General features: G+C 42.2%; 1 protein-coding gene across 2 annotated transcripts; it reads left to right on the forward strand.

Annotated features, from left to right (window-relative positions):
* The first annotated feature begins 11,480 nt into the window (after positions 1–11,480).
* Positions 11,481–90,263, forward strand: MBTPS1 (membrane bound transcription factor peptidase, site 1). 2 transcript variants are annotated; one of them, XM_089692858.1, is made up of 23 exons: positions 11,481–11,619; positions 23,712–24,151; positions 25,811–26,068; positions 31,766–31,969; positions 34,206–34,316; positions 37,506–37,615; positions 39,584–39,700; positions 40,404–40,471; positions 41,591–41,693; positions 42,808–42,959; positions 44,424–44,585; positions 46,011–46,155; positions 46,558–46,746; positions 47,133–47,305; positions 51,204–51,319; positions 53,795–53,951; positions 57,319–57,443; positions 57,534–57,611; positions 57,863–58,003; positions 60,442–60,573; positions 68,202–68,328; positions 83,931–84,061; positions 89,634–90,263. In XM_089692858.1, the coding sequence occupies exons 2-23, from the start codon at positions 23,989–23,991 to the stop codon at positions 89,828–89,830; spliced, it is 3,159 nt and encodes a 1,052-aa protein (XP_089548984.1). In that variant the 5' UTR covers positions 11,481–11,619; positions 23,712–23,988; the 3' UTR covers positions 89,831–90,263. The 2 variants fall into 2 exon arrangements, with proteins under 2 accessions (XP_089548984.1, XP_089548986.1); XM_089692860.1 differs by having other exon boundaries at positions 11,497–11,546.
* The last annotated feature ends 53,916 nt before the right edge of the window (positions 90,264–144,179 follow it).

A 144,179-nucleotide genomic window follows, 5' to 3' on the forward strand; every position in this document is an offset into this window, starting at 1 on the left:
TTTCATATAAGTACATGGTACAGCATGCACATATCAGGAATATGAAATGCTGGGTTGACATAGTATTTAAAAAAATAAAGGTCTACTAAAAGTAGACTTTTAAAGTTCAATTCAATGCAGAGTAAACCTAAATGAAAACTTAGTAATAAGGAAATAATGTCAATTGAGTGTATTCATTCAGCGTAGGGCAACACATGGGCTTTTTACTAATGCCCAATTACATTTTCAATCCAAGTGCTACAAATACTTTGAGGATGCAGCAAGTTAGTAACTGCTCAATATCTTGCCTCTAGTTTACTTAACCCCCCCCAGCCCCAGAGTAAAGTCTTTGCCATGTAATATGCTGCAGAAAAGGACATCTGTGCACTGAGAGAGGGCAGTGCTCTCTTTTTCCTAATGAGTTCATTCAAAATGGGAAGGTGTGAAGTTTGCAGATGGTGGACTGAATGATATTCACACAATAGAAGTTGTTTATTGATAATGAAATCACAAATTACTGGGACAAAATCCTGAAGAACATGTTCAGTTCAGAAATCACCAAAAAGTATGGCTTCCTATATGAAGACATGAGAGTCCCACCACTACAATTTTCAGGCCAAAACATATCACCAAGTCTATTAACATTTTGATGAATAAACTCAGTTGTCATATAGAAAAAAAACGTCTAGCCGGGAAATTCTTTCACGTTTTTTGGTACAAGAAAAAAAAATTATATATGTGTTGCTTTTAGCGACTAAAGCTCATATTTAAAGCTATGTAGCCTCAAGGTTGAAGATTTACATTTTGATTCGAGATTAGGTCTTCCCATTAGGAAGAAATCTTTCACTCAAGGAAGCATTTTTGTCCCTTGGGATCAGGTGAGAACAAGTCAAAATGTGCTTGACAATAATAACAGCATAGAAAAAACAAATATTTTTTTTACATACAAAACAGAAATTTCTATAGTAACTGTTAAGGAATGGTTTATTTATTTAAAGTACTTATATAGTGCCATCAATTTTATGCAGCGCTTTTGCATATATGTTGTACATTCACATCAGTCCCTACCCCACAAGGGGTGTACAATCTAAGGTCCCTAACTTACATTCATACATATACTAGGGCTGATTAGACAGGATCCAATTAACATACCAGCATGTCTTTGCAGTGTGGGAGGAAACCGGAGTACCTGGAGTAAACCCACGCAGGCACAAGGATAACATGTAAACTTCAGGCAGGAGGTGCCAAGGTTGGGATTTGAACCAACAACCCTAGTACTGCCAGGTGGAAGTGCTAACCATTTAGCCACTGTGCTACCCTATATTTATGTAGGTTGGGGTGGCACATGTTATTTTTGTTTCAACACATTTTTAAGCATATTAAACAACGCATAGACAACAGACAAGTATCTCATTTAAAGAAGCACTCTGGTCAAAATTTTTAATTTCCATAGCAGTGGGGCTGTGCCCGCACTGCATGGATTAACTGCTCATTTTTTCCTAGGGGATTGCAGAGTGGATATATATTTACCTAATCCACCAAAACTGGTCCCTGTCATTTCTGCATGCCCCCCCCCTTTCCCGCTTGCTTCAGTCTTGTCAATGGACAGTTCCTGATGTCATTACAACCACAGACCGGTTCTGGGCATGTGGATGGCAGGAATAGTCTACCGCTGGATGTGGGGGAGCGCAGTTTTCTGAAGGATTGGATAAGTATAGTCTTTTGATGTGAGCGGTTAACCCATACAATGCGGGCACAACAACAACAAAAAAAATGTTATGGCATTCTTTAACAGTGATACATATAGAGCTGTAGATTACAATGTATACACAGGTTATTCCCAAAATGAATAAAAAGATCACATAGTCTTACAACAATGTGGAAATCCTACATTCAACAATGTAGGAAAAAGTAATAAATTGTCCAATTCCACTGAGGTGGATAAAAAAAAAGGAGGTAGTTAATGACTAGCAGAATACATTGTACAAAGGGGAAGGTCCCTAAAATGTGTGCATAACCTGATACATTGTATATACCTCCTTAAGATCTTTCTCCTTATAGAGGAAAGATTGATAAGAACTCCATTTATTGAAATGTCAGCTGTGAAATCTTAGAGCCAGTGCAAAGGCGCATATTTTTTCATTCATTGCAGTAAAGTAAAATTGAACATTTTGACATCTGAAACCAACATGTTACTTTCCCTAAAAGAAAGCCATTCCTTCCCTTACTTAAAATTGCTTCACATGAGTTTTTAAGCGGCAATACTCACATGACAGTTTTAAGTGTTCTTAAAGCGGAACTTCACCCAAAAGGGGAAGTTCTGCTTCTTTGCAACCTCCCCCCTTTATTGGCACTTTTTGGGGGATTGGGGGCAGGGCAGGGGCTAGACTACTTTGCGCCCTAGACAAGACCAGCTAATTGCACCCACCCCCCAAAAAAAAAAAATTAAAGTAGAAAATATTAAACAACAAAACATGAAACTGCTAAATTTCTTTTAAATTGCAAAGAAAAAAGTGCCATAAGATGCCACCAGCACCAATATTACAGACAAAATAAGTGTCATGGATGGACTATATCTGTGGCTGGCAGTGGCAGGGTGACAGTTGCAGTGAGCGGAGGATGATGGCTCCACACTCTGACAGATCCCAGGCTGGAATTCCCCAGGCAATGGGGGAGAGATAAAACACTGTAACAGCAGAGAGAACACCTGAACTAAACGATTCCAAACAGTGACAGATCCGACACACCACACCATCACCAACATTGACACAGATCAGCAGGCACTAGAAGAGCAGGGTGTGGGACCATGATGATGTCATCACTCACTGACACATTGCACATCAGAGTCAGACATCACCTTCCACCACAGGCGCAGCTCCACCTCCGCTGATGAATAGGAAGAGAAGGCTTGGAACTCCACAGTGATCAGCAGCTATCAGCCGGCTTGCAGTGAGGGACTGAATCTGAGAGGAACACTGGAAGGAGCTGCAGCTCAGCTGCTACACTGGCCCCAGATGCCTGGCATCCTCCTCTGTCCTTTATTCCTCCCCTCTGCCACTCCTCCCCTCAGCTGGAGGATCATTCATGATGTGGCGGCCTCCTGCACAAAGACAGTGCCAGCCTGTGCTGCACCCAGGCGCCCCTAGGTGGCAGTGCACCCTAGGTGGCTGCCTAGTTTGCTTAGTGGAAGCACGGGCCCTGGGTGGGGGGAGCAGGTACCTGGTTTTGACACCCACTTCCAAGTTTGGCCCCTCTCCTTCCCCCGCAACCTTCTGGGATACATCACAGACCCCGGAATACTGCAGAACCACTCACAAAGTGCAGCGTGGCTTACGCATGCGCAGTGGGAAAGTGCTGTGAATCCATAAGGCTTTACTCCTGAGTTTTCTTACTTAAGATGCAGACGCCTGGACCCGAAGCCGATTGAAGAATCAGCTCGGGTGAGGACAACGCTGCCTCTTAGGACAGGTAAGTGTCCTTATATTAAAAGTCAGCAGCTACAGTATTTAAATGCTGATTTTTAGTTTTTCTGGGGGAGACTGCAGTTCCTGTTTAAGCCATGCTAATTTGGCCTTTCAATATTATTGTATATAATTTTAGCATGCTTTATTGAGTTTTACTTCGTCATTTCATAGTATTTTGCAGCCTGATAAACATATACAGTAAGTCAGGAAGAAAAATCCCTCTCTTTTGAAATCCTGTTTTGCAGGATTCTAAATGGTGCCGCACAAGCAAAGTTTTCAAAACTTTTCCTTAAAGTGAAACCTCACTTACTAAAGGAAGTTCCACTGATTGTCCTCCCCACCCCATGACTGTATTGGATGTTTTTTTTTCTTTTTAGGGAGCAGGTACCTAGTTTTGAGAGGTACCTGCTTACACTTCCACTTAAATCACCTAGGTGGTTGGGGTGGAAGTTTGCCCCCACCACCCGCAACCTCCTGGGACACATCACAAGTCCCAAGAAGCTGCGGGACCATTTAAAGAGAGCAGCACGGCTTGTGCATGCATAGTGAGGAGTTGGTGAAACTGCAGAGAGTCAAGGCTGGCTTCCAACAGTCAACATGGCGGTGCCGGGGAGCTGATCCACATGGAAGAAAAATATATTTGAAATATATTTCTAAAATATTCTTCCCAAATATATTGACATATATTTGAAATGCTATTTCAATAAATATATATATATATAAATCTGGAGAATATATTTAAAAAATATATATTTTTAAAAATATATATTTTTTAAATATATTCTTCAGATCTTTTTTAACATATAAAAAAAGTCATTTTAACATATTTGTAAATGCATTCCAAAAATGCAGATTTGTATTTTTAAAGACATACAGTATAATTGAAATGAATTTGTAATAATATTTTGCACATACAGTATTTTGTAATAAAAACGCATTTCAACATTGTGTGTGTGTGTGGGGGAATATATATATAATTACACACACATATATTTTTTCATATACCGTATTTTCCGGCGTATAAGATGACTGGGCGTATAAGACGACCCCCTACTTTTCCTGTTAAAATATGGGGTTTGAGCTATACTCGCCGTATAAGACTACCCCTCTTCCAACGCACACCAAATAAAAAAACATCAGATTTGATTTCAATATGGTATGCTATTTCAGTATGGTATTCCAATGATGGGGTGCTATTCCTCCCACTGACACCAATGATGAGGCACTACTCCTCCCACTGATACCAATGATGGGACACTATTCCTCCCACTGACACCAATGATGGTGCCCCATCATTAGTGTCAGTGTGTTAGGAATAGTGCCCCATCATTAGTCAGTGGGAGGAATAGTGCCCCATCATTAGTCAGTGGGAGGAATAGTGCCACATCATTGGTGTCAGTGGGAAGAATCGTGCCCCATCATTGGTGTCAGTGGGAGGAATAGTGTCCCATCATTAGTGTCAGTGGGAGGAATAGTGTCCCATCATTGGTGTCAGTGGGAGGAATAGTGCTCCATCATTGGTGTCAGTGGGAGGAATAGTGGCCCATCATTGGTATCAGTGGGAGGAATAGCACCCCATCATTGGTGTCAGTGGGAGGAATAGCGCCCCATCATTGGTGTCAGTGGGAGGAATAGCGCCCCATCATTGGTGTCAGTGGAAGGAATAGCGCCCCATCATTGGTATCAGTGGCAGGAATTGCGCCCCATCATTGGTGTCAGTGGGAGGAATTGCGCCCCATCATTGGTGTCAGTGGGAGGAATTGCGCCCCATCATTGGTGTCAGTGGGAGGAATTGCGCCCCATCATTGGTATCAGTGGGGAGAATAGTGCCCCATCATTGGTGTCAGTGGGGAGAATAGTGCCCCATCATTGGTGTCAGTGGGGAGGAGGAATAGTGCCCCATCGTTGGTGTCAGTGGGGAGGAGGAATAGTGCCGCATCGTTGGTGTCAGTGGGGGAGGAATAGTGCCCCATCATTGGTATCAGTGGGAGGAATAGTGCTCCATCATTGGTGTCAGTGGGAGAATAGTGCCCCATCGTTGGTATCAGTGGGAGGAATAGTGCTCCATCATTGGTGTCAGTGGGAGAATAGTGCCCCATCGTTGGTATCAGTGGGAGGAATAGTGCCCCATCATTGGTATCAGTGGGAGGAATATTGCCCCATCGTTGGTGTCAGTGGGGGAGGAATAGTGCCCCATCATTGGTATCAGTGGGGAGAATAGTGCCCCATCATTGGTGTCAGTGGGGAGGAGGTATAGTGCTCCATCATTGGTATCAGTGGGGAGAACAGTGCCTCATCGTTGGTGTCAGTGGGGGAGGAACAGTGCTTCATCGTTGGTGTCAGTGTGGAGGAGGAATAGTGCCCCATCGTGAGTGTCAGTGGGGGAGAGGAGCGGCTGCTCCTTCTTCCAGTTCGGCCGCTCGATTTTCGCGGGGCCGCTTGGCTCCGCCTCCTCGCCGGTGATTGGTCGCCTGTGTGCCTTTCCAGTGCTGGCGCCCAATCACCGGTGAGGAGGCGGAGCCGAGCGGCCGCGTGACCATCGAGCGGCCGAACTGAAAGAAGGAGCAGCCGCGCTTCCTGGACCGGATCGTCGTGGGACCGGAGCCAGGTAAGGTACAGCAGCCCCTCTGCCCACCCCTGTACTTAGTGTCCGTTGGAGGAGGAGAGGGGGGCGGCGCTGCGCCGCCCCTCGAAAAAGTGCCGCCCTGACACCGGCTCGCACCGGCGTATAAGACGACCCCCGACTTTTCAGAAGATTTTCAGGGGTTGAAAAGTCGTCTTATACGCCGGAAAATACGGTATTTGTAAATACATTCCAAAAATGTAAAAATATTTTTCATATATTTTGTAATAATGCATTTCAACATACTATATATATATATATATATATATATTGCATTTCAAATATATGTCAATATATAGTGAGGAACAGAAGTATTTGAACAGCCTGCGATTTTGCAAGTTCTCCCACTTAGAAATCATGGAGGGGTCTGAAATTCACAGTGTAGGTGCTTCCCACTCTGAGAGAATTAAAAAAAAAAATTCAGGAAATCACATTGTATGATTTTTAAAGAATTTATTTGTCATGCACTGCAACACCTGGTAAAATCAGTGTTAATATTTGGTACAAAAGCCTTTGTTTGCAATTACAGAGGTCAAACATTTCCTGTAGTTCTTGACCAGGTTTGCACACACTGCAACAGGGATTTTGGCCCACTCCTCCACACAGATCTCCTCTAGATCTGTCAGGTTTCGGGGCTGTCGCTGAGCAACACGGTGTTTCAGCTCCCTCCAAAGATGTTCTATTGGATTTAGGTCTGGAGACTGGCTAGGCCACTCCAGAACCTTGATATGCTTCTTACGGAGCCACTTCTTGGTTATCCTGGCTGTGTGCTTCGGGTCGTTGTCATGTTGGAAGACCCAGCCACGACCCATCTTCAATGCTCTGACTGAGGGAAGGATGTTGATGCTCAAAATCTCACAATAAATGGCCCCATTCATCCTCTCCTTAATACAGTGCAGTCGTCCTGTCCCCTACGCAGAAATCACCCCCCAAAGCATGATGTTACCACCCCCATGCTTCACAGTAGGGATGTTGTTCTTGGGATGCAACTCATTCTTCTTTTTCCTCGAAACACGACGAGTGAAGTTTAGACCAAAAAGTTCTACTTTGGTCTCATCTGACCACATGACTTTCTCCCATGCCTCCTCTAGATCATCCAGATGGTCATTGGCAAACTTCAGACAGGCCTGGACATGTGATGACTTGAGCAGGGGAACCTTCCGTGCAATGCATGATTTGAAACCAGTGTTCTACTGACAGTGACCTTTGAAACTGTGGTCCCAGCTCTCTTCATGTCATTGACCAGCTCCTCCCTTGTAGTTCTGCGCTGATTCCTCACCTTTCTTATCATCAGTGATACCCCATGAGGTGAGATCTTGCATGGAGCATGCAAGTCTCCGAGAGAGACTGACAGTCGACTTTAGCCTCTTCCATTTTCTAACAATTGCTCCAACAGTTGATCTATTTTCACCAAGCTGCTTGGCAATTGCCCCGTAGCCCTTTCCAGCCTTGTGGAGGTCCACAATTTTGTCTCTGGTGTCTTTTGACAGCTCTTTTGTCTTGCCCATGGTGGCGTCTGACTGATTGTGGGGTGGACAGGTGTCTTTAAAGAGCTCAGACAGATGGGACTAAGTTAGATTAATGAGTGCAGTAGAGGTGGACTTTTTAAAGGCACAGTAACAGGTCTTTGAGAGCCAGACATCTTGCTGTTTCTTAGGTGTTCAAATACTTATGTTCAGCAGTGCAAGACAAATAAATTCTTTAAAAATCATAATTTGTGATTTCCTGAATTTTTTTTTAAAATTCTGTCTCTCAGAGTGGGAATCCAATAGAGTGGATAGAGTCAGGGAGCACTGCACTGTTGGAACTGTAGTCCAGAGGAGAGAGACTCTAATCAGAGCTTTTGAACTGCATTTCCCAGAGGGAGATTGCCAGGAGGAAGGTAAGAGCTGCAGTTTCTCAGGCTCTTGTGATTAGGGAGACCTGAGAGTGCACATCGTTGTCCAGTGTGCACCATCAGGCTGGGTTCACACTGATACGGTGCGGAATTTGCAGCGTTTTCTGTGCGAATTCTGCACCGCATCAGACTTGCACCCTGTTCATGCGAACCGATGCAGGTCTGTATGTTAAGTTAACAACACCCCAAAATCGGACCTCAAAACACGGTGCAATGTGCAGAATTGGATTGCATAGGTGTGAATACCCATGCGATCTGATTCTAGTGCAGCCAAAAAAGGGTCCTGAACCTTTTTGGTGCGGGTGCAGTGCGATTTGAGCCATACATAATGTACAGCTCCAATTGTACCGCACACAAATCGCATGTGACTTGCACAGGAATGCGGTGTGGTTCCTGTGCGAATCACATGCGATGTACCGCACCGCATTAGTTAAACCTAGCCTCATTCCTGCATATCGGCGGCCTGAGCGGGATCCAAAGAGCTGAGTTCAGGAGTGCCGACAGCCAGAGTCAACTGGGTGCAGAGCAGAGATGATGGCTGTGTGTGACTGGAGGGTGAGCTGCAATATCAATGGGATAGGTGAGATGTTGCTGTGGGGATTCACTAATCGCTGCTAGAGAGTCTGAGCCTTTTAGGAACTGACCATACAGCCATCTAGTAGCCTTATTGCTGCCTGCAGGCTTGACTGGGACTATTCTCATGTGCAACAATGGCATAATTCGGCCCCAACACTCTCCCTTATTGCAAACCAGAAGCATTGACCTGCCATTAGACCTGTACAGTTCGTTTCATTCTGAATCGAAATTCAGACAAATTATTTGTTATTTGGAGATTCGGATGTATCCGAATTACAATAGAAATGAAATTTGGCGGAAATTCGAATCAATTCAATTAAATTCAAATTCGAAAACCTGTTTGGATTCAAAAACAAATTTGAAAACCCATTCAAATTCGAAAACAAGAATAGAATAAAATAGGACAGAAAAGAAAGAAATAGAAAACAATAGAATAGAAAATAAAAAAAGGAATAGAACAGAATAGAGGAAAAAAGAACAGAATCAAAAATAAAAGAATAGAACAGAATACAGTAGTAAATAATAGCGTACAACAGAACAAAATAGAATAGAAATAAAGGAATAGAAAAGAATAGAAGCCATTAGAATACAATATAAAAGATTAGAATAGAAAATCAAAGAATAGAATAGAAAGGTATACAACGATTAGAATAGAAAATCAATTAGAATAGAACAGAAAAGATTACAATAGAAAATCAAAGATTAGAATAGAAAGGTATACAAACTATTAGAATAGAAAATCAATTAGAATAGAACAGAAAAGATTACAATAGAAAATCAAAGAATAGAATAGAGAGGAATACAAACGATTAGAATAGTAAATCAAAGAAAAGAATAGAATCAATTAGAATAGAACAGAAAAGATTAGAATAGAAAAACAAGTAATATAAAATAAGAGGGTAAAACAGAGCAAAATAGAACAGAAAATAAAGTTACAGAATAGAGTAGAAAAGAATAGAATAGAAAATTAAAGAAAATAATAGACAAAGAATAGAATAGTATAGTATAGAAAAACAGTAGAATAGAATAAAATTGAAAGAATATAACTGCTTTCCAAAATTTGAATTTTGAATAGAATGAATTTGAACAGAATACATTAGAATGGAATAGAAAATAATAGAATCAATTAGAATAGAACAGAAAAGATTAGAATAGAAAAACAAGTAATCTAAAATAAGAGAGTAAAACAGAGCAAAATAGAACAGAAAACAAAGGAAAAGAATAGAGTAGAAAAGAATAGAATAGACAAAGAATATAATAGTATAGTATAGAAAATCAATAGAATACATTAGAAAAGACTAAAATACTTTACAAAAAATTGTGAGCTGTGCTATGATGACGTGAGTAGTAATCAATAAAGGCACTGTGAAAATTTAGCTGAAATAAAAATTTACAGTATGGTCACGCAACTCTTTATATAGTCCGTATGCCATCAAAAACACATATGGATTGTGGATTATGGATTGTAACGTTAGAATTATTGCCGAATCCGTTATAATTGTTTTTAATCTGTTGGAATTATTTTCGAATCTGTTAAAATGATTTTCGAAGCCGTCCGAAATTTAGAATTCGGTCGAATTCAAATAAATGTAATTAATTCCGAAAAACGAATTTAACCCCTTTGCACCGGTGCCTCCCTGCCTTTAAAAGTTTCAGAAGCCGGGAGGCAGTCAGGGTTTTAGGGTCATGTGACCGCCGTGATTCGTCACAGCGGTCACATGATCGGAAAAGGTCCCGATCTCTAGGGGAGACCGGAACCTTTCCATGAGTCACGGACATATGTGCTAATGGCATGCAAATATGCGGCCACTCGGTGTCAAGGGCAAAACGCAGAGAGGTGTCATATTTGTGTGCGCTCGGCGTCTAGGGATTAACTAATCAAACAAAAGAAAATTAGTCAAATAACGAATCGAATTGAAATGGAAAAAAACCCACATTTTTTTCATTTTGCGCATGTCTACCTGACATCACTTCCAGTTTACTTGGAAACGTTCGCTGCCATTTGTAAAAATGTGAATGCCTTAACAATGCTTTGAAGTGTAGGGAAGGGATTTGGGGTCTCATAGATCCAAGATCCCTCGTACAAATACCTGTCATGTGTCTATTGCTGTCACAGGGGATGCTTACATTCCTTCTGACAGCAATAGCAGTCAAATTAAAGTGACAGTGTAACATGAAAAAAAAAAGAATAATTAAAAAAAAAAAATTAAAGTGACCCCACCCCCCCATGCTCGCGTGCAATGGCGAACGCACAAGTCATTCTTGCATGCACGCAAATAGCGATCGTCCTGCACATGTGAGGTATTGCCGCGATCGTAAGCAGTAATTCTAGCACTAGTCCTGCTCTGTAAATCTAAAGTTGATAAATAAAAGCTTTTAATGCATTGTCTATAAACAGTAAAATTTACACCGTTTGTCGCTGTTGTGTGGGCGTGCTCAATTTTATACCATGGCATGTTTGGTATCTATTTACTCGGCGTAACATCATTTTTTTATATCTTACAAAAAAAAGAGTTATGTATTGTGTTTTGTTCCAACAAAATTTTAAATAGTGTATTTTTTTTCCAAAAATTGCGTTTGAAATATCGCTGTGCAAATGCCATGTGACATAAAAAAAAATGCCAAAACCACCAATTTATTCCCTAGAGCCTCTGCTTTAAAAAATATATAGTGTTTGGGAGTTCTAAGACATTTTCTAGAAAGAAACTGATTTTAAATTTTAAATAGAGTGCCAAAAATGGCATTTAAAAAAAAAAAACAGTTACAGGATTTTTGTTTTAAAAAAACAAGTGTGGGCCGGCCAAGCACAGAATGAGGACAGGGATATATGATTGTAAACCGTGGCCTCCTCTAACAGGCACTACAGTGTGCTGCTTCTTTTCGCTCATGCAATAAAGTTTTCATTGTTGTGCAGAGAAAAAAAAAAGGTTCCTTCCAGACCGGCCTCTTCCGGTGAGGTCACTCCGAGACCGAGAGAGAACGGAAATTAGAAAACATGGAGGTGTAGGTGAGCGGTGGCTGGAGGAAGTGTGCGGGCCAGTCCCGGTGTTAGTGAGTGGTCCGGAGCTGTGTGGAGGGAGGTGAGTGCTGAGCCCGGTGCTCGGTCGGTGCCAGGCCTGACTATCAGCCTCCTCTGTCTCTGCCATGTCCTGAGAGCCGCATTGTTTACATTGGACGTCTGCAGTCCTGCGCCATGTGTGTCCTGTAGGGGCCCAGCCAATGCTTCATCCGCGGGGCAGTGTTATATTCCAGGGTCCCCCACACTGATTTGGCTCCCTGGAAATCATCCTCAGACCCCCCCACACCGGAAACCATTGTCTTTGCATCTTACTGTCCAGCTGCAGGCTGAGTGATGAGGGGATGGAGCCCCTGTCAGGTATTTATTGATGCCTCTGTCCCCTTTGGGGGGCATTTAATTTCTCTAAGGGAAGACTTAGCCAGGCATCTAGATCTACCACTCCTCCTGAAGTGTGATCCATGTTTGGATTGCTCTTCAGAAGCAATTGACAGACTGAGAAGCGGCCTCCTCGCCGCTTGTTTTAGAGCCCATTCACACTTGGGGGTCCAAAGTCACATGACAAGTTGCACCCCATGTTTCTTAATGAGTACCATTCATATTTGTGTCAATTCAAAGTAGTTCCTGCACTATGGTCCAACTTGTATGCAACTTGAGGGCCATAGACTTCAGTGTAAACCCTCCAAAGTCGCATGAAAGTTGCACCTGAATGATATACATGCGACTTTGAAGAGCACAAACAATCATCCTTGGTCAAAGCCAAAGTCGCACTCATCCCGAGTTACATCAACGTCTCATCAAGTCGCACTGTAAAGTTGCAATGAAAATTATACGATTTTGAACTGCGGGAAGTTACTGTTTTTTTTTCCTTCTGGGTTCCTTCATTGTTTTCTATGGTCTCGTTATTCAATTGTATTTGGTTAGGCCTTGCATGTCCTGTAATGTCTCACCTCCCCCCCCTCCCCCCTGCTCCTCCTCCTCCTGGGTTGTTTTAACATTTAGTTAGTTCTATGTTAGACCTGTTGGGCCTACGGCCCTGCCTCTGCGAGGGCAACCTTTGTTTATATTTCTTGTTGTTTGGTACATAGTCTGGCTGAAAAAAGACAAAAGTCCATCCAGTTCAACCATTAAAAAAAAAAAAAAAAGTTATAATCCTATACCCACAGTTGATCCAGAAGAAGGCAAAAAACCCAGCAAAGCATGATCCAATTTGCTCCTGCAGGGAAAAAAAATTCCTTCCTGATCCCCCGAGAGGCAATCGGATATTCCCTGGATCAACTTTACCTATACATGTTAGTATCCAGTTATATTCTGTGTATCCAAGAAATAATCCAGGACTTTTTTTTAAAGCAATCCACTGATCTGGCCAGAACAACTCTTGAGGGAGTCTATTCCACATTCTCACAGCTCTCACTGTGAAGAAACCTTTCCGTGTTTGGAGATTACATTTCTTTTCCTCCAGACGCAAAGAGTGCCCCCTTGTCCTCTGTGATGACCTCAGGGTGAATAGCTGTACACCGAGTTCACTATATGAACCACTGATGTATTTATACATGTTGATCATATCCCCCCTTATGTATTATACATGGTGATCATATCCCCCCTTATGTATTATACATGGTGATCATATCTCCCCTTATGTATTATACATGGTGATCGTATCCCCCCTTATGTATTATACATGGTGATCGTATCCCCCCTTATGTATTATACATGGTGATCGTATCCCCCCTTATGTATTATACATGGTGATCGTATCCCCCCTTATGTATTATACATGGAGATCGTATCCCCCCTTATGTATTATACATGGAGATCATATCCCCCCCTTATGTATTATACATGGAGATCATATCCCCCCCTTATGTATTATACATGGAGATCATATCCCCCCCTTATGTATTATACATGGTGATCATATCCCCCCCTTATGTATTATACATGGTGATCATATCCCCCCCTTATGTATTATACATGGTGATCATATCCCCCCCTTATGTATTATACATGGTGATCATATCCCCCCTTATGTATTATACATGGTGATCATATCCCCCTTATGTATTATACATGGAGATCATATCCCCCCTTATGTATTATACATGGAGATCATATCCCCCCTTATGTATTATACATGGAGATCATATCCCCCTTATGTATTATACATGGTGATCATATCCCCCTTATGTATTTATACATGGAGATCATATCCCCCCTTATGTATTTATACATGGAGATCATATCCCCCCTTATGTATTATACATGGAGATCATATCCCCCCTTATGTATTATACATGGAGATCATATCCCCCCTTATGTATTATACATGGAGATCATATCCCCCTTATGTATTATACATGGAGATCATATCCCCCCCTTATGTATTATACATGGAGATCATATCCCCCCCTTATGTATTATACATGGAGATCATATCCCCCCCTTATGTATTGTACATGGAGATCATATCCCCCTTATGTATTATTCATGGTGATCATATCCCCCCCTTATGTATTATTCATGGTGATCATATCCCCCCCTTATGTATTATACATGGAGATCATATCCCCCCTTATGTATTATACATGGAGATCATATCCCCCCTTATATATTATACATGTTGATCATATCCCCCCTTAATCTTCTCTTCTCAAGAGAGAATAAATTCAGTTCCTCTAATCTTTCCTCATAGCTGAGCTCCTCCATGCCTCTTATCAGTTTAGTTGCCCTTCTCTGTACTTTCTCCAGTTCCCCAGTGTTCTTTTTGTGAATTGGTGCCCAAATCTGAACTGAATTGTGTTCTCAACAGAATCAATAAAACAGATAAAAAAAAAAATACAGTCACACGATTTTGAAGTTGCACAAGTGTGAATGAAGCCTTAAAGTCCGTATTCTTTATAGCCACAGGTAGGCTTACAAATCAGGCTTACCTGTAGGTGTAATGAATATTGTAATCTGTGCACATTAGGTCCTCATGCACACTGGACGTTCTTACAGCGGCTGTTTTTTGCTTTTGACGGTTTTTGACGGGTTTTCTTTTTTACAGTTCATGAACCCCCCAGCATGTTATCCTATGTGTCCATGCACACACAGACTAATCAACTTTTTTTTGGCTGGAAAAGAAACCCAAGACTAGTGGGTCTCTAGAAGAGTTTTTTAACTGGCAAAATGCAGCAAAACACGGTACATCGTGGTAAAACGCTACAAATCAGCGTTTTTGGACTTTTTTGACCAAGAAAAATGCGGGAAAACGCTGCTAATGCAAAAACACTAAAAAAATCTGGAAAACTCTGACGTTTTTAACGTGACTTTGCACAGCTATAACATTACCAGCATTCCCAAAACACCCAGTGTTCATGGAGCCTTAGGCTCAGTTAATGCAGCTGCGACTTGGGATCCAACTTATGAGACCCCCAAGTCACATGACATGTGAAATCCCATGTAAGGCTAGGTTCACACCTGTGCAGGTTGCGTTTGAGGTGTTTCTGCATTGCTGTTGCGTTTTTGCCGCATTTTTGATGCATTTTGCAAATTTTTTTTGTTTTTTGTTTTTTTGTTTCTTGTTGCTAGGCAGATTTAAAGCACATCAAAAACTTAGTAAAAACACATAAAAAATGCAATACATGCTTTTCGACAGCGTTTCCATCGAAGAAGTCTATAGAACCAAAAACGCAACTTATTGCGTTCAAAAAAGTCCCTGACGCTTTCCAAAAAATGCATTGGGTGAAAACGCACAGGTGTGAACATGACCCATAGATAATCATGTTAAATGGACTGTACTGAGTTTCTGCAAAACGCTGCAGAAAATGTTTAGGTGTGAATCTGGGGTTAGTCAATGAGAGCCGTTGCATAAAAATTGCACCTGAATGATATACGTGCGACTTGTGTGTGACTTTGTACAGCACAATCCTTCTTGGTCAAAGCCAGAGTAGTGTGAACCAAGAATTAGACTCCATTCACATTTGTGCAACTTTTTTTATTGCGACTTTACAGTGCAACTTTTGCTTTGACCAAGGATGATTGTGCTGTACAAAGGCGCACACAAGTCGCATGTATATCATTCAGGTGCGATTTTTATTTTTTGCGACTTTGGAGGGTTTACATTGAAGTCTGTCGCAATCAAATCGTATGAAAGTCTGATCAAAGTAGTGCAGGAATTACTTTCAAGTTGCAGCAACTTGAAAGTAATTCCTGCACTACTTTGATCAGACTTTCATACGATTTGATTGCGACAGACTTCAATGTAAACCCTCCAAAGTCGCAAAAAATAAAAATCGCACCTGAATGATATACATGCGACTTGTGTGCGCCTTTGTACAGCACAATCATCCTTGGTCAAAGCAAAAGTTGCACTGTAAAGTCGCAATAAAAAAAGTTGTACAAATGTGAATGGAGTCTAAGTCTTGGTTCACACTACTTTGGCTTTGACCAAGAATGATTGTGCTGTACAAAGTCACACACAAGTCGCACGTATATCATTCAGGTGCAGTTTTTATGCAACGGCTCTCATTGACTAACCCCAGATTCACACCTAAACATTTTCTGCAGCGTTTTGCAGAAACTCAGTACAGTCCATTTAACATGATTTCCTATGGGTCATGTTCACACCTGTGCGTTTTCACCCTATGCATTTTTTGGAAAGGATCAGGGACTTTTTTTTAACACAAGTTGCGTTTTTGGTTCTATAGACTTCTTCGATGGAAACGCACATGTGAATGGTACTCATTGGGAAACATGGGGTGCGACTTGTCATGCGACCTTGGACCCCAAAGTCACATGGCAAGTTGCATAATTGTGAATGAGCTCGTAGAGGATATCCACATTGGCAATAGCCGCTTTGTGTTCAGGGAAAACAGTATGCCGTTGAATGGAGAATATTGTGTCGGGGCTTTCAGGCCGGAGCCTTCCAACCCAAGATCTAGAAGCCAGCCACTTGAAGATGTCAGCAGCCAGGTGGGTAGCAGAGGGACTCTGCATCGCTGGAACTGGGGCGAGCATTGTTCTGCTTTAAAAGCAGTAAAAATGCATCCCAACAGTGCATTTTTACTGCCCCACCCCCCTCCCCATCACTGTATCTAAATAAGACCTTATGGTTCATGCACACGGAGATTTTATAGACATTCTATATTCCTGGTGGAATTTGTCAGTGTTCTCCCCGGACCCTGAGGACAGAATGCAGACGCACATTCAAACAAATTGCTGTACATGGCCTTATCCTTGTAAATGGCAGTGATTCTTTGCACCAGCATATACACATGCATGTCTGTAGAAGGTATTTCTCGAATGTAAAACTTCCACATGTCAGATGTGAACTCCCATCTTTTGTTTCACTTTATAAATATAGTTCCTGAATGAACTGCCACTAACGTGAGGCTGCTGGATGTGCTGTATAAACTGTATGTAGTTGAGGCTCCATATCGTATACAGCACTGTGTTCCAGAAGAGCCGAGACCTTCCTCTCTCAGAGGAGACGAGAGGCAACTGAAGATCCGCTTCATTTATCATATTGATCTGTTTTGTTACAATTGCGTTTTCCATCCAGACAGATTGTGATAAAGTCCATCGGTTTTGCTCAGAATTGATTGGCGATGCAGTATGTGTCTTGTCAATGCTTCATATTCAGTCCCTTCTGTCAAGAATCATTCGATCAGATTGTTACATGTTTGGCCACCATAAGAGGGGATTGTTGGAAAGATATCCTACTTCTTATTGAGTCTATAGGACAGGAAATAAAAGGAAATCTCTCTGAGACACAGATGGTATATAAAGACAGCAGTGTAACCCTCTTATTCTGTCCAAATTGAAAAGGTTTAGCTTTAGATATAATTTATTTGGTGCTGAGTGCGCTTCTTTAAAGAGACCCTGTCACAGTGCCCATGCATGTTAGTCTTTCACTGTTACATTGAAATAGTCAGAGCTCCCTGTATATATTTTTTTTTTTTCTTTTTAGTTTTGGGCTGCTGCTGTTTACAATCACCTCTGACACTTCCAGGAGCACTGAAGGTTTGGAGCCTGAGGCCACTGCTCTCCTTCCCTGGCTCTGATGACATTCAAACTCCAGGCAGCTGCCAGGGAAACCTTGCAGGTTCTGAAAGGATTGTCTTACATTCACATGAGGCTTTGTCAGTCACTTCTAAGAGTATTGGTGTCTTCAGGGCCCAGGATGGGGGGCAGCGGCATCAGGCTGGAACATAGCGCACTAGCCAGACATATCTCTTCTTTTAGGTTTAGATGGAGCTGTGGATTAGTATCTCTGCCAGGTTTTTGATGCCTTTGTCCTCACTGGAGTGAATCCACATCACTTTTTGTCCTATGGAAACTGTTTTTATTAAAAGACAAGTGGGTCTTCTATATGTATATTAAGGAACATGTAAGATAAATGCTGTGTGTCCTGAATATGTAGCACAGGTATATTTGAGGTGCTTTTTCTACAGACAGTGTTGTCACCAGGTAAAAAAATGAGAGGGACTGTCTATAACAGTGACACAGCAGCCATAATATCACATTCTTTAGTAGAGGGGAGAGACACCATCACTTTGCCCATTCAAAGTAAAGTAACAGTGTGTTTGCAAAGGGCACTTTAACCCACTGACACTCGCCTTACCAGCGCTCCTTCCTCTGTCTCAGCAGGCGACCATTCTGCCTATTTCATAGTGCACTTTGAATGTACACTTATCCTTTAAAGTGATATTAAAGCTTTTTTTATTTTGTTTTTTAATTAAAATAATAAGTAAGTCTTACTTACCGGCTCTCTGCAGTGTTTTTGCACAGAGCAGCCCCAATCCTCTTCTCAGGCGCTCCTGGCCTCTCCCTCCTGCCAAGTGCACCCACAGCAAGCCGCTTGCAGTGCGGGCACTCAAGCAGGCTTGCTCCCGAGCCACTGCTCTGCATGTCCATTCTTGCACAGAGCATGACTTGGCCCCGCCCCCACTCTCTCCTTATTGGCTCACTAGTAGTGATTGATAGTAGCAGGAGCTGCTTCCTATGGGGCACTCATGCTGGCTTTCTCCCAAGCCTTGCTGCCTACATCTATAGACACAGACAGTGGGGCACTGCCCCCTCATCGCCAATGGCTCCCTCTGCTGTAAATCTGCCCTGTGAGGAGGGACAGAGCCACTGCTCTCATGCACATAGCTGGGTTAGGCAAGTATAAGGGGGGGGGAGGTTCCCAGGTACTGAAAGTAAATAATCTTAAGGCTTTGCAACCACTTTAAATGTGTATTACACTAATCCCCAATCTGTGGATCAGATTAGGGCCCATCATTAGGTGCATCAAAATAGCCCACTTATTTTGAATAGACTGGCATACATCCTGATGCGTGAATAAATGCACCTGCAGCCATGTAATGCACCACACCACATGCTGTGTTTTTTGTATTCTGTATTGCAGAGATGTTGGCAGCTGACATTGCACTCCAGTCCACATAGTACCTTGTGTTTTGGTAATGCCCTGTAAAACCAGCTTTACTGCATTATATAGCTAAAAAGCCAGGCTAAGAGTCCTTTTATATGGACCTCCGATCAGATCAACCTGGCGGATTTTCAGGCGATTCTGAAGGAAAGCTACATGTTAGTCTATGGGCAGGCTGATGTACTATCCAGGTTGGAACCGAAAAGATTTGCATCCTTTTTAAATTTTTTTGGGATCTAATCATGATGGATTGGTGGTAAATGAATGTACAGATGTATATCCGTTTACATTTGCCTGCCCATAGATCTAACATGGGTTAGTTAAGGTTCAGCACAAAAAAATGAATGGACATACATCTCAGAAGTGCCATCTGTACCATTTGGCTCAGATTTGGGAGGGACCTGTTCGCAGATCTTCTGCTGATCAGAATGGATGCCATTTTTGTGAAAGAGTCCTGAAGGCTAATGTACATGGGTCTTTGAGCAGTTTGTGCCTCTGCTCCACATATACTACATTGCCAACAGTATTGGGACACCCCCCAAATCATTGGATTCAGGTGTTCCAATCACCTCCAAGGCCACAGGTGTATAAAATCAAGCACCTAGGCATGCAGACTGCTTCTACAAACATTTGTGAAAGAATGAGTCGCTCTCAGGAGCTCAGTGAATTGAAGTGTGGTCCCGTGATAGGTTGCCACCTGTGCAGTAAGTCCATCCATGAAATTTCTTTGCTACTAAATATTCCACGGTCAGATGTTAGTGGTATTATAACAAAGTGGAAGCAACTGGGAACAGCATCTCAGCCATGAAGTGGAAGGCCACGTAAAATGACAGAGTGAGGTCAGCGCATGCTGAAGCACACAGTGCGCAGAAGTTGCCAACTGCCTGCAGAGTCCATAGCTAAAGACCTCCAAACTTCATGTGTTCTTCAGATTAGCACAACAGTGTGTAGAGAGCTTCATGGAATGGGTTTCCATGGCCGAGCAGCTGCATCTAAGGCTTACATCACCAAGTGCAATGCAAAGCGTCGGATGCAGTGGTGTAAAGCACGCCGCCACTGGACTCTAGAGCAGTGAAGATGTGTTCTCTGCAGTGACGAATCACGCTTCTCTTTCCGGCAATCCGATGGACATGTCTCGGTTTGGCAGTTGCCAGGAGAATGTTACTTGCCTGACTGCATTGTGCCAAGTATAACGTTTGGTGGAGGGGGGATTATCGTGTGGAGTTGATTTTCAGGGTTTGGGCTTGGTCCCTTCGTTCCAGTGAAGGGAACTCTTAAGGCGTCAGCATACCAAGACATTTTGGACAATTTCATGCTCCCAACTTTGTGGGAACAGTTTGGGGATGGCCTCTTCCTATTCCAACATGACTGCACACCAGTGCACAAAGTAAGGTCCATAAAGACATGGATGAGCGAGTTTGGGGTGGAGGAACTTGACTGGCCCCCACAGAGTCCTGACCTCAACCTGATAGAACACCTTTTGGATGAATTAGAGTGGAGACTGTGAGCCAGGCCTTCTCGTCCGACATCAGTGCCTGACCTCATAAATGCACTTCTGGAAGAATGGTCAAACATTCCCATAGACACTCCTAAACCTTGTGGACAACCTCCTTAGAAGAGTTGAAGCTGTTATAGCTGCAAGGGGTGGGCCAACTCAGTATTGAACCCTACGGACTAAGACTGGGATGCCATTAAAGTTCATGTGCGTGTAAAGGCAGGCGTCCCAATGCTTTTGGTAATATAGTGTTTTTAAATATAAATGTATGACAGCTGCATCCTAAACACTCATGTGCAGCACTGGTGGATGGAATGGTGGCCATACATGGGCTGATTATTGTAGACTGGACGACCTGCATGGTTTTTGCTTTTTTGGTTAATTTTGTAGATAATCAAAAAGGCTGGAAAATTGGTTTGTTGATATTCATATTGGGATTTTTTTTTCTACTGTCTGAAAAATGCAGGGGCTGGTAATGTGTGCTGAATCACTAAATTGTACATAAAGACTTTAAAATATAACTAGAGGAAATAAGTTTTTTAGTTTTGGGTACAGTGGAGATGGATTAGAACCCCGTCAGGTTTTTATTGCTCTGAGTTCTCCCCCCCCCCCCCCCCAGCAATGGATTCACTTAATAATTTGCAAGGATTTCCTATTGCTGCCTGTTTTGGCTAAGGGACAGGAATAGTTTTTCCTGTAGCTTCATATAAGCTGTACTGCCGGTTTTCTGAATGGAAAGCAATCTAAGAATGGAGAGGGCGGATGATTGACTGCTCAGCCCCCTCCATTCACAGATCAAGTTCCATTCATAAAAGCTGTAGTACAGTATCTGTGAATGGCAGAGCTGGGTGGAAAGGGTGGGCATAGTTGGGCTTTCTTGATGAGAGCTTGTGACAGCTCATTAGTTGTATTAACACCCTCCACCCCGGAAGATTGCAGGTGTGTGGGAAAGATAGAAGATTTCACCTTACAGAGGAGGAATTGGCACAAAGGGCACATTTCACTCACTAAGGTCTGTCCCTTGTGCTGATTTTTCTGTTTCTGATTTTGGCTGCTCTTAGGCTTCAGATGCTTGCCGCGTTGTCCATGTTCCAGGGATTTTCAGTGTCTGGTCTTCCCCATCACCCCACAGCCTTTCTTAGAAAAAAAAAAAAAACAAAACCTTGGTGCCATTGTGCACTGCTGCCTCATTCATTCTAGTGGGTGAGCTGTATTCCCGCCATCCTGCACAAGTGCACATCAGTTTGGTACATTGATTGAAGATCCAGTTCAATCGCCCATTCATGTAAAAAATAAATTCCTTGTGTTTGTTTTCATTGAATATGTGATGCGACTGCATGTCTGTTCCTCTCAATAAAAAGTTTGCTTGAAAAAAAATAAATTCCTGTTTATTTTATGATTGATTAATGCAAATGATTGGTTACTCAAAGTTCTCACATGCAGCAGAAGCTGAATGTTGCAGTTTTACTGTGGGCAGTTTGTGCTAGTACACTGGTTGTACATTAATTTGGCTGCTTGTAGCCCAACTAGGGAGCAGGAAACAGTGACAACGCTGCAGCTGAATTGAGCCTGCGTTGTCACCCTAGGAAAGGAAGTGCCCTTGGATATACCGTAATGGTAGGACCAGCTGAAATGATTTTAAGGACAATTTTGGGCTGGCCTTCGGGGGCTGGGACATAAATTAACTGCAACAAAGGTTTATATGCACTTTAAGAAATCATTGTGTGTCCTTGTGACTCATTCAGTGATTAGCCCATCAATTAGTCAGTAGTTTTATGGCCGGCTAATTGCCAATTATGAACTTTGTATTTTTGACCAAGGATCAGAACACGTGGATCGATATGTCTTGTGGGGTTTTTTTGTGAGAAGCAATACAACATTCTATGGACTGAATACAGGTCAGAGAACTGCTTTTGCTTAACTGACACAGCACTGCACTGTGTGATCGTTTGGTGAACGTTCCGTGGGATTGCATTTAACAGGTTCTTTGGAAGCTGAGCCTAACTGCAGATATACAAACCTTGCGTGTAGCAAACCTGGCTTTGGAACTTCCATTTTGTATTTGTTTTTTTTATATATGGCATGTTGGTTGAATATTTGCATACTCTTGTATTTTTTGCACAGTGGTTAAGTGTCTTTAACCTCCCTGGCGGTATGATTCTTTCCGATTTTTTTTTTTTTTTTTTTTTTTTTTTTTTGTGCTGAAAGTGGTACCATTTTTTTTGCATGGAAATATGTAGTTTTTTATTGTAGGCTGTAATTTTTAGGAATAACTCACTGAAATTTGTCCGAACAAGAGTCTAGTAAACATCCCGGGTATGATAAAACTTGAAACACGAAATCATAAATTATAATTTAATAAATAATCATAAAAAATAATATAATAAATTTGATTCAATAATCTAATCAAACCAAACACACTGAAATTTGAAATACAGAGGCAAATTCGCACATCGCTGAGCAAAGTTGCAAAATCGTTTTCAGTGTCTGACGAATTTCCCCACAAATCATTATCACTCAATTCTGTAAGTGGTTCTGATTTACTGTCGCTGTTCTAAAACCGCTTTTGACGTAAAGGGACGCTTTTTGGACGCCATGGACTTTTCTAAGTTTCCAGGCAGAAAGAACATTCAAAATGCAGGCAGGGCACAGGACAAAGCAGTAGGGACAAAATATGTGTGAAATGCATTGAAACAGCAATGACGGCAAAAATGAAATTTCTTAAAAATTTCAAATTTCCCACCGGTTCCGGCGCCCGTACGTCCCGACGTCACAGGGACCGGAACACGGAAGCAGGATGCCGGCATCGGCCGGAGGAGATGGCCGGAGACGCTGCAGGGGACACATTGCGGGAGCGAAGGACAAGGCAAGTGCTGCAGGGACCCCCTGAGCAACGCCGCATGGTAAGCCCGAGTGTAGCTCAGGGTTACCGCTCTTTGTATTGAAATTTTACCCCGAGCTACACTCGGGAACACCGCTAAGGAGGTTAAATACAAAGTTTAGCTGAAATAAAGCTAAAAGGAAATGGCAATCATGTCCAATCTGGTGGAATAGCTGCATTAACAATAATTGTTTGAACATTCGGTCCACTTTTTACTCTTTTCAGCTCTATTTACTTTCATTTTTACTACCTTTTGGCAGAATCTTTTCACAAAATCACTGAAAAAAGATTTGCATATGTCCATTTGTTTGTCATCTCTTAGTCAGTTCTATATGCCTCATACTAATGTAACTATTTCTTTTATTTTAGACTCTTCTATCAACACATTCAGAACACTTCTTTTGTTTATATCTCCGTTATGGATCGTGGATTTTGTTTGCCCCACTCTGACTGAACGAGGAATCTTTGCCGCCATGGAGAAGAAACGCAGAAAGAAATGAAAGCCGCACACCCAGGCTAAAGGCCTCTATCATGCGAACTTTATTGAGCCTCTAGGTCTAATTTTGGTTGCCCGGCTGGACATTGTTGAGCAAAGACACATCTCTAGGTGCTGTGACTTCGTCATATTAATTTCAAACCATATTTTATGAACATGAGGTTTGCAGGTTTTTGGCTGCAGCTGGTAGTGATCTTACTGTGTCTGAAGAAGCACCAAGGCTCCCAGCCGGGAAACTCCTCCCATGAATCCTGTCATGACTGCTCCCATCTTACCCTTAGTGTGGAGTTCTCCTCGACGGTTGTTAAACATGGTGAGTTTTATGAGCCTGTATTTAAAGATTATAGGGAAACCTCAGAACTGCTCATTTTGAAAGAGGTCGTATTTGTTACAAAACTTGATAGATTTTTTTTTTTTTTTTTTACGCTCCTTGCAGTACATTTCTAGTGATACTACTTGAACGGCATAAAGTACAGGTTCTAAATACTATGAAATAATCCTGGTAGCAGAGCTGAAAAAAAAGTGATATTTTTTAAAATAATAAACATACCATACTTACCTGCTCTGTGTAAACATTTTTCACAGAGCAGCCCCAATCCTTCTCTTCTCAGGTCCCCAGTCGGCACTCCTGGCCCCTCCCTCCTGCCGAGTGCCCCCATAACAAGCGGCTTGTTATGGAGGCACACAAGCAGGCTTACTCCTGAGCCACTGCTCTGCATGTCCATTCACAGACAGAATGCAATTCAGGCCTGCCCCATGCTCCTGATTGGCTCACTAGCTGTGATTGACAGTAGCGGGAGCCACTGGGCAATAAGGAGGGACGGACCCGGGAGAGCCGCTGCTATTGTGCACATTGCTGGATTGAGATTGAGCTCAGGTAAGTATTTGGGGGGGGGGGGGGGGGCTGCTGCACACCTTGAGCCTTTACAACCATTTGATGTCAAAAGGTACAGTTGCTCTATATTTTGATATGTCAAAAATGTATTCATACAGACCTGTAAAATTTTTGATGGGTCCACTTAAACGAAACCTGTGCTGGGACAAATATGGATCCTGCCACTGCTGAACTTATGAAAATGCTAGTTGCTTTGCTGTCCTTTGAATCCATTCATTTGTATCAATGACAGAACAGGTATGAAGATCAAGCCTTCTGATGTCACTACCTGCATTGATTGTTCGAGGTGACATTGACTCCAGTGACGGACAGCATTTTTAGGATATCAAGCCTAAATCATTTCTGCAAGTTTCCTTTAACAGTGATTTTGTGATTTGGTTTCCAGGCTGGAAATGGACTAGCTTCAGTTTGATTCCACAGTTTAGAAATAAATCTCTTCAGAACACCTATAATGGCACATTTAAAAATAGAAGTATGGCAGCTTTGTGCAGAAATGTATATGAAGATGCAGGCTTTCTTGTCTTCATTTTGCGTCATACTCTGTTAACCATTGACCCCGAAAAGGTATTTATATACAGTATAAGGTGTAATAACAACTGGCTGGCTATATTGCTTGTTCTGATTCAATGACTCACTAAGTAGTTAGGTCATTATGAGATCGGTATAATCACATATTTGCATATTTCTGTACCGGCAGGTTCACAACAAATTTTATTTATTTTTTCATTTGGATAACTCCTTGCCTGCAGAAATGTCCCTAATGTACCACACATCATGTCAGGTAATTTTTACAAAGTTCGTCCTACCTGAGGGTGGCACTGCGTACACTTCTTTTGGTTCTTTTTTTTTTTTTAAATCTGGTAACAGTGGATGATTGCTGCATCCCTTAGGATGGGCTGTAGGTGGGGACGATGGTTGCTCCTTGCAGAAATTCCAAGCACAGGAGTTTAGCAGGCCAAGATCAGGGGCTGAAAAAGTAAACGTTGTGGTGTGTTGGGTCTAGGTTTGTAATTGTTTATCTGTAGCAAAAAATTTGCTACAGTATGTCTTTGACAACCTTCTTTTTATTTTTTCTAGAATATATCGTAGCTTTCAATGGTTATTTCACAGCAAATGCGCGAAGCACGTTTATCACGAGTGCATTGAGAAGCAGAGGTATAGAGGACTGGAGAATTGTACCACGAAACAACCCAGCCAGCGATTATCCAAGTGACTTTGAATTGATTGAGATCCGTACAGGTCACAAGGATGGAGTGCTGACATTAGAAGACCATCCCAACATCAAGCGCGTCACGCCTCAGAAACGCGTCTTCCGCTCGCTCAAGGTTGCTGAAAGTAAGCTTTGTAATATTTTAAGCCGTATTTTGGCTTCACAATGCATGCATTATATCTGACAAGTACAATATGAGAAACCCACATTGTTTAAAACGGAATTTGTTGTAACATTTCTGAGGCATCTATATTTATTAGGGCTTTCCAAACCCAGCTACAGTTTTGAGTACATGCCTTTTTGTGTCCTGATCTTGATTTCAGGGGTTACAGACCTCCACTTTTTACAACTTTGTGATTGCCTTTCTCAACTCCTCATTGACTGTTAGTGTTACTAAACCCAGGACCCTGCATTCACTATATCTGATCTCCCACAGTACACAGAACATGGAAAACAACTATTTTAGTAAATATAACCTGCTAAATACCTTTAATCATCAGCAGTTAGAGCAGTCTTGTGACTTCTTTCAGTGTTCAGCAGAGCACTGGTTAAAACGTGAAGTTTTCTTTCTGCTCTACGAGGATGCAGAACCCCTGACCTCTGTCTGCACAGTGCTGATTGGCCCTGTGCTGATCACATTTACTCTCCCAAGAAAAAAAAAACCCTCTAGCAATAAACACCAAACTGAGCATGTGAAGAGTGTCTCCACACAATATGTCTTATCAGGAGATAAGAGGGGGGCACTGAAGGAAGGGAAGGATCAGAGAAGTCAGGATCAAACATCCTTTTTACACAATGCAGAGGGTTAACCCATTAGGTTCCACAATGAGTATATCAAGCATGCTTTACTGCATATACAGACTGATTTTACTGTTGTGGGTATAGTAACACTTTAAGCCCAGAACACACTATAAAAAAAATCGGACGAATGATCTTCCAGTTTTCCTCAATGTTTCACAGAAGGTCGAAACTGAGGATGGTTTAATGATACGAAAGTTCTCTTATGGCAAAGACTTTTTTTTTGTTGTTTCAGATCATGCGCAGTCTTTCATATCTATTTTTCTCATACAAAAACGGTGTAGATTATACGATAAACGTTAGTTCTGTTCACATCAAGAAAAATTTTGGAGTTTATTCCTTTTTGGAAATTTTTGTTTGGAAAGTCTGAATTTTTGTTTGGAAAGTCAAAAGTTGTGTACACACTATCCGAAAATCAAACAATCGTACCTTGTACTGAGTTTGTCTTCCAATTTTTTTAATTTTTTTCTTCTTTGTATGCTCCCAACAAATATCATAATCCAAAAAGCAGGAGCAAATATCTGTCAGTAGCACCCTAGGGATCTTTATCAAGGGACAGTGCGTCTCCTTCAAAAGACCATAGTAACAATTTCTGTTTATCCATTCATTAGCCCCAGTGTGAGTACAGACACACATTAAGGGCTGGTGTATAGAGAAGATGCATTGAAAGCGGAACTACACTGTATCTGAGCACCACAAACCAGAAGAGCTGTTGAACTTATTTTTTACATTCAAAGCAAACTCCCCAATCCATCCATGTCTCTGTGCTTAATTTTGCTGAGAAATCATTTAGAAAAACACCCCCCTAGCATTTCTGATCCTGACCATCTTGAGTAAGGGCTGATGATTAATGTAGCATTTACTTCCTGGTATCCATCTGCCCTTAGCTCAGACATTCAGGCAGGAGGGTGTGCTTTGCTGAGTAAACCCCTGCTCCTCTCTGAAGACTCCTGGAATGTATGACATCATTTGGCTAGGCATGGAAACTAGGAAGCACCTAAATTAAATGTTAAAGTATATAATATTTTCTTGTTAAAAATGATTTATCTATTTACTAATGCTAGCAGCATAAGGATTCAAAATAGTGTTTATTGAAAGAGTGAAGTTCCACCTTTAACCACTTGCCTACCAGGCACTTTTACCCCCTTCCTGCCCAGGCCAATTTTCAGTTTTCAGCGCTGTCACACTTTGACAATTGCACGGTCATGCAACACTGTACCCATATGAAATTTTTATAATTTTCTTTTTTCCACACAAATAGAGATTTCTTTTGATGGTATTTAATCTTCACTGGGTGTTTTTATTTTTTGTGCTATAAACAAAAAGCAAAAAAAAAAAAAAAAAAGTTCTTCTTTGTTTCTATTCTAATATTTTGCAAACAGGTAATTTTTTCTTCTTCACTGATGTGTGTTGATGAGGCTGTGACAGCGTGTGGAAAGTGCAGCCGATAACCGGCAACTGCATTTACCGGTCATCTGCTGTGTCATTAGACACAGCTGATCACATGGTAAAAGGCCGCTGTGATTGACCTTTTTATCACAAAACATGATCAGCTTTGTCCGCAGGACACAGCGATCATGGAGATCGCCCGGGTGCGCTCCCCCAGGGCCGATAACCGGCAACTGCATTTACCGGTCATCTGCTGTGTCATTGGACACAGCTGATCACATGGTAAAAGGCCGCTGTGATTGACCTTTTTATCACAAAACATGATCAGCTTTGTCCGTAGGACACAGCGATCATGGAGATCGCCCGAGTGCGCTCCCCCAGGAACCTGCGGGAGGGCGCGTTCTGGGAGGATGTCATATGACGCCCTCCCAGAACTGGACAACCACGCTGTAGCCATCATTTGGCTATAGCACGGTCGGCAAGTGGTTAGGATGCGCTTGTTATCTAGTTGCTTTGTGTCTACCATGCATTTGCAGTGATTTTGGAGGACATATTGATTTAAAACTGATCATAATTTGAAACGTATGTTCAAAAGTGAAGATTTTCTATCTTTTAGGGAAAATTTAGAAATGTTAGCTAGGTCTAAACCGTACATTTTTTTTTTCTGGAACACCTTCTAAAAATAGCAGTGCTTTTCTTCTTATGTGAGGGTAACTAGGATATCTAGTCCCTACATTCTCATTGCTGTATATCTGCAGTGTGAATCTAAGGCTTCTGCTTCTGACTACTAGACTCAGGAGATTTAGGGTGTGATTTGGTGATGTTATAACCATGATGCTCACTCTTTTTGGAGGCTCTGACCTGAGGAAGCAAACTCTACTTCTACCAAGAGGCTCAGAAACACATTGCAGGGCAAGGCAAGTTAGTAACGAGTCAGTATATTGGTAATTAGCGCTCTGCTTACATTATTGGGGCACAACTTCCAGAGATACACTAATCCTCAAAGCGTGTGTTTACATGCTATTAGTGATTTCAAACTGGCTTTACCTGTAAACCTAGAAACAAGCCTTTATTGCCTTATGTGGCAGATAACTAAAACTCTTATTAAAATCCATCCATGCAAATAAAAACTTCTGTTGTTTCTAAGGGTTCATTACTGGTGTTTTATTAGTTTGAGTGTCCAATATTATAGCATATATTATTGTATACTACTATTGTTATGTATGTTTGTGGCATGAAAATATTCATAAATGCAAAAAAATCAAAACTTGCTTGTAAGAGCTTGTAATGTGCTGTGAAATGAAGAAATTGGAAGCTGGGTGAAAAAGCTTGTTTCATTTGTATCATTTTGCTGCATTACTTTCTTTTTATTCCTGAATTCCACCTTTCTCGCATTGTAGAATGCTAGTTTTCTTTGTGGTGTTGTTTTTTTTTTTTGTTTGTTTTTTGTTTGTTGTTTTTCCTGAGGTGTATGGGAACCTTGGTTTATCTAAAATGTATAAGTCAATAAATGTTGTGTTTTTTTTTTTTTTTTTTTTTTATCACTACTCATAAAATATTGTTACAGCTGGTGAGAATCTGTGCATGTAGTGCAAAATCTCATTCTTCTTCCTGCCCAGCTGGCAGCAGCAAACATTCCACATTAGGAATACTCTACTACTGAACGCCATCCCTGCCTTCTCATTTCTTCAGTGTTCCTGAGTTACATCAGCATTCTGCAAGTCCAAAGTGTTTTTTTACATTTTGTGAATTCATCTTTTCCGGCAGTCACAGAAGCAGCCGTTTGACAACATAGGGGGTTGATTTACTAAAACTGGAGAGTGCAAAATCTGGTGCAACTCTGCAGAGAAACCAATCTGCTTCCAAGTTTTATTGTCAAAGCTTAATTGAACAGGCAGAAGGTATTATCTGAGTGGCTACAATGCACAGCTGCACCAGATTCAGAGCGCACCAGTTTTAGTAAATCTTCCCTATAGTGTTGAGAGTTGACAGGTGGCATGTAATGTTTACCTTTTTGAATTTGGCGGGTTTTTACCCATTCAGCATTCATTCTTGGGTTCTGATGTAGGTGCAAATGCCTTCCAGTTGATACATTTCTGCTGAGCAGGTAAGAAGCATAGCTGCTCCTTGCTACCTACTTTACCAGCGACACAGATACAGGACATTGATCAGCGCCTGGGTTGAAGCTTCCCTTTTCCCAGACATGCGATTGCCCTCTCCTTTCACATCCATTTTGTGTGTACCCGACAGGGATACTCTCAATTGGTAGTGAGACAAGGAATTAAGAGTGATAAAGGGACTAAGGCTTCATGTACAACGGACACTTCTGAATGATGGAAACTGACTGCTGGAAAACGTAGGTCAAAAAACGAATGTTTAGCTGCGTTTGCATACCGCGTTTATGACCGTTTGCGTTTAGAAGCATTTTTTAAAGATAACCTCAGGAGATCTTCCAAAATGCGCAGAATGCACTGAAAAACCGTAAAAAATTAACTATTTCAGACATTTTGAGAGAAATAGAGCAGAAGCAGATAGAGCAGTATTTGTTGAGATTAGCTGTCTTTTTTTTCTTTTTGTGGTGTTTGGATGTGTTCCAGCTCATTTCTGTGCAGAAATTATTACAGCAGTATTTTCTTTCATGCAAAAGCTCAAAGTTTGGTGTACCAGGTCCATTCCATTTGACTACCGGGAAAACGCTTTGCATGCATTTTTCATTATGAAAAAAGGCTCTGGACAGTATCTGGAAATGGAAGAGTTAAAAAAAAAATTTTTTTAAATGCGGTTAGCTGCGTTTACACGTGTTTGCAAGCATTTGGCGTTTGAAACGCTGATAAAATCTATTCCTGAACGCAAGTTTGGTGCGTTAAAACAAAAAAAAAGACTGTAAACTCAACTGCCTGTAAACGACTGAGAACAACATAGTGTACACGGACACATAGGAAAACATTAGGGAGAGTTCAGGGGTTGCTGAGAAAAATGCAGAAAAGCTCCTAAACATGAGTTTATCAGCTGCAGTGTACATGGAGCCTAATAGCACACATGCTGCATTTGGCCCAGAGGAAAACAGCATGGCTTTATATTGTGACAGCTACCTTCCTCTAGTTCTAGCTTCCTCTCAGGCACACACCAGTCAACCTTTTCTGATTATGGCAGATTTTCCTGCAACTATGTCTGATTTATTTGGGAAAATCTACCTTTTGTGGTGCGTCTTTTCTCCAGGGCCCACAAGTGCTCTGTCTTTCCACCACCTGATAAGGTACTGCTGTGTCCGTGTCTTATATTTCAGCTTGCTTCTTCCTGATCTCTTAAGGCAGCGAACTGTTTTAACTCTTTATATGCCAATTGTTTATATACAGTTTGTAATGTGAGTATATTGGGCTGCCTTTTTTTTTTATTAATAATAGATTTAATTGGGGACCACTAGATCAGGTCTCATTGAAGTTAAGTGAAAAAAAGTCAAATGACTTTGTGGGGATTAGGTTGTATAATACTCTCTGTAAAGAAATGCTTTTGTTACTGGCTTCGTTTGGGTGGTTTTGTGAATTTTTAGAAGCGGGGAACTAATTTTGCTGCAGGTTGCAATAGCTACTGGCATGATTTTGCTTTAAACACCATATTATTTTCCAACTTGTTAGGTGAACCTTCCGGCCCATGCAATGGGACGAAATGGAGTCAAAAATGGCAGTCTTCGCGTCCACTCAAAAGGGCCAGCCTGTCTCTCAGCTCAGGATTTTGGCATGCAACAGGCAGACACTCAAGCAGAAGACTCCTGAGAGCTATCCCACGCCAAGTGGCCCAAACACTGCAGGCTGATGTGCTGTGGCAATTGGGATATACAGGTATGTGATTTCAGCAGCACTAGCAAATTTTGAAGTGGGAATCAAGTCTCCTGCACTATTCACCTTTTTGTTGTATTATTTAAAGTCTGCCTCCTACAGAATTTGTATTTTCGTCTGTTTTAGGGTGGGTTGGGTTAGAGCATTTTTTTTATGGAACACTGATGTATATTCTACCTCTTAAGTTGTTTACCTTTCTCATTATTCATTTACCTTTCTCATTATTCATGGCGATAAATTGTCACTGTTACTCAAGGTGTCAGCACATGAAGTGTGTGAAAATCTTCCCAGGCATAATACTTAAAAACTGACAGTGGCTCTAACTCTTCTCCACTCTCCTGAACTAGATGGTTTAATATTTTTTTTGTCTGTGTTGCAGAGATGTCTGCTCACTTTTTTGTTCTATTGTCAAGACAGCAAATTGGTAGATATCTCCCTAAAAGGAAATGTACACCAATAAAAATTTGCCACCGGTTCCAACCACTCTTCGTTTTATCCAATGCTTGATTAATTCAAAGTTTTGGTTTGAGCTGTGCACTTTGGTTTGAGTTCAGCACTTGTAATCACAGGAGCTGAATAGGCTTTCAAATCAAATGTCCTATACAAGCCATTGTAATGGGCATAGTAAGTGCTTCTGATATTTGATTTAATATGGTAATATAGATTATAAAACTTCATACACACCAATCATCCTTTTGTACCACCTTATAAAATAAATTGATAATCTCGCCTGAAAAAGGAAATGTTTGTGCCCACCATCTCACACGTACACAAGCTTGATTGTTGAAGAGACAAGATTATTGGGCACAGTCGGACATCAACATCATGTCACAGACCAAAAGGGAGACCATAGTCTGCCTTTTGTAATAAAATAGTTTGAGAGGTGGTTGTGGCGGTTTTTGTGTGGTTAAAGATTAAAGTGTAGTAAAGGCTGATATATAAAGCGTAACTATACTGCATCTGAGCACCCTAAACCAAAAACACTATTTTTTTTAAATTTTCAAAGCAAACTCCCCCTTCCATCCATGTCTCCATGCTTTATTTTGCTGAGACTGAGAAATCACTTTGAAAAACACCCCTAGCATTTCTGGTCATGGCCATCTTGAGTAAGGGCAGATGATTTATGTAGCATTTACTTCCTGCAGCCCATCTGTCCTTAGCTCAGGCATGCAAGCAGAAGGATGTGTTTAGCTGAGAAAACGACTCCTGGAAGGTATGATGTTATTTGCTTAGACATGGAGACCAGGAAGTAAATAAAGAAATGTAAAAAAAAAAAATTAAAACCAGTAAATATTCTTTCGTATTTATTAATGATAGCGGCATAAGGATTAAAATTAGTCAATGTTGTTTGAGAAAAAAAGGTGTTCATCTTCTTTTTTTTTTTTTTTTAATCTGCACTGGTGAGGTGACATGACTGATGAGCTGCATCTCTCCTTTGTCAGGGAGCACTTGATAATGGAGCAGAATTCATGGAGCCCTGGTGTTGCCAGCGGCTTCCATTGCCCCTGGTGTTGCCAGCGGCTTCCATTGCCCCTGGTGTTGCTAGCGGCTTCCATTGCCCCTGGTGTTGCCGGCGGCTTCCATTGCCCCTGGTGTTGCCGGCGGCTTCCATTGCCCCTGGTGTTGCCGGCGGCTTCCATTGCCCCTGGTGTTGCCGGCGGCTTCCATTGCCCCTGGTGTTGCCGGCGGCTTCCATTGCCCCTGGTGTTGCCGGCGGCTTCCATTGCCCCTGGTGTTGCCGGCGGCTTCCATTGCCCCTGGTGTTGCCGGCGGCTTCCATTGCCCCTGGTGTTGCCGGCGGCTTCCATTGCCCCTGGTGTTGCCGGCGGCTTCCATTGCCCCTGGTGTTGCCGGCGGCTTCCATTGCCCCTGGTGTTGCCGGCGGCTTCCATTGCCCCTGGTGTCAGCATTTCCTCCCATCTCCTGCTTGCAGCTATTTGCTGACATAGGGGAGTTGCAGCTTCTGCATCACAGGATCCGATTGATGCTGATTTAATAAATTGGTATTTATGCTACAATCTACAAAAGATATGCAGCGTAGGTATGCGGGAAGAGGCAACATTTTTATACAGACTTGTATTCCCATTTACTTCCACTTTAAGCATTCAACATGTACATCACCTAAAGAAAAATATGGTTGAATTGAATGGAATGTTGTACAATGTTTACCTAACTACCACAAATGTTTTGCCGTTTCTTTGGTGGTCTTCATATCTGTACATGTATTCTTTTTAAATAGGAAGTAACGTTAAAGTTGCTGTTTTTGACACTGGATTAAGTGAAAAACACCCACACTTCAAAAATGTAAAAGAGCGAACTAACTGGACCAATGAGAAGACTTTGGATGATGGTGGGTATAAAGCCAGTTCTTCAAACACAATAAGTCTGGACTTTCCACATCTGTTGTTATAAGATCATGACTGCAGCACAATTTTGATTGTATCCTAGGTTCTTATGATGGACCATTTTGCCAAGCCTTTATATGTTTGGCCTCATGCCCCAATGTTTATATAGGGCGCTCCTTCAGTGGGTCATTGAGCTTTAAAACAAGACCTCACTTACTGATTCTTTTTTTTTCTGTAGCTGCAGGCTACTAGGTGGCTTGGTAGTTGCCTTGTGCTTGTGTTTTCCCCCATGCTCCAAAGGCATCCTGGTAGGGTAATTTGGTTCCTGTCTAATTTGTTCCTAGTGTATGTTAGCATGTTTGATAAGGTTCTTAATATGTAAACTCTGAGGCCACAGACTGATGTAATTATACAATTTGTAAAGCACTGTGTAAAATTTGTTGGTGTGATTAAATGTAGCTGTAATAAAAACAAAAAAAAAAGTGGCCACTTTGTTGATGTGGAAGGCTTCCAAGTCGCTGGTGGGAGAGATGAGTGAGCTAAAGCTGCAATGAGTTTAACTACAAACTACTAGAGCAGTGTTTCTCAACTTTTTTTCAGTCAAGGTACCCTTTAAAATCATGGACATTCTTGAGGCACCCTAAAATGTGAAATAATAATTCTAACCGTTTTATATAATGCATCAACATCCACACATGTTGGATATCCAACATTAGAGGTGATTTGTTCTTCCAAAGCAAATACACCTTTGCACACTGATACTGAGTAGTATTCTGATGTTTCTCTTCTCCCTTAGTATTTCTCCATCACTGAGCTAACGTGACCCCAGCACTGATGGAGAGGGGCAGGGGAGGGTCAAACTTGGATGCTGTGCAGGCAGCTGACATCCTCCTCAACTGATGATGTCATTGGTTGTCAAGATGCCGGCGGCTAGAAGGTCATAATGGTGCACAATGAAAACCTGAGGCTTTGTGTAACTAGAAGGCAGGCTTGTTCCACCCACTGGCTTGTATACAAGTTTTGGGCAATTTTTAGAAATTTTGCCAAGGCACCCCTGAAGAAACCTTAAGGCACCCCAGGGTGCCTGGGTACCCTGGTTGAGAGGCTGAACTAGAGTTCTTTTGATATGATCTTTGAAACCATGCAATTCAGTCAATGAAGCCTTGTCTGAAAGCTCATTTACTGCTTATTAATTACTTGGTACCATGCGACATACACGTACGTCGCGGGTCTTTCAGTGGTTATACCAGGATGATGCCTGCAGCTGTTTTTTCAGCCAGCGATGCTCTGTTTTGTAGATGCAATCCAAGCAGACTTTTCAGGCTTTCCCATCCCACCGAGGAGCTCGGGTCTGCAGCCGGGAATGGCCCAGATCATCTCTTTGGTCTAAGAAGCTGTAAGTGACGAGTGTTTTGTCACTTCCGGTATCGCCGGTTGTAAATAAACCATTGCTGGTTTGAAAAAAAGCAGCAGCTTGGTTTGATCCGACGCTTTTAAGGACAGAGGACCTGTAAAAATAGTACCGGTCACTGCCTTTAAAAAAATTAAAGGTACAATGTAAAAAAAATAAATAATAAAAATAAAATTAAATTAAAATTTTTTTTAAAGTGCCCCCTTTCCCCTCTGCTCATGCGCAAAGGCAAACATATGTGTCGGTTCCACGTCAGTGCGTAAACAGTGAATGCACCACACGTGGGGTATCACTGCACATGTCAGGTCTGGAGAAATAATTCTAGCACCAGACCTATGTAAGTCTAAAGTGGTGACCTGTACAGGCTTTTAAAGCATCACCTATGGATAATATAATGTATGTAGGTTGTTGCTGTTCAACTGATGTGCGCAATTTTGAAGTATGATGGGTTTAATATTTATTTACTCTGTGCAACATCATCTTTTATATTGTACCAAACAATTATGTATTATACTGTTTTTTGTTTTGTTTTTTTGGGGTTTTTTTTGTGTATTAAAATTAAAGTGTATTCCCCCCCCCCAAAAAAAAAGTGCATTTGAAAAACCGCTGAGCAAATACAGTATGAAATAATAAAAGAAAAAATTGCAACACCCACCGTTTTATTCTTGGTTCTCTTGGTTTTTTAAAAAACATATAATGTTTGGGGGTTCGAAGTAATTTTCTTGCAAAAAACACCGATTCTGAAATGTAAACAAAAATGTTTTAGAAAAGGCCTGCTCTTCAAGTGGTTAAAGTAGTCCTTGCACCCCCCGTGAAAATGTGTGATTTTAAAGTTGTTTTTTTATTTTTAGTTTTCTGCAAATGAGAAAAGTGAAAAATATACTTCCCCTAAACCCCAGTTTTCCTGCTGCTGGCAGTGTAAGGATTATAACCTGAACGTGGGTTCACATTATAGTGTCAGCAGTCATTCAGTGACGTCTTTATATATCTTGGGCACTCCAGTGGACTGATCTTTGCAAGGTTATGCTTTGATTGTTAAATTCTTTTTGGGATTGAAAGCTGGCTGAAACTGCCAAACAATTCTAGATAAAATGTTAAAGGTTTTGGTTGCGGGCGTTTTAAGTATTAAAGTAGAACTATAGGCAAAACTTGTTTTCCATTTAGGATCGAGCAACAAACGTGTAAAATACCAGATTTTTTATTTTATTTTTTTTGCCATCTATGTATTCCATTGTGGAGATTTCACTTCCTGTCCTGTAGCCAAACAGGAAGTGAGAGGAAATCCCTGCAATTTAAGAAAATTCTTTGGGGACCCCCAGATCACCAGAACTAGTGTCCCCATTGAAAGATTTCCCCTCTATTACTTTTTTGGGGACAGCCCAAAATTTGGGTTTTTCTTTTGCTTTCACTTTAAATAATAATGGTAAACAGGACAAATCGAGAGGGTGACTCTTAACAGGGGCACAGACAGAACTAAACAAGCTGACAGGTGGTCAACTCCACTCTATCCAACACTTAAAAAAAAAAAAAAAAAAAGTTTTGCCTTTAGTTCTACTTTAAAGGATAAGTTCACCTTTGGGAACATGTTACATGTTCCACCTGTTTTCAGGGTGGAACATGTACCATGTTCCCATAGCCGCCGCCAGCCACCCCTCCCCCTGTTCCTTTTGTTTACCTTGTGTTGCTGTGGTGGTGTTGCTACTTGCTACAATCATGTAACATTAGTTACAGGAGAACTACTAGAATGTTAATCTGTCCTAAACTTTTGACTTTACTTTTAAAGGGCTTGGACATGGGACGTTTGTGGCGGGGGTCATTGCCAGCATGAGAGAATGCCAAGGATTTGCCCCAGACTCAGAGCTCCATATATATCGGGTCTTTACCAATAACCAGGTACTCATGTAATTTAACACACAGAATATATTCCCAGGCACTCTTGTTGAGTTAGTTTGAGGTTGCACCAGTTTAATTTCTTTTTTTTTTTCTCAAATGTTATGCGGTGCTTGTTTTATATTGCCACAACAGCATTTTAGGTACTTATTTTGATCATCTGGCACTAGAAACTGTTTTTACCCTAGTGTGATTATCAATTGTGTGGTCATGCAAAACTGTAACCAAAGGAAATTTTTATAATTTTTTTCCCCAAAAAAATAGAGCTTTCCTTTGGTGGTATGTAATTACCACTGGGTTTTTTCCTTTTTAGCTATATCAATGAAAAAAATCCCAAAAGTTTGGGAAAAAAACACGTTTTCTTAGTTTCCGGTTTAAAATTTTGCAAACAAATAATATTCATAAATTTAGGCCATAATGTATTTTACTAGATTTCTTTGGCAAAAATAACCCAAATCAGTGTACATTATTTAGTCTGTGTGAAAGTTGGTCTACAAACTATGTAATCTATATCTGAAAATCAATTCTGATGTACTGGCGGTCTGTCTAACTTCTTGAGACCCTAAAATGCCAGGACAATACTTATACCACCCAAATGACCTGAAGAACTCCAAGTGCGTTCCAAGTGTTTTGCACTGAGGCAAGGCTTCCTTTCAGACTCTGCCATAATACCTAGATCGATGGAGGGCTACAGTGATATTGTCTTGGAACTTTGTTGCATCTCCATACAGGATCTCTGGAGCTTATTCAGAGCAACCATCAAATTCTTGGTCAACTCTTACTAAGGCCTTTCTCCCCCAATTGCTCGGTTTGGCCAGGCAACCAGCTCTTGGAAGAATCCTGGTTGTATCAAACTTTGTCCATTGGAGACCACTGTGCTTTTGGGAACCTTCAGAGATTTTTTGTAGCCTTCCACAGATCTGTGCCTTGCAATATTCCTGTCTTTGAGCTCTGCAGGCAGTTCCTTTTTGACCTCATGGCTTTTGCTCTGATACAGTATGCATTGTCAGCTGTAAGGCCCTGTATAGTTAGGTGTGTGCCTATCCAAATCATGTCCAATCAATTTAATTTACCACAAATGGACAATCAATGTGTAGAAACATCTCTGCAAAGTGTTGTTGCAAAGGGTCTGAATACTTATGCCAAATTGATATTTCAGGTTTTCCTTTTTCATACATTCGCAACCATTTCTAAAATGTTGTTTTCACTTTGTGATTATGGGGTACAATTTAGGTAGTTCCAATGTCAAAAGCTTGTTTTACTTTAGTGCATTAACCACATTATGGGGAAAAACCTTCAGCTTGCGCCCCCCACCCCCCTTCCTAAATAATTACTCTCTCTTGAGCTACGCTGTGCCAGTCTGCAGCAGAGCTTGTCATTCTCCCTGCTCTCAGAAGACATACTGATCGCATCGCAAGCCATTGGCTTCTACTGCTGTCAATCAAATCCAGGGAGGTGGGAGTGGGGCAAAGCTGCACTGTGTGCGTCACACACACACAGCTGGGCCCAGGAACGCTCCTGCATATGTTCCACCATAGCAAACGTGTTGCTATGGTGGCACACTCCGAAGAGGAGGAGCAAACCGTGACAGTGGGGGAAGAGGGGATAAGGGACCACTCTGTGCAATGTCTTGTGCAGAGTAGGGAAGTATAAACCTCATTTTATTATGGTCTAAACTTATACTTGGTGTGTTTTTTGTTAATACTTTTGATAAATGAACAAATGTACCGATAAAATGTGACAGATGTTTCTCTACTTTGTACAAACAGGTTGGATGAGTCCATGTAATGGGCATGGTATGTGAAACTTAGGATGTTGGTCTACCTGCCTCTTGGGTTTTGTCCACCCTTGCACTTAGAAGTAACAGTTTGGGGGCTTTGATATTAATCTTCCTTTCTTGCACATAATTTCCTGTTTACATTCTGCTTTTCTTGGATCATTCTAGTGTTTGAATTATTTGTCTCTTTTCAGGTTTCCTATACTTCATGGTTCTTGGATGCCTTTAATTATGCCATCCTTAAGAAAATTGATGTCCTAAACCTCAGTATTGGGGGACCAGACTTTATGGATCATCCTTTTGTCGATAAGGTTTGTTTGTGTGTCCTGGGAAGGTTCAGCATTGTCTGAGGTTCTTGGGTCAGTCTATACCCTATGCCTTCTGTTAACACTTTACCATGTTTGGCTCATTACAGGTTATTTTTACTAAGCGGTGCTTTTTAAAAAAAAAAAATAAATAAATAAAATCATTTTTTTGTCCTCCTTTTCTGTTAATATTTTATACTGTGGGTCACTACTAGAGGGTACTTTTGGGAAACAGGAACATGCTCTGCTTTGGGCTGATTGGTCAACTTGACTCCTTGAAGCTGTTTGTTATCAGAGCTAGATCTAAGCACAGTTGTGGTCTGTGGACAACTGAAATGGGACTTACAAGTGAGCACTGCTAATTGTGTTTTCCTTCTAATCCTAATATATCCTGGTAACGGGGGAATGGATACTGGGCTATAGAGTAGAATGCAGAAACTTACTAGCAGTGCTCTGAAAGTCTTCCCACAGCTCTCCTCCAATGTGGTGATGACATATGTTGAAGAAAGTGGTAAAGGAGCTTCATTAGTTTCCATAACAGCCCTGCTAGTGTTAATGCTGTGCTTGAATATTCTGTAGTGGTCCTGCAGAACTCCATCCTTTTATGGTTCTCCAGCCAGAGCAAACGAGCATAGAGGCAATCATCCTTTTGCAAGGCTGCTTTTCTTTCTTGTGATCTAGAGATACTCATAACTTTTGTGTCTTGCAGGTTTGGGAGCTCACAGCCAACAATGTGATCATGGTTTCTGCCATAGGAAATGATGGACCACTTTATGGGCATGTATTTAATATCCTGAAGTGCTTGTGTGTGTGTTTCATAACGGAATAGTTTAACTTATTATTAATATTGTAACTGAGCTTAACAGAGAAGTTTGGGGACTAAAAAAAAAAAAATAATCTTACATACTCGCCTAGGTGGATGCAACATCAGTCCCCTGCTGCCTCTAAGAGGACCAAGTGGTCAAAGACCACTGAATGCTTGGCTCTTGAGTCTTCTGTGAGCAGAGAGCCAGTGACTATCAGTCACCGCCTCTCTGCTCTGATTCTCCAGCGCTTACTGAAGCTGTGGGAGTGACTGGCTGAGGCTCTTAGCAGCATGCTAAGTGGCTGAGCTAGCTGCCGTTCAGGATTCTCTATGGATCCAGTATTTCAAATCGGGATCTCTCCAGAGCCTGGCCTGGCTCAGTGACATCAGCCTACAGCAGTCTTTCAAGCATGTCACAGGAGTGCAGAGCTAAGTGCACTCCTGTGTCCTGCAGGAGGAATAGGGCCAAAAGAGCTTTGGCCCTACTTCCCCTTTAAAGTTAGTCTATTCAGATCCTTACTATACTTAAACCTGCTCCCACCCCCATTGTAAGCCTATTCAAACTACCCTGTAACGGAAAGATGTCTATACTTGCCTATAATGAGGGTCACCTGGTCGACACCCAGCAAGGGCTTCAGTGTTGTGAGACAGCTGACAATACTCCATAGAAAGCCTATGGGTGAAGTAACTATAGGATATGTGGCCGTTTACGCTCTCCTCTTTACTGAAGCAAACTGCTGGGGAGAAATCTCTTAAATATGATAAGGCAGAAAAAGCAACAAAACACAAATAAGTGCTTTTGCGGCCATGAATGCAGACTGTTTGCTTTCAAGGCCTCAAACCAGCTTTTATGGCCTTTCACATGTGGCTGTATCTGTGCAGCTGCTGCATCTGCATTCATTTTCATTTGCTGCCTGCATGCAGCTCAGGGCAAATACAGAATCTAAAGAAAATGCCTCGTTCAGGCAATATGGGTGCCAGCGCTTGTGTGCATGAAGCCTAACTGTGATTTAGAGAAAGGTATTTGTAAACATTGCTCTACACAAAACCGTGAACTAATTGTAATGTTATTCTAATTCTGTGTTAACCAGAACACTTAACAACCCAGCGGACCAGATGGATGTCATTGGTGTTGGTGGCATTGATTTTGAGGATAACATAGCTCGATTTTCTTCAAGAGGGATGACCACATGGGTAAACTTGTCTACTAATAATATATCCACACTTCGCAGTGATGAACTATGCAAACATCCTGTACACAATATGCATTTGTTCTCCACATCTGTAGAGATTGAAAATCTTGCTCTACTCTGCTGATATTGGTCCTTCCTCAGAAGCATCCTGTGGTGGTCTCTTTGGGCTCAAACTTGGCAGAACAAAACCATTGCTGAACAGTTTGAATTCTGTGATGTAGTTTATGGGCACCTGCTATCTTACACATCAGGTGTTTTGTTTACTTGCTTGGAGGTCTTATATCTGTCATATCTATATAAATGTCCTTTTCTGACTAGGGGAACTGCCATATCAAGTTTAAAGAATAATTCTAGGCATTGTATATTTAACATAGTTACATTTATCCAGCTTGGACCAATGTAACTATGCATAAGCAATACCTGGGTGAAGCCCCTGAAAGCTGGAAATCACCGAAATAGACACATCTGATTCAGTGATCTCCTCTTGCTTCTGGGTTCTGTGTGAGTGGCTGGCCTGATGCATTGTGAACACAGAAGGTTGGCTGCTCAGAACGGGGGCCATTCAGAGAATGCTTAACATTTTCTGAATTAGTGCTAACTGGTTTCTAATTAAATTAGGTGGAGGGTGAGACGTCACTACTCTGTCTCTCCAGTTTGTTCAACCAGAGAACACTTTACATCCATTCAGAAAATTAAAAGCATTCTCTGATAAGTGCCCATGCTGAGCAGCTGACCTCCTGTATTCAGAATGCAACAGACTGGCCTGTCAGTATGGTACCTGGAAGCAAGTGGAGATCACTGAAGAATTTATGTCTACTTCAATGAATGTTATCATCCAGGGGCATTGGTCAGGTATGGTATATACATAGTTACATTAGTCCAAACTTTACCAATCTAATCTGTACAAATATACAATGCCTGAAACTCCTCTTTAAGCCGTAGTGAAGCCAAGGTGAAATATGCATCATAGCTTACCCTTTGTATAACTGAGAAACCACAGCAACGGGGGTCCCTTCATATTGGCATTGCAACAGCAGATTTTCCTAAAGTCTTTATAGTTTGACGAGTTCACTGCATTTTAGCAAGCTGTGATCATAACTCTTTATCTTATGCAGGAGCTTCCTGGTGGATATGGAAGAATGAAACCTGACATTGTCACCTATGGTTCAGGTGTGCGTGGTTCTGGTATGAAAGGTGGCTGTCGTTCGTTATCTGGTACAAGTGTTGCTTCCCCTGTCGTGGCAGGAGCAGTCACACTGCTTGTTAGGTAAGCTGCTCACCTACTTTTACCAGATGTATAATAATAAACTCTTTAATGCTTTAGTACACACAAACCCTCAAAGTTCCTTATGTGCGAGACAATACAGTTTTATTTAATGTGTAAATAATTGCCTTTGGTGCTTAGTTATGTTTCTGCTTGAAATGTGTGAAGTGGATAATCTACTTTATAAAATTATTTATTTACCCTAAGTAATTGTTCGCATGTGCATCCACTTTCAGCAAGGTTAAGTGATAACTTAGGTGTAAAATTTCTGCAGCAAATCACCTCCCAACATCGCTGTTTGTAAGAGTGAGGTGTATGTGCTCAGTAAAAAATACACAAATGTTAATTTTTATGGAGAATTTAAGAGATTAGCTTACGATGAGTAAATGGCCACCCCCCCATCCCAAAATGTCAGGGCTTAAATTTTTGCCCGCCTCTGGAACAGGAGTAACCAAATTTTTCATAGGTGAGTCTTACTCTGGCATGCATTACCAACATATTCGTACATGGGACGGAGGCTCACAATTCTTTGCGTGTGTTTTTAAGTGCTTGGGTGTACCCATTTTTTTTTTTTTTTAAATACTTTATCACATAGGGGATCAATAGCCCTCTAAGTGATGGCATTTTTATGACAGGTTCTCTTTATTGAAATGTTGTTTTTATTGAGATGTCTCCCCTGCATTCCATTGAAGCGAACAGGTCATGCCTTTTCAGGTCACAGTGACCATGGAAAACTAAAGTAGAAACCAGAAGTGACAACATCCTTGTGGCTTGTAATTTCTTACGAGCTAGGAGAAACTCAATGAATCAGTCTCCCTCCCTTCTACCCAGTGACGCCTGCCATGTTGGTCCTGGGCCCACAGGCGGATTAGTGCACACTGGCATACATGGCGGGGTTGGGTTGGAGGTGGGGAGAATTCCCGAGAGTCCATGGAACAATCGTAGAATCACTTCCTTCTGAAAGCTGACAGCTTGTTAGATTTACACCTTCTGCTGCTGCTGATGTATGACATACTTCAGTGGCAGTAGAAGGGGTGAAACCTTTGTCAAGCTTTATTGCCATTGTGTCCCATTGGGGAGCTTTCCCTTCACTTTCGTAGACACAAAAGAAAGTGAAAAGAACCATTCCAATTTGGGTGAAATTCACTTTTAAAAAATGGTCACCAGAAAACTTTTTCTTCCTATTTCCTGTTCCTGTGTCAGTGACCACAAAATTTTGGGCTGCCCATCACTTTTAGTCCCAGAGGCAAAGATCAGACCAAAAAGAGGTTCTGAACCCTAACATGGTGTTGCTGACTCTTCCCTGGGCTGTCCAAAGCTTAAAAAAAAAGTTCATAGGTTATACTTTGCTTTTTTTATTTATTTTTTTTTTATTTTCAGTTTTTAATTTCCTTCAGTGTACCTTGAATTAGGTGACACATTCTGTACTGCAAATGGCTATCTACTTATAATATTGTGTTCCTCCAGTACTGTTCAGAAGCGGGAGATGGTAAACCCAGCCAGTATGAAGCAGGCCCTCATAGCTTCTGCTCGTAGGCTTCCTGGAGTAAATATGTTTGAGCAGGGACACGGCAAGCTGGATCTTCTCCGAGCCTACCAAATCCTCAACAGTTACAAACCACAGGCCAGGTAATCCAAATATTTCCTAATCTAGCCATTTCATACATCTTGCACTGGATTTGCTTCTGTAAATTTCTGTAAAAGAATGTGTTCTTTTCAGACCTATGCGCTTTTTAGTGCTTTTTGCAGAAACTCACTACAGTCCATTTAACACAGTTTCCTATGGAACATGTTCACATCTATGCTTTCTTGAGCCGCTGCTTTTTTGGAAAGGGTCAGGGACTTTTTTAAAAGCAAAAAGTAGCATTTTTGATACAATAGATTTCAATGGAGAATCTGCTGAAATGCATGGTTGTGTGTTTTTGCCGTATTTTGCATTTTTTTTTCCGCCTAGTGAAAAAAAAATGCCACTTTTAGATACAAAAAAAGCTGAACAAAATGCGACAAACGTGTGTAGAAAAACGCTAAATTAACTGCGAAAAGCACTGCAAAACGGACAAAAAGCAAACTGCATAGGTGTGAATGGAGCCTTAGTAAGGGGAGCTAGTTCTTAGAATTCCTACTACTATACTAGTGTTTTCAGCCCTTTGGACTCAGCAGTAAATGGAGTGGCCACTTGGGACACACTGGAGGCCTTTAGCTACAGTTGTTCTGTGCCTGGCCTCTGGTGTCTCCCTGTATCTTGAAGGAGGCATGGACTACCTCTAGCCATATCCTCCATAAATGTATTCATTAAAATATATATGCTGCTGGGTGGAAACCGTTCTAGATTAGAGTTAGAGACCGCACTCCCCAGAGGGGCCTTGACAAGGTAGTGTAACTTTCAAATCTATTTGTAATTGTGTGCTGGGAAACTATCTTAATCGCACAATACAGGACATAGCCGGAATATTAATAGACTGTAGAGGTTGGTACCTTCAGGTGATTGGATACTGGCAAGCTTTTCAGAACCTGCCTCCTGGGCCACATCCCCTTTAACCCTACCCCACTGTGAGTCCTCATTTCTTTGCTATTGTCCCAACATGATGGGCTTTTTCTCCCCTATGGGGAAATAATTATTAACTTATCTACTGTATTTTCCTTTTGAATTCTTCAATCAACATTTTGCTGTTTTGTAATACAACTATAGAAACCGTGCATCTGGATTGGCACAACCTTGGTAAAGCCTTGGGAACTGTACCTAGACCCTTTGCTGTGGAGATGGCCTGTAATGGTCTTTTGGGCCCTGCATCCTGATTGGGTGCTCATCTCAGCACTCAGGGTGCTTTACAGATTCAGAGCTGAACTCTTGTATGTTTTGTGAATAGCCCTTTCCATGTGCACCTTGCATTTAAAAGTTATTTTTAAATTGACTAGAGTGGATGATATTTTTGTTTTTGTTTTACATAATTTTTGTGCGTTTTAAATTTCAAAAGTGTTGAAGGCCTTTGATTTTCTGTTGTCTGTAAAGACTTAATGTACAAAGGTATATACATTTTTTTTTTCCTTTTACAGTTTGAGCCCTAGTTATGTTGACCTGACAGAGTGTCCGTACATGTGGCCATACTGTTCTCAACCTATTTATTATGGTGGCATGCCAACCATCGTCAACATCACTATTCTAAATGGTATGGGAGTCACTGGAAAGATTGTGGACAAGGTAATGGTGATCATATAAGATGTTTACAAAGCATATGAAAGCAAACTGAGAATTATTTGTTTTAACTCAGGCTGTTCTAAAGTAAATGACGAGTAGAGTTTAGAACAATTACAAAGTCAGTGGGTGTCTTTGCCTGAATTAATCTATAACCAATAAAATACATTGACTACAATTTAAGTTTTTTGTACAGCGCCAATTCCAAAAAAGTTGGGTCATACCATTTTTGGAAAAGTAGGGTAATTTTGAAATTAAGATCTGCTTACTGGTATTCTTATTAGTGAACCCTCCTTTGATTGATTGTTCTGGGTAGCTTTACATGGTTGTGGTAATTGGTTCACAAATATCTATTTATGTAAGCAAGTAATGTAAATTTACAAACTCTTCACATTTTCATCTTTGCAGCCAGAATGGCAGCCATATCTTCCACACAATGGGGACAACATTGAACTGGCATTTTCCTATTCCTCAGTACTGTGGCCATGGTCTGGCTATTTGGCTATTTCTGTCTCCGTAGCGAAGAAGGCATCATCATGGGAAGGCATTGCTCAGGGTCATGTGGTGATAACGGTAGCCTCTCCAGAGGAAAATGGGGTGTGTATAAGATTGACAATGCAACCTTGGTATACTAAACATGTTTTTTTTTTACACTAATATGGCATGGTATGTACAAGTAGTATATATTATGAACTGCCTGAAGTTGAAGTGATGGACACATCTGCAGTAGCTTCTTCTTTTCCTGTAGCTTTTTTGTTCACGCATTCTTGAAAAAAAAGGTGGTTGTTTTCATACCTTACATGCCAGTGGATTGGCTCAGGAATCTGGTTTAATTTTTTGGGGGTATGAGCTCTTTGAGCTAAGCCCTTCCCATTTAGATTTTTTTAATATTGTGGCACTTTAGATTGATTGTGGTCTGTAGAAATGTCAAATCATTTGAGTCTATTCTCTATTAAATCTTTCCCCTTTTTATGTTTCTGCAGTTAAGTAATGGAGCAGAGCAATTTTCCACCGTCAAGCTACCAATTAAAGTGAAAATCATTCCCACTCCACCACGTAGCAAGAGGATTCTATGGGATCAGTACCACAACCTCCGATATCCACCTGGCTATTTTCCTCGAGATAACCTCAGAATGAAAAATGACCCCTTGGACTGGTAAGCAAAAACTGCCCATTTTAAAGTGTACGTAAACCACATAATTCGAATTACCGTGTAAAGGAAAGATGTATGTACTTACCTATTCTGAGGGCGCTCCACTCTGGTCACATCATATCTCCAGCAGCCGGCTTCAATGAAGAAGAAAGATCACCGACAGCTGCTGCCAAGCTTTGGCGGTGATGTCACCCATAGTCCACACTGGGAGCTGATCATGTGACTGGACAGGAGCACCCTCAGAATAGGTAAGTATATATATCTTTTACAGGGTAGTTTAGAATAGGGTGAAAGCAGTTTTAAATAAAGCTAGGATTTGACTGGAATTGTACTCTACCCACTTAACGGCCGCCTGCAAGCAATGTGCTGCGAACTGTTGGCTGCTGTAGGTAAAGCAACATATTCGTACGTTGCTGCCTATGTTCAGGTTTTGGCCACACGCTTATGCCCCCTCAGTCAATATTTGCTGTGATTGTACACAGCGGGAGCCTGGCAGCAAGTCCCGGCCAATGATTCATCGCCGGGACCTGCTAATCAGCTGTGTGCAATCACGGCCCAGAGCTCTGTGTTGACAATCAACACAAAGCTCTGTACAGAAGGAATTATCTCTGTATTTGGGAAACTTGGAGATCTATTAGTAAAAGCTGCATACTTTACACACATTACACATAGTTAGGCACACCTTCAACCTCTTGATTGCCCTAGATGTTCACTCCTTCCCAGACAGTATCATATGTACAGTGACAGTATATAATATCACTGATCACTTTATTATTGTCACTGGTGATGTCAGTGGAAGTTAGTTCCCCCAGCATCAGTTAGTGTCAGCTTGCCCACTGCACTATTGCAGTCCCATTATAAGTTGCTGATCACTTCCATTAGTATAAAAAGAAAAAAAAATCCAGTGTGTATATATACCTTAGTTTGTAGGTGCTATAACTTTCACGCAAACCAATCAATATACACTTGTTGGGATTTTTTTTTTTTTGTCAGACGTAGCTGAATACATTTTGGCTAAAATTTAAGAAATTTTTAATTTTTTTTTAATATGTTTTATAGCAGAAAGTATTAAATATTGGGGGTTTTTTCAAACTATTTGGTCATTTTTTTGTTTATATTGCCAAAAATGGCCTGGTCATGAAGGGAGTAAAATCTCCTGGAGCTCCAGTGGTTAAGGCAAGGGTCTCCAAACTTTCTAAATAAAGGACCAGTTTACTATCCTTCAGACTTTAGAGGGGCCAGAGTGTGGCCAGTCAGAGTAGGAAATTTACTATCATTGGTAACAATGCCCCATCATTGGTGTCCCTGAGAGGAATAGTGCCCCATCCTTGGTGTCAGTGGGAGAACTACTGTCCCATTGTTGGCATCAATGGCAGGAATTATGCCCCATTGTTGGTGTCATTAGGAGGCATTATCCCCCATTGTTAACCGCTGAAGTACCTAAGGACCGCCTGCCCGCAATGTACTGCATACAGGCAAAACATACTGACAAGTCGCTGCCTTTTTCTGTGTTTTGGGTGCTGACACCCGCTGTGATTGCACACAGCAGGAGTTTGTCAGCTAGTCCTGGACTCATTGCCTTGACCTGCAGAATGTGTCCAATCACAGCCCAGAGCCCTGTGTTTACAATCTGTACAGAGGGAACAATCTGACTGATCACCACCATTAGTAGTATATATATAAAAAAAGAAAAATTACAGTATATATACCATAGTTTGTAGGCACTATAACTTTCACGCAAACCAATTAGTATACACCTATTGGGATTTTGTTTACTAAACATGTAGCAGAATACATTTTGGCCAAAATTTAAAAAACTATTTTTATTGTATGTTTTATAGCAGAAAGTTAAAAAGAATTTTTTTTCGAAATTTTTTTTTTTTTCATTTAGATCACAAAAATTAAAAAAACCAGTGGTGATCAAATAACACCAAAAGAAAGCTCTATTTGTGTGAAAAAAAAGAATATAAATTTTGTTTTGTACGATGTTACATGACTGCGCAATTACCAGTTAAAGTAGCGCAGTGCTAAATAGCAAACACTGGCCTGGTCAGGAACGTGCTAAAACTTTCCGGAGATGAAGTGGTTAATGTCAGTGGAAAGAATACTGCCCCAAGGGCCGGATACAGGCAATCAAAGGGCCACATCCGGCCCATGGGCTGCAGTTTGGAGACCACTGGCTTCTCCTCGCTACCCCTGGTGTTCATTTACTGCACCCCCAACTCGATAAATGTCAGCAATTATATTGAATTGGTTAGTTTATATATAAAACACAAAGATGTGTTACAGCAATCAAAACATAGTTTTAGCTAAAGTTTCACTTTATAGTGATTGTAAAGGCTGAATTTTTAAAAAAAACTTACTTGCTTTGTGCAAGGATATTGTACAGAGCAGCCCCTTACCACCTCTTCTAAGGTTCCCCACTAGTGCTCTCAATTCCACCTCTGAGTGCCCCCTCAGTAATCTGTATGCTGAAAGGTCACTTGTGCAGGCACGCTCCCAAGCCAGACTGTGTGTCCATACACACACATCGTGGCTCAGCTCCATCCCCCCATTCCCTCCTCACTGGATTTGACTGACCTCCACAGAAGCCTATGGCTTGCGCTGCTCTCAGAGCCCTCCAGTGAACAGAGTAATAGAGCCACAGTAGGCAGGCACAGTGCTTGATTGAGAACGGACTTGGATAAAGGGGGGGCTGCTTTTGAAAGGTTTTTACCTTAATGCAGAGAAGATCAAAGTGGTTGTAAGTGAAAATTAAAAAAAAAAACATGTCTATCCTTTCCTGCTCTGTGCAGTAGAATTCCACAGATCGGCCCTGATCCCCCTCCTCTTCTCGGGTCCCCGGGCTGTTGCTCCTGGCTCCTCCTCTCTTGCTGGTGTCCCCAATAGGAAGCCGATTTTCATAGGGGCTCTTGTGCAGGCTCGCTCCCAAGACCCACTGCTGCATCCATTGATGCAGATAGTGGGACTTGGCCCCGCTTCCTCATCACTGGAGTTGATTGACAGTAGCGAGAGCCAATGGCTCCCGCTGCTATCAGTCTGCCCAGGGAGGAGGGAGCAGGGTCAAGTCCCACTTACTAACAGCCCTCCTCCCTGTCGGCTTGGGCACGCTGCTCTGGATGGCTGTGCACAACACAGCCATCCAGAGCAGTGTGCTTACAGTGAAGCACCAACACACCGCCCCCCCAGTAAAACGCTCCCAACACACAGTTAACCCTTTGATCGCGCATGTTAACCCCTTCCTGCCCAGTACCATTAATACAGTGTCAGTGCTTTTTTTTCTCAGTGATTGGTGTCACTGGGGATGTCAGTGTCACCAAGCCGGTTCTCCCCAGTGTCAGAATGCCCACCGCAGTCCCGCTATAAGTCGCTGATTGCAGCCATTAATAGTAAAAAAAAAATATTTAAAATTCCAATATCTATACCGCCATTTGTAAACGCTATAACCAAGTAAACCAATTTACACGTATTGGGATTTTTTTTAGCAAAAAAACATTTTACTAGACATGTTTAATAGCAAAAAGTAAAAAACATTTTTTTTCCTCCTTTTTTTTTTTTTCTTTTTTTTATAGCGCAAAAAATAAAAAAATGCACAGGCAATCAAATACCACCAAAAGAAATCTCAATTTGTGGGGGGAAAAGGGGACATAAATTTCATTTGGTTGCAGCTTTGCATGACCGCACAATTGTCAGTTAAAGTAATGCAAAAAATGGCCTGGTCAGGAAGGGGGGCAAATCCTCTGAAGGGCAAGTGGTTAAAGTTTAAAAAAAAAAAAAAAACCCTTTTGACTTTGTTACCACTTTAATTTTGTGATTTTCTGAGTTTATACTGCTATGCATAATATATGGACTGTATTTAAAAGAAATGTAATAGCAAAGCCGATGTTTTATTATTTTCCAGGAATGGGGACCACATCCATACCAATTTCCGTGACATGTACCAACACCTGAGGAGCATGGGCTACTTTGTGGAGGTTCTGGGCTCACCGTTCACATGCTTTGATGCCAGTCAGTATGGTAGGTGTGGTTTGGTCAAGTTTTAATAAACTACACTAAACTCCTGTTTAAAAAAAAAAAAAGTGTGTATTCTTAACTCATAAAGTACCTTCTATTGCTGTTGCCTCCAAATTCCTTTTTTCTTGCTGCTGAGCTGGACTAGGGACAGTGGACTGTGGAACTTATAGTGTGCATGGAGCAGTGCACATGACTGGATAGAACACACCCTGCTTGTTCTTAACAAATGGGAGTGAGTGGGGAAAGGAGAGGTTCGGGAGCTCATAGAGAACATCACAAACAGATAGAAAAACACCATAAGAAATTATTTCACTAAAGAATGCAGAGCCAATAAGTAGTGGATGTGTATGGATAATTTAGTGCCACTTTTTTTTTTTTTTTAACGTTTTTTTTTTTATTGAATTAAGAATCAACACATACATTACAATAAAGAGAACCAACATAACAGAGCATTGATTGTACATCAGATACAAGGGTTATCGCATATAGTGACATATAATAATATAACAAGAAGTGCGTTCAACAAACAGTATGGCACTGAGGATCTAAATACCATAATAAAACAAATCTGGAGGTATATGACTATAAGAAATGAGGATATCAGTGGACAGACTACTCGTAGGTACATATGAGAGATCTCAGAATTCAGGTAACATACCTATCAAGATCCCAAATGTGTAAACCTCTCCACCCAGCTGAGAAGTGCAGTACTTTGGCTACCCTGAAGCATTAGGCTCATCACATGAGGACACCAGGTCCAACCATCTATCGCGTACTTTGATATGATGATTTGAAGGACACTCTGTTGACACAAATCCATTTCATGTAAGAGAGGGTGGCATTAACAGCAGCAACCCAATTTTGAAATGTAGGCGGCGGGGATCTCCACCAAGCACGGGCAATTAACATCTTAGCCATAAACCGGGTCTCCTGTAGAAAGGTGTGGAAATATTTACCGCTGTCCGGGTCCATGAAAAGACCCAGAAGACATTGTTTAGGGCAAAGAGTCATTGATTGTATGTGAAGTTTAGTTATAAATAGAACTAAACTGTATCTGAGCACCACAAACCGAAAAAGCCATTTAAATCATATTTATTGTTTAAAGCAAACTCGCCCATCCACCAATGTCTGAAATCATTTTTAAAAACACCCAAACATTTCTAGCTGCGATTATCTTGAGTAAACATTTAGCATTTACTCTTCCCCCCCACCCCTTCACCCTCCCCTTTCAGATGTATGACATCATTTTGGCCTAGGCTAGAAATGAGAAATCAACTGACGAAATCTAAAATAATAAAAAAAAAAAGTTACAAGATTGTATAATATACCATCCTATCTGTTTACTAATGCTAGCAGCTTAAGGATTAAAAATCGTTAATGATCATTGAGAGAATTTAGTTCAGTTTTAATTTCCTTTTCATATCCAACACAAACTTTTTATTGGTGATAACTTGTCCATAATAATATTTTATTTTATAAAGGTTGAACAAAAAATTTGGAATGTACATCATACTGAGTTTAGACATAAGAGGCGACATAGAAGGTACATCATATCAGTAGTGTGGTTCCAAGATACAACATGCCTTGAACCTAATCTCACAGTAAAGAGGGATCATGGTAATTGAATCGTTTAGGAAAAGAATAACCTGACAATCATTTATAAATCTTCAATGTTGGTATAGATCTAACCCAATAAACTACTTGCGGACTCCTTATGTTACCCACAGTAAACCTCCAATAAGCAAAGTACATAGATGTCACTGGGAAGTGGACCTCAGGAAAAAAAAAAAAGACTCAGAAAAGTGTATAGGGGAACCCAGGTGAGGATCATAGGAGGATTCCACCATATAGTAGAATAACATAATGGCAGACCTTATTTGTAGGGCTGAAGTTTGGTTGAGGTAGAGAAATCTATCCAAGGATCCCATATTTCTATGGACTTCGAGATCCGTTCTTGAAGGCTAATTGTTAATTAAGTACTGTTTTTTGTTTTTTTTTTAATTTATATTTGTGCTTTTTAATTGAATTACCTGTAGCTTTGCTTAAAGCTGAATTTTGTAAAAGTAAAAACCCTCCCTTGCAGTTGGGCTTCCACTGCACTGCAGTTGTTAAATGCTCGTTCAGGTCTAGAGTACCAGAAAAATCCGTTTTATTCACCCAATTCTCTGCTCCTGCAGGCTCCTTTTGCGCAGCTAGACCTGTCTCTCTATCAAAAGTTAAAAATGAATTCATTCATTTTTAACATTTTAATACACGATAAAAATTTTTTTTTTAATGAAAATTCTGTTGAGAGTTTATTCCGGAGAGTCATGGCTCCATGAAAAGCTCTATTCCTCTTTTTTCTGTCTGTTTTAATGATCTGATTGATGAGCTTACTGGCTGCTCTGTGTCACTACATATTTGCGCCTCTTAAGAGAATATGTGGATGGGTTGCGGTCATAAATGAAATGTGTGATCTGTCCCTGTCTGGTTCTTTAGGAACCTTATTGATGGTTGATAGTGAAGAAGAATTTTTCCCTGAGGAGATTTCTAAGCTGCGGAGAGATGTGAGCAATGGCCTCTCTTTAATCGTCTTCAGCGACTGGTACAACACATCCGTCATGAGGAAAGTCAAATTCTACGATGAAAACACCAGGTACAAGCAGTTTTCTACTATCTAGAATGGAAGTTCAAACCAGCTGATTAGCATACAGTGCTTTAAAGGAAAGTAGTCCTGATAGAAATATGCAGGCTAACTTTCTCATGCAGCAGTGGATTCAAAGAGTACTGAAGCCAAAGGAGCCATCCTCCAGATTAGTAGTGGCAGTCTTTATATTTCTGTAATGACAGGGTTTCTTTATGTACCATGCTTTAAAGTGGTTGTAAAGCTCAGACATGAAATATGAAAGCATCAAAGCATATCCCTCTATAGTGTGTACTTGTCTCAGTCCAGAGCACAAAGTGTTATTTCTGTTTGCTGCCTTATTCCTCTGCTATCAGTATGAATCCCTTCTGACAAATTTTCCTGACACCAAGAGAAAAAAAGGGGAAGGGGGAGGGACATCCTGCACAAAACCTGTGATTGACAGCCTCAGCTGTGTGAAGGTGGGTGTGTTCCTTACCTCCAACCAACTCTCAGAGCTCTCCTCACTGAGTTCGGCAGAGTGTTACTTCAGCTCCCCACCCCCTGTTTTCTGAAGCTCATACAAACTGTATAAATTCTGGACTTTGAACAGATGAAGAGAAGACTTCAGATAAACAGGTAAAACTTATGTGGGAGGATTTGTTTCATCTCTGTTTATCACCTGATGCCAGTAATTTCACTGGGTATATGTAAGGGTTTACAACCACTTTAAGTCGGGGTAATCAGATGGGTGTTTGGGACTTTTCTCTTCTTCTATGAGTCCCATCAGCCTATATAGGAATTTCCACTGCAAGGGTTTTTGTTTTTTTTTTTAATACTGAACTGCACAACACTGTACGTGGGATAGGCATATTCTTCCTCTTGTGACGTTCCCATGTTCTGCTTAAGGGCCCCTTATGAGTTGGGATACCAGCTGTTAGTGGGAACATGTTCCTTTTACCAAAACTAAAAACCTGCAAGCGCAGTTACACATTTTCTAGAGTCATATATATATGGTGACATTCCTTAATCTTTGGCTATGGTGACCTATTTTTCAAAGGTGAAATATTGTCATTGGCAGTTAATTTTGTATCTATATCCAAGCTGGCCATGCATTGTGAGCCTGAGTATGCTTGTGTACAGCTATGCAACATGATCACTACAGAAAACCAGAAAGAACTTGGCTAGCATGTTGTCTGCACATAAACGTTTGGCCTGTACAGTTTAGCAAGTACATTATCTTCTGAATTTTCTCTCACCAAACCTGTTCCTCCACAGGTCTAAACAACCTGAGACAAGGCAAAAATTGATGACTGTTTCACTGTAAGCTAATTTGTTGACATTCTACAAGATAAATATCTTTATTTGCCATTTAACTGTAATTTTCAAATTTCATTGAACGCAGCTGAAACTGTCAAAAGTTTTTAATTTTTTAATTTGTGAATTAAAGCGATATTAAAAGCAGATTTAAAAAAATAATACATTTTGTACTTACCTGCTCTGTGTAATGGTTTTGCACAGAGCAGCCCGGGTCCTCTGCCGACGCTTCAGGCCCCTCCCTCCTGCCTAGTGCCTCTATAGTAAGCAGCTTTCTATGGGGGCACCAGAGCAGGTTTGTTCCCAAGCCATTGCTTTGTGTGTCCATTCACAAATTAGCACAGATTGGCACAGCTGTAGAGGGAGGCTTTATCAGGCTGCTCTGTGCAAAACCACTGCACACAGCAGGTCTGGAGACTGGCTAGGCCACTCCAGGACCTTAATGTGCTTCTTCTTGAGCCACTCCTTTGTTGCCTTGGGTCATTGTCATGCTGGAACACCCATCCACGACCCATTTTCAATGCCCTGGCTGAGGGAAGAAGGTTCTCGCCCAAGATTTGATGGTACATTGCCCCGTCCATCATCCCTTTGCGGTGCAGTTGTCCTGTCCCCTTAGCAGAAAAACACCTCACAAAGCAGATTGTTTCCACCACCATGTTTGACAGTTGGGATGGTGTTCTTGGGGTCATAGGCAGCATTCCTCCTCCTCCAAACAGGGCGAGTTGAGTTGATGCAAAAGAGCTCGATTTTGGTCTCATCTGACCACAACACTTTCAACCAGTCCTCCTCTGCATCATTCAGATGTTCAGTGGCAAACTTCAGACTGGCCTAGATAGGTGCTTTCTTGAGCAGAGGGACCTTGCGGGCACTGCAGGATTTCAGTCCTTGTCGGCATAGTGTGTTACCAATTGTTTTCTTGGTGACTGTGGTCCCAGCTGCCTGGAGATCATTGACAAGATCCTCATGTGTAGTTCTGGGATGATTCCTCACTGTTCTCATGATCATTGACACTCCAGGAGGTGAGATCTTGCACGCTGCACCAGATCTAGGGAGAGTTACAGTTGTTTTGTTTCTTCCATTTGCGAATGATTGCACCACCTGTTGTCACCTTCTCACCAAGCTGCTTGGCAATAGTTTGGTAGCCCAGTCCAGCCTTGTGTAGGTCTACAATCTTGTCCCTGACATCCTTGGAAAGCTCTTTGGTCTTTGCCATGGTGGAGAGTTTGGAATCTGATTGCTCCTGTGGACAGGTGTCTTTTATACAGGTAACAAAATATTAGCAGCACTCCCTTTAAGAGACTGCTTCTAATCTCAGCTTGTTACCTGTATGAAAGACACCTGGTAGCCAGAAATCCTGCTGAATGATAGGGGATCAAATACTTATTTCCCTCATGAACATGCAAGTCAGTGCATAATTTGTTAGACATACATTTCTTTTGAATTTTTTTTTTCTATTCTGTCTCTGTGTTACAATACACCTACCATTCGATTTTTAGACCGATCATTTCTTTGTGAGTGGGCAAACATTCAAAATCAGCAGGGGATCAAATATTTATTTCCTTCACTGTATGTAAACCGTGATTGCACCACACATTCGAGGTATTGCCACGAACATCAGCGTGAGAGCAATAATTCTAGTGAAAATCAAAACTGGTAACCTGTAAAGGCTATAGAGATTTTTCAGGTACTGTAGTGTGGCACCATTCCATGGGTGTACACAATTTTAAAATGTGACCTGTTGGGTATCCATTTACTCGGTGTAACATCTTCTTTTTTACATTTTACCAAAAATTTGAGTATTGTGTTTGTGTGTACTAAAATTCATTAAAGTATTTTTTACTAAAAAAAAATGTTTTGTTTTTTTTTTTCCATTTTATTCTCCTGTTTCTTTTCTTTCAAAAAATATATATATTGTTTGAAGATTCTAAGTAATTTTCTTGAAAAGAAATGCTGATTTTTACATGATTGACAGATAGAAAGGACAGAATTGGCCTGGGGATAAAGCGGTTAAGTAAACAATGACAGGGTGGAGACATAATTTAAATGTTTGTATTCTAAAGAGAGTTGTTTCTTATGCTTCTAGGCAGTGGTGGATGCCAGACACTGGAGGTGCAAATATACCAGCCCTGAATGACTTACTATCTGTTTGGAACATGGCTTTTAGTGATGGTATATATGAAGGAGATTTTACAATGGCAAATCATGACAGTAAGTGCTATTAACGTATAATGAATCCAGTTAGAATCTACCTGTAATGAATATTTTTCCCTTGCTAATACATTTTCTATTTACTTTCAGTGTATTATGCATCAGGTAGCAGTATTGCAAGATTTCCAGAAGATGGCGCGGTTTTGTCACAGACTTTAAAGGACCAAGGTACCTTGTGCTGTATCATTGTGTATAGCTTTTATTTTAGTGTTCATTAGATACTTTTGTTTGTTTTCTTAATAAAGTTGTCTAAATCTAAAATCTTGTTGATGCTCTGATATTGAGATGTTCTGCTATATCCTGTTGTATTCATTTCTTTTGATTGTTTTTTTTTTCTCCTTAACTTTCTCATTGAAACTGCTTTTCTTTAAAGCTGCTTGCATTAATTTTGTATACATGAATCTCATCCTTTTTGCCAGGACTTGAAGTTTTAAAGCAGGAAACCTCTCTGGTTGAAAATATACCTGTGCTTGGATTGTACCAAACTCAGACTGAAGGAGCGGGGAGAATTGTCCTTTATGGGGATTCCAACTGCTTGGATGACAGCCATCGTCAAAAAGGTATCATTGCTAGTCTAGTGAAGTAGTACTGGGTGATGAAGAATAATTGATGTATTAAAGGATTATATTTCGGGAGTATGCGACGTGTTTCACCTGTTTTTTAGGGTGCAACTTATAACATGTTTCTGATCCTGCAGCCACTCCCCTATCCCCACACCGCCTGTGACTGCAGGCCAGAGATCTTCTCCCCATACCTGCTGTGTATGTTTCAAAAGAGTGCGGTCGAGCAAGGCTTTGCCCACATGGCCGCATCATTGATTTACAGATCCCTGTGAATCAATGAACTAAAAGTCCCGACAGCCATTGCAGCTGTTGGATTTTAGTTCTCAATGAACTACCAGGGTGCTGTTGAGCACTCGAGTAGTTCATTGAGTCTTCCTGTCTTTGTGGAACTGCCTGCCTGTACAGTGTATGGGCAGACGGCTTACACGGACATTCTGTAGAAGCCCAGCACAGAACTCGTGATCTGCTGATCGCGGGTGCAATGCTTCCCAGGCTTCTACAATAAAAAAAATAGCAAAATCCATATTTTACCTGCAGAAAAATGCATTTTTATTTTAAGTGAACTTATCCTTTAATGATTTAGCAATACCCCAGTGTTATCCTTATTGTGATGATTATTGACCAAGAAAGGTCATTACAGACCTGCAAGATGTTTGACATTTTCAACCTACAGATATTTAGGCTGTGCATTGGTGGCCTTGCATTAAAGGTCAACTGTTTATTATTTATTTATTACAGGTACTTATATAGTGCAGTCAATTTACACAGCACTTTACATATATATTGTACATTCACATCAGTCCCTAACCCTCAAGGGGTGTACAATCTAAAGTCCCTAACTTACATTCATAAACATACTAGGGACAATTTAGACAGGATCCAATTAACCTTCCAGCATGTCTTTGGAATGAGGGAGGAAACTGGAGTACACAGAGGAAACCCACGCAGACACAGGGAGGACATGCAAACTCCAGGCAGGTGGTGCCGTGGCTGGGATTTGAACTGTTACAGGCAAAATCAAAGATGGTTAATCTAGATGTGCACAAGCTATGGCTCTTTATGGACATTATATTCTTTGAAGTCTTCTGGCTAGCTGGTCAGTTGGGTGACAAATATTTCATATTTGGTGTCATAGGTGTTATGTTTTTTTTGTTTTGTTTTTTTAGCTTAATTTTATCTGGTACTGGGTAAATGTTTACCCTAAATTGGGTTTTATTGCCTTTCTGCACTTATTTTAAAGTCTTGTGATCTCAATTACTAGTAGTTTTGTACCCTTGTTTCCCTTTTCATGCCAACTTTTAAGCCTTGCTGTCGCTAAAAGGCCAAAAGCTGAAACTGTTGTGTTTTTAGTGGATAATCTTAGCTAGGGCTTGACAAATTTCCTTTGAATCTAGGAGTCAGCTAAAAAAGTTAGGAGCCAGTTGTTGTGGTTTTTTTTTTTTTTTGGGGTTGTAAGCACCCGGGACTTCACGCAGTTTGATTTGCCACGTGACAATCATGGTAAAACCGCACCATGTTTTAGGCACCACTAAAAATTATGGCACCTGAACCTGTTTTTTTGCGATCAGCGATTTTGCTGTAATCCCTAAATGCCCAGGGATGAATGGAACCTCCCTGGTTCACACATATGCTATTCTGGATTTGTTTTGAAATTCAGATTGGCGTGACAGGCTAGATATTTTGTGTTCCTATTGAGGTGATTCACACAGGTGGTTCACACAGGTGCGATCACATGTATTGTGTTTTTAGTGCCATTATGAAAAGAGTCCTTTTTTGAGTTTGTGGTTCACATAGGAGGCGCTTTCCCGTAGAAGTCGGACGGGAGGCGCTTTCTCGTAGGGGTTGGACAGGAGGTGATGTGTGTGTGTGTACCCTGGCACTAGCATGCAATTTCTAGTCACCATTGCGACCTGGTGCCTAGGATTTATTGGGCCCTGATCTTGGCTTAATGATCTTCACTTAATCTAAGAAGCAATGGAGTGTTGCTAGCAGCTCTAGATACATACTCACATAGGCCAGTCAGCCATACTCAGCCGTGTATTGAAAAGCTCTTAGACAAGTTGGATTGTGATAATTGGGAATTGCATGAGTTAACTCTAAAGATAATGAACATGTGCAAGTATTGAAAGCCCTTGAAATCCTTATGTATGATCAACGATATGTTCTTTTTATGCATAGAAAAGTAAATGGAGCGTTCACTCTTCCAAATGTTGGCAGAGCCTAGGAGAAATGTTAAAACGTATTCATGGTTGAGAGAACTCTAGACATTAGAACACCTTTTTTAGACGTTATGAATACTAAAATAAAGTTCTTTTATGCTTTGAATATCTTTATCAAATAGAGTGGAATGGTTCCATAAAAATATTTGGTTATATGCCTTGTAATAAACAGCTTAATAAACATCACCGTGACTTAAAAGTGCTCTCCATTTGTAGATTGCTTCTGGCTGCTTGATGCCCTCCTGCAGTACACATCCTATGGAGTCTTACCAGCAAGTCTCAGTCACTCTGAAAACCGGCAGAAGCCACCAACTGGTGAGGGGACCCCACAGCCAGAGAGGATGGAAGGTAAAAGACGTTTTATCCTTTTTGTTTTTCATCTCAAAATGGAATGCTAATCTTCTTCTTCTTTTTTTTTTTTTTTTTTTTTTTTTTTTTTTTCTTTTTTTCGTTTACATTATCGGTGTGCATTAATATAAAATTGTTTGTGGGTACAGTTTGTAACCATATATTTTAAATGGTGGCCCTCTGCATTATGCCCTGCACAATTTCTTATCTTACTGAGGCCACTGAAAATGGTCAGTCTGATTAAAACACCCACATTGTTTATTGGTAGTCAGAGACCATGTGGTCATGGCTGCCTAGGTTCTATGTCACATGGAAAAGTCTTTGATTCATGGTAACAATTATTAGGAAGTTTTTCTTTCTTTCAAAATGTGTTTTGGCAATATAGACATATGCCCTGTTGATTCTGTGTAGTTTTAATTTTAATGCGAAGTTATGGGTGAAACCAAAATATAACATACCGTATTTGCCGGCGTATAAGACGACTTTTTACCCCTTGAAAATCTTCTCAAAAGTCGGGGGTCGTCTTATACGCCGGTATACGGCATACTGACACTTTTTAGGGGGGCGGCGCGGTGCAGGGGTGGGCAGGGGCTGTTTCTTACCTGGCTGCGGTCCCACGACGATCCGGTCCAGGAAGCGCGGCTGCTCCATCAGTTCAGCCACTGGATGTTTGCGCGTCTGCTCGGCTCCGCTTCCTCACCGGTGATTGGCCGCCAGAACTGTAGCTCAGGAAAGGCACACAGATGGCCAATCACCAATGAGGGGGCGGAGCCGAGCGGCCCCGCGAAAATCGAGTGCAGGAGCAGCAGGTAAGTGTTCAGTGTAGAGGTGCTGCTGCAACCACATATGCTGGCTACAGCAGCACCATACTAGAACAGGGTCAGCAAGTGTAATTGGTGTCAGTGGGAGGAATAGTGCCCCATCATTGGTGTCACTGATACCAATGATGGAGCACTATTCCTCCCACTGACACCAATGATGGGGCACTATTCCTCCCACTGACACCAACGATGGGGCACTATTCCTTCCCCCCACTGACACCAACGATGGGGCACTATTCCTTCCCCCCACTGACACCAACGATGGAGCACTATTCCTTCCCCCCACTGACACCAACGATGGGGCACTATTCCTTCCCCCCACTGACACCAACGATGGGGCACTATTCCTTCCCCCCACTGACACCAACGATGGGGCACTATTCCCCCCCCCCCCCACTGACACCAATGATGGGGCACTATTCCACCCCCCACTGACACCAATGATGGGGCACTATTCCACCCCCCACTGACACCAATGATGGGGCACTATTCCACCCCCCACTGACACCAATGATGGGGCACTATTCCACCCCCCACTGACACCAATGATGGGGCACTATTCCACCCCCCACTGACACCAATAATGGGGCACTATTCCACCCCCCACTGATACTAATGATGGGGCACTATTCCTGCCACTGATACCAATGATGGGGCACTATTCCTGCCACTGATACCAATGATGGGGCACCTATTCCCGCCACTGATACCAATGATGGGGCACCTATTCCCGCCACTGATACCAATGATGGGGCACCTATTCCCGCCACTGATACCAATGATGGGGCACCTATTCCCCCCACTGATACCAATGATGGGGCACCTATTCCCCCCACTGATACCAATGATGGGGCACCTATTCCCCCCACTGATACCAATGATGGGGCACCTATTCCCCCCACTGATACCAATGATGGGGCACCTATTCCCCCCACTGATACCAATGATGGGGCACCTATTCCCCCCCACTGATACCAATGATGGGGCACCTATTCCCCCCACTGATTCCAATGATGGGGCACCTATTCCCCCCACTGATTCCAATGATGGGGCACCTATTCCCGCCACTGATACCAATGATGGGGCACCTATTCCCCCCACTGATACCAATGATGGGGCACCTATTCCCCCCACTGATACCAATGATGGGGCACCTATTCCCCCCACTGATACCAATGATGGGGCACCTATTCCCCCCACTGATACCAATGATGGGGCACCTATTCCCCCCACTGATACCAATGATGGGGCACCTATTCCCCCCACTGATACCAATGATGGGGCACCTATTCCCCCCACTGATTCCAATGATGGGGCACTATTCCCCCCACTGATACCAATGATGGGGCACCTATTCCCCCCACTGATACTAATGATGGGGCACTATTCCTGCCACTAATGCCAATGATGGGGCACTATTCCTGCCACTAATACAAATGATGGGGCACTATTCCTCCCACTGACACCGATGATGGGGCACTATTCCTCCCACTGTTGTGCATTGGAAGAGGGGTAGTCTTATACGGCGTGTATAGCCCAAACACTACATTTTAGCAGGAAAAGTAGGGGGTCGTCTTATACGCCCAGTCGTCTTATACGCCGGCAAATACGGTATATTTCTAAGAAACCAGGTAAATATTTTCTTTTGATTGTGTCGTTTATAGAATGAGTTATGCAGAGATATACAGTATGTACCATATACCTTACAAAGAATTAGTGTTGGGGGGGTACAAGGGTCTTTCCCAGGGGCGGACTGCCAACTCATGGGGCCCCCGGGCAATATGGGATTATGGGGCCCGTGTCCTCGCCCACACTCAAACCACACCCAAAAAAAAGCCTAAGGTACCAGGGGCATCTCATGGGGCCCCCTACTGACCCCAGGCCCTCGGGCAGTGCCCAAGTTCCCAAATGGTCAGTCTGCCCTGGTCTTCCCAAGGAAGTCATCAGACCTGCAACCCACTGCATTTTCCTTCCAGTGGTGACACTGATTTGTTTTCTGGGAAGGAAACATTTGTCACTTGGCCAGTACAATTTGTCTTGACGGGAGATACTGCTCTCCCTCGATAATATATTTCTGCCTGCTCCCTGTTTTTCCTGTTTTTAATCTGCAGTCACAATACCTGGCTGGGTTAGTTTTTCAGTATTTATTTTTTGTCTTAGAGGTTACATGACTGGAGAACATAAGCCCTTTTTTGCCTTTATTTATTCTTGTTTTTTTGAGGGACACAGTAATTCCAAGATGGTTGGGTTATACTGTCACCAACTTGAGGATTTGGACACTGGATAACAAAAGATTAAAATAAAAGATGACCAGTTGGGTAAAACCCATACTGCTCTCAGCATGCCTCAGTTTTTTTGCTTTGATACCTGGAAGATAGATGCCTTTTCTTTGCCCTGCTAAGAAAAGACTGCCACTTTTTATTCATGTAATTTTTTAAAATCTAGATTCCTCCACAAGCTGCTGGGCTGGTGTATATATGCTGCTATCCAGATCAGCAGCTGTCTTGGTCGAGAGAGTGGAAAAACCCCAGGAGTGACCCTATATCTAAAGAATGCAAGTGTACAATCCAAAATGTCTGTGTGTATAAGTGGGTGCTGCAGCGACCATCGGCTGGAACCGAACAGAATCCACAAGGGAGACCATGTGCCTGATGAAGGGGTCCTGCGAGACTCCAAAACATTGCCTTGCTGTAACTATGTGATTGTTTATTAAAACTTTTGGACCCATATTGGTGATCCTCGGTGTGCTGGTGACATTCTCCCTTCCTATCTCTAAAGACTCATTTTGTGAGTAAGCTGTATGGGCCAAGCACTGAGAGTGACCTTGTTACTAGGGCCATTTGGTGCCATTTAAAAATCCCAGCTTTGCATCTGTTATCCACAGAAGGGGTTAATGCCGAGGGCCTGAGTGCTGAAATCGTCTGCTGGGTGTTTCATGAGTGCATTCTGTACTTTTTTTCCCCGCATACAGGAAACACCTTCCTGCCACTGCTCAGTGGCGTGGATTTATCCTCCCTTTGTCGCTGCTGCATGCCTACAGTGACTTGGTGACCTCCAAATTCCTGAACCCTTTCCTGCTACCAGCAGCCAGTTTGTGAATATTCAAGGCCTGGCCTTGTACCCTGAGCTACATTACCCCTGCCTTGCCTTTTAGTTCTGAATCAACTAACTGTTGGTGCTGCCTGCAGTGCACCCTTGAAAGGCCTGATACTGACAGCCTAAACGTTTGCCGTCTGCTTGAGTCTTTGCCATACTCAGTATTTCTTTTGCTCTGTAAAACATGGCCCCCTCCTTGGCTCTGTCTTGGGAGATTTTTACTGTAGTCATGCAGGATTATATGGGACAACATGTAATGGTAATGGCTGACTCTGACCACAGAGGCTATAAGCGTGCTTCCATGGCTTTCCCTGCAGAGTATTTCTGATCAAGACATTAGCGGCCTCTGAGCCTTCAGCCGTTGAGCTGAATTTAAAGGCCATAAAGTGGAAGAAAATCCTAACACTATCTATTCCTCTATTCTTAATGTCCCCCCACCTAACCTGTGTATATAAAAGATGTGTGTACTCCATTTGCAAGAGACCGTAACGGCTCCTATTAACACTGTTCACAGTATTTTCTTGTTTCCAGCCTACCCATTTTCGTGGCGTTCAGGACCTTTCCAATGCACTTGTTGTTTCCTGTTCTTTAAGGAGACTGGACTAACCCTCTAAGGAGGGAAAAGTATTCATCCCTTCCAAGGTCTCAGACCTGTACCTGTTTAAAAGGATCTTTGTTCAAAGTGGGCCACCCCTGCTGTGGATAATTGTTTTTCGTATTGGCAAAACCTTAATCATCTCTGTGGAGGATGCTCCTGTTTTTAGAGACCCCATTGGCAAGTGTTTGAAGTGCCATTTCTAAAACCATGTTCCCTCTTGCAGGTCCTGACTTGAAATCTGCCTTGTTTGTGACTTTAGTCTGCCAAACTTTAGCTGATTGAGCTAAGGCCATCAGAAAGGATTTGGTTGCCATTCAAATTGGTCCTTTTAATTATGGAACATTTGGAGCTTATGGCTGCAACCTTGAGCTTCTGTGTGGATGGGTTGTTAGAGGTCTTACATTTCATTTGTTGTATAAGTCTGCTGTCGGTGAACATGAGAACTATTTGGCTTAACTTTGGCCTGCTGAATAGACATTAAAAAAAGTACCTGCTTTGCCTTCCCTTTTGAAGGACAGCATTTCTGCTCTGAATACACTTTTCAAGGATGTCTCTGGTGGCAAGAGTACCCATCTGCCGAACAGAAGAATGGCATGGCATAGGAAGGTTCATCCCTCCTTGTAGGCAAAGATGCTTCCAGGACTCTTTCAAAACCAAGCCTACGTCTGGCAATCAGTCCAAGCCCTTGAATAAATCTTCCTGAACATGAAGAGGTGCACCCGCTTTGTTTTGGGGACAATTTTGTCAGCCATCATATTGGATGCTTGGCTGAGGGATGTAGTATCCAGGGGGCTACAAGATAAAATTCTGCTTTTGGCAACCTTATTCTTCCGACCTGTCTGTGTCATTGTACATATAAGCAAATTTCCATACAGCCCTTGTGGGTCCTCTGGAACAAGGGGCTATTTCCAAAGTACGTGCAGCGAAACAATTCTAGGGGTTCTACTCCAGCCTGTTATTTTCCCAGACTGCAGGGGAGTATTCACCCCATCTTGGATCTCAAGGCCCTAAGTGTCCTAATTTGGGTCCAGAAATTCTGCATGGAAGCCACCAGGATTGTCATAGCTTCTCTTCATCAGGGAGACTTTCTGGCTTCTGCGGACAGTTATGCACATGCATATTATCCCAAGCATCAATCGGTCCTTCGCTTCACTGTGGGTCCCTGGCAAATCCAGTTTGTGACGCTGTCATTTGACCTATCTTCCACTACGTGAATGTTCACAATTGTACTGGCCCTTGTGCTCACTATGCTGCACTCCCAGGGCATCCCCATTGTGGAGTATCTGGAAGACCTCCTGTTGAGGGAGCATTCGGAACAAGTTCTGTTGGATTAAAGTGGTATGGACAGTTCAGAGCTTGCAAAGTTTTGGCTGTATCCTGAAACTTCAGAAGCAAGTTCTGCAACCAGCTCATCACCTGGAGTATCTGCATCTCATTCTAGACACAAGTTGAGTTCTAAAGGATCAGGCTCCATCCTTTGTCAACTAGTTTACTAGATCGATTGATGATTTTCTTGGGCCTTTTAGCATCAGGCTACAGTTTTTCAGAGTTGCAAGGCTGCCACCTGGTCTTCTGTTCGCACGTTTTCTAAATTTTAACAGGTGAATGTCTTTGTAAGTTGCAAGCAGTCCTCAGTTGTGGTGGTTTTATGTGTGCCTATTTGTATTTGTTGCCCATTCCTCAGTTGGGCTGCTTCTGGACATTCGAACAGTCTCAATTCCTTTTGCCCCTCAATGAACAAGAAAAAACTGGATTCTTGTACTTATTGTAAAATACATTTCTTGGTTCATTGGTGGACACAAGTCCCACCCCTCTGAGTCTATGATCATTTTCTTTGTACTGCTTGACCACCAAATTGGAGTAGGAAGGGTTATACCAGGCTTATCACTTAACATTTTTTTTTTCATTTGCCAGTGTATCACCTTAGAAATTCATGCGTCCCTCAATGGACCAGACAATTTTAGGGCAAGTAGAAAAATCCCCCCTTTCGGCATGGCTAACAAGCACTGCAACACACTTTGCATGATAAACTTCTAGCCTGCAGGAGACTGTCCCTACTAAAAGGGCCAGTTGTGTTTTTTCTGTCTCCCAGGTCAAAAGTTCCCATTCCTCCCCAATTTGTAGTACTTTGTTCTTCTGCATAGAATAATGATGGACCTTGCCTACTCAGTGGAGTGTATACCATTTCTGGAAGTCTGTGTTACTGCATCTCTGATGCATTAAAGTATGCTTGTTATACTCACTGTGGAACCTAAGGGGTTAATCCTCTACATTGTGTAAAAAGGCTGTTTGACCATTTTTTCTCTGCTCCTCCTCCTTCTTCAAATGTCCACATCTCCTGATAAGACAGACTGAACCCATAGCCATTCTACACATGCTCAGTTTGCTGTGTATTGCTAGAGAGTTGTTTTTTTTTTCTTTTCTTGGGAGAGTGCGTGTGATCAGCACAGGGCCAATTGGCACTGTCCAGACAGAAGTCAGGGATCCTGCATCCTCCTACAGGAGAATGAAAACTCCTCAAGTTGTAATCAGTGCTTTGCTGGACACTGGTAGAAGTCACAAGACTGCTCTAACTGCTGATGAGAAAAGGTATTTAGCAGCTTATATTTACTAAAATAATTGCATTACCATGTTGTGTGTACTGTGGGAGACAAGATATAGTGAATGCAGGGTCCTGGGTTTAGTAACACTTTAATCTGTAAACCTACAGCCAAAGCTCATTTAATTGTACTTCCTGTGCATCACAAAAGTGCAGTTCATTCTGCCCTGCTGTGACCCGGTTTCAGCAGACAGCGGGCTAAAGTAGGCTGTCAGATGATATCACAGAGTCAGTCTAGGCTGGGGAAAGATTACAACCATATGGACGTGACCGTCAGTCTCTGCACAGAGTGGAAGGAAGAACTGAGCGATTAGCGGTGTTTGATCGCTCCATTCTCACCCACAGAGTCGGCGGGGGACAGATGCAACATCAGATCGATGCTGCATCCACCTAGGTAAGTGATTAAAAAAAAAAACAATGCTTCTCTTTTAAGGAGCAGAAAGTAATGGAAATGGTATGTGTCCTGCTTAGCACTACATAAATTGGTGACTTTTTTTTTTTTTTTTTTACTTAGGAAATCATCTTTATCGTTATTCAAAAGTGTTGGAAGCACATCTTGGAGATCCCAAGCCACGACCGTTACCAGCCTGCCCACATTTATCCTGGGCCAAACCACTGCCACTCAATGAAACTGCTCCTAGGTATGCATCCTATTATAAAAGACACAACACATTACAATACAGTCTGTACATTCACATTTTAACATTCACATGGGTGTAAAATACTTTATTTTTATGAATGCACTGTGAATATCTGTGTATTTTTATATAATTTTTTTTTTTTGGTCTGAGTATAGATCTGTTTCTCCCAAGCATGTTTGAATCCACTTAGTGTTTACTGACCGACTACCTCTGCTGGAAGTCTATTCCAAGCATCATCTATCCTTTCAGCAAAATAATACTTTCTAAGATTAGTTTTGAACTTTCCTCCAGCTAGTTTGAGGTCATGTCCCCGTGTACTTGATCTTTGCTTTATATTGCAAATCCTGCCCTCCTGAACCTTATTCACCCCCTTGATGTATTTAAAGTTTTCAACCATGTCTCCCCTTTCCCTCCTATCCTACTGTACATTGTATTAATAAGGCAGTGTACTGGCTAATATTTGACTGATATTGAGCAGTTGTGAGGACCAGCAGTGCTTTATATTTCACTTGGATTTTTCAGCATGCTCCATAGCATTGTGAGATTCTGGTCTGCAACTACAGGAGGTGGTCAGTTGCTGCTGCAGGCATCGCAGTTGATTCTAGTACTGCCAAGTGTTTGACATAAAAGCAATACATAAGTTATTTGTTTCTTTCTCAAGTTTAATTAATATGCTGCTAAACTGGCAACATGTAAATCTGTTTCTTTCCCATCCATTTAAAGACTACACCCTGTTCCAAATTATTATGCAAATTATATTTTTCTCATAAATAATTGATGTAAATAACATTCAGCATAATTCTCATGTTATCAACTATTAAGAGTACAATTCAAATTTTATTGAACAAACCTAATGATAACAGTATTTTTTTTTAAACATAAATAACTTACAATGCACTGTTCCAAATTATTACGCACAGTAAGTTTCAAAACACTTAATAGGTTGTAAAGAACTGAAAATTGTCATTTGTTGTGTTTGCAGCATATTTACTGAAATCAAAAGCTATTTCAATCAAACTTTTAACTTTTTAAACATTTTAACAGGTCACGTTACGTTTTAACATAGAACCCCTTAGTTGATAGCAGCTTCACAAGTCTTGCATCCATTGAACTTGTGAGTTTTTGGACAGTTTCTGCTTGAATTTGTTTGCAAGATGTCAGAATAGCCTCCCAGAGCTGCTGTTTGAATGTAAACTTCCTCCCACCCTCATAGATCTTTTGCTTAAAGGATGCTCCAAAGGCTCTCAATAGGTTTGAGGTCCGTGGAGGATGGAGGCCACACCATGACTTTCTCTCCTTTTATCCCCATATCAGCCATTGATGCAGAGGTTTTCTTTGTAGCATGAGATGGTGCATTGTCATGCATGAAGATGATTTTATTACGGAAAGCATAGTTCTTCCTTCTGTACCAGGGAAGAAAGCGGGCAGTCATAAACTCCACATACTTTGCAGAGGTCATCGTTACACCTTCTGGGACCCTAAAGGGGCTGAGCAGCTCTGTTCTCATGATTCGGGCCCAAAACATGACTCCACCACCGCCTTGCTGATGTCGCAGCCTTGTTGGAACAGGGTGGCCGTCCACCAACCATCCACTACTCCATCCATCTGGACCATCCAGAGTTGCACGGCACTCATCAGTTAACAGGACTGTTTGAAAATTAGTCTTCATGTATTTTTCTGCCCAATGCAGCCGTTTCTGCTTGTGAGCATTGGTTAGTGGTGGCCGAATAGAAGGTTTATGCACAGTTGCAAGACTCTGGAGGACTCTACACCTTGATGTCCGTGGGACTCCAGAGGCACCAGCAGCTTCAAATATCTGTTTGCTGCTATGTAATGGTATTTTAGCAGCTGCTCTCTTGATCCGATGCATGGATCTGGCAGAAATCTTCCTCAATGTGCCTTTATCTGCACGAACCCGTCTGTGCTCTGAATCAGCCACAAATCTCTTAATAGTGCGATGATCACGCTTAGGTTTTCGTGAAATATCTAATGTTTTCATACCTTGTCCAAGGCATTGAACTATTTCACTCTTCGGCATCAGAGAGATCCTTTTTCTTCCCCATATTGCTTGAAAATGGTGCTCTGCTTAATAATGTAGAACACCTTCCTTTAATAGTTTTTCCCTAAGTTGGGCTCACCTGCCAATCTAATTATCACAGGTGTCCGAGATTGTTTTCAGTGATCAGAAGAGCCCTGAGACCCAATGCTATCCATGAGTTAAACTGAAAAACAAAATATTTAATCTTTGTGACACTTAAATATAATTTGTATAATAATTTGGAACAGGGTGTAGAAATTTTCAACTTCAGGTTATGCTGTCACCTACAGAAGGACTGGACACTGTCAGACAAAAAAACTAGGCCGGTACTGGATAACCCCTTCTGCTATCAGCCTTCCTCAGTTTTTTTTTGCTAGTTTCCTAGGAGGGTAGAAGTCTTTTTTCCTCATTTTTGCTATGAAAAGTTGAGTCACTTTCTTACAAGTTTTTTCTTCAATCAAGATTCCTTGTTGCATAACTGCTTAAACTGGCCTCTACGTGACATCGTTCCTTAGCCAAGCCTGGGACTTGTAGCCAGACCCTGCTGGACAGAGACTGGATGTGCGGGACAAGCATGGAAGTGGCCTGCACTGGATTCCACTTGTGGCATTTTTCAGACCCCTGGTAATGGTTTCAAGGCTCTTTCAGAGACGCTGGCATTGCCTCAATGTTTTCCCCACCTCTGAAGTCTTGCTTTGTTAGTACACTGTTAGCACTGAGCACCATGAGCTACCTCATTATGTGGATCACTGAGCACCTTCAGAATTCCTGCAGGAGAGGTTAGCACATGACGTCAGCGCCTAATTCTTCAGCATTGAGTGGAGTCGCGCATGCTACTTTCTGCTGTTAAGCATTGAGGAAACATCTTTGCACTGTGGCTCTGGTTTGCAAGAGCCACATGAAATGCTAATTCTCAGTCTGTTCCAGCTGCCTGCCTACAGTCATCATAAAATAAGGATCTTCACACCTTGATGTAGAGATAATCTTGTCCTTTATTAAAGTAAAGTAACAGGCAGCACAGGCCCACAATCTGGAATCTCACACGATCCCTTTTTCAGAGCAAAAGGGGGAGACAGGATTCTGCATGGTCCCAGAACGCGGACCCTCTGGTCTCTGTCTTTGTTTTTGCAGACTTGGAACACCAGATCAGATGTTTGTACCTACCAAGTGCATATCAGGAGGTCTTGCTCTACAACCTGATTTTTGCTGTGATCTCCATCTGCCAAACCCTAGCGTACTTACTGGTTCAGCAAGCACAGGATGACTTTTGATCAGTGTCGCCCTCCTCGACAGATTGTTCAGCTTATATCGAAGGAGAATGTCGGGAAACCCCTTTTTTTTGTTTTTTCATTCAGCCCACTGACTTATTACTGAAAAAAATAAAAAACTTAGCCATCTATGGCCAGCCTAAGGCTATTGGAGGGGATCTAATTGCCATGTCCGTTTTATAGATTTTTATTCTTATTATTCCTATTATAAGAGTGGAAGTCGGAGTCTAATATTTTTAATAAAATAAAAGCAATAAAAGTGAGCGCTCTTATGGTAAGCAGCTGAACACTCAAGGAAACCAAAAAAACCTCGTCATATAAATATAAAATATGTGCAGCGCTAATCAACAAATCAAATGGAGCAAGGTATGATAAATGTCCCCAATATCAAAAACCGTAAATAAGTGACAATCTATATAATTGAAATATTGTGAAATATGACTTCAATCCAGTGGTGGTGCACCCAGTGGTAAGGTAAGAATTATGCACTCACCAGAAGCATAATTAAATTACGCAGTGTGTATATCAACAGGAATCCCCTTCACAGGTATAGGTCCGGACTGGAACACAAGGTGATTCTCCCTCCAGTTAATAAGGATATGAGCCCTCGGAGGATGTGAGTACCTATACCTGTGAAGGGGATTCCTGTTGATATACACACTGTGTAATTTAATTACGCTTCTGGTAAGTGCATGATTCTTACCTTACCAGTGGGAGCACCACCACTGGATTGAAGTCATATTTCACAATATATCCATCATATAGACTGTCACTTATTTACGGTTTTTGATATTGGGGACATTTATCATACCTTGCTCTAATATTTTTAATGGCAGTCACTTTTTCTCCCTAATGTAGGGCAGGGTATCCTCACAAATGTACTCGTATAAAAAGACAGAAACCTGTGATGGGCACCACTTGAGTGTAAAAAAAGAAAAGTTTTCATACAGAAAAATGGCACACCCTTGCTCCCAGTAACAGGACATTGTTATCTGCAAAATCCATTGAGCAGGCGTTCATACTCTTATGGTCAGCTACCTATATCTAGAACATGTATGCAAATTAAAGATGCAATTAACAGTATATATATTTATATCTATACTCTTGAGTTGGCTGCAATAAGATGCATTCAACATGCTATTATCCTAGATTCTGAGATTGATAGAGTCCTGCAGCCTGTCACAGCTCAAAATCAGTTTGAGACCAAATACAGACACAAACAAAACTATTCTTATCTGTTTGTGTGCGCATCAAGGCAGTGCCAAATTGGATGTATCATCAATTCTGTATTCATAAGTTTATGTAGTATTTCATGGGTGTTGCTGTACCTATAAGTAAAGCATTGCTATGTTGAATAGCTGCTGCACTGGCATGAGCGTTGCTGCTGCACTCCGGGTGCACGCCATTTGGCGTGCTCCCGCACATGCGCAGTTTGCGCTAATGCAGAGCGGCGCAGCAGCGCGATCTGTCACCGGCCGCGTACCTCGGACACGGCCGATGACAGATCTGAGTACCGGCCCCTTTGCTTGTGCCATGTGACCTGCTGTGACCAATCACAGCAGGTCACATGACAGTTGTATACAATGGATGGCTTCATTCATGCCATTCATTGTATACTAGTGCCTAGCTGTGAATGGTCACAGCTAATCACATGCACATGTCATGTGATTAGCTGTGACCAAATCACAGCTAAGCACAAAAAAAAAAAAAAAAAAGCTGAATGAATCGATTTCATTCAGGTAAATGCTTGCTTATAGCAAAGTAATTCTTTGCTATAAGCAAATTGTGTAAAAAAAAAAAAAAAATACTGATCACTTCCCCAAAGTAGTACAATGTTACTATGGTAACATTGTACTACTTTGGTCATAGTAAAATATGAAAAAAAAATCTTAAAAAAAAAATAAAAAAAATGTAATAAAATATATATATATATTTTTTTTTCATACTGTCACCAGTCAGTGTCCCTGTTCACCGCCATGCCAGTTATAGGATGACACTGTACTGCACTGGTGACAGTATGTAAAAAAAAAAAATAGTGAAAATTATTTTCCCCTACCGTCTTTCAGGCCAGCACTCTGAGAGACCTCGGCTCCTCCCCATCTGAGGAAACACCTCCACCTACAATAAAAAAGCTCCACTCCCCTCTGACCTCAGTTCAGGTGTTTCCTCCGGTGGGGAGACACGAGGAGGCGCAGGAGGACGATAGGGGAGCCGAGGGCCGGATAGCCGGCTGTGAGGCCCGACGCAGCCGGGAGTGAAGGCCGGAGTGTCCGGCTGCATATCCTCCCAGGGCAGGCTGCCAGCAGTGAGAGTGCATCCCGGGGGACGGGACAGGGCACTTACCTGCTCTTCGCCCCCCGGCCCCCTCCGGCGAGGGGGGGTGTCGGGGTGGCCGTGGTGAGGTCTGGGGAGGATCGGGGGGAGTTCCGCTCCTTCCCATGCTGGCGGTCTGAGGGCTTTGCCGGGCCGGACGTCGGGAGACGGCGGTTTCCGGCGGAAGGGGCGGGGCTTCGCCCAGGGCCGCGACTTCCGCTTCCGGTCGCGGCCTTCACACCACGGCGGCGCGAAATTTGAATGTGGCGGTGCGGTGCACAGCGGTCTGGGGGACAGACCTGCACCAGGCGACCACCCTCCGGTACGGGATGTCGGAGGCACCGGGACCAGGAGATGCCAGCACCAGCCAGTCGCAGGTAAGGTGCCTCAGTGAGGCCTCCCCTACCTGTGGGCCCCTAGCAGAAGGTAGGGCAAGGGGTCTGTGGTTTTTCAGGCCCTTGTTGCTCTGCCGGGAAGCAGGGGGGGGGGGGTGTTTAGTGTCGGACTGATTGGGCTTCCCCCCCCCCCCCCCTTTTTCTTTTGTGTCTTGCAGGGCAAGGCCCGAGCTAAACTTAGGCACCAGGAGCCCAAGCGGAGATGCCCTTCCTGTAAGGAAGTTCTAAAAGAATCTTGGCGAAAGGTTCTTTGTGGCCCATGTATACAGGGGTTGGTGAGGGAGGAGAAGCCGGAACAGGGGGACCTAGCTAGGTCAGTGAAGGAGTTGGCTACCACCTTCGACTCCTTCAAGTCCCTCATGGAGAGGTTTGCCCTCCCATTACCTACACTTCCCCCCCCCCCCCAGGTGGCTTCGGTGAGTCGTCGGGAACCCCTTATGACTGGGGAGGAACCAGTGGGGGACTCCCAGTCTGAGGAGGAATCAGCGGGTGAGGGTCCCTCAGAGGAAGGGAGGGGCCCCTCCCGGTATAAGTTGACCCTAGAGGAGGTTGATGAGCTCCTGGGGGCTATATACGAAACCCTGGACATTAAGGAGGAGGTTAAGGCCTTATCTCTCCACGACCAAATGTATCAGGGATTGGAGGAGCACCAGCACAGAATGTTTCCTGTGCATGACATTTTGGTAGACACGATTAAGAAGGAGTGGCAAGACCCGGAAAGGAAACCGTTCTTCTCAAAAGCGTTGAGGAGGAGGTTTCCGTTTTCGGAAGACCCGGAGGCGGTCTGGAACAAGAGCCCCAGGCTAGACGCGGCCTTTTCCCAAACAACCAGGAGAACTGACCTAGCGTTTGAGGACATGGGGGTCTTACCGGACTTATTGGACAGAAGGGCAGAGTCTCTCCTTAGGAAGGCCTGGGACTCGACCCTGTACAACCTGAAACCGGCCATGGCTACGACAGTGGTAGCCAGGAACTTAGAGTATTGGCTTACGCAATTACAGGCCCATATTGTGGCAGACTCTCCCAAGGAAAAAATCTTGGCCTCTTTTGAGACCCTTTTGCAAGGAGTGGGGTATATTGCGGATGCTTCCGCAGAGTCGGTGAGATTGGGGGCCAGGTCTGCTGCCCTGACCAATTCAGCCAGAAGGGCGCTGTGGCTAAAGACATGGCAGGGGGACATCACTTCAAAAGTTAGGTTATGCGGCATCCCCCTCACAGGAGACTGTCTGTTCGGCCCGGGGTTGGAGGAATTATTGGACCGGACAGCTGATAGGAAAAAGTCCTTCCCCCTCAAGAGGAAAATGCAGGAGGGGGGGACACGGAAGGCCCGCCCGGCAAAGAGGCTGAGCCTGCGACCGCCTGGTCAGGGTAGGTCGGCTGGACAGAGAGGTAGGGGAAGAGGGGGGGCGATTTTTCGCCCTCCTGAGCAGCCCCAAAAACCAAGGTGACTTGGTTCCTCCTGTGGGGGGAAGATTGGCGGCATTCCTCCCACAGTGGGAAGCCGTGGTCACCAGCCCCTTCATTTTGGGTGTCATCCGAAGGGGTTACCGGTTAGAATTTCTGAGACCGCCACCCGAGACTTTTCTAGTGACGACCCGTCCAAGGGATCCGACGAAGGACGCGGCTCTGGTGGGCGCTTTGGAGATTCTGGAGTCCCAGGGGGTCATCTCCAGGGTTCCGGTAGCGGAGCGAGGGAAGGGAGTTTATTCCCATGTGTTTGTGGTTCAAAAGCCGTCTGGGGCGTTCAGACTGATTTTGAACCTGAAACCCTTGAACAAGTCAGTACGTTACCGGAGGTTCCGCATGGATTCCATTTTTACAATCAGGTCCCTAATCCCACCAGGTGCATTCATGGCATCCATAGACTTGAAGGACGCCTACCTACACGTGCCCGTGGCGGAAGCCTCTCAGAGGTTCCTCAGGTTGGCAGTGGGGGGGGAGGAAGGAATTCGACACTGGCAGTTCAGGGCTCTTCCATTCGGCCTTTCCTCCTCGCCAAGAGTATTCACCAAGGTTCTGTCGGAGGCACTGATTTCTATCCGCTTGAGGGGGATTTCAGTGGTGGCCTATCTGGACGATTTGCTGCTCTTCGCAGATTCAGAGGCTCACTTACGGCAAGACCTGGTTATAGTGAGGAACCATCTGGAAAGCTTGGGGTGGGTTTTGAATCTGGAGAAGTCCTGCCTGGTGCCTTCTCAGAAGGTGATTTACTTGGGCTACACTCTAGACTCGGTAGACCAAAAGACCAGCCTGACTTTGGAAAAGGTCACCAAGTTGGAGGCCGGAGTCAGATTACTGCAGGGGAGCAGGTCGATGTCCATAAGACAGGCCATGTCGGTACTTGGATTGCTGACAGCGTCCATTCCGGCAGTTCAGTGGGCAGGTCTGCATATGCGTCCCCTCCAGTTGTGGATCCTGAGGGTTTGGGACAGGAAGTGTCACTCCCTAGAACGCAGGGTCTTGGTGCCCCCCAGTGTGAAAAGGTCTCTATGGTGGTGGAGGAGATCGTCCAGCATAACTCAGGGGCTGTTGTGGTGCTTTCCGATTTCCGCGGAGGTCACTACGGATGCCAGCGCCAGGGGCTGGGGAGCCCACCTGGGAAATTTGGTGACTCAGGGGGAATGGTCCTTAGGGCAGAAGGACAAATCCTCGAATTGGAAGGAATTGAGGGCAGTGTGGGAGGCTCTGCACTCCTTCCAGGCGGAGGTCAGGGGCCGGCACGTGCGTGTCCTGACGGACAATGCCACGGCAGTGGCTTATATAAACAGGCAGGGAGGGACGCGGAGCAAGGCCCTCGGGGCCTTAGCGGCGACACTGTTGTCCTGGGCAGAACTGAATTTGGCGTCCCTGTCTGCGATACACTTAAAGGGGGAGCTGAACCAGAAGGCAGACTTCCTGAGCAGGACTCGGCTCAGGGAGTCGGAATGGGCCTTGAACCCCGATGTCTTTCAGGAGATTGTGCGAAGGTGGGGATCCCCGGAGGTGGACCTTTTTGCCTCCGGAAGGAACAACAAGGTCCCAAATTTCTTCTCTCTATCCCGCTGGGACGGGTCCAGAGCGGTGGACGCATTAGGTCAGAGGTGGGACTACCGGCTTTGTTACGCCTTTCCCCCGGTTCCTTTGCTCCCCCTGGTCCTGAGGAAATTCAGGACAGAGGGGACCTCGTTAATACTGATAGCTCCCTTCTGGCCGCGGCGGGCGTGGTTTGCGACCCTGAAGAGTTTGGCCTCTCGTCCACCCTGGGAGCTGCCTCCAAGAGTGGATTTGTTAACACAGGGGCCGGTTCTTTGCCCCAGCATAGGAAGATTGCGGTTAACGGCCTGGTTTCTGAGCAGCAGCTCCTCTTAGAAAAGGGGTTCTCGCCTAGGGTGGTGGCGACATTACTGGCCAGTAGGAAGGAGGAGACCCAGGCCATTTATGGTAGGGTCTGGGGTTGCTTTACAGCCTGGTGTGACCGGACAGCTGTGGCAACCCATAGTTTGGTTTCTGTGTTGGAATTCCTGCAGGCGGGAGCGGACAAGGGATTGTCTGTCAGCACGCTCAAGGGCCAGGTCTCGGCCCTCAGTGTGTTCTTGGAGACGCCCCTGGCCAGGGAGGCGTTGGTGAGTAGGTTTTTCAAAGCTCTGGTGAGGCAGAGGCCTCCGAGGTCCAGACCATTTCCAGTGTGGGATTTGGCCAAGGTGCTCGGGGGGATGACTAGGGCTCCATTCGAGCCCTTGGAGTCCTGTCCGATAGGTGAGCTCACCATTAAGACTGCTTTTCTGGTGGCGATTACCACGGCGAGGAGGGTGTGTGAGATGGAGGCCCTCTCGATCAGAACACCCTATCTCCGTATTTTTTCAGACAGGATCGTTTTCAGACCAGACCCGTCCTTCATTCCGAAGGTAGCTCGGAGTTTCCAGAGGGAACAGGACATTGTCCTTCCCTCATTTTTTCCTGACCCGGTGGGGGTAGATCAGGAGAGGTATCACTGTTTAGATGTCAGAAGGTGCGTTCTCCAGTATCTAGAGAAATCTAGGGAGTTCAGAAGCACCGAATCCCTTTTTGTTTTTTTTAAGGGGGCTAGAAGAGGCAAGAAGGCGTCTAGAAGGACGCTGGCCAGCTGGCTGCGGCTGGCGATTACAGGAGCATATCAGGCAGAAGGCCTGGAGGTCCCGGAGGGTATCAAGGCACATTCCACCCGAGCTGTGGCGGCTACCCAGGCAGAGTTAGCAGGGGTTTCCCCAGGGCAGATTTGCAGAGCGGCAACATGGTCCAGCTATGACACATTTGCCAAGCATTACAGACTGGACCTGGTCTCGGTGCAGGAGCAGGACTTTGGTCGTAAGGTCTTACAAGCAGTTAGCCCGCCCGAAGGGTGAGTACTCGCTTATCCTCTCAGAGTGCTGGCCTGAAAGACGGTAGGGGAAAAACCAAGTTACACTTACGGTAACGTCTTTTCCAGGAGTCTTTCAGGCCAGCACCGGTTTCCCACCCACTGTTGATATTGGTTATGTGAAGATGGCTTATTATGATTATGTTGTCTCGCATTGTGTCTCCCCAGATGACCGGAGGATGCTTGGAGAACTGAGGTCAGAGGGGAGTGGAGCTTTTTTATTGTAGGTGGAGGTGTTTCCTCAGATGGGGAGGAGCCGAGGTCTCTCAGAGTGCTGGCCTGAAAGACTCCTGGAAAAGACGTTACCGTAAGTGTAACTTGGTTTTTTTTAATTTTTTCATTTTCCAAAAAATTATGACAAAAAAAATACAACTTCAAAAAACTCGCCATGCCTCTTATGAAGTACGTCGGACTGTCTACTCTGCAAAAAGTGGTCATTTGGGGGATATCTGTACTGTTCTGAGATTCTTGGACCTCAAGAAATTAGATTGGCTGTCAGTACTTCAGGATTGATCAATATTCAGATCTATACCATAGTTTGTGAACTCTATAACTTTCCTACAAACTAAATAATACATCCTAATTTGGGTTATTTTCACCAAAGACATGTAGCAGAATACATCTCGGCCTAAATTTATGAAGAACAATTATTTATTTGTAAACTTTTATAACAGAAACAAAGAAAAACGTGTTTTTTTTTCAAAATGTTTGGTCTTTTTTTGTTAATTTAGCAAAAAATAAAAACCCCAGCGGTGATTAAATACCACCAAAAGAAAGCTCTAGTTGTGTGAAGAAAATGCTAAAATTTTAGTTTGCGCAGTCATGCAACATTGTACCCAATTGTCATTCAAAGTGTGAGAGCGCTGAAACGTGAAAAATGGCCTGGGCAGCAAGGTGTAAAATTGCCCGGTATTGAAACGGTTAAACATCCCAGCCTATTTCACTATTCAGTGCTGAGAGTACAAAATCCAAGCCGCGCCTTCAACCATATAAAGGAATGGACTTCTTACTGTGAAGTGTATGAGGTTCCAACTCCTGCCACCCAAAAGTTGCCTTGTCCCGGGCGCTGACAACCCACTCTACGCTGAAAAAAAATAAATAAAAGCTCCTAGATGGATATAAAGCAAATTTGTTAAGCCCTGTGCTATGCCCAAGACCTGCTTTGGGTCAGTAATGACAGGATTCAGGATTATAATGCTGCATGTCGATGTGTGGTGTAGGGAAATCCATATGCTCAAGGGGGTGGGCCACACTCAAATCAACACGTTTCATTTTGTTGGGACTTCTTCAGAAAGAATCCACATACATGTAGCGCAGTCTGTTATGCTACTAATTTGAGCTTTCTTTCCTAACATTCTGAACATTTAAAGAGGCATGCACAAACCAGAATTTTATGTATACAATGACTGTGAATATAAAGACCAATTATCAAAAACCATGGATCAGACTGGTGGTCTGGAGCAGCATAATCCTTTTAGTGGGCTTCCTAAGTGTATTATTCCATTTATTCTGTACTTTATCAACAAGTCTAAAAATTCAGTTCGCTGACCACTATACTTATAGGTCAAAAACGTATTTTGGTATTGCAATATAAATGTGAAATGAAGGAAGCCAACACTTCTAGGGTGCTGTTTTACACCAGCAGCATATCATCCATATAAGGTAGCCACAATTTGACCTGTTCCCCTGACCACGCAGGGTGCACAGGCAGCATCAATAGCACCTCCTTTTTTTTTTTTTTTTTTTTTTTTTTTTTTTTTTTTTTTGTAAAACTTCCAGTGAACATAAATGATTCCTTAAAACCAATTCCAGGAGTTCACAATATTTATTTATTTCAGGGACTTATATAGCGCTGTCAATTTACGCAGCGCTTTACACATATATACTGTATATTGAACATTCACATCAGTCCCTAACCCTCAAGGGGCATACAATCTAAGGTCCCTAACTCACATTCATACATACACATATTAGGGCCAATTTAGACAGGATCCAATTAACCTACCAGCATGTCTTTGGAGTGTGGGAGGAAACCGGAGCACCCGGAGGAAACCCACGCAAGCACAGGGAGAACATGCAAACTCCATGCAGGAGGCGCCATGGTCGGGAATCTAACCCATGACCCATTTACTGCAAGGCAGATGTGCTAACCATAAGCCACTGTGCCGCCCGAAACAATAAGTTTCATTATGTGCTCCAGCTAATGGATATCTTTTCTCTAACCAATTGGTTATTACCCATAGCACCCCTTTCCCCACCTCATGTGGGATGGATGTTTAAAATAACTCCATGTCAGCCCCTATCAACATACTGTTCTCTGAATAGGGGAAAGTTGGCACAGGTCCTGGCAGACAATGTAGCCCATTTTCAGATTTGTGCAGAGCTTCTGGTGGATCCTAAACATTTGGAAACTAGTGCTGGAACTGACTCGCCACTTGTATTATCTTTGGTCTATTCTTAAGCTAGACTTCAAGCCAGAGTTTTTCCTCTCCTCGAGAAATTATTAGCCTTCTACTTCCAGATTCAAACTCTCCAGCGCAAGAGTCCCAAGACACTCTGCTTCTGCATGAGAGTCTTGGGGCTGATGGTAGCTGCCTCTGAGGTAGTCCAATTTGCCCTATTTCACTCCAGACCCATACAACACAACATTCTGTCATTGTGGAATAAGTCCGTCTAGTTCCGGAGTAGACCAGTTGTCTGGCACAGATGACCGGATTGTCCATGACTTGTGGGCTCCTAAGTCTGACTGGGGTCAAGGAAGTTCTTTGGAAGATATTCACGATGGATGCCAGCCTATCGGGCTAGGAAGGAGTCCTTGCCTCTCTCTCTCACTGCTGGGGTCTTGGACGTAAGAGAAATCACATCCCTTTGTCAACATTCTGGAACTTCTGACATTCTGGCTGTCCTTTTTCGAATGCTGGATCACCTGGCTGGAGGGCACAATGATTGGCTTCAGTCAGACAACACCATGGCTGTGGCTTACATTGACCATCAGGGAAGACCCAGAAGTCTTGCTGTAGCAAGAAGGGTAGAACCAATCACATCCTGGGCACAACTTCACATTTCCGCTGTGTCATTTATATTGTAGGGGCTAACAGTTAGCAGGAAGACTTTCAGCTGGCAGCATCGTGTCCTGGTCCCTACACCCAGGGATGTTCCAATACCTGTGTCACAGGTACATCTGATGCAGACTTCTTGTCTCCAGGTTCAACCGCAAACTGCACGATTTTGTCTTCAGGATCTTCTAGCAGAAGCAGTGAATGTTCTGGTGGGTCCGTGGTATCTGTAAACTTTGATTTATACCTTTCTCCCCTGAAATTCCTTCCATGTCTGTTTCGTAGGATCAGGATGCAGGACATTCTAATTATTCTTCTAGTTCTGTATTAGCCTAGGTGGATGTATTAATTTGACCTGATCGGACTCCTGGTGGGCATTCCATTGACTCTTCCAGACCATCCTGCTTCACGGTTGCAGGCTTTATTAACATAACTTTTGAATCCCAGGTTCTAATCGACAGTGGCATATCTGAATCCAATTATTCCAACAAAGCTACCAATTTGCCTTTTAGCAAAAAGAATTACTGTATCTGGAAGGTAAATTTTGCTTGGTGCAAGGCTTTTCTTATGGTTGGGCTTGGACCTGCATTTGGCATTCAACACTTTCAGGGGGCAGATCTCTACTCTGGCTATCCTTTTTTCCGGATATCGATGGCTTCTCATTCTCTGATCAGGACTTTTGTTCAGGATGTCTCCTATGTGGCTCCCTCATTTGCCATTTGGTGACCCTGTAGGAACTGAATTTGGTTAACTGAATTGATCAAAATTCCTATTTTTTTTTTTTGTACTCGTAAATTCCTTGTCTTTGTGTCTATTAGGTGAACATGGATCCTGCCCTCCTGTGTTTGTGATCATGCTTTCTGTACTGTGTGGCTAAAAAAATTTGAGGCTGGTAGTAAGAGTACCTTGCAGCCATTTTGTGGTATGCTATATTTGGTGGATACAAACCGTGTGAAAAATCTGTTTTGCATTCATAATGGAAGAAATCAATTAAGCTAGTGAATCATTTAGATTTGCAATCTTTACTGCTGTCTCTTTTTGGAGATACCTTTTTGAAGGTGACATCTTCTCTTTACATGGAAGAAAGCCATATATAACTCTGATGAAAATTGGGTTTGTTGGGCTCTCTTGAACTCTATCAAGTGGACCGTCCTGTGGGGACCCATAGCATCCCCTTGTGCTCCCCTGGCTAAACACTCCCTTGGGACATTGCTCTACTTTTGATACATTGTGGCATTCAGCTGCATCTTACTATAAAGTTCTCTATGTACAAGTCATCGACCATTGTGTCTCCCTGATGAAGCTTTTCTGAAAAATTGAAATGCACTGGTTTCATCTACTTGCATGTAGTTGTTTCCTGTAGATGTGAGAATAGTCTCTGTGTTTATACCTTTTGTGGTTGATCAACTGCTGATTTTGTATGATGTTTTTAATGAAAGTGTATTAATACATCTGTAGTTTTATTATAAATTGTGTGTAAATTCTTAAAAAGGCCCTAATCCTAGCCAATTGTATACTTCGCTGGTAGTAAGAGAGGTTGTCCTGGGCTGGTTTACAGTTTTCCAGTGACCAATCCTACTGTAGACGTCAGTATAACCCGAATGTGAAGATTTCATCAGTAAGTAAAAAGATATCCCTTTTTTCTCTCTCTCTCCCCCCCTCGAGGACTAAGTTAGTGGTTGTGTAAACCCTTACATGTACCTAGTAAAGTGACTGGTGTTCGGTAATGCACAGAGATTAAACAAATCCTCCTACATATGTTGTACCTGTTTATTGGCAGTCTTCGTTTCTCTATATCTGATCAAAGTGCTGAATTTATAAAGCTTTTCTGAGAGTTAAGAAAAGGGGTGGAGAACTGAAATTACATATTGCAGAGCTCATTGAAGAGGGCTCTGAGAGCTGATTGGAGGGAAGAAAGTCCCCTCCACACAGGACCAGAGCTGAGGCTGTCAATTTGCTGGAGGACCCTTTCCTGAAATGGCACTTGTGTGCTCTGGCTTGAAAACACTATAAATTAATATTTTGTTCATACTTCATGTCTGAAGTTTACAACCACTTTAAGTGGTAAGATCACTAAACCGGTGACATCATTAATGTTTTATCATGCGATGCTTTCTGATATGACAGATGACATTCTTAAATTGTAATTTTCTCTAGTAACTTGTGGAAGCATCAAAAACTGCTATCAATAGATTTGGATAAAGTGGCTCTGCCCAACATTCGCCTGAATCGACCACAAGTGAGACCGTTGTCACCAGGAGAGAGTGGAGCATGGGACATACCTGGAGGTAGGTTACTAGAACACTGCCTAGTCTTCTGATTACTATGATGCATTATTTTGCAGTTTTCTGTCTCATCACAACTTTAAGTTGTCAACTTTAATCTGGATAATGAAGATAAATAAAATATGTTATGAACATAGATTCGACTTTTCTGTACGTAATTTTGGAATAAATAGTCAGCTGGAACTGCAGGTCTAATACCAGTATGCAGAGTTACACAGACAACTGAATAACTCAAGAGGGACACAATCTCTTCCTTCCTCCTGCTGAGGGGTTTAGGTCTTTATTCAACAGGCATAGTCAAGAAGTGCTCTCACTTATTAGCCCACCATACATCACAGGAGATCTATAATCACAGCTTACAATTTCATGTTCATCAACTTGTAATATCAATACAAAACATAGGTTTTGTTATTTACGACAATCCAATATAAACTTACTTGAAAAATCTCTTTTCATACTGTGAGTGCTGCCTGCCTGCAGGCCATCTTTTTCCACAACTTTGTGGATTCCCTGCATGCTTTGCAACTTCATCCTTTGCAACTTCATCCTTTGCTCATTCTTTTTGGTTTGCTTTTAATTTCTAATTTTCCCATAGTACCTGAATGCCTGCAAGCTGTGATTCCAGTACTGACTATGCCTCATGAAACTCCTCCTCCTCTCAGCACCTCTGGGGCAGGCTCTTGAAATGGGTGACACAGCAATGCCAATCACAGAGCATAGTGAATGTGTAACAGAGTTCAATAAGTTAAGGTGTGGGATTCTTCACAAAAAAAGTACATTTTCAAACATCAAGATATTCAGATTAATAGGAGTAGACCAGAAATAGTTTAAACACAATGTGGAAATAAGATTTTTTTTTTTATTTTGAATATAGACATAATTTAACCTCTTTGTCTACTAAAATATGTTTCAAACGGTATACAAGGGATTAAAGCAGGCTCACAACTGCTGGTGATTTTTAGGAACATGCAAAGGGCTTTCATATAAAAGTAATCACTTGGAGTCCATGTGGTATGAAGGTGTGAAGCCTTGCTCCTAAATCCTTAACTCTTCTAGTACAACTGATGAGATATCATATGCCTGCACAGTACAGACAGGGTTAATTATGGCAAACACAGCTCTGACCTAACCCCCTCCCCTCCAATACCAATGAGAACAAAGTAAAATTTCTCCTGCTAGAAGTTCTAGAAAGGAACATCTATAAAAGGGAATCTGCAAATTTTTACTTTTCTTAAGTAATGCTGTGTGAATGGGGATAGGTAGCAAATAGAAGTATTATGTCATTGTGGCTGCAAAAGTGCAACTACCCTTTAAGCACCCCGTGGTATAGGTTTTATAGAATTTTAAAAAAAAAGTTATTTATTAAAAAATTATGTAAAGTAAAAAACAAAGTAGAATACAATTCACCAAAAATCGTACAGGAGTATGGAAGGATGCCTGATTATCATAGTGCCCACTTTTTATTTCTGTTTAACTTTCAACTGTGGGAGGTTTTCATTCAGCTGTGTTTCTTACCTTCGTGTACGTAATTATGGAAGGGACTTTGGATCGTGAGCTCCTTCTTGCTATGGGGATGTGAATAGATCTATGTACTCTGTAAATGTTATGTGTAATATGTCAGTGCTAAATAAATAAAATATAAAAATATAGAGAAATATATAAGGAAGCCAAAAGGCAGTAAGAGTTTTAGCTCCTTTACAGGTGTCATTTAAACAGTATGAGAGTTGACTAACACCTGAACTACAAAATGTGAACAAAGCTATGAAAGGGTTAAAATAGAAGCCTAGAAATTTCACACATGACATGCATGGAAGTGTTCATCTTCAGAAGAACAGCTTTATTCTTAGGCTGGCTAGACTGGCTTTATTGCTGTAGAATGGAACAGCTGACAGATGCCTTTATGACGAAGTGTCATGATCATTGCCTCTACCCATCTGTGTGAAGAAATATGAAAACCTTGTCAGACATATATAGCCTTATTGAACAAGGCAGTACAAAAATCGGGTGGAAATAAAAGAAGCCATAAAGACAATCCCAGATTGGATCATGCAGGATGTGGCACTTTGCCTTTTGCTGATCTTAAATAAGACCAGTTGATTTGCAAATAATATTCTACTACTATTCTCTACCTGCCATGTATTTCAATGTTAATTTTTCTTTGGATGATTCTTCTGTTGTCTTCAATCAAGATTCCTTATAACATTGCTGTTCCAGTTGGTCTTGCTATACAGATCAGCCTTTTCTTAAGCCTAGCTTTGGAGTGCTGTATCTGTACCCCGCTGAACTTGAAGCGTGGGGCTAGCCAGGAACCTTTTGGATACTGGGCTGTGTTGCATTTTGCACTTTACAGACCTGCATGTACTGGTACAAGTTGCCCACAGGCCGCTTAATAAGTCCAGAGCTGTGGCATTGCCGCAGAGCATGGCCTGTCTTTCAAGGCTCATTTTGAGTAAGTCCAGTTGTGCCGAAGGACCTGGAGAAAAATGTTTCACCATCATTAATGCTGAGTGGCTGAGCACTGATGTCATTCTCAGGATGAAGTGCTGCATGCTTCGCATTCTGTCCTGTCATTCAGCAGAGAAAGCACCATCCAGCTGATGGTCCTGTTTTTCAAGCACTATGTGGAACTCTGATCTCGTGCTTGTTCTGAATTCCCATCTATATTGACCAGGTCACCTTTTGGCTGTGTGACTCTCATCACCAGCTGCCTTGATTTGTGAGTACCTATAGATACATAGGGGTTGATTTTCTAAAACTGGTGCAGCTGTGCAAAGAAACCAATAAGTTTCCAGGCGCTGTTGTCAAAGCGTAATTGAACAAGCTAAAGTTAGAAGCTGATTAGCTACCATGCAGAGCTGCACTCTTCAATTTTAGTAAATCAACCCCATAGACAGACAGGACAGTTGCACTGCTTCAGGTGACCCCAGCCATGCTCTCCTACACTTGTAGGGGTGTTTACTCTTTATGAATGAGGGATCCAATGCCTACAATCTGGATTCCAGTGAGCCTGTAGTATAGTGTTTCTACCGTTGGAATTATTAGCTCCATCTTGTAAGGTAGAGTCCCCTACCCTGTCGTCAGCAACCTCTGCATCTAATTTGGACTTTGTGGCCCAATACACTCAGTTCCTCAGGGATGCTGACCACAGGGGCTTCAAGAATATTCCAGCGTCAGATTCTGCATTTGGAAAATCAGCTTGCTTTCTCCAGCCCTGGGTTTTTCAAAGCCCATATAACTGTAAAGACTTTTCCATTACACTCACTAAAGGGATTTCTCTGTGCAGACTGGAAGCACCCTAAATCCCTCCATTATGTTTGACCTTAATCTGTCAGAATGGGTTTGGATCAAAAAAGGTCTCTCCACTGCTGTGGTAACCCCTTTTATTGAGTGCGTGGAACAGATATTTGAAGCATTATGGGTCTGTTGTATATACAGATGTGCAGAGCACTCTGGCTAAGGTGCTCCGTCTAAAGAGCATCAGAATCTCCTGTGCATTTGGAGGATGTTATCTCTTCAAATTTACACTTGATTCCATCATTGGAGATTCCACAGGAGGCTAGACACTCCTGACCCAACATGGGTTTCAGCATTTTAAAACTGCCAGACACATCTATGCAAGGGTAGTCACCTTATTTCCTTGCTGCAAAGACATGCAGCTTGTGTTCCTTCAGACCCCTCATCGGGCAGGGAATTGCCCTTCTCTCCCCACCTGCAGGAGTGTCGGGTGTTGGCAGACCCTTCAATCAGGGACTTCTCTCTCCCTCTCCTTTCTTTTTGACCAGTCTCAGCCATTGTCTCCACTATTTCAGATTTAAATCCTGAGCAGACTAGCATGTTCACCCCTATGGACCAGAGAGTATCTGGTGTTACCCACTCAGCCTAGCCTCCATGTCGCTGGTAAGGATTTCGATCCCTGTATCTAGGTTGGGTCCCTTTTTTGGAGGATCATCATTTCCAGGGATTGTTGTCTTCGAAGTCCTTTCTTTGTCAGAAGACAAAATACTGTGAGCATCAACTTTACATACACTGATCTCCAACGGGTGGTTTTTTTTTTTTTTTTTTTTTTTTTTTTTATAAAGTGGAATTACCTTCAAAAGTGAAAGTAGCACTTATCCTCTACACCTCTGCCCCAACAATTTTTTTTTTTTTTTTTGGGTGGGGGGAGGACCCCATTTCTAGCTAAACTCGTCAGGAGGTGGGCCCTTCTGTTTATGGAAATTTGCTGTTCACCTGTTTTTTGTGGGTTCTGGTCAGTTTGTTTGGTTTGTGTTTTAGGTCTTGCTCCTGTGTGGAGTTATTCCCTTTTTGGCAGCGACCCTTCTATCTTGCGCTTGAGTATCAGCTTGTTTCTCTATAATCCTTCTCTTCTTGGTCATTGACTGGTTCTTCTTCTCACAAGGGAACTCTGCCTCATCAGGTCTAGGTTTAGGCATTGATCCCTCAGAAGGCTGTTATGCTGTGGCAGTTCCAGTTCTGTTATGCTGGGCTTGTTGGAGGCTGTTGCTCCATTGCTGGAGTTCCATGTTCCCTCAGGTTTAGTAACCTGGGTTCTTAGTAACCAAAAGAATAAGTTCACCTTTTTATTAAAAAATAAATATACAAACCTTTTACAGGTAAAAAAAAAGTGCATTTATTTATTTTACACTACAGCCTGTAAAGTGCTGCACCTGTGATCAGCAGATTGCGGGGGCAATGCCAGGCTCCTGCAGACTCAGTCAGCTGTCTGCCTGTGCCTCTCCTGTATGCTCAGGCAGTTACTGAATGGCAGGAAGAATCAAAGAACTACGAATGCACTCAATAGCCACAGTGGCTGAGGGGACTTCACTCTGTGAATTAATGATGCAGCTGTGTTTTTAAATTGTGAGCGTGGGTGTGAGGAGGGGGGATAGATCTGGAAATGGAACATGTTCCACCCTAAATATAGGTGGAACATGTTCCAAAGATGACCTTTTATGGCCCTATTCTGGGCACCATACCCCCACCTCTGCCCTAGACTGACTCTCTCCTCTGTATGATATGTTTTATTTACACTCCTATACTTCTTTCAGATGTCCTTGGAAATGTTCAGATCTTCTCCAGGTGGTGGTTGGTTCTCTGTATTACAAAGAGCTTATCTGATGTCAGAACCACACTCTTCATCAGTACGCTGGGGTTTATTTACTAAAACTGGTTCACTCAAAATCTGGTGCACATCTTCAGAGAAACCAATCGGCTTCCAGGTTTGATTGCTAAAGTGTAATTGAACATGCTGAGGTAAGAAGCTGATTGGCTTCCATGCACAGGTGCATGAGATTCTGAGTGTACCAACTTTTTAGTAAATCTCACTTTGTGTACAGAGCACTGTGGTGATGCTTTCTGAGGACAGCAGGTCCATGACATCCTGTCCTCAGTCTTCCGGGGTAAAAAGGCAGAACTAAATTACTGATTGGCAGCACTGTAGAGGAGTTGGGTAATGCATCCAGAGCTGCTTTTTTGTTTGTTCTTTTGCTTTGATCTAATTTTTTTTTCTAGAATTAAAAAAAATCTTAATTTGCATTTGTTATAATTAATAATATTTATTTTCCTTCCTTTCTAGGCATAATGCCTGGACGCTATAACCAGGACGTGGGACAGACTATTCCAGTCTTTGCATTTCTTGGTGCTATGGTAGTCCTGGCTTTCTTTGTGGTGCAAATAAACAAAGCCAAGAGCAAGCCAAAGAGACGGAAACCTCGAGTGAAGCGACCTCAGATCATCCAGCAGTACCACCACCCAAAGACGCCGTCTGTATGATTTGCCACATGGCGCACTATGTGTGGCCAGCTGGATATTAATAAACAGCCTCGCAGGAACTGTGTATAGTCTGCCACCCCAAAGACAGAACTTTGACTGATATTTTCAGGTCGCTGTCCTAATGACCAAACTGGACCTTCTGAGAAACTGCTCCTTTTTTTTATATTTATTACGTTAAGTAAACCCTTATTAAAGGGTTTTTCTCTACCAAAAAGGGACATTTTGGGGCAAATGCAATATTTTAGGAAGACTTGTGCCCAGCACAAACGAATTAAGGCATGAGATCTTTTAAAGGGGTATTGAGCCCTAAAACAGTGACTTTTTTTATATTTCTGTTTTTGTAATTTTGATCATCATGCCACCTCAATAGGTGGATATTGTTTTCAATAAATAAGCATCTTTTAATAAAGCACATCATATTGCCCCATGCTAATATTGTATATATGGTATAGTTGCTATATATTAATGTTGTATGGTTCACCTACACAGCTTTGATTTAACTGAAGTCAAAGCGATGAGCTTTGAGGGGTACAGAAACCTATATTGCGATGTGACAAGTTTTAGGGTGTTTAGGTGCCCATTATAGCTGCATAAGGACCTTGTTCGCACATTCTTTAGAGCAATGCAGACATCTAGCTTTTACAAAGCATTTGTCAGGCTTAAAGGGTAACTCCACTTTCATATGGGGGGGGGGGGTGATGTACGAAATTTTGACACAAGTCATATTGTAATTGAGTGTTATAAATTACCTTTGCTTTTCAATCTGCAGCACTGTAGTGGTCTGTAAATTGCAAGGCAATATAGCTACCTGGAGGCTTTCTGTACACAGAATGCCCCCCGAGAAACATTTCCTGCTTGTGTGATTGACTCACTGATTTTCTCAGCACTAAGACGTCAGATTTCAGGCATCCCTTGCAACAAAAATGGAATTTTTGGTGAGATACTGCCAAAGGGGAATTCTGTCTGACCCCTGGTTCACATATATGCGGCTGTGTGGGCCGTGTTTTGCACGGGCACAAGAGCCCATTCATTTGAATAGACTCCCGTGCCCGTGACATGCAGGAAAGAAGTCTGCAGCGGGATCACCCGCACACATGTGAACCTAGGGTCAAGGCAGTGTTTCTCAACTCCAGTCCTCATGGACCCCCAACAGGTCATGTTTTCAGGATTTCCATTATTTTGCACAGGTGATTTGATCAGTTTCACTGCCTTAGTAATTACCACAGCTGTTTCATCTGAGGGAAATCCTGAAAACATGACCTGTTGGGGGTCCATGAGGACTGGAGTTGAGAAACACTGGGTTAAGGGATGCAGAGCCTGCATTTGTTATTCGGTGCAGCAGCTGATTGAATGGGAGTGGTTCTCAACTATCATTTTGGACATGGACACAGACAAACCTCTCTCTTTTCAGAATAACATGGTAGGAATTTGCAACAAAGTGTGTTAAAATCCCTGCAATGTACATAGATCACCCAGAGGGGAATGTGTTTAGTTTTTTAAGCAATAAAAGTAGAGTTGCACTTTAAAGTGGTTGTAAAGGTAATGGGTTTTTCCCTTAATGCATTTGTTGTGTTATGGTAAATAAAACCTTTTACATGCAGCTCACCTGAGCCCAAGCTCGATCCAGAACTTTGCACGTCTGCAGCAGCTCTTCTCCCCTCTCCTGGCTCCCACAGGTTTGGCTTAGAGTAGTGAGAGCCAAAACCTGGGGGCAGGGCAAAGCCAGGCTGCACGGGTGACCACAATAAGAACTGGATTCCTATGGTGGGCACGCAGGGGTAAGGGAACAAGGAGCGCAGGTGGGGGACCCAAGAAAAGGAGGGTCGGGGCTGCTCTGTGCAATGTATTTGCACAGAGCAGGTATGTATGACTTTTTTTGTTGTTTTAATTAAATTTAAAAAAAAAACAAGTTTTAATATCACTTTAAATAGTAACCCCACTTTTGTTGGAAAAAAATATTCCCGCTGGGTGATAAATGTGTATTGCAGGGACTTTAGAGAAACTAAAGGTTGGAATCTACAACAAAGTTTGTTAAAGAAAAAGCTGTCTGTGTGAATGGGAGTGACTTTGATTATTAGCTCATGCTCTTGCAGAGTTCTATTGAGGAAAATTGCCGTGTCTGAATCCTTTTTAGATGTAATGAACCTTTAGGGAGTATTTCACCAAAAATGAAATATTTGCTGCAGAGGGTACCTAAAATTTGAGTTTGATTTTCCCAGAAGTCTGCACTAATACGAGAGCCAATCACAAAAGCAGAATGATAGCTAGGGGGCATTCCATACACCAACAATGTACAGTATGCCTCCATGTTGCCCCTTGGCATTAAATTTCAGATAAAAATTTACAGTACTGTAGATTGAAAAGAAAAGGTAATTTTTACTAGCCTTCGATTACAATATGACTTCTGTAGCTATTGTATATGCTATGTCTTTTTTTTTTTTTCTTTCCCTGAAAGTGGAATTACCCTTTTAAGTCCCTTTCCTGAAGCCTTTAAAGCACCCTTGAACCCCACTTTGGAAATGTTAAGCATTTGTTGCTTAGAAGGGATATGCTTTGTTCATATATCCTGTCTGAGGAGGCTTACAATCACTTTAAGAACAGTGTGAATAGCACACTTTCGAATTTTCTGTCATCTCCAGGTTATGAATGTTAAACACAGATTTTAATAGGACTGTTATCACTTTAAACAAGCTGCTAGCAGGCTTCAGCACTACTTGTTTAAAGCCTGCTAGCAGCTTGTTAAAGTGACAGTCAGCGCTCCCATTAAAATCTGTAACGTTTCCAAACAAAAGCTTGAAGGGTGTTTTAAAGGCTTCAATAAAACTGCTTGCATCTCCCCTAAAGCTTGCTGTTCAGGTTGCTCTTTCATATGCTGTAGTCCATTTAACTAGGTCTAACTGCAGCATACATCCAGTGTAGAGGGGTGTCTTCAGTTTTTTTTTTTTTTTTTAAGAGAAGTCTTAAACAGTTTCTGACAGTTTTCCACTGCATGTTACATGTTGTGTGAATTGTCAGCGAGCAGAACAACCTTCAAAAATATTTCCGGCCTATATACTGTCTCCATAAGCTGTACTTACAGTTGCAAGAAAAAGTAACCCCTTGGGATTACGTGGAGTTTTGCATGAATTGGGTATAAAATGTGCTCTGAACGTCATCTAAGTCACAACAATAGAAGAACACAGTCTGCTGAACATAATACTACACAAACATTAGATGTTGCCATGGTTTAATTGCACATAACATGTAAACATTCATAGTGCAGGGAGGAAAAAGTATGTGAAGCCCTAGCTTAATGACTTCTCCCAGAGCTAATTAGAGCCAGGAGTGAGCCAACCTTGACTCCAATCAGTGTGATGATATTGGATGTGTTGCTGACAGCTGTCCTGCCCTTAAAAAACACACACCTGCTTTGGGTTTACTGGTTTCAAGAAGCACTGTCTGATGTGACCCATGCCTCGCAGAAAAGAGCTCTCAGAAGACCTACGATCAAGAATTGTTGACTTGCATGAAGCTGGAAAGGGTTACAAAAGTATCTCCAAAAGCCTTGATGTTCATGTGTCCACGGTAAGACAGACGGTCTACAAATGGAGAAAGTTTAGCACTGTTGCTACTCTCCCTAGGCGTGGTCGTCCTGTAAAAATGACTGCAAGAGCACAGCGCAGAATGCTGCACGAGGTAAAGAAGAATTCCAGAGTGTCAGCTAAAGACCTACAGAAATCTCTGGCACATGCTAACATTTTTGTTGACACATCTACAATAAGGAAAACTTTAAACAAGAATGGAGTACATGGGAGGACACCACGGAGGAAGCCATTGCTGTCCAAAAAGAATATTGCAGCACGTTTGAAGTTTGCAAAAGAGCACCTGGATGTTCCACAGCACTACTGGCAAAATATACTGTGGACAGATGAAACCAAGATTGAGTTGTTTGGGAAGAACACACAACACTATGTGTGGAGAGAAAAAGGCACAGCACACCAACATCAAAACCTCATCCCCACTGTAAAACGTGGAGGGAGCATCATGGTTTGGGGCTGCCTCAGGGCCTGGACGGATTGTTGTCATTGATGGGAAAATGAGTTTGAGTTTATCAAGACATTTTGCATTAAAACAAACGACCATCTGTCCACCAACTGAAGCTCCGCAGAGGATGGGTGATGCAACAGGACAATGACCCAAAGCATACAAGTAATTCAACATACCAATGGCTGCAACAGCACAGAATACGCCTTCTGGAGTGGCCCAGTCAGAGTCCTGACCTCAACCCGATTGAAATGCTGTGGCATGACCTTAAGAGAGCGATTCACACCAGACATCCCAAGAATATTGCTACACTGAAACAGTTTTGTGAAGAGGAGTGGTCCAAAATCACTCCAGATCATTGTGCAGGTCTGATCTGCAACTACAGGAAACGTTTGGTTGAGGTTATTGCTGCCCAAAGAGGGTCAACCAGTTATTAAGTCCAAAGGTTCACATACTTTTTCCTCCCTGCACTGTGAATGTTTACATGTTATGTGCAATTAAACCATGGCAACATCTAATGTTTGTGTAGTATTATGTTCAGCAGACTGTGTTCTTCTATTGTTGTGACTTAGATGACGTTCAGAGCACAATTTATGCCCAATTCATGCAAAACTCCACATAATCCCAAGGGGTTCACATACTTTTTCTTGCAACTGTATTTGCTGTGTGCATTATTTGTCCATTCTATGTAATCTTTTACAAGTACCATAAAGGGAACCTCTTGCATGTAAGTGTACACCCTATCTTATCTAACAGGCACCAGAAGGTACCTTTGCAATCTTCTTTTATTTTGGTGGATTCCATGCAAGTGGTCCACAGAGGCTTCAACGTGTTCTCCAGCTCTGAGCTAATCACTACCCCTACCATTCAATGGGAGCACTGAGTTGGTGAAGAGGCAGAAAATTAGCTCTGTTTGAGGTAGTTTTAAGCCAGCCATAGATGGTTCGAACCTCCATCAGGTCAGCAGGGACCGGCTGAGATTTGAACCAACTATGGGTAGGCTGATTGTACCCAATTTAATTGTAGTAGGACTTGGGTACAAGCAGCCTGTCAGATTTTTTTATGTGATTATTGCAAGCGGCTATAACCACTATAAGTCGTAACAAAATTTGGAGCTTGCTGTATATTAACAGTTTGCCTGGGATCAGTCCCCAGATGCACCAGAAATCAGAATTTCATAAAAGGTATACCTTGGTAGTTGTTTTTCAACATTTTTGGTGGTTTGCAGACAGGATTGCTTTATTGACTTGTTGGACACCTGAATTATCAGTTTCCCTGGTGGGTGCATTTTTTTTTTTTTTTTTTTTTTTTTTTTTTTTTTAAGAACAGACTCCGGCAGGCCTATGCCACCTATGACTTTTTATCATTTATGGCTTGCCTTAGAAGTATATTTTCTTTCCTGCAACCACAGGTTACAGGAAAGAAAATAGCTTGATTCTCCCATCAACACATTCAGTGATGATGGGGCAATCCCTCCCGCAGAGCTATAGTGTTCTCTCAGCGAGGGGGAGCTGTCCCTGCTGGGAGAACACAGAAATTATTGGCAACAGCTATAGCCACTGGCAATCACATGAAAAAAATCAGACAGGCTGGTTGTACCAAAGTCGTACAAGAATCGAATTGGGTCAAATCAGCCTGCCCATAGAGGTTTTGAATCTCAACTAGTCTCTGCTTAACTTGCCAATATTACAACCATCTATGTGTACTCTACAGATCTCATCTGCCCAGAAAAGAAGCAGCTGGTTTTTTTAGTAAAGAGAAATGCATGTATATCTTTCCTCCCCATATTTCCTTTTAGATCAAGGATATGTGCACTTCACATTCACCCTTGGGACAATGTCTGTATCTGCACTACATCTCCTGGGTTTGAAAATACAGGCCTACAAACAGGCCAAATTGGCACACAGAAAAAATGCTTCAGCTAATGTTTCTATTGAGTGTGCTTTTCAGATGCTCTGGAAAGCAGACATAAAGAACCCTGGCTATAGTATCTTCAGCTACAAGGGCCCTGAAAAATTATTTAAACCCCCTTCCCGTTTTTGCTCTTGTTTTATTGCATTACAATCAGGTATTTAAAATGGATTTTTAGAGGATGATAGTGGTGATCAGGAGGTTGTCATTGCAGTGATGCCAGACCAATATATGCCATACATAATGACAATCTCCTAAATCCAATCAGATAAAACGAGCGCTGGATAAACATAAAAAAAGGAGCAGCTAGCATGAAAAAGGTAAAAACCTCAAACCCTCTCAATAATAAAATAAAACTCATGCAGCGCTAAAAGCATGATAAAACACATAAAATCGTAAATTATATGATACCAATATAACAAAATTAAAAAATATGAAAGTGACCAAGTTCAATGACCTTCTGTTATAGTGACATAAATAGATAATATAAGATGACAAGCTATAATATCCACAAAGGTTTAAAAATATGAAAGTGACAAAGTTCAATGACCTTATCTATTATAGTGACAAATAGATGACAAGATATAATATCAGCAAAAATTTAAGGTGCCAGAAATCAATACACGCACTATGGCGTATGGTGCAGTATAGATGTGATAAGAATGTCCCCAATTGGCGTTTCCAGGTGCATATGTGATTAGTCTCGGATTAGTGTAGATCCGTGATGGTGAAAGATAAAATAAATGGCCGTAGATTGCACTCACCAGAGAGCGCAAATGAATGCGCATTTGAGTATTAAGGACCAATTCCTGGTCATCCGCATCAGGTTACTTAAAACATCAGGTCATCTGGTGGGGATCAGGGGGGCAGACAGCACACCATCAGGTAGTATTCGGCACCGAGGATGGATTAGCCACCAGGGGAATCACACTAGTAACTTTTTTCGTGCACAAACACTTTTTCAAAGGCCTTTGAAAAAGTGCTTGTGCACGAAACATGTCAGGAAGCCTGCCTCATTGACACAGTATGCTTGATACACTTTCTTATGGACATCAGACTACCAGATTGTTACTATTTGGACATCATTTATCCATTGATACCCATTGTGACCTGACTGAGGTTACTACTGTATCCCTGATTGCAGTGATGCTGGACCACTATATGCCATACACAATCGGGGATACTGACTGGCCCCAAAAGAAGATGATCAGGGCTGTGCAAAACTATTGGATACGAATGACATGTTTATTATATAAAAACAATTTGGCTTTAGAACCACTTTAAAAGTAATTCTCAAATTTTTATTTTTTTTTTACTCTGTGTTCTGTGCATTAAGGTAACAAGCTTCCAATATGTGTACCTTCCCTTCCTCCAAGAATATACCTGACACCACTCTCAAACCAGCACTTTCCCTGCTGGAAGCCCCAATCTGCATTCACAGGCCTCACTGAGAACTATAAACTCAAACAGCCCAACTTGGGATCAAGCCAGCATGAGTACCTTCATAGCAAACAGCTACTAGAGAGCCAGTGAGAAATCCCAGAAGAGGAGACTTAGGGCCCCCCCTGTGCCATACTATTGCACAAAGCAGGTAAGTATAACACATTTGTTATTTTAATTTAGCTTTATAACCACTTTAAATTGTCGCTGTTTCTCCTTAATAAATACTTGTTTCATTTGAAGGGAAGCATCTTAATACCAAACCTATAATCATGAATACAGAACGATGAGGCATGAAACTTAACCTCTTAGCAATCTTTAAAAAGTGTGACAGGAAGGTAAAGCACAAAAACTTTAATAAAACTACTGCAATTTTGAATTTGTGGTTAGATTCACATTCCTGGCTGTGGCAAGAGCCAAATTCCATGAAGTGCCGCCCTCACCTATAATCTCCTTTTCCATAAATACTGTGTGAAAATGCCTCTCTTGCTGCACTGGTTGTGGGAACCGCCCCTGCTGTACGGTGAAGCGGATACAATCCCTTTTAAGGTTGAGGTCAGTTGACCCGACACATGACCTGTCCTGCTGGATGCTTCCCAGACTGGCAGACACTCACTGTGCCTGGCACCCGAAAGATCTTAACCAAGTGTTCTTGTATTGTGTTCGCGTCAGTGTTTGGCCTTAGTCAAACTTACTTACAAAATGGTGTATATAATGTGGAAGTAAGATGCCTTCTAAAGCTGTGGGACTTAGATGGCCATACCAGGTCTAAGTCTCGAAAAGCATAGTGGTGTTGAAGGCTCCTCAGGGTTACTTTACCAAGTGTTCCTCAACGTTGGAGGTACTTCTTTTGCAGGATGACGAGGCTGATCCCCTTCTCATCACTGAGAAAAGTAGAGCGTTCACATTGCTGCAGGTTCAAGAGGAGGTAAACATCTTACTACTATCCATTTGTTTATCAAGATAAACAGGGGGCAGACAGTGTCCATTGGAGGCCATTCACCTGCACCCACGCGACTGTCAAACTGGAACGGGTGGCTATTTCCATAGACACAAATGGGCTGCCTGCACTCAGCACCTGGCTCCAGCCACTTAAAGACCAGCTCATTCAAGGATTGCAGGTGTACATGGCCTTAGCTGAATGTAATTTACCGTATATCCCTAATGCACGGGTGTCAAACTGGCCGCCCTCCAGTTGTTGCCAAACTACAAGTCCCATGAGGCATTGCAAGATTGCCAGTTACAAGCATGATTCCCAAAGGCAGAGGCATGATGGGACTTGTAGTTTTGCAACAGCTGGAGAGCCGCCAGTTTGACACCCCTGCCCTAATGCATCCACATTGAAATAAAACCAAAAAAAATAAAAAATTAGTGGCTACAGCTGCTTGACCTCTTCATGACAAAAGGGCAAAATAAATCCTAAAGCATAAAACACAATTTTGCAAATTTGACGTGGTAGTAAACCTGTACATATCACAACTACTTTGTTTAACCACTTTCCGTGGACGGGTGGCAGCTACAGGCACAGCGACATGCTAGTACGTCACTGTGGCTGTACCAACCCCTTCCCCCACATGCAACCACAGCAGAATGCAGATCCCGGTAAATCGGGTCCTGGTGATTGATCTTGTGAGGGGATCATGATGTAGTTCCACCAGCTCACCATAGAATCTATAGAGCATAGACCAGAATGGCTCCAATCAGCTCTATGGTCTAACGGAAGCAACGAATATTTCATCATTTTGGTTTTACTGGATATAAACCGCCATTTTAAAAGTGGGAAAGCATCATTTCACACCGATCTTGGTATAATCAGATGCTTTAAGGGCAGAGGAGAGATCTAGAGTCTAATACACCCCAGATTTCTCAGAAAAGAGAACCTGTCACTGCCTATTTTTTTATCACAGAGGGTATTTACAATGCATGCCCTGTGATAACAATTCACCGCTTCTGCGCTGCCCTATAGCAGATATACTGCTACAGTGCGGCACGGGTGCACAAAATCACATGCTTTTGCAATTCCGGGTAGGGATCCCAGTCGGTGATTGCCGAGTATCTCAGATGGGGGAGAGACCTGTGTATAAACAATACAGATTTCTCCCGTCAGCTCCTGCACACTACCATGTATGGCTCTGCATAGCAGTGTGCTTACAGTAGAAAGCACAGCACACAGCCTCATAGTAAAACAGCACACAGTTAACCCTTTGATCGCCCCATATGTTAACCCCTTCATGCCCAGTGTCAGTGCTTTTTATTAGCACTGATCACTGTATTGGTTTCATTGGGGATGTCAGTGACACCAAGTCAGCTCCCCCCCAGTGTCAGAATGCCCACCACAGTCCTGTTATAAGTCACTGATCTCCGCCAATACTAGTAAAAAAGAAAATTAAAAATGGCGGTATATATACTGAAACTTTTTCAATGCTATAACTTTCACATAAACCAATTAATTTATACGTATTGGGATTTTTTTTTTGTAGCAAGGATATGTCGCAGAATATCTTTTGGCCTAAATTTATGACGAAATTTGATTTTTAAAATTTTTGGACTGGATATGTTTAATAGAAAAAAGTCCAAAATACAGTTTTTTTTCCTCAAAATTGGTGATCTGTTTTTGTTTATACTGCAAAAAATAAAAAATGCACAGGCAATCAAATACCACCAAAAGAAATCTCTATTTGTGGGGAAAAAAAAAAGGACGCAAATTTTATTTGGGTGCAGCATTGCATGACTGGGGGGTTTTTGTACTGCCCTGATATTTTAGCACCTCAAGAAATGCGATAGGCAGTAAGAAAGTCAAAGTAGCGTAAATTACAACACACACACACACACACACACACACACACACCCACCCCATTAGGGGTGGACTGACAACTCATGGGGCCCCCGGGCAATAGGGGATCATGGGACCCCTGTGACCTTGCCCAAACTCAAAAAAACCTATGAGAAAGGTACCAGGAGCATCTCATGGGGCCCCCTACTGACCCCGGGCCCTTGGGCAGTGCCGAGTTTCCAAATGGTCAGTCCGCCCTTGCATACCATAGTTTGTGGATGCTATAACTGTCACACAAACCAAAGACATGTAGCAGAATACATTTTGGCCTAAATTTATTTCTGAGTTTATTGGATATTTTTATAACCGAAAGTAGAAAATATCATCTTTTTCCATTTGTATCACAAAAAGAAACAGTGGTGATAAAATACCACAAAAAGAAAGCTCTATTTGTGTGAGAAAAAGGACAAAGTTTGTTTGGGTACTGCATTTGCATGACTACGCAATTGCCAATTGAAAAAGCGCAGTTCTGAAGAGCAAAAAATGGCCTGGTCAGGAGGGGGGGGGGGGGGCAAAATGGTTATCCAGGTGGATTATACCTTGTTTATTGGATATCCCCTAATTTTTTTCATTATCAAAAGGGAAAATGGGCCCAAAATAGTAAAGGTTTTAATTTAATTGTAATTTTCTTGCTACTACCATAACCTACCACCAAAGAATAAACTAAAATAAATTCTCCTGCTCTTGACAATTGCATCAGTACCACATATGTGTATGTTATTCATTGTTTGTACCCGTAGTGGGTGCACATTTTACTTTTTTACCCTAACGAAAGCACACCAATACCGACACCGATACAAATTTTTTTTTTAAAAATCCTACATAAAACATACTGACCCTGACCTTTGACTATAATCTTGACCTTTGACCCTAACGCTAACCCGCACACTGACCTAGATCAAACCTTGATCCAGATTTTTTTTTTTTTTTTTTTTAACATACACTTTTATTTATTTACATTTTTCTCTTCTGGCAAGCAGAGAAAGATACAATGTATCTTTCTCTCCATGCAGAGAAGAAAGCATTCACAGGGGCCTGTTAGAGGCTATCAAAGCAATCAGATGATCAGGAACCGGGCTTTCCTGTTCCCAGTCATTAGTGACAGCCCAATCCCTGTATCCCTGTGCTAGGAACACGCTGGGTAACACACTCCCAACACAAAGACATGTATGCATACAGTTGTGCTCAAAAGCTTCTTTCTGGCACCTTGACCGAACAGCTAATTTTTGTTCAAGTATCACCGTATTGTCTTCCTTAAAAACAACCACACCATCTTTTTCCAGAGCAGCCTGTATTTCTGTGGAGGTTGCCTGTGGGTTTTTCTTTGAATTCCGGACAATTCTTCTGTCAGTTTTGGCTGCAATCTTTCTTGGTCTACCTGACCTTGGCTTGGTATCAGCAAATCCCCGAACTTTTCACTTCTCAATAGGTAATTTAACAGTACTGATTGGCATAGTCAAGGCTTTGGACATCTTTTTATGTCCTTTTCCATCGTTATAAAGTTCCATTACCTTGTTACACAGGACTTTGACAGTTCTTTTCTGATCCCCATGGCTCAGTATCTAGCCTAGTCAGTGCTTCCACGTCAGAGCTAACAAACTCATTGACTATTTATACACTGACACTAATTGCAATTTAAAAAGCCACAGATGTGGGAGATTAACCTCTAATTGGCATTTTAACCCGTGTGTGTCACCTTGTGTGTCTGTACCAAGGCCAAACATTCCAGGGTATGTAAACTTTTGATCATGGCCATTTGGGTGATTTCTGTTATTATGATTTAAAAAGGAGCCAAACAACTTTTTGATAATAAATGGCTTCATATGATCATCATCCTTCATTAAAATAGCATTTTTTGGCATGATCAGTCATATTTTCAATATCAATGCCAAAATTTCACAATTTCTGCCACGGTATGCAAACATTTGAGCACAACTGTATATGCAGCCTCATGAAAGAGGACCTACTTCCATGAGGCTACATACTGTATATGTTTACAGGCAGAGACAAGGGGTTAAAGACATGTGAATGAAGGTTAAAAGCAAATAAGGCTTTATACGGTACTTTTTTCCCCCCTCTTTTTTCATTTGCATAGGGAAGGGTTGGGACCTCTGCCTCTATAGTCTGTATCCTCATTGGGAAAATTTCCCTTGTGTCCCATGCCTGAAACTCAGCAGGAAAGAAGAAGAGGAAATGTCCCCCAACTTAAGGGGATAATCACACTTTTGACAGTTGTCACTGGAACATCTATTGGGAAATTTCCTCTTTGCTCCCTCTTCGAGTACTCAGACATATGCAGAGGTTACAGTTGTTGATCTCTACAGTACAAACAAAGAGCAACTGCACCAGCCTATAATTGGCCTTTGCAACAAGGAGCACATGGAATAATTGTTGATCTGCCTATAGAAAGTGCATTTGTTTAGTATAAACAGCTTGTCTGCCCAGGGGGCAGTAATATTTCCAGCTGCTGGATACTTTAGACCTTTGGCGCTGTTGTATATGTTATACTGCTTATAAAAAAAAATAGTTCCCTGGTTGTCTCTGTCTCCAATACTTCCAGAGTCACTGACCCGGAGCCAACATACAGGTTACAAAGTCGGAGTAGAGCCAGAACACCCGAACTGCATACTCATTCCACTAATAAAACTGCTAAACCAGCTGGATGGCAGGCATCAGGGCAATGGTACAGGACCGAATCAACAAATCTAATGAATAAATCTTCGATATACAGAACAAATTATTTGGAGAATGCCAACAAGTGCATACAAAACCCAAATACATAAAGCCACAGTTTGTGTTCTTAAAGGCTGAGAAAGGGGAGGCTTCATGGTAAGCCCATACTCTTTTAAGGGCTAAGTTCACTTTAGCTGCCTGGTACCATGTTACACCCTAAATATGGGTGTAACATGTAATATGGTCTAAAAGGTGAGAAAATCTTTTAACATATATACTGTAAAGCCCTCCTAGTAGCAGACATTTCCGTATAAATGTGTTCATATTTCTCCAGTACTGGTTTTCTTTAACCACTAGCCGCCCAGCCACTGTACATATACGGCGGCAGGGCGGCACTCGCAGGCAAAACCACGTTTTAAAACGTGTGTTTTGTAAACAAATAGGGGGTGCGCGCGAGGCACGCCGCCGCCCTATTTGTCCCGCAGATCACCGCCGCAGATGTCAGTCGCCGGGTCACAGCTGCTCCTTATGTCCCGGCGATCGGCGGCAAACAGTGACAGAGAGCACAGCTGCAGTAGCTGTGCTGTCTGTCACTTCCCTGTCAGCTCGAGGATGAGCTGATCGAGAAAGAACAGTTTCTCTTTCTCGATCAGCCTTGTCCCGCCCAGCACACACCCCCGCCCCCTAGTAAAACACTCCCCTCACTCCTATAACCCTTCCCTGCAAAAAAAAAGTTAACCCCTTCCTCCCCATTGCCATTAGTACAGTGTCAGTTTTTTTTTTTTTGCACTGATCACTGTATTAGTGTTTTTGGGGATGTCAGTGACCCCAAGTCAGTACCCCCCAATGTCAGAATGTCCGCGGCAGTCCCGCCATAAGTCGCCGCCATAAGTCCCTGATCGCCGCCATAAGTCCCTGATCGCCGCCATAAGTCCCTGATCGCCGCCATAAGTCCCTGATCGCCGCCATTATTAGTATAAAAAAAACCTAAAAATCCCAGTATCTTTCCCGCCATTTGTAAACGCTATAACTTTCATGTAAACCAATTAATTTACACGTATTGTGTTTTTTTTTAGCAAAGACATGTCGCAGAATGCATTTTGGCAGAAATTTATGACTAAATTTGATTTTTTCATTTTTTTTTACTGGACATGTTTTATAGCAAAAAGTCCAAAATATTGTTTTTTTTGTCCTCAAAATTGTCAGCCATTTTTTTTATAGCGCTAAAAATAAAAACCGCACAGGCGATCAAATACCACCGAAAGAAAGCTCAATTTGTGGGGAAAAAAAGGATGTAAATTTCATTTATGTAACATATTGCATGACCGCGCAATTGTCCGTTAAACTAGCGCAGCGCTGTATAGCAGAAAAATGGCGTAAATTGCAGTATTTATACCATAGTTTGTAGACGCTATAACTTCCACACAAAGCAATCAATATACACTTATTGGGATTTTTTTTACCAAAAACATGTAGCAGAATACATTTTGGCCTAAATTTATAACCAACTTTGAGTTTACTATAGAATTTTTATAGCCGAAAATAAAAAATATTGTTTTTCTTCAAAATTTTTGGCCTTTTTTTGTTTATAGCGTGAAAAATAAAAAGCGCACAGGTGATCAAATTACACCGAAAGAAAGCTCCATTTGTGTGAAAAAAAGGACGTAAATTTCGTTTGGGTGCAGCATTGCATGACCGCGCAATTATCAGTTGAATTAGTGCAGCGCCGAGTAGCAAAAAGAGGCCTGGTCATTAAGGGGGGTAAATCCTCTGGAGCTCAAGTGGTTAAAGTGGTACAAAACCACAAATAAAAAGAAAATAAATAAATAAAAATTTCCCCTGCAAAATATTAACATAGCGTGCTAGTATGTATCGCAACAAAAGCATCCAAAAAATGGTTCACTCCCAACAAAGGCTTGTTAAAGGCTTCCAGATTCCAAGCCCCAGCCCGCAGACCCCCACAACCACCAGCCAGGGTTGTGAGGAAGAGGCCCTTCTCCTCATCAAAAAAAAAAAAAAAGAAGAAAAGAAAGAAAGTTCCCAGCTCAACTTGCCAGCCAGCTTGCTAACAACCGAATTAAGCTGTCTAACATTATGCATTAAAAACAGGAGTTTAGTTAGCACACATTTGCAAATACATACGTAAGCCACAGAGCCACGTCACAGCACCCCAATATTCTGTGGTCCTAACTCTACATATTTTGAGCACCCCCATAGTAGAGGCACATGCATTTAATGGATAGACCAAGGGCAGGTGAACCTGAGGGAGCCCACCCCTCCTTAAAAAAGGTACAGGAGTGTATTGGACACCCAGCATGTAGCACAATGGCAGCTAAGGTGTCCAGTGCAGTCACTCACCAACAGCACAACAGTACAAAAAATGGCCACTGCCCCAGTCTATAACTGGCTTGTACAGCAAGGAATACATGGAAGGGTGACGCAGGTCATAAAAAGAAAAGAAAAAAAAGTTCCCAGCTCAACTTGCCAGCCAGCTTGCTAACAACCAAATTTGCTTTGTCCTCATTAACATGAGGAGAAGGTGCCCCAAAGCATTCCCCAATGTTGAGGGCATGTGGCTTGGTATGGTTAAGGAGGGGTTGAGCCCCTTTCCTGATCTGCCAGCCTGCATGCTGGGATAAGGGTCTGGTATGGATTTTTGGTGGAACCCTTGCCATTTAATAGAAAAAAAAAAAATTTGGTGTGGGGTTGCCCTTAAAATGCACACCAGACCCAAAGTGCCTGGGTATAGATTGGAGGGACCCGAACGTTGTTTTTTTCCGGAATTTTTAATTGCCGGCAATTGTTTTGTTTACATTCAGCTGTCAGCGAGGTTGATGACTCATCGGTTAACCCCTTGACGCCGATGGCACACAAATATACGGCCTCACAGAACTGGGCTTTTTTCCGTGGAGCCGCATATTTGCATACCTGTCTTTGTGCTGGAAGCGCGGTGTCACAGAGAGCCCCGGGTCCCGTTCTAACGATCGGGAACCGGGACTCCCGATTCCAGGTCACGTGATCGCTGCGATAGCCTCTGATTGGCTATCATAATGATCAGTCACTGTGCAGCCCGGCCCCCTTGTTTTTTCACTCTCTATGAATGAAGAAGACAGATACATTGTATCTCTCTAACTCCTGACAGAGAGATAAAAAAAAGGTTAAAAAAAAAAAAAAAAGAAGAAGAAGATAAATAAATATTAAAAAACAAAATAAAAAAATAAATAAAAATACCTAGATCAAGGTTTGATCTAGTTCAGTGCCAGGGTGTTTGGGTCAAGGTCAGGGTCAAAGGTCAGGATTTAAAAAAAAAAATTGGTGTCAGTTAGCGTTAATGTCAGTGTGTTTTAGGTAAAAAAAAAAAAAAGGCAAAAACAAAATGCGCACTATTGTTTCTGGGCTGTCCTACAGGTACAAACAACACATAACATACACATATATGGTATTGCTGCGATCGTCAAGAGCTGGAGAATTTATTTTAGGTTGTTCTATGGAGGTAGGTTATGGTCGTAATAAGAAACACACAGCTAAATTTAAAAAAAAAAAAATTTTGGGCCAGTTTTCCTTTGATAATAAAAAAAAATTAGGAGCTATCCATTACCATTTACCACCAAATGAAAGCCCAAAAATCAAGGTATAATCCACCTGGATGTACAAAGTAGTTGTGATGATATGAACGGTTTTACAAACACATGTCAACGTTGCAGAATTGTGCTTAGGCATTTAGATTTGTTTTACCCTTAGGTGTGAAGAGGTTAAGGACATGGCAGCCGCCTGCTCCTTCACAACCATGTTATTTACGTATTGTTAAGGATGCCAGCTCCTGAACCATCTCCTGCCTGGTCCATTTTTTATTTATTGCATGCATTTATTTTATTTTGGGAATTGACTAACTCCTGTTTTATGCGGTATTTACAGAGATTTTTGCTTTATGAGATAAATACAGCATAAAGCAATAGTGAATTAACATTTTCAGGATAGCATGCAGTATTTGGAAAAACAGTACAGCATGCAATCTGGCGAAAAAGAGCAAAACAGGGCGCACTCTCCTCCTGCATTACCGTGATAAGAAATTTATTATAAAATTACAAATGCATACTCACAAACCAAAAAGGTCATAAAAACAGAGACAAGGATTCAAAGATGCCAGTTGTAGACAGCAGAGGTCCTCGAGTAAAAGTGCTAACGCATTTCAGGAGTCGAACTGCCTTCCTCAGAGCAATAGATCTATTATCATGGTAATGCATGAGGAGTATGCGCCCGGTTTTGCTCTTTCGCCAGTTACAAGATTCCCCGATCTATCAAGTGCAGCACCTCAGTGAGTGCTAGATTCCGGGTTCTCAGTGCAGCAAGAAGATTCGAGCGCTGGTTTTTGATTTCTGTTGGAGTTTTTACAGCATGTGATCTGCTTTTATGAATGGAGCACACTGTCTCTAACACCAGAGTAAAAAGTAGGGTACAGCGAGTGTTGATGGGGGAATACCTCCCACACTGCTATTGTGTTCTGCTGGTGAGGAGCCCTCCCTGCCGGCAGATTACAACAATCACAGCCAGCGGCTATAGCAGCCAGTAGGGATTGTATGCAAAAAATCTGATAAATTGGTTGTACTGAAGTCGATTGATGGATAAACTAAGTTTATACTTACCAAAACTTTTCTTTCTCAGAAAATAGGTGCATGTACCAACCCCCCCCCCCCCTTCCCCCAGAGCCACCCCTAGTCTTCACTGTCTATCCACCTTCGAGCACCATGTCTTTTCCCATCCAAAAAAGTATCATTTTGTGGTGCCAAGTAATTTTGTATGAAATTTGTAAAAATTATACAAAAATGGAAAAAACAAAAAAGGCAGCAAAATTAGATCCCCACAACAATAGATCCTCCCCAGCAACAGTAGAGCCCACCCCTCATCTTCGCTGCCTATCCACCTTCGAGCACGGTCTCTTTTCCCGACCAAAGCCAAGTATCATTTTGTGGTGCCAAGTAATTTTCTATGAAATTTGTTAATGATACAAAAATAGAAAAAAAAACAAAAAAAGCCGCAAAATTAGGGCCCCCCACAACAAATAGATCCTCCCAAGCAACAATAGATCCCTGCCAACAACAACATATCCACTCCAGCAACAACAGACCCCTTCCAGCAACAATAGATTCCCCAGCAGCCAGCATCAGCAGACCACCAAGCAGCCAGCAACAATAGACCCCCCCCGACAGTAGATCTCCCTAGCAACACAAGACTCCTCCCCAAAAATGTGAATCCCCACCCTCAGCAATACTATACCACCCTAGCGACAATAGATTCCCCAGTAACCAACATCAATCGACCATCCAGCACGCCCCAGCACCTGTTACATATACATTCAGTGCTGGAGGTGCCAGAACTGCATTCCCCCTCATTCACACTGAAACAAATCTCGAATACTTACCTTTTCTAGCAGGTGGTGGGTGGAAACTTCACACTTTCTGGTGTGCCAGATAGAGCCTTTTCCAGCAGACTTTTGTGGTTCCTCTCATGGATCTTTCTGTCACTACTATGTTATGTAGTAATGTAGGAGTCAGACAAGGAAACCACAACGGTCAGCGTGGGGGAAACGCACTATTGGACACATCCGCAAGTGCCAGATGGCACTCAGAGGTCTGTAATTTAGCAAACTTTCCACTCACCACCTAACAAAAGGGTAAGTAAAGCCAACCATACATGGATCGAATTCTGAAATAATTTTCTTTCGAAAATCTTTTCTAAGAATTTTCATTCAAATTTCGCACCATTAGTGGGTTACAGAAATGGACGATTTTCATTTGACCATTGAATTTGAGTGATCGGGCATGTTGGAAATTTTCTTTTTATAAAAGATCGAAAGGCTAATCAAATGTTGGGAGAGTCGTGCGAGAAATGTAATTGAAAAAGAAATGAGCGTGAGCTGTGGAGCTGAAAACAAAAGAAAATTCTTGGCCATGAAAATTCTTTTCTGTAGTAACAGGAGGTGAAATTGAAGGCTTGGTATCAATGGTGGAACAATCGGATTTCAAAACACACAAAAATTTCAGATTTTTTAAAGAACATTCATTCAGAATTCAACCCATGTATGGCCTGCATAAGTTGTACTTTTACAGGGTGCTATCTATTTTTACAGAGCAGGGTCTATTTAAATTTAGCCATGGTAGAAATTATAGGACCAATATGTGAATCGTGTTTAGTGAAGGTCATAGCTAATAAAAAGGATCCTCGATCACAAAGTGGTTAACCCTTTGAGGACCAAGGGACGTATTTGTCCCATGTTTTTAATTGCCTGTATCATCGGAACTTAAAATACTTTTTTTTTTTTGGTTTGAGTCAAAATATTAGTTCTCATCAACAAATGGATCTAGCTTTTTGCCAATTATTTAATGAAATGGCTTAGTTACAGCCACTGAAGTGTACGAACTTTAAAAACAAACAAATTGATTCTTTTGGCATTCTGTAATCTTATGGCCCTCAAAGGGTTAAACAGAAGAGCTTCGATATTAGGGGTGGTTCGAAGGAACAACATCTTTCGTAAGAGTTCACTAGCAGCTAAAGCCTGCTCACATTTCAACAAATAATCAGCCAAATATCTGCGCATTAAACTTTCTGTGAAATGCTATCAAAGGCCCGGACGGATTTCACACACTTTCCTGCTGGCTGGAATTTTACAAGTCATTGGCCAATTTTTAAAGATCGCACAAGCCAATTATTTTGGAATTCCTTTGAGCAGAGCTAATGAGTGAAGGAGCACTTTAACTGGCTGTATACACCTACACACACTGACGTTAATCAAGGTGACAGCAGCAATTAGGCATCCATAATTCCTTTATAGAGCCGAAATTAAATCCCTTTATCCTTACTAATATGGTCTGCATTTTTTCAAAGTGGAGATACAGAAAGGGGAACTTTCAGTCTACAACTAGAGGGTATCGCTGTGAAATACATGGGTATTTTTATTTCAGCTGCACTCCTTGAAAGAGTTAAAGGGTCAGTCCACCTAAAAAATTATATTTGATCAGTGGTTGAATTCAAGAGGGTAGGCAAGGGAGGAATTGATATCTGTCAGTGGCTTCTCTTGGGGGAACTAGAGACAAGAGATTCTTTCAGGCGTCCCTGTCTCTGGCACCCACCAATACCAGTTTTTCACTTCTCTTTTATCTCAAGGACAAACAATAGACAGAATGAGTGTCCATCAGACCAGGAGCGGACTGACAACTCATGGGGCCCCCAGGCAATAGGGGATCATGGGGCCCCTGTGTCCTTGCCCAAACTCAAAAAAGCCTATGAAAAAGGTACCAAGAGCATCTCATGGGGCCCCCTACTGACCCCAGGCCCTCGGGCAGTGCCCGAGTTTCCAAATGGTCAGTCCGCCCCTGCATCAGACTGACAAGTGCAGAGCCAACATGACAAAATTACTTACGTGTCTTAAGCCAACCATAGATTGTTCGATTCTCGGGCCAGTTCATCAAACTCTGGTCAAGATTCGATCCATCTATAGGCAAGCTGATTGTACTCAGTTTGATTGTTGTACGACTTGGGTTCAACCAGCATGTCGGATTTTTAGCATGCGATTGCCAGCATTGCAATTTTCTTTCCTGCAACCCAGCCTGCCTTAGAAGTAGAAGAAGTCATAGGTGAGCCAATCAACACCAGTAGAAAAAAACTAAAATATACAATTTGAGTAGAATACTTCTTTTATGAAATCCAATCATTTAAAGGAAACCAGTAGTCATTTAATAATAATAAAAAAAAAAAAAAAAACAGACCACACAAAACCGTAGGCAGCTGGTGCTTTGTATATAGTTTTTGCAGGCATCCTTGCTAAACAATACTAAACAATACTATTGCTACAAAATATCTGAATTAGTGGCTTTGTGTGCATAATAAAAGGACTTGTTCACAAAGCAGGCTGTTGAGCCACAAATGTACTGCCCCCTGACCGCCCACCTTAAGAAGGGCACATGCACATGCTGTGGCAAAAAAGAAACTGCATGTGGCATTCGGCTGGCAGTGCGGTCACCAAATGCAACCTGTTTAAGCGTATGGAGCGACATCGCAACTGCCCTGCATCGTCATACAATGCACATGGTTGTGCCACAATGGTTCAGCCTTCTTAGGATGTAACCTGCTATGAAAGGACTTGCCCTCACTTTGACAGCTAGTAAGGGATCTCCCCCCCCCGGCTAGCTGTCAAAATGTTTAACCACTTCAGGCCCGGACACTTTCACCCCCTTCCTGCCCAGGCCAATTTTCAGCTTTCAGCGTTATCACACTTTGAATGACAATTGCGCGGTCATGCAACACTGTACCTATATGAATTTTGTTAGCATTTTTTTGAGACAGATAAAGCTTTATTTATTTTGGTGGCATTTATTCACCACTGGGATTTTTATTTTTTTTGCTATGTAAATGAAAGTCCAAAAACATTTTTTAAAAAGTGTTTCTTATAAAATTTTGCAAATAAAAAAATAGTATTTCATCATAAATCTTATCCAAAATTTATTCCGTTATCTTTTTAGTAAAAAAAAAAAAAAGAATTATATATATATATATATATATATATATATCCCCCAAAATTAGTTTATATCCAAAAATTATAATTTTTAAACATTTTTTTCAGAAACAATTGAGTACTGTCCATGATACTTTTTTTATTTGCACCAACATACAATTTTGAGGACAAGCTTTCGGGGTATGTCCCCTTCTTCAAGGCCCGAGCAGTACCTTGAACCATAAAGAGGGGGACATACCCCGAAAGCTTGTCCTCAAAATTGTATGTTAGTGCAAATAAAAAAAAGTAGTATCACGGACAATATTCAATTGTTTCTGTCGCAAATGCACTAATACGGCTACAATCACCTCAAGTAAACATTTTTTTATATATATATATTTTTTTACATACTTTCACCCTAGCAGTACAGTGTCACCATGGTGACACTGTACTACTTGTGGGGGATGATGAAGATTTTATTTATTTATTTTTTTTACACCGATTGCTTTTACAGCATTTATGGGTGTAAAAGCAATCATTTCTCCTTCTCTCTAGCTGCATTCTTGCAGCTATTGAGAACTACTGAGTGAGCTGTGATTGGTTACAGCTTGTCACATGGTACAAGTCTGTTGTGAATAGCCTTGTACCATGTAACCTCTGTGATCATTCACAGATTTCACACGTAGTAAGCAATGATGTCACAAGTGACATCTTGCTTACTACTCTGCATGTGATCACCGATTGGCCAACGACTGATCACATGATCGGGACCTCACACAGAGGTCCCGCCTGACGATCGGTGTTCCCAGGGAGCACGCACAGCTAGAAAATGTGGGTGCCGTTTATGAACGGCAACCCGCCCCTGGAGTACCACCGTCCTGCCGTTTATAAACAGCAGGCGGACGTCAAGTGGTTAAAAAAAAAGTATCAGCTGTCAGTTTGTAGTTCTCAATGAACTATCACAGTCAGGCTTGGACTGACCATTGGGCACCCCAGGCATGTGCCCAGTGGGCCGGGGCCACCTAGATTGGAGGGGCGTCTGGGTGGCACATAGAGGAATTGGACCATGCATTTCTCACCTGCCGTTACTGAATGTGTGTTTCTCCTCCTCTCCCTCCTGCAGGCATTCAGTGATGGCAGATGAGAAATGCACGGCCCAGTTCCTCTATGTGCCGCCCAGTCACCCCTGCTATCCATCTCCTGCTGCCGTGGGCTTCTGTATGATTGCCCCCCATCTCCTACAACGCTGCCGTTGGGTTCTGTCAGGATAAACTGTTGCCAGTGCTGACAGTTCCCCACTACCACAGGTCAGGAGAGGAGAGAGAAATCTGGTTCTGCCCCTCCCACACTCCCCAGCAGTCTTGTGTCTTCTCTCCTCCTTTCTTTCCCTCTCACCAAAGCCCCCCAACTGGGCTCCTACAAAACACAAAAAAAAAAAAAATATAATAAAATTGTGAAAAATAAAAACCCACCGACACTAGTGGAGGAACTACCAGGGTCACAAAGGTCGCCCTTGCAACCAGGCCCTGGCGTTCAACCACCGGACTCCAAGGAAAGGATCCCCAGGGCTTGGGGCTGCTCGGTTCAAAGTGCCCGGGCCTATTTTTGTCCCAGTCCATGCCTGATCACAGTGCTGTGGTAGTTCATTGATTTTTCCTGTCACAGTGGATCAGCTTGCTCATACGGGCAAGCAGATATACTGTCAGGTCTGCAGGAGACCTGCATGCAATGCTTTACAAGCTCCTGCAACAAAAAATAATAAATGAACTCTCTTCTACCTGCAAAAAAATGTGCATTTATTATTTTTTGCCAAAAGGTGAACTTATCCTTTAAAACAGATAGTGAGGAGGAGTCACATTGCTACTTCACTGTCTGTCAAACCGTTCCAAGGCAGATCGCTTTTCCGAGGGGGTCGCAGCTGCTGCACGTCTGAATGAGCACAAGGGACTCTTTCACACCAGTGGCAGTTTATACCACCCTCTGAAAAGTGATCCATCATGCAAGGCAAAGTCTTTTAGGCAGTAATCCTGCTGACTCCTGAACTGAATAGTTGAAGTTTTTTTGGCTGTTATTTTTCCAGCCAATTTTTTTTTTGAACCTTGAACTGTGATTAACCACATTTTTAGGAAAGCGGAGTTAAATTTCACTTGCCACACCCAGACCTGATTACTGTCAGACCTGTTGAATCAAGAAATCACTTAAATAGAAGCTGTCTGACAAAGTGAAGCACGCTAAAAGATCTAAAAGAAAAAAAAAAACCACAAAAAACCCCCAAAAAAACCAAAAAGAACACATCATGCCACGATATTGGGGTGGAGGGGGGGGGGGGGAAATGATTATATATATACATACATATACATACATACACATATATACATATACATACATACATATATATACACATACATATATATATACATACATATATATATATATATATATATATATATATATATATATATATATATATATATATATATATATATATATATATATATATATATATATATATACACACACATACATATATACATACATATATACATACATATATACATACATACATATATATACACATACATATATACACATATACAGTTGCAAGAAAAAGTATGTGAACCCCTTGGGATTACGCGGAGTTTTGCATGAATTGGGCATAAAATGTGCTCTAAACATCATCTAAGTCACTACAATATAAGAACACAGTCTGCTGAACATAATACTACACAAACATTAGATGTTGCCATGGTTTAATTGCACATAACATGTAAACATTCACAGTGCAGCGAGGAAAAAGTATGTGAACCTTTGGACTTAATAATTGGTTGACCCTCCTTTGGCAGCAATAACCTCAACCAAACGTTTCCTGTAGTTGCAGATCAGACCTGCACAACGATCTGGAGTCATTTTGGACCACTCCTCTTCACAAAACTGTTTCAGTGTAGCAATATTCTTGGGATGTCTGGTGTGAATCGCTCTCTTAAGGTCATGCCACAGCATTTCAATCGGGTTGAGGTCAGGACTCTGACTGGGCCACTCCAGAAGGCGTATTCTGTGCTGTTGCAGCCATTGTTTTGTTGAATTACTTGTATGCTTTGGGTCATTGTCCTGTTGCATCACCCATCCTCTGCGGAGCTTCAGTTGGTGGACAGATGGTCGTATGTTTTCCTGCAAAATGTCTTGATAAACTCTGGAATTAATTTTCCCATCAATGACAACAATCCGTCCAGGCCCTGAGGCAGCAAAGCAGCCCCAAACCATGATGCTCCCTCCGCCATGTTTCACAGTGGGGATGAGGTTTTGATGTTGGTGTGCTGTGCCTTTTTTTCTCCACACATAGTGTTGTGTGTTCTTCCCAAACAACTCAATCTTGGTTTCATCTGTCCACAGTATATTTTGCCAGTAGTGCTGTGGAACATCCAGGTGCTCTTTTGCAAACTTCAAACGTGCTGCAATATTCTTTTTGGACAGCAATGGCTTCCTCCGTGGTGTCCTCCCATGTACTCCATTCTTGTTTAATGTTTTCCTTATTGTAAATGTGTCAACAAAAATGTTAGCATGTGCCAGAGATTTTTGTAGGTCTTTACCTCATGCAGCATTCTGCACTGTGCTCTTGCAGTCATTTTTACAGGACGGCCACGCCTAGGGAGAGTAGCAACAGTGCTAAACTTTCTCCATTTGTAGACAGTCTGTCTTTCCATGGACACATGAACATCAAGGCTTTTGGAGATACTTTTGTAACCCTTTCCAGCTTCATGCAAGTCAACAATTCTTGATCGTAGATCTTCTGAGAGCTCTTTTCTGCGAGGCATGGTTCACATCAGACAGTGATTCTTGAAACCAGTAAACCCAAAACAGGTGTGTGTTTAAGGGCAGGAAGCTGTCAGCAACACATCCAATATCATCACACTGATTGGAGTCAAGGTTGGCTCACTCCTGGCTCCAATTAGCTCTGAGAGAAGTCATTAAGCTAGGGCCTCACATACTTTTTCCTCCCTGCACTGTGAATGTTTACATGTTATGTGCAATTAAACCATGGCAACATCTAATGTTTGTGTAGTATTATGTTTAGCAGACTGTGTTCTTCTATTGTTGTGACTTAGATGACGTTCAGAGCACATTTTATGCCCAATTCATGCAAAACTCCACGTAATCCCAAGGGGTTCACATACTTTTTCTTGCAACTGTATATATATATACACACATGTATATATATACACACATATATATACATACATATACATACATATATATATACATACATATACACACACACACACATACGAAAAATCTATTTCAAATATATTCTTCCCAAATGTATGGACATATTTGAAATGCTACAATTTTGCACATATTCAAGATTGTGTGTGTGTGCAAGTAATATATATATATATATTCCCCCCACACACTATGTTGAAATGCGTTTTTATTACAAAATACTGTATGTGTAAAATATTATTACAAACTCATTTCTATTATACTGTATGTCTTTAAAAATACAAATCTGCATTTTTGGAATGCATTTACAAATATGTTAAAATAACTTTTTAAATGTAAAAGAATCTGAAGAATAGATTTTAAAAAATATATATATTTTGGAATATATAAAAAATGCATTTCAACATGTAGTATAATATATATATATATATATATATATATATATATTACAAAATATCTGAAAAATATTTTGAAAAATGTGCAGGCCAGTCAAGTTCTTCCACCTCGAACTTGCTCATCCATGTCCTTGTGGACCTTGCTTTGTACACTGGTGTGCAGTCATGTTGGGACAGGAAGGGGCCATCCCCAAACTGTGAGCATGAAATTGCAGCTGCATCCAAGCCTTACATCAGTAAGTGCAATGCAAAGTGTCAGATGCAGTGGTGTAAAGCACGGCGCCACTGGACTCTAGAGCAGTGGAGATATGTTCTCTGGAAGGACGAATCACGCTTCTCTGTCTGGCAATCCGATGGACATGTCTGGGTTTGGCGGTTGCCAGGAGAACGGTACTTGCCTGACTGCATTGTACCAAGTGTAAAGTTTTATGGAGGGGGGATTATGGTGTGGGGATGTTTTTCAAGGGTTGGGCTTGGTTCCAGTGAAGGGAACTCTTAGGCGTCAGCATACCAAGACATTCTGGACAATTTCATACTCCCAACTTTGTGGGAACAGTTTGGGGATAGCCCCTTCCTGTTCCAACATGACTATACACCAGTGCACAAAGCAAGGTCCATAAAGACATGGATGAGCAAGTTTGGGGTGGAGGAACTTGACTGGCCTGCACAGAGTCCTGACCTCAACCCGATAGAACACCTTTGGGATCAATTAGAACTGAGACCGTGAGCCAGGCCTTCTCATCTGACATCAGTGCCTGACCTCACAAATGCACTTCTGGAAGAATGGTCAAACATTCCCATAGACACACTCCTAAACCTTGTGGACAGCCTTCCCAGGAGAGTTGAAGCTGTTATAGCTGCAAAGGGCGGGCCAACTCAAATACTGAACCATACGAATTGCCATTAAAGTTCATGTGCGTTTAAAGGAAGGTGTCCCAATACTTTTGGCAATCAATTTCTCTCTTTATTTTTTAGGTACTTATATAGTGCCATCAATTTACGCAGCGCTTTACACACACATACATACACATTGTACATTCACATCAGTCCCTAACCCTCAAGGAGTGTACAATCTAAGGTCCCTAACTCACATTCATACATACACATACTAGGGCCAATATTAGACAGGAACCAATTAACCTATCAGCAGGTCTTTGGAGTGTGGAAGGAAACTGGACTACCCACAGGAAACCCACGCAGGCAGAGAGAGCATGAAAACTTCAGGCAGGTGGTGCCGTGGTTGGGATTCCAACCAACAACCCTAGTACTGCCATTTAGCCACTGTGCTGCCCATAGTGTATACGCAGTGCAAATTTTATCAGGTTCAAAAAAGGGTCCAGTGTGGGTGTGGTGTGAATTTCATCTCCTGCTATGCCCGGTCCCCTCAGAAATTGTATTCAATTTGCACCAGTCACAGTAAAAGTTGCCCTCTGATAACACACTGTGAAACCACATCAGATTCTCACCACATCAGTGTGAACTGGTGCTTAAAGCAGACTTGTCATGCAACAAATATAAGGCTGCTTTTAGAAATTACCATTTGTCTGGCTTCTGTGAGGTGCCCTGGCTTCAATGTTGTCTGTGGACTGAGCCAAGACTAGTATACAAATCAGGAGTTCTGATCTAATTTGCATACTTTTGCAACTTCCTATAGGTCCTAGATAGGTTGTTTTCTTTTTTTTAGATAGAGGCTAAAATAGCAGCCAGGGATGAATCAGCCTGAGATTGAGATAGCGAGTCCACCTCAGGTTAGGCTGGGAGGTTCTACAGGTCAGGGCTTCTGGAGCCCTCCCACCTTTCCAGAAACCTGAGTACTTTCTTAAACAGGGGTGGAGGAAGCCCAGATCTGCATGTTTAAAAAGGGACCTTGGCCAATCCCCTGGCAGGAGGCTGGGCATGGTGACCAGGACAACCCTCAAATATGACAGAGCCTCAGGAGAGAAGGGACTCGGGTCGAAGATGGACTGAGAGGAAGGCTGGAGTGTGGAGCCTGGGAGGGGGCCCCAGGGAGGGGAGCCTACCTACAGGCTGGTTACTGGATGGGAGGATCTCCACTGCCTAAAGTCTCCTGGGGAGGACAGCCTGAACAGCAGAGAGGGAGGCAGCCCAGTGAAAGGCCTGAAAGCAGCTACCAATCCACTATGCTGACAGGACAGGACAGTGTGAGTGCTCCTACACCCCTGGGCCAGACAAGGTGAAAGGGTGGTCAGGTGCAGGGCTTAGGGGGACCCAATCAAATCTAGTGGAACTTCTTTGCTTACGAGGGTAGTACTACACTTGGTTTGGGTTTAGGGACACAAAAGAACAACTAAAGCTAAAGAATCAGGCAGGCAATTGGTATTTTGAGAAGGAGTTCAGCAATGTCAGCCAACATACTGCTCTCATGACACACATCATTGAAATGTCTATTTTAAAACTAAAAGTACTTATTTTTTTGCATCAAGCTGTTATTTGTAGCATATAAAAATACATCTGCTAAAGTATCAAAAACTTGTGAAAGGTAAATATAGCTAATCCTTCTGTACACCTGTATGTTCCTGTAGGGAGGGTGACTGAGGCATACTGTGTTAATGTCCATACATGCAGATATTATTTTAATGATAGCTGCAGATGTAAAAATTATTTTTATACTTACATTAATATTAAACATGAATTCCGTGTATAGCTAGTTTGCATAGTCACATTGGTCCAGCTTGGCTGTGACATACAAGTAGGATCCCCACGAAAGATGGAAATTATTGTAGTAGTTACTGCTACTACAGTGATTGCCGATAGCTTCCAGGTCACGTGCTGAGCGGCCACCCTGCTACATTCTGAACACAGGAGGTCACTTGCTTGGTACAAGCACCATTCAAAGAGTGCGCTGCTTTTTCTCAATGGATGTAAAGCATTCTCTAATTGGACAAGATGCAGGGGCAGGTTGTGATGTCATGATCTCTACCTAGTCCAATCAGAGAACACTTTGCATTCATATATTGAAAAAAAAAAAAAAAACCCACACAACACGCACACAAACTCTCCATAGAAATAACTAGGTACACTTGCATACCCCACCCTCCGAAGCTCAAGAGGAATAGTGGGCATAGCCACATTGCGCTGAAAAGGGGGCATAGCCAAAAAGGAATAAAAATATGGCTAAACAAGACACACGGCTCTGAAGGGAGAGTATCAATGTGGCATTTATTTTCTCCCTGCAAAGGGAGATAAAACAGTCACATCTAGTAGTAAAAGCAGCACACATTACCAGGGGCGGACTGACAACTCATGGGGCCCCAGGGCAATAGGGGATCATGGGGCACCTGTGTCCTTTCCCAAACTCAAAAAAAGCCTATGAAAAAAAAAAAAAAAAAAAAAAAAAAAAAAAAAAAGGAAGGGTACCAGGGGCATCTCATGGGGCCCCCTACTGACCCCGGGCCCTCTGGCAGTGCCCGAGTTTCCAAATGGTCAGTCGGCCCCTGCACATTACACATTGTTAGGCACACTGTCAACCCTTCGATTGCCCCTAGATGTTAACCAGACAGTGTCATTAGTACAGTGACAATGTATAGTATCAGCACTGATCACTGTATTAGTGTCACTGGAGATGTCTGTGTCATTTAGTCAGTTCCTACTCAGTGTCGTTAGTGTCAGATGGCAGTTTCACAGTTTCACTGTCGCTGATCACCACCATTACAAGCATAAATAAAATAAAACAATTCCAGTATAAACATTTGTAGACACTAAAATTTTCACAAAAACCAATTATTATACATTTTTTTTTTCTTACCAAAGACAATGCGCAATACATTTTTGCATAAATTTATTAAAAAAAATTTAAAATTTTTTATCGGATATGTTTAAACAGAAATTTATTTTTTTCACAATTTTAAGTATTTTTTCATTTACATAATAAAAAAAAAAACAGTGGTGAGCAACTACCACCAAAAAGGCTCTATTTGTGCAAAAAAAATTATGTAAATTTCATGCGGCTGCAGAGTTACGTGACCATGCAATTACCAGTTAAAGTAATGCAGTGCCAAATAGCAAAATTGCCCTGGTCATGAAGAGGGTAAAAATCTTCCAGAGCTGAAGAGGTTAAAAGTGGAAGTCAAGTCAACACATTTACCTCCTTTCCAACAATGTGAAGTCCACGAGTGTTCTCTTGCCAGCCCTGGCATCTTCTAGCTGGCTCCCTTCAGGTGCTAGTGTCCGACTGTCTTAATTGCTTGGTGCAGGATGACGAAACTTTGTTCCCTTCTGTCTAGGCAGATCTGATCAGAGGTCACTTGGGTGTAAATGGACAGCCAGACGTCTGCCTTTAGAGCAGAGTGGTCCATGTCCGTTCTGCATAAACTGAGTGGAGTTGGACCTGTCATCCACCTATTCATGTAAAAGGGACCATATTCATCCACCACTAGTAATGTTGCATACAAGTACTTATGTAAGGGTTTCAGATCATCTAAATGTCTCCCAAATGCGTTCTTTAGAACTTACTAAACTGGATTATTTAGCCAAAATATCTACTTTTAATTTTTAATTGAATACGGAATGGTTAAAACTGCAATCAGATTTTTTTACTGTGTGTCCCTGCTGGGGAAATTTCCATTTGCTTCCTGCCACCAGGACACAGGAAGAAAAAAGGAAATCTCTCCAAAGTTGGAACAGGGGTCTCTATTGGAAGATTTTAGATTTTGTATTGCTTGCTTTCCAGTTACAGTGGTCTTCAGGAGGGTAAATATTTCCAGAAGGGGTCACACACAGCAATAAAGAAGATACGCTTTAGCTCAGGATGTGCTTTAAAGAACACAATAGCAGTACATGCCACTGCACTGTGCAAATGTGGTTCAGACCCTACAATGTAAAAATCAAGCTATATGCACACCTTTATTTGATCACTCTAGCATTCTATCATTTTAATTTTTTTAAGCATAAAAATACAATCTTTTTTCAGAACCTTTAAGTAGTGCTCATTTATTTTATGCATCCATTTTTTTTACCAGTAAACATTCTGCAGTAATTGTTGGCAGTTATTTTGGAACTTGGGCTCTAGTTCACAGACAACTATCAAATGCATTGTTGTACTATAGCAGTCATTGTAACCCTAATTTTATCATTATTGTTATAAAAGATTTTCAGTGAAGGAAATAAGTATTTGATCCCCTGCTGATTTTGAATGTTTGCCCACTCACAAAGAAATGATCAGTCTAAAAATTGAATGGTAGATGTATTGCAACACAGACAGAATAGCAACAAAAAATTCTGAAGAAATGCATGTCTAACAAATGATGCACTGGTTTGCATGTTCATGAGGGAAGAAGTATTTGATCCCCTATCATTCAGCAGGATTTCTGGCTACCAGGTGTCTTTCATACAGGTAACAAACTGAGATTAGAAGCAGTCTCTTAAAGGGAGTGCTGCTAATCTCATTTTGTTACCTGTATAAAAGACACCTGTCCACAAGAGCAATCAATCAGATTCCAAACTCTCCACCATGGCAACGACCAAAGAGCTGTCCAAGGATGTCAGGGACAAGATTGTAGACCTACACAAGGCTGGTATTAGCAACCGCCTGGTGGTACCTCTAGCAGCCCACAGGACAGGATTCCCCAGAGTGCGGAGTCTAAACCCCAGACTGCTTGTTCACCAGGGCCCCTGATGGTGGGGATGGACTTGGAGCAGACTGGAAAAAGGTCGCGGCCCCTGAGTACACCCGTCTGCGGTAGAGGAATCCGCTGGGGGTCTGTGCAGGTGGACAGCCTGACGTGAAGAGGCAGAAGGCGGAAGCAGGGATGGCTGGATCCGTGCCGGATGGATGGATGGATGGATGAGCATGGTCAAACGGGCCAGGTCGGTAACAGAGAGGTCAGCGTAGTACAAGGCAGCAGGCAGAAGAATAGTCAGGTCACTCGCCGGGGTCGGTACCGGTAGTTCAGATTAGGTAGGGATATCCAAAAGAGAGGTCAAACTTAGCCAGGGGTCAGACCAGGTGAAGTCAGCAGGAGGTCAGGTCCAGGCAGGTCAGCAACGAATCTCCAACAACGGGAATACAGGAACACAGGAATAAGACCATACGGCAATGAGTGTAGGTGCAGGGCAGGTTTAAATAGTGCGCCCTGCCCTGCCATTGGTGCCAGGCAAGCGGCCGCTATCGCGAGTGCGCGGCCACTGCCGTCCAGGTCCTGGTGTCCGCCAGCTAGAATGGATCGGCGCTCTGCGCATGCGCGGAGCCATTCATAACCGCGATCCCTGACAGCTGGACTGGACTACCAAACTATCGCCAAGCAGCTTGGTGAGAAGGTGACAACAGCTGGGGCAATCATTTGCAAATAGAAGAAACACAAAACAATTGTCAGTCTCCCTAGGCCTGGTGCACCATGCAAGATCTCACCTCGTGGAGTGTCAATGATCATGAGAACAGTGAGGAATCTCCCCAGAACTACACGAGCACTTGTCAATGATCTCCAGGTAGCTGGGACCACAGTTACCAAGAAAAAAATTGGTAACACTACGCCGACAAGGATTGAAATCCTGCAGTGCCCACAAGGTCCCTCTGCTCAAGAAAGCACATGCCCAGGCCTGTCTGAAGTTTGCCACTGAACATCTGAATGATGCAGAGGAGGACTGGTTGAAAGTGTTGTGGTCAGATGAGACCAAAATCGAGCTCTTTGGCATCAACTCAACTCGTGTTTGGAGGAGGAGGCATGCTGCCTATGACCCAAAGAACACCATCCCAACTGTCAAACATGGTGGTGGAAACATTCTGCTTTGGGGGAGTTTTTCTGCTAAGGGGACAGGACAACTGCACTGCATCAAAAGGGACGATGGACGGGGCAATGTACTGTCAAATCTTGGGTGAGAACCTTCTTCCCTCAGCCAGGGCATTGAAAATGGGTCGTGGATGGGTGTTCCAGCATGACAATGACCCAAAACACACAGCCAAGGCAACAAAGGAGTGGCTCAAGAAGAAGCACATTAAGGTCCTGGAGTGGCCTAGCCAGTCTCCAAACCTTAATCCGACTGAAAATCTGTGGAGGAGCTGAAAGTTCAAGTTGCCAAACGTCATCCACCAAACCTTAATGACTTGGAGAGGATCTGCCAAGAGGAGTGGGCCAAAATCCCTCCTGAGATGTGTGCAAACCTGATGGCCAACTAGTGGAAACATCTGACCTCTGTGATTGCCAACAAGGGATTTGCCACCAAGTACTAAGTAATGTTTTGTGAAGAGGATCAAATACTTATTTCCGACATGAACATGCAATCAGTGCATAATTTGTTAATGCATGCATTTCTTTGATTTTTTTTGTTGCTATTCTGTCTCTCAGTGTTACAATACACCTCCCATTTGATTTTTAGACTGATCATTTCTGTGTGAGTGGGCAAACATTCAAAATCAGCAAGGGATCAAATACTTATTTCCTTCACTAAATATAGCGCCAACAGTTTGCTCAGTGCCTTACAATATAAAGGGAATCAATACAGCAATGATACAGTTCAATACAAGAGGGTTAGGATCAGGGGCGGACTGACCATTCAAGCACTTGGGCACTGCCCGAGGGCCCGGGCTCAGTAGAGGGCCCCATGAGATGCCCCTGGTACCTTTCATTGGCTTTTTCATAGGCTTTTTAGGGTGCGGGCACTGTATCACAGTCGCTCTCACTGGACTTTTACGCTGACTCATGTAACGCTGTCCATCCTTCATTCAGCAGATGTAGTCAGCAGGCATGAGGAACTTCAAAGACTTTGGAGTAGGCCATGTTGAAACTGTTCCAGATGTAGTTTAGGAAAAAGGATCTTGCTAGGAGAATAATGGAGTTATGGACTACAATTCCCAGGGAGAGACTATTAGGAGGAAGAGAGAAGGAGCTGTTTTTTCTGGGCTGTAGAGTGGAGAACTTTCTTTTGTGGTGACGGGACTGGAGCAGTACATAATTCTGCATTTGTCAGCTGTAGCCTGAGACCGGAGTGCTCAGGGCCAGCGACATTCTCAATGCGGAGCTAGAGTGTTTGTAGACAGTTGTACAGAATAGGGTAGACTTTCCATCTACCTAGTAGTTTCAAAATTACTGCAAGGGACTGTACAAATGTGCACCACCTTAAAAACTGGGCCCCACCGATTAGCCGACTGTAGATTGCAAATCATCAGCCTGATGCCACCAACTGCTTTACAGGGACCTGGAACTAATAGCCAGAGTTATCTTTACTGGGTTAAATAAATACAATACTATATATATATATATATATATATATATATATATATATATATATATATACACACACACACACACACACACATGATATACACACTAAATTACTGACTGGTAATTACAGATGAACTACTGTAAGATTATCCATCACTATTGATATGTGGATCACCTGAGAAAGAGCATAAGGATGACTTATGAGAGGGCACAGGCATTCTCAGATGTTCGAGGTTAAACATAACTAAAATAATATTGACATGAAGGGCAGAAGTTGATTTTATTATTATTATACAGTATTTATATAGCGCTAAAAGGTTTGCTCAGCGCTGTACATTATAGTGGGGGACAGAACATGAGACAATACAGTAACAAAACACGAGGGATTCAAGGGCCCTGCTCTTTCGAGCTTACAATCTAGGAGGGAGGGGATAGTAGTACAGGAGGAAGTGGCTGTGGGGGATGGAGTGGTAGGAGGAGTGGAGGAGATTGGCTGTTAGGTGAGGGCGGGGTAGGCTTCCCTGAATAGATGGGTTTTCAGGGTACGCTTAAAGGTGAGGAGGGTAGGTGACAGTCTGATGGATTGGGGTAGTGAGTTCCAGAGGATGGGGGAAGTCCTGGAGAAGTCCTGCAGTCGGGCGTGGGAGGTGGAGACCAGGGAGCTAGAAAGTAGGAGGTCTTGTGAGGAGCGAAGATTACAGGTAGGGTGGTATTTGGGTATCAGGTCGGTGAGGTAGTTTGGGGCAGCATTATGAATGGCTTGTATGCCTGTGTTAGTAGTTTGAATTTAATGTGTTGGGCAATCGTGTGCCAGTGGGAGGAATGACAGAGGGGGGTGGCAGAAGCGGAGCGGTTGGTAAGGTGGATGAGTCTGGCCTCTGAGTTCAGGATAGACTGAAGTGGGGATAGTCTGCGATGAGGTAGGCCGGTGAGAAGGGAGTTGCAGTAGTCCAGACTTGAGATAATAAGGGAGTGAACGAATTGTTTAGTAGTGTCTGGGGTTAGGAACGAACGTATTTTGGAGATGTTGCGGAGGTGGAGCCTGCATGAGTTTGCCAACAATTGGACATGGGGTTGGGTCTAGAGTGACACCTAGGACTTTGGCTTGCGGGGTGGGACTGATGGTGGCATTGTTGGTCATGATGGGGGGGGGGGGCACAGGCTGGGGAGAAAATCAGGAGCTCGGTTTTGGAAAGGTTCAATTTGAGGAAATGGAGCGAAATCCAGTCTGATATGTCGTCCAGTAGGTGGGTGATACGGTGAAGACTGAAGGGGTGAGGCGAGGGGTGGAGAGGTAAATTTGCGTGTCATCGGCGTAGAGGTGATAGTTGAAGCCGTGGGAGTGTATTAGTTTGCCGAGGGAGGAGGTGTAGATGGAGAAGAGAAGGGGCCTGAGGACTGAGCCTTGGGGGACCCCAACAGAGAGGGGGAGGTGGTAGCATTATAGGTAACGCTGAAGGAGCGTTGGGATAGATAGGAGAGCCAGGAGAGAGCAGAGTCTCTGATGCCGAGGGAGTGTAGTTTGTGAAGGAGGAGGGGGTGGTCAACTGTGTCGAAGGCCGCAGAAAGGTCGAGGACGAAGAAGAAGAGGACGAAGAAGAAGACGAAGAAAGAAGAACAGGCTGGTTGTACTGAAGTTGATCGATGGATTAACTTTAGTACAACCAGCCTGCCCATAGATTGATCAAAATTTGACCGGTCCCTGCTGGACTGGACGAATTTAATCCATCTGTCGCCAACTTATCTTCCCTATTCTATCGTACACTAAAATAATAACTTTCAGCCTAGGAGACCAAAAAAATCAGGATGCCAATTCATTGTCTTGTGCTTTTACGCCCGCTTACAAAATACATTTAAATTGATTTACATCAGTTTTGTTCTAGGTTTCATTGCTTTTTGTAATGGAAATAATTTTTGTAATTTAAAATTGATTTACATCAGTTTTCTTTCTTACTCTGTTATAAAAGGTAATTATCACCAGTGGTGAAAATTTAAATTCTTAAATCATGTCATGCCCATTGTGAGACCAACAAAAGGTTGTGCAGAACAATAAAACAAGTTTGTTAATAAGAACTGCAAATAGCAAGTACTTAAAGTTTGCTGCAACTCAGGATACTTGAAATAAGGGTTTCATATGAATGAGTTGTGAGTAGCTGTAGTACGGAAGAACTTTATATTTACATACTTGTATTTCCTGTCAAGTGATCCTATTAAAGGGCATTTCAGTCAGCCTCTACCATTTGTGAATCTGGATAGAATTTTGTCTCAACCAAAAGGAACAATTAACCAAAAATTAAATAGAAGAATCTTTTTTAGGGTACAATGATTTTCAGTGCATACGCCACATGGGACCCGTTTACAAACAGTGGTTATTATTAACCCCTTGCCCTCCAGAGGATTTACCCCCCTTCCTGACCAGGCCATTTTTTGTGATACGGCTCTGCATTACTTTAACTGACAATTGCGCGGTCAGGCAACACTGTACATAAATGAAATTTATGTCCTTTTTTCCCCACAAATAGATCTTTCAGTGGTATTTGATCACCTGTGCATTTTTAGTTTTTGTGCTACAAACAAAAAAAAGACTGACAATTGTGAGAAAAAAAAAACAATATTTCTCACTTTTTGCTATAGAACAGATCTAGTAAAAAAAAAAAATTTAAAAATCAAATTTCATCAGAAATTTAGGCCAAAATGTATTCTGCGACATGTCTTTGCTAAAATAAAATCCCAATACATGTAAATTAATTGGGTTACATGAACGGTATAGCGTCTAAAAAATGGCAGTATATAGAATGGAATTTTTATTTTGTTTATTTTTTATACTAGTAATGACGCCGATCAGCGACTTATAGCGGGACTGCGGGACTACGGCAGCATTCTGACACTGGGTAGGAACTTCCACTGACATCCCAATGACACCAATACAGTGATCAGTGCTAATAAAAAGCACTGACACTGTACTAATGACACTGGGCAGGAAGGGGTTAACATCTGGGGCGATTAAAGGGTTAACTGTGTACTGTGTTTTACTATGTGTGTTGTGTGTGTTTTCCTAGGGAAACATGCTGCTGTGTATTTTTCTGCAGCGCAGAGAAATACACAGCAGCATGTTATTGCAGTGCAGAGAAATACACAGCAGCATGTTATTGCTGGCAGGGCATTTACACACAGGTCTCTCCCCTTTCAGTGTTCCTCGGCGATCGCCGGGTGCCAGCAGGGAATCTCTGGCCGAGACCCGGTGATTGGCATCTGTAGCCACCAATGTCGGCGTGGGTAGGGCGGCATGCGCGCCACTTACCCAGAAATGCAAATCATGTATATATACACGATTTTGCACAGCACTGTCGCCCTGTAGCAGTACTTCTGCTATAGGGTGGAGGGGAAGTGGTTAATCACACAACAGGTTCAGTTCACTAAACTGCTTGGCTTATTTTTATTGTGTTTGCTATTTGATCTCGTAATAATTTTCAGATTGAAATATTCAGTGATTATTGCTCAGCATGCTGTATAATGAACGTGAATAGAGGAGAGACGGCAAGTGACATTCCTCAGAGGGGACATTTACACTAATCATCAGGGCAGTGATCTTCAGTGCCCTAATTATCAGTGTAGCCCCATCAGTGCTGCCTTTCATTGCCTATAACTGCCACCTGTCAGTGCCCATCAAAGCCACATACCAGTGCCCATCAATGACACATATCAGTGACCATAAGTGCACATCAATGCTACATATCAGTGACCATCAGAGCTGCCTTTCAATGCCAGCCAGTGCCGCATCTCAGTGCCAGTCAGTGTCACCTAACAGTTCCAATCAGTGCTGCCTATCAGTGCCACATATGAGTGCTGCCTGTCAGTGCCCATCAGTGATGCCTGTCAGTGCTGCCTATCAGTGCCCATCAATGCCACATATCAGTGCCATTAGAGCTGCCTTTCAATGCCACCAATCATTGCCAGGCAGTGCCGCCTATCAGTGCCACAAATGAGTGCTGCCTGTCAGTGCCCATCAGTGATGCCTGTCAGTTCTGCCTATCAGTGCCCATCAATGCCACATATCAGTGCCATTAGAGCTGCCTTTCAGTGCCACCTATCACTGCCAGTCAGTGCCGCCTATCAGTGCCATATACGAGTGCTGCCTTTCAGTGCCCATCAGTGATGCCTGTCAATGCCCATCACTGCAGCCTCAGTAGCTCACATAAGTGAAGGAGAAAAAAAAAATCACTTTTTTACAAAATTTTATAACAGAAACGAAGAAAAAAAAACTTTTTTTTTTCAAACTTTTGTCTTTTTTATTTTGTTTAGCAAAAATAAAAAAAAACCCAGTGGTGCTTAAATACCACCAAAAGAAAGTTCTGTCTCAAAAAAATTATAAAAATTTAGTTTTGGTACATTGTTGCATGACCGTGCAACAATGTACTCAAAATGCGACAGCACAGAAAGCTGAAAATTGGCCTGGGCAGGCAGGGGATAAAAGTGCTCAGTAGGCAAGTGGTTAATATATGAACTTTTTAAAAATATATATTCATTTTGGTCATTAATTCTTCTTTGTGTTGCATTAACAAAAATGCACAAAACATGTTATTGTAAATAGCTTTGCAACACTTTGTACTGTAATTTTAGTTTCATTATAAATGCTACAAATTATAGAATAAAATGTATACTTTTATCTAGAGTAGCAGTATTTTTTTAAACTCTGATCAATGTAGAAAAAAAGAAGTGGATGGATGTTTTATATCTATGGGTTTATAGATTAGCATAAAAAAAAAAAACCAAAAAAAAAAAACCAAAAATGTAAGGAAGTATCACCAAAGGAAAACCCTGTTTGCCCTGAAAAAGAATACATGCTTTTTAGGGAGAATGTCTTTTTTTAATTGAAGAAAGTGCCCCAGCTTTAGAGTTGGTGCACTTTTCATGCAGTCCCCATTTCTTTTCACCACTAATTTTTTTGTTATGTTTTTTGGGGTTGTATTTGATATATGCGATCACACAAATACTTTTAAGTATAACATTTATTAACAGTAATGACAGATAGAGATAAAGAAAATAGAACAATAATACTTAACTAAAGATGCTGTTTCTGCCACGTGTCCCTCCAATTGAATGGCATGGGACAGGTGACCATAGACGCATGCTTAACGCAGCTCTGAGACGAGACAAATATTTCCAGTCTAGCTGTATGATATATACTGGACTTGATTGGAAGAAATCAACAACCCACCCCCTTTCAAACAGCATGACCACCTAAAGAAAATGGCACATTCTTGAAAGGAGAACGGGCTGGCTTGTCCATATAGTCACATTCCTTTGGTACTCAACCCCTTGACGCCAACCTAACACAAATATGTGGCCTCACAGAACTGGACTTTTTTCCGTGGGACCACATATTTGCGTACCTGTCTTTCTGTGGCGCGCTCCCAGCACAAAGACCACAGTGTCACTGAAAGCACTGGGTCCTGTTCTAACGATCGGGATCAGGGACTCCCGGTTCCGGGTCACATGATCGCTGCGATAGCCTCTGATTGGCTATCACAGTGATCAGTCACTGTACAGCCCGGACCCCCTTTTTTTTTTCCTCTCTCTATTAATGGAGGAGAGAGATACATTGTAACGCTGACTCCTGGCATAGAGGGGAAAAAAATGTTTGAAAAAAAAAAAAAATGATAAATAAATATTAACAAATAAAAGAAGAACTAAAGAAAAAATACCTAGAACAAGGTTTGATCTAGTTCAATGTCAGTAAGTATCTGGGTCAAGGTCAGGATTTAAAAAAAAATTGGTGTCAGTGTGTTTTAGGTAGAAAAAAAAAAAAAAGACAAAAACAAAAATGTGCACTATTGTTTCTGGGCTGTACTACAGGTACAAACAACAAATAACATACACATATATGGTATCGCTGCAATTGTCAAGAGCTGGAGAATTTATTTTGAGTTGTTCTTTTGTGGTAGGTTATGGTAGTAACAAGAAACACACAGCTAAATAAAAAATATATATTTTGGGCCAGTTTTCCTTTGCCAAAAAAAAAATATTATAATAAATATCAGGAGATATTCATTACCATTTACCACCAAATGAAAGCCCAATTTGTCCTTAAAAAAAACAAGGTATAATTCACCTGAATGTACGAAGTAGTTGTGATGATATGTACAGTTTTACAAACACTTGTCAACGTTGCAAAATTGTGCTTTGGCATTAAGATTTGTTTTATCCTTAGGCATGAAGGGGTTAAGGTAATCAGATTTTGCCTTCATATAGCCCTTTAACCAAGGCTTGGAGGCATTCCTAAACATTTGTGAGGCCAACATAATAAGGAAATATGTAATTTGCAATTTTCCAATCACTATTCAATAGGAAATGCTACCTGCTCATTGTTGTAGTTGCCTTTGTAGGCAAAGCGATGTACCTGTATGTCGTTGCCTACTTCTGGGTTTAAGGCATGTGCGCCCCCTGCCTGGCGCTGGCTGTGATTGTACACAGCGGGAGCCTGTCAGAAAATCCCGGCCAATGATTCACAGCTGAGAACTGCTGATCGGCTGTGTACAAACACAGCCCAGAGCTCTGTTGGTAAATAACACAGAGCTCTGTATAGAGCAGGGACAAGAAACTAAGATCTGGTAGTAAAAACAGCACACTTTACACATAGTTAGACACACATTTAACCCCTTGATTGCCCTAGATGTTAACCCCCTCCCAGCCAGTGTCTTTAATACAGTGACAATGTATAGTATTAATGTCACTGGTGAGGTCAGTGGCAGTCAGTTCCCACCAGCATCAGTTAGTGTCAGATTGCCCGCTGCACTATCACAGTGCTGTTATAAGTTGCCGATTACCACCATTAGTAGTATAAAATAAAATCCAGTACATGTACCAAAGTTACAGGAGCTAAAACTTTCAAGCAAACCAGTCAATATACACGGACTGTGATTTTTTTCTTTATCAAAAACATGTAGCAGAATACATTTTGGCCAAAATTTATGAAGAAATTTGATTTTTACAATTTTTTCATTGGGTATTTTTTTAGTAGAGAGTAAAAAAAAAATAAATCAAATACCACCAACAGAAAGCTCAATTTATGTGAAAAAAAAATATGATATAAATTTAGTTTGGGTACAGCGTTGCATGACTGCACAATTACCAGTTAATGTAGCGCAGTGCAAAAAAAATGTCATGAATGGGGGAAATCTTCTGCGCGGAGTCTCCCCAACACCTCACCAGTGGTTCTGCAGGTTGTATCTATGTGATATAGGCTTTCAGATTCCTCCTCCCCACACCTCTGATGAATGAAGATTTTCTCTTGATGGGATCAAGATAAGAAAAAAAATTAAAAAAATAAAAAACAAAAACAAAAAACAACCATCAACACACATGGAAAAAAGTAATGGGGGCAAAATAGAGTTACAAGCCATCTTTCCTGAAGATTGGCTTTACAGTGAATCTGTTGCTTTACACTGCTAGAGCAACATGGGATATTTTAGTAGCTCAGTTTGGTTACTAAAATATACTATTACTAGGAGTGGCAGTTGATCAATCAATAGATGGAGTAAATGTCTCCCTGCGGAGTACAAGTATAGTAGTGAGCAGTTTCACATAATTGCACAATGTATCAATCATGTGTAATGGATTGCCACTACATGCGGCTTGTGTAGCGAATTCCATAGGGAACTATTTGTTTAACCCATTTAGCAAGCAAATGCTACTGCTAGGGATTTTATTAGCACAATTGAGCGAATAAAGAATATTCAACGTAGTTTAGGAAGCCTATCAAACGTATAATATATGCCTTGTAGCTCCCATGTTTCTGTACATCTGAGGTGCGTTGCATTATGAATGGTCTTTCATTTTGAATGGACTGTCAGTGCACCTTAGTTCATGTACCTGCACTCTTAGCAATTTAGCACACCACAACACACAGTATGTGCATTACAGCCTACTGTAGATGCATGTTAGGGTGCCACGGGACCCTGTCACGGTAAATATATCCACAGTTTGACCACCCGTCCGGCAGTCACTTGACTAAAGGCTGGGCAGGACATTCACTATTCCGGGTGGATGTCATATGAGATTTTCTCGAAACATGCCTTACGCGCATCCAACGGGCCGTGCTGCAGCGAGATCTGTCACCTGCTGTGTCCACTGAACACAGCGGATGACCGATCAGTGTACCTGTCGCTGCCAGTACCATGTGATTGCCGTGACCAATCACAGCAGATCACATAATTGTGCACAATGGATGACATTAATTTGTGCCATCCATTGTGTACAACTGTGTTGATCTTGGCGATTGGTCACAGTGACCACCTGGTACAGACAGAGCCAATCATAGCCCATCTGTACCATGTGATTGGCCCTGTCTGTACCACCAGGTGATCACTGTGACCAATCACAGATCAACACAATAGTACACAATGGATGGCACAAATTAACATCATCCATTGTGCAAAATTGTCATGTGATCTGCTGTGGTTGGTCACAGCAATCACATAGTACTGGCAGAGGCAGGTACACTGATCGGTCATCCACTGTGTTGAAATTCACCGGTATAAGCAATCATAATGTGTAAAAAAAAAAAAAAAATACTGATCACTTCCCCAGAGTAGTTCAATGTTATTATGGTAACATATTGCTCTGGTCAGTGCGTTTTTAAAAATAAAAAATAATTGTAAGAAAAAAAAAAATATTTATTATTTTTTAACATACTGACACCATTCAATGTCCCTCATCACCACCACACCAGTTACACGATAAGAAGAAGGAAGAAGGAGGAAGGAGGAAGGAGGAAGAAGGAAGAAGGAGGAAGAAGGAAGAAGGAGGAAGAAGGAAGAAGGAGGAAGAAGGAAGAAGGAGGAAGAAGGAAGAAGGAGGAAGAAGGAAGAAGGAGGAAGAAGGAAGAAGGAGGAAGAAGGAAGAAGGAGGAAGAAGGAAGAAGGAGGAAGGAAGAAGGAAGAAGGAAGAAGGAAGAAGGAAGAAGGAAGAAGGAAGAAGGAAGAAGACTTGTCCCACCATAGGGTTTTTCTTTTTAAAGTTCCTGCTTGCTTCCAGAGTCCAGAAATGTTTGAAGAGCTCAGCAGCAGCATCTTAGTAACAAGACAGTTCACAGGACTGCGTACTTCTCCACTCAACACCTCACAGACCCCTGCTAACCACTTCCTGCTCTTCCGCAGGTGGGTTAACCTGTTCAGGACCACAGGACCTTTAGTCAGGGTTGAAGGCTCTTTCAAAACCAAAATCTTGCCAAGCCTCCTAATTTTAGGTCCCATACTTAACAATCTTGGATTTTCTGGATCACCCCACAATCTCTCCTCCTGCATGGGTGAGAATCCCTGAGTACTCTGACAGCCATTGCCATCCCCTATTAAAAAGGGACCACCACCCAATTAAAAAGGGACCATCACCCAATCAACAGTGATATATACCTGTTTTGCAGGACCCAGCCCTGGCATCCTATAGAGTAGAAAGTACTTCTTGAATAGGTCTCCACTTTTCCTGAAACCCCCATTTTTGTGATCACTTAAAGTGTTACTAAACCCACAACAGTAAAATCAGTCTGTATATGTAGTAAAGCATGCTTGTTATACTCACTGTGGAACCTAAGGGGTTAATCCTCTGCATTGTGTAAAAATGCAGCTTGATCCGGACTTCTCTGATCCTCCCTTTCTAACAGTGTCCCCTCTTATCTCCTGAGAAGACATATCGTGTGGAGACACTCTGCACATGCTCAGTTTGGTGTGTATTGCTCTTGGGAGAGTGCATGTGATCAGCACAGGGCCAATCAGCACTGTCCAAATAGAGGTCAGGGGTTCTGTATACTCCTACAGCAGAATGAAAACTCTTCCTACAAGTTTTAACCAGTGCTCTGCTGAACACTGACAGAAGTCACAAGATTGCTCCAACCACTGATTAAAAAAAGTATTTAGCAGTTTATACTTACTACAATAATTGCATTTCCATGTTCTGTTCTGCGGGGGCCTGAGTTTAGTAACACTTTAAATGCAAGAGGTGTTAACACAAGTGCCTTAATAGCCATGTACCAAAAATGATACCAAATTGAACAAATGCTACTAAACCTACGGCCCCACAGAGGCTTTTACCCCTTCATCACTAACTGGAGTATCACCATGTTGGGTTTATTCACTTACTGACCCTTTCATGCTTACAAGTACTGGATGTAAGATATCCAACAACTTTTTTGATATTGTAGTTTGTAAATGTAAAGCTGAACTCAAAGCAAATACATATAGAAATACATATCTGGGAACAGTCTTACCTGCAACAGGATTTGTGTTTCTGTCCATCTTGTCTTTAGTACTCACAGTTCTGTAAGGAAGTGCAGCCAACCTGATCCTGGGTTCACACTGATGAAGTGCAAAATTTACACCGGTTTCTGTGCGATTTCTGCACCGCATCATAAATCGCACCCCGTTCACATGAACCATTGCGGGTGTGTATTTTAAGTTAATGACACCACAAAAATCAGTTCACAAAACGCGGTGCAAAGCGCAGAATAGGATTGCATGGGTGTGAACACGCATGCCAACTGATTAAAGTGCAGACCAAAAAAAGGGTCCTGCACCTTTCTGGTGCGAATATGGTGCGATTTGAGCCATACAAAAATGTATGGCTCAAATCGCACCGCATACAAATAGCATGTGATTTGCACAGGAATGCAGTGCAGTTCCTGTGCAAATCACATACGGTATGCTGCACAGAACCCAGTGTACAGGTAAGCTATACAGCTCCCTGCCCCCAGTCTGACAGGACAGTGAAAAAGCAGCAGTAGCAGTCAGATGAGCTCATCCCTCTCCCAGTCTGAGTGCTGGTGCACAAGATGCTGAAATCAAGTCAAACTCAGATGTTGGTTTCTGCATAATAATTTTTTCTAATGATTATTATGTATTCATAAAGATATAACTGCATTTTTGTTAAAGCAGTTGTAAATCTTACTTATTTTCTTAAAAAGATACTTATCTGCTCTGTGAAATATTTTTGCACAGAGCAACCCTGAACGTCCGCTTCTGAGGTCCCCCGCTGGCACTCTCTACTCTTCCGTTGCTCCGAGTGCCCTTCTAGCAAGTCGGCTGCTATGGGGGCACTCATGCAGGCACACTCCTGAGCCAGGCTGTGTGCATCCATAGACACAAAGATTGCTGTTCGCATGGCTCTCATACTAACTGAAGCCCATGGGAAACAGGTCTTATTTAGCCTTGGTATTTCAGAGGGTGTGACATGGAACCAGGGGACCCATACATCAGAGGCTCCTTTGGGGGTAAGCCCTATACACACACACACACACACACACACACACACACGGAGAAGGATATATCCATCCAAAAACGTTGCTGGCCCATATGCACCTGTAAAATGTTTGACATACTATATAATAGTTTCCTTGTAGGAAGTGCTTGCAATAGAAAACATTAATGAGGGACCAAATGATTAGAAGGCTCAAGAAAATGCAGAAGTTGCCATGTCGCTTCAATCGGTAGTGAAATGTTGTCAGAGCCGATACATGTAAGGGACACTTTTTTTTTTTTTTTTTTTTTTTTTTAGGAAGGGTCCATCCTTTGTCTTCATTCCGATACTAATATATATATATATATATATACATATATATATATACATACACACACACACACACATATATATATATACACACATACATATACACATTATATATATATATATATATATATATATATATATATATATATATATATATATATATATATATATATATATATATACACACACACACACATATATACACACACATATACACATACAGTTGCAAGAAAAAGTATGTGAACCACTTGGGATTCCGTGGAGTTTTGCATGAATTTAGCATAAAATGTGCTCTGAACATCATCTAAGTCACAACAATAGAAGAACACAGTCTGGTGAACATAATACTACACAAACATTAGATGTTGCCATGGTTTAATTGCACATAACATGTAAACATTCACAGTGCAGGGAGGAAAAAGTATGTGAGGCCCTAGCTTAATGACTTCTCCCAGAGCTAATTGGAGCCAGGAGTGAGCCAACCTTGACTCCAATCAGTGTGATGATATTGGATGTGTTGCTGACAACTGTCCTGCCCTTAAAAAACACACACCTGTTTTGGGTTTACTGGCTTCAAGAAGCACTGTCTGATGTGAACCATGCCTCGCTGAAAAGAGCTCTCAGAAGACCTACGATCAAGAATTGTTGACTTGCATGAAGCTGGAAAGGGTTACAAAAGTATCTCCAAAAGCCTTGATGTTCCTGTGTCCACGGTAAGACAGACTGTCTACAAATGGAGAAAGTTTAGCACTGTTGCTACTCTCCCTAGGCGTGGTCGTCCTGTAAAAATGACTGCAAGAGCACAGCGCAGAATGCTGCATGAGATAAAGAAGAATCCCAGAGTGTCAGCTAAAGACCTACAGAAATCTCTGGCACATGCTAACATTTTTAGTGACACATCTACAATCAGGAAAACATTAAACAAGAATGGAGTACATGGGAGGACACCACGGAGGAAGCCATTGCTGTCCAAAAAGAATATTGCAGCACGTTTGAAGTTTGTAAAAGAGCACCTGGATGTTCCACAGCACTACTGGCAAAATATACTGTGGACAGATGAAACCAAGATTGAGTTGTTTGGGAAGAACACACAACACTATGTGTGGAGAAAAAAAAGGCACAGCACACCAACATCAAAACCTCATCCCCACTGTGAAACATGGCGGAGGGAGCATCATGGTTTGGGGCTGCTTTGCTGCCTCATGGCCTGGATGGATTGTTGTCATTGATGGGAAAATGAATTCCAGAGTTTATCAAGACATTTTGCAGGAAAACGTACGACCATCTGTCCGCCAACTGAAGCTCCGCAGAGGATGGGTGATGCAACAGGACAGTGACCCAAAGCATACAAGTCATTCAACAAAACAATGGCTGCAACAGCACAGAATACTCCTTCTAGAGTGGCCCAGTCAGAGTCCTGACCTCAACCCGATTGAAATGCTGTGGCATGACCTTAAGAGAGCGATTCACACCAGACATCCCCAAGAATATTGCTACACTGAAACAGTTTTGTGAAGAGGAGTGGTCCAAAATGACTCCAGATCGTTGCGCAGGTCTGATCTGCAACTACAGGAAACATTTGGTTGAGGTTATTGCTGCCAAAGGAGGGTCAACCAGTTATCAAGTCCAAAAGTTCACATACTTTTTCTTCCCTGCACTGTGAATGTTTACATGTTATGTGCAATTAAACCATGGCAACATCTAATGTTTGTGTAGTATTAGGTTCAGCAGACTGTGTTCTTCTATTGTTGTGACTTAGATGACGTTCAGAGCACATTTTATGCCCAATTCATGCAAAACTCCACGTAATCCCAAGGGGTTCACATACTTTTTCTTGCAACTGTACATATACATACACACACATGTACAGTGGGGCAAAAAAGTATTTAGTCAGCCACCAATTGTGCAAGTTCTCCCACATAAAAAGATGAGAGAGGCCTGTAATTGGCATCATAGGTAGACCTAAACTATGAGAGACAAAATGAGAAAAAAAAAATCCAGACAATCACATTGGCTGATTTGGAAAGAATTTAGTTGCAAATTATTGTGGAAAATAAGTATTTGGTCAGTATGAAAAGTTCATCTCAAAATTGTTATACATCCTTTGTTGGCAATGACAGAGGTCAAACGTTTCCTGGAAGTCTTCACAAGGTTGACACACACTGTTGCTGGTATGTTGGCCCATCCTCCATGCAGATCTCCTCTAGAGCAGTGATGTTTTGGGGCTGTCGCTAGACAACACGGACTTTCAACTCCCTCCAAAGGTTTTCTTTGGGGTTGAGATCTGGAGACTGGCTAGGCCACTCCAGGACCTTGAAATGCTTCTTCTCGTTGCCCGGGCGGTATGTTTGGGATCATTGTCATGTTGGAAGACCCAGCCACGTTTCATCTTCAATGCCCTTGCTGATGGAAGGAGGTTTGCACTCAAAATCTCACGATACATGGCCCCATTCATTCTGTTATGTACATGGTTCAGTCGTCCTGGTCCCTTTGCGGAGAAACAGCCCCAAAGCATGATGTTGCCACCCCCATGCTTCACAGTAGGTATGGTGTTCTTTGGATGCAACTCAGCATTCTCTCTCCTCCAAACATGACGAGTTGTGTTTCTACCAAACAGTTCTATTTTGGTTTCATCTGACCATATGACATTCTCCCAATCCTCTTCTGGATCATCCAAATGCTCTCTAGCAAACTTCAGACGGGCTCGGACATGTACTGGCTTAAGCAGGGGGACACGTCTGGCACTGCAGGATCTGAGTCTCTGGCAGCGTAGTGTGTTACTGATGGTAGCCTTTGTTACGTTGGTCCCAGCTCTCTGCAGGTCATTCACTAGGTCCCCCCGTGTGGTCCTGGGATTTTTGCTCACCGTTCTTGTGATCATTTTGACCCCACGGGGTGAGATCTTGCGTGGAGCCCCAGATCGAGGGAGATTATCAGTGGTCTTGTATGTCTTCCATTTTCTAATTATTGCTCCCACAGTTGATTTGTTCACACCAAGCTGCTTGCCTATTTCAGATTCAGTCTTCCCAGCCTGGTGTAGGTCTACAATTGTGTTTCTGGTGTCCTTCGACAGCTCTTTGGTCTTCACCATAGTGGAGTTTGGAGTGTGACTGTTTGAGGTTGTGGACAGGTGTCTTTTATACTGATAACAAGTTCAAACAGGTGCCATTGATACAGGTAATGAGTGCAGGACAGAGGAGCCTCTTAAAGAAGAAGGTACAGGTCTGTGAGAGCCAGAAATCTTGCTTGTTTGTAGGTGACCAAATACTTATTTTCCACCATAATTTGCAAATAAATTCTTTCCAAATCAGCCAATGTGATTGTCTGGATTTGTTTTCTCATTTTGTCTCTCATAGTTGAGGTCTACCTATGATGCCAATTACAGGCCTCTCTCATCTTTTTAAGTGGGAGAACTTGCACAATTGGTGGCTGACTAAATACTTTTTTGCCCCACTGTACATACACACACACACACACTACAGGTGAAACTCGAAAAATTAGAATATCATGCAAAAGTTCATTTATTTCAGTAATGCAACGTAAAAGGTGAAACTAATATATGAGATAGACTCATTACATGCAAAGCAAGGTAGTTCAAGCCGTGATTTGTCATAATTGTGATGATTATGGCTTACATTATAGAGAAATCCTCCTGCGCTCCCTACACGTCACAAACCCCTATTCACCGTGCCAGCTGCTATCACCTATTCCCTATACCACAGGATACATCAAAATAGCCAACAAATGGTGATGCGCTAAGCAAGTGTAAATATCCAAAGTGCATTATAAATAAATGCTTATTACATAACAAACTATAACTACATTAATACTGTACTAAAAACCAAAATCCATATATTTGTTAAAAATGTGTGCAATGTAGAATAAATACTAAAAATAAAACACTCCAGTGATAAATATGAGATATTAAACAAAACCACGAACTGGTGAACAACAGTGATAAGACAAACAATCAATATAGTCAAAGTGATACGTGCTTAACATAAATATATTAAATAAAGCAATCTATAAAGTGCAAAAACAAATGCATGGTCTGCCAACCTTGTGGCTAACCAGACTAATACAGTGAGGGAAAAGAGTGATGCCCACCACTCTATGTATTCAAAGTGCTCAAAACACAATACAAATAAATAAATCAGATGTAGTCCACAATATGGTGATGATAAATATGTGCAAATGATGAATGTGCTCAATATGACACAAAGTGCTTCACTTCTTCATTCCAAAATATGATAAGTGCTCTTGGTGACACTCTATAGTGACTATCCTTAGATGGTTAGAGTGCCTCCTCACCTCCTAGCCTCGACCCCTAGGGGCCAAAGCTCATTAGGTATCCCACACCTGGATGGATATTAGCCAGGTTATGAGATCCATCCAATGATGGACCAATGAGAGAGGAAAAACTTCCATGTTTAGTTAGTGCCTGGATGGCAAGGATTTATTTTTGGTTTGGTTGGTTTTGATATTTTGCAACCTTTAATAAAACTGACGACTATGACCTAAAGTCTCTGCAGGAAGTAAGGCAGAAGTAATGGAGAAGTTTTTTGTATATCCATCTGGACACTGACATAAAGGTTACGTCCAAAGGAGGAATACAAGGGAGGAGTTGCAGGAGAGAGAGATTCCAGCAGAGATGAGAGACGGGGAGCCAGTTGGGAGATATCCACCACACCTCATATGATGCAATACACATCTATTCTAAAAGTTCCTTAAGAGAACGAAAGCGCAATAAGCCTATTATAGGCTAGCAAGGAGGTGAGCGTACATCTTATAAATCACAATAAGGAAGTCACTGGAATTTATCATCACCAAGAGTTGACAACATTACTAAAGAAGTCACTGGAATTTATAACCTCACTTTAATCACTGGAAGTGGTCACTTCAATTTGGTTAGAGACTTATTTTTTATGATATGTTATTCACTGGATGTTTGAGCAGATATTTGATCACATTGGTTTAATATTGTTTTCACAGGGGGTTTTATTTTATACAAAAATTTTTTTTTTTTTTTATTTGATTATATTTTTCAATTGTACGGGTACACTATTTCATTATTTTATTTGCTGGATTAGGAGCGCGACATTATTTAGATTTATATTTGTTCCAGACATTGTTCAGAAGAACAGCGTACCTTGATTAAAAGGTTGATTGGAGAAGGGAAAACATATAAAGAAATGTAGAAAATGATAGGCTGCTCAGCTAAAATGATCACAAATGCTTTAAAATGGCAACCAAAACCTGAAAGATGTGGAAGAAAGCAAAAAACTACCATTGGAATGGATAGAAGAATAGCCAAAATGGCAAGGACTCCGCCAATAATCAGCCCCAGGAAGATCAAAGAAGGTCTAAAGTTCCCTGTGAGTACTGTTACAATTAGAAGACTCCTATGTGAAGCCAAGCTATCTGCAAGAAGCCCCCGCAAAGTCCCACTGTTGAAAAAAAGACGTGCTGAAGAGGTTACAATTTGCCAAAGAGCACATTGACTGGCCTAAAGAGAAATGACGCAACATTTTGTAGACTGATGAAAGTAAGATTGTTCTTTTTGGGTCTAGTGGCCGGAGACAGTTTGTCAGACGACCCCCAAACACTGAATTCAAGCCACAGTACGCTGTGAAGACAGTGAAGCATGGTTGTGCAAGCATCATGATATGGGGATGTCTCTCATACTACGATGTTGGGCCTATTTATCGCATACCAGGGATCATGGATCAGTTTGAATACATCAGAATACTTGAAGAGGTCATGCTGCCTTATGCTGAAGAGGAAATGCCCTTGAAATGGGTGTTCCAACAAGACAACGACCCCAAACACACCAGTAAACGTGCAACATCTTGGTTCCAGACCAACAAGATTGACGTTATGGAGCGGCCAGCCCAATCCCCGGATCTTAATCCAATAGAAAACTTGTAGGGTGACATCAAAAATGCAGTTTCTGAGGCAAAACCAAGAAATAGAGAAGAACTGTGGAATGTAGTCCAATCATCCTGGGCTGGAATACCTGATCACAGGGGCCAGAAGTTGGTTGACTCCATGCAACACAAATGTACAGCAGTTCTCAGAAACAGTGCTTATACAACGAAATATTCATTAAGTGATTCAAAGGAAAGCAAAATCTTCAAACATTTCTCAGTTTATATAGTGAATGTTTGAGTTTGTAAAGAAGAATACAAACACTGCTATTTTTTTTGAACAGTCTAATATTCACTTTGCTTCAATTTTTTTTAGAGGAACAACACAAATTTGATATATTTTTCTTCATGTTTTGATTTGGAATAGAATGTGTAGTGTTCCCAATGCATTTGTGTGTATGGAAATAAAAGCTATTAGAAGGATTTTGAGCTTTATTCACTTTTTTCAACACACTGCTATTATTTTGAACACAACTGTATGTTTTACCACTGCACTCTGTGTGCTGGGCTCTGTGTTACTTATTCCTGACCCCTGCACTCTGTACACAGGGCTATATGTTGCATATTCCTGAGCACAAGGGAGGCTTTGCATTGAATGTAAGTACTATACCTTTTGCTGATTTTTTTTCTGTGCCCTCTTTGATACAAACTTCTCACAACTGAACAATACACACTCCTGAGGCCAGTACATTGTGTGTTACACATTCCTGAACAGAGCACCTTGTGTGATATGCAATTTTAAGCCTTAACCTATTACATTTGGCGCCGTTGTACTTCTGTCCTCTAAGGAAAGGTGTGGGTGGGGTGTGGGCATGGCTGGGGGCAGGGAGTGTGATTACCTGCACCTATTCTCTGATTTAAAAAAGCCCTGTGTATACTCAGTTATGCTTCAACCAACATTCATTCTAGCCCGTACCCAGACATTGAATTAATTTACAACTAAAGAGGTCATATATCTTTTTTCTGGTACTAATTCACAGCCAAGGTAAAAGGTACCTAAACTCTTATTCTTACAAGTGCTTGCAGTGACTTTTGTCCAACCAGGTGTGTCAGAGGGGCGGAGGTTGTTCTTTAAGGTGAAACGCAGAACAGAGAACCCCAATTAGCAAGCAGCTCCTTTGGAGGTAGCGCTACCAGGGCTGTGGATAAGGGGTTACCACCAGCCCTCCTGTATGGGGCCCAGGCAGCTGGGTGTTTCCGATGTGGGCATGGAGGGTGATCGGCGTGGGGGGGGGGGGGGGATTACTGGAACAGATCCCCTGTATGTCTCTGCAGCAGCTGAAAGCTGGCTTCATATCTCCCTCCTACTGGCTTTCAGCTGCTGCAGAGAGCCATACAGGGGATCGGTTCCAGTAATTCCACCCCCCCCCCCCCATCACCCTCCCTGTGCACCATACGTTTCCCTCTGCTGCCCAGGCCCACCCCCGCAGTGCTTCTGGATCCCTCCTCCCCTTCCCACTGGCAGCTGAAAGCACACAAAATATCACATTTATCAGCCCTTTCTATCCTGAATGAACACAATGAATGATTGGTACTGATCACACACTGTGTTCATTCATAACTGAAGCATAGAAAACTTTTTTTTTTGGGTGGGCCTCGTCGGGTTGGCTGTATGGGGCCCCATGGTTCTACCAACAGCCCTGAGCACTACAACCTATTATTGCAGAGAAATTCCCCTTTTTCTTCTGGTCTAAGAACAGGCGCATTTCTCCCATTAAAGGCCGATTTGTGTGAAAGGATTCTCAACACACGTCCCTAGTTCAGAAGATTGATGGATACATACATAAAATATTTCTAGAGCTTATCAGAACTGAACAGATCTTTTTATTTAAATGAAAGCAGAGTAAAAAAAAGTGATATTTCCTAATAATGTCCTCTCCAGGAGTCTCATGGAGATATATTGCCTAATGATGCTTTCAGCCTAAAATGTTTTCTAGGATACAACAAAACAATGCTCTGCAAAGTGACCTGAAAGTCAAATATTCCACTATTGTGCGGGACTGAACAATATCAAATATCTACATTTAGCAGCATTTTAGCATGCCTGCTGTTTGGGGCATACTTAGAATTCATGGGGCAGCATAAGAAAATGTTAAACTTTTGATGGGGCCCACTGGCAGCCTCTCTCTGTAACACGTGGCAATGTCAATTGGCCAAAATATATAATTAATCCCCACATAAAAGTATAAATCAAAGACAGGTAGAAGGAAAGTTGTTAACATAATCAATACATTACTAAGAATCAGGGCTAGGACAAGGAGGGGGCAGCAGAGACATGTGCCCCAGGCACAGTTTATATGGGGAAGGGAGTTGCATTCGGAGCTTCACCAACTCCATTCTTCGGTGCCCACTGAGAGGAGTGACTGCAGTGTCACTCCTGTCAGAAGGAGTAAGGGTGAATAGTTGTTGGAGGAAGGATTCTGCTCTCTTCTTTCTTCACTCTCAGCTTGCTGTGGGCAGAATACCTGAACACACCTTATTATCAGTGTAGCGCTGCTAAAGGCAGACTGCTCTTCTTCCTGTATCTTCTTGTCATGTGTTATCACAAGACCTGAGAAATGAAGGAAAGGTATCCTTCATTCCTAGCAGGCACTGAGAAGGAGGCTGAACTGAGTGAGTAAACGAAACGCATGTGGGGGACCAATGAACTCATCATTGGTAGCAATGGGGGGGGGGGAATGGTGCCCCATCATTGGTATCAGTAGGAG

This window comes from Staurois parvus, unplaced genomic scaffold (assembly GCF_062004578.1).
Source record: "Staurois parvus isolate SC_StPar_1 unplaced genomic scaffold, SC_StPar_1.0 ptg000607l, whole genome shotgun sequence".
Classification (NCBI taxonomy): domain Eukaryota; kingdom Metazoa; phylum Chordata; class Amphibia; order Anura; family Ranidae; genus Staurois; species Staurois parvus.

Excerpts from the sequence above, each read along its gene's own strand:
- MBTPS1 (XM_089692858.1), top strand. The coding sequence starts at position 23,989 with ATGAACATGAGGTTTGCAGGTTTTTGGCTGCAGCTGGTAGTGATCTTA. Across the intron at positions 34,317-37,505 it reads TGAGAAGACTTTGGATGATG|GGCTTGGACATGGGACGTTT; the intron begins GTGGGTATAAAG and ends TTACTTTTAAAG. Across the intron at positions 47,306-51,203 it reads AAAAATGACCCCTTGGACTG|GAATGGGGACCACATCCATA; the intron begins GTAAGCAAAAAC and ends ATTATTTTCCAG.